This window comes from Brachycentrus maculatus, unplaced genomic scaffold (assembly GCF_059751285.1).
Source record: "Brachycentrus maculatus isolate JH-2025_06_01 unplaced genomic scaffold, ASM5975128v1 h1tg000261l, whole genome shotgun sequence".
Lineage (NCBI taxonomy): Eukaryota > Metazoa > Arthropoda > Insecta > Trichoptera > Brachycentridae > Brachycentrus > Brachycentrus maculatus.
In genome coordinates, this window is record NW_028281012.1 from 1200047 (window position 1) to 1344225 (window position 144179).

Sequence of the window (144179 nt, forward strand, 5' to 3'; positions counted from 1 at the left end):
TAACAAATACGATTTTTGGTCGACCCGAAGACCAACATGCATTAAAGGTTTCAGCACAAACATGCTTTACGAGCCGAGGTTAAACATGCACTAGAGCATGTGGTACTGATTGTCCTGACGAAGAGACGGGTACGTCTCGAAACCGGTAGACATAAATATCTCGGTGAGTGGTTATACACTAATATTATTAACATTTTTGTAAAAATATAAATAGGTAAAAATGACTTACCTCAAAGTAAATGCTTTAAATGTATTTTTTACAACGTTTTGAGTGTGTCCAAATATTTGAAAAAGTATTTGGACACACTCAAAATGTTGTAAATAAATTATCAGGTCAAATTATAAGCTTAAATAATAAAAATGAAAATGGTATTTTTTGGCGTTTCTCATGTGTGTGATTGTAATCCAGGATTCGGACCTTACACACTAATATAAGAGTTTCTTCTAAATAAAAAGCTTCTTTACATCTCACCAATAGATCTCTAGTGAAGTTCTAGTGATTCAAGAACAAGGTTTCTAAATTGGTTCATATATATATATAGAACTTCCAAGAATTTGAGTAGTGTGGTTGTCGATTATGGGTAGAATTGGTGAATGTTACACGTGTGTAAAGTTATCTTTTAAACAGCCCCGTAAATGCCCAGACTTCCATATTCTTCTTCATCTTTGATGAGATGTCAAACAATAATATACTTTAAATATTTATAATGTTGAGAATACGAAAGTATAGTATTTGAAATAGAGAATCATGCGACAGATTGCAATGAAAGAATAAATGTCTGGAACAAGTAAAAGAATTTTTATATATATTTTTTCAAAGGATCCGATGGTGGACGAGAGAAGGGTGAATGCCGTGAATATATTAAATGCTGTAAATACAGTGACTGTAAATAAAAATATGTCGATTCAAGACAAACTGACTGCACAAAAATAAGTGCTGGAGCCAATAAGGAAATGGCTAATAAGAATATATGGTATACATTTATTTATTTATAATATTATGGTATATATTAATATGTCCGCCTCCACAGTGTAGTGGTCAGCACGCTCGGCTACCGTTCCGGGGGTCCCGAGTTCGATTCCCACGGGGAGGATCAATTAAAAAAAGTTGATTTTTTCACTCTTATATTTGTTCAATATTACCCTAGACTGGTACGTGAAGCGGAGGGATGATCACCTTTCCTTCATGTTTTAACGATCAAGATATCACTGCGTTTATATGATGCAGTACCCTATGCACCATTGGGGTGTGGATAAGAGTTTGAAGAAGAAGATGTATTTATATATATATCTCTCAGATGAATGTGCGGTAAATCGATGATAATAGATGTGCGAATAGTGATATAAGTAAAGAAAGCTAGGCTGAGATAATCATCATTAATAAAATTAACTTACTAACTAACCATCACGCCGCTTCCCCTCAGGGGTAGGCAGAGAGAATAGAACGCCACACCACTCTGTCTTTGCAAACATTCTTCGCCTCTTCCACGTTAATGCATCTCCTCGTACATACCCGCAGATTGTTACGACTCCTAACCTAACCACTTTCAAGTATTTGGCATACCTGATCGTGCCATGTTTTTATCGGTCTTCCTCTGCACCTTTTTCCAATTACATTTGCCTCATAAATTTGTATTACCGTTCTTTCCTCACTCATTCGTTCTACATGTCCAAACCATCTCAACACACCTTTCTTAATTTTATCGATGATGCTTATCTCAGCTTTGCATTTCTTCCTTATTTCACTATTCGAACATCTATCATACATCGTTTTGTCGCACATTCTTCTGAGAGATGGCATTTCGACTGTATTCAGTCTACTTTCATCCTTCTTTTGCCAATTCCATGTTTCACTTCCATATATAATATTAGAGTTTGAACCAGGAATTGTGATAGTAGGTTTATAAAATAAAAGTGTTATATAAGAATTAAAAGGGCGGGAAATTTTTTCAAAATATTTATATGCTTATGACATCTATGGTATTGTTCCATAAGCTTTTTCAAATTATAATAGACTTTGCGTTTGCTGACTTACATGTCTTTAGTGTGGTTCTACGTACCGACAACAGAGTGCGCAAGTTAAAGCAGATTTTTTTGACAGTTGTTGTGTTCGGTTCTCAGACTGTCCGACCAAAATTCTCAGAAACAAACCCTTGTGCGAGGAAGGGATGGAAAATAAGGGGCATTATGCTTCTTGATTCGTGTGCAGGTATGTTCTGTCGATAACTGTTCGGGTGGGTGAGCTCAAATTGTTTCGTAGCGGAAAAAACTCAAATTTCGACTAGAAGTGCATAGTTTTGATAATAAAATCGTGTCAAATGCATCTGAATCCGCGGGCTTTCGGCCTCTGCCCTTCGGAACACTGACATGACTTTGGAAGACCCATTTTTCGTAGTAAAAGAGTAAGTTTTGACATTTTACTATGTATGTAATCAACAGCAAATGGCTACCATTAGTAATCAAGCAACAAAGGACAGCGATTTGCGCTGATCGCGATAACAATTTAGATAAGTCTGTTATCTGGTCGCATTGTTTAGGTAAGTATTGATTATGTGCGCGGCTCGTTAGGTGTTGTGTGTAGAGTAGCCATGGGACCTGAGGCCGTGGTTTCTGCTTGCAGTGAAGTGTTCAAGGCGCTGAACAAGACTCGGGGGCTGTACCTTCGCTGGCTGGAGCTCGGAGACGCATCGGCCGGCCCTGCAGGTGCGGAAGCCGAGTGGACCACCACGGAGCTGAGGAATGCCCTGCGCAGTATCGAGTGGGATCTAGAAGACCTGGAAGACACTATCAATATCCTTTTCAATCAAACTGATTTCTCTCAGTCACTTGCGTATTACCTGTCATCCAATTGTCTTTGAAATATTATGGCATATATTGATATATCCGCCTCCACAGTGTAATGGTTAGCACGCTCGGCTACCGTTCCGGGGGTCCCGAGTTCGTTTCCCAGGGGGAGGATCAAATAAATAGAGTTGATTTTTTCACTCTAATGTTTGTTCAATATTATCCTGGACTGATACTTGAAGCGGAGGGCTGATCACCTTCCCTTCATGTTTTAACGATTAAGATAACACTGCGTTTATATGATTCAGTAGCCTATGCACATTACTTGTCACCCAATTGTCTATGAAATTATGGAACAAACCCTTAAGGTCGCCACGAAAAATCTATTGCTTCTTGGGTGCATATATCTTGCAACCTTTTGCAGGCAATCGTATATGATACGATTATTTAGATGTGGGACTAGCCCACAAATATTTCTATATTTTAAATCTTCAACCGTATTGTCTTATTTGAATGACAGATTCGGACTCACTAAAACAGTGCCACCCCTTGCCAACATTTTTTTCATGGTTTTTTAATAGTTTTATTTCATATTAAAATCAAATAATTACTCAATATTTGAAGCACCAAATAAATAGGGAAGAACTATATTGAAAAAGGGCTCTGTACATAATTTTTCTATTACTTTTCAATTACAATCAACCACTTTAATCTTTTCTCAATATATGTACCCTACCTGTCTGCGGTAGGGTCCTCTCCCCTACATATATTGAGAAAAGATTAAAGACCCTACTTTGGTCAATCGGTTCCCGTAGGCCATCTATGTAAATATTTGCAAATCTTTTTTAATGTCAGAACGTAATAACGTCCTTTAGCCATTGCATTATATTTGTGGCGTGGAGAGGCTACTAATATTTTTGTTAAAATTGAAAAACGATTTTCGTGCATGCAGGGGTGAACTTTAATCTGAATCGGTTTGTCACACACTATGGTAATAATATTTTGAATACTTATTTCCAATCTTTATTTATGAAAACAAAATAAAACTGTATTTAACCTCTTAAGGATTCTTATATCGCTCACTCCTTTCAAGAACGTCATAAATCAAAAATCGACAATTTTCGGTTGTGCATGTTCTCGGAATGCCCAGAAAAGAGGCATATTATTAACTTAATATTTACCCGCTACAGGGCTGAAAGCGTTGTTTTTGCATTTTGAAGAAAAGGTATTGTTTAATTATTTTTTTAAATATACTAAATATTTTTCAAATGGAGAAAAAACCTTCAGGTTGTACCTAAAAAGATCTGATGCACAGTAAGAAGTTCAGTAAGTGGCTTGATATTTTGTTTTAAAACATTGTATTATATTTTTAAACTTTAAAAACGTTCTCCTGAAAAATCAAGTATTTTGATTTATGACATTCTTGAAAGGAGTGAGCGATATGTTATATGATTTTTGAAAATATGTTTTCTTTGTAGTACTTAGAACAGATTTTATGTATGTGTATGTGTGAACTGTGTTTAATATGTAGACCTTAACGTGTAGACAAGTATTGTAGAAAAAAATCCGTCTAAATTCAAGATTGACAATAAAGAATCAACCAGTAGGCGATACTTTATTGAAAATACTCGTTTGGAAGTGAAGGTAACTATGTTTGTGGATTGTTTAACATGCACTGTTTGGCAATCAGAACAAATTATTTGCTAAGAACATTTCACTCTCTTTTTACACTCATTTTTATGCTGTGTAACTACATATATCAAATTTTATTTATTGATTTGGCGTTTAATTTGTAGAACTCCATTTTAATTTATGTATTAATTTTAAATCAAACACATATTTTTTGAGTCTACTAAATTGTATTTTATTAACAAAAACGCATAAAAATTAACATTCTGACAATTGTTTCGCCTTGTTAGGGCATTATCAAACAAATAAGAAGATCAAATGGACTACGGTCCTTATGTAGCTATACAATTCTAAGTGACAGTTTTAACATGTGCAGCAATAATTTATGGGAGACAACAGTAGCTAATGGGGGATGTATAAAGTACAACTTAATAGATTGAAAAAATCTGTGTTTGATTTAAAATTGATACATAAATACGTATATTAAGTTGCATTCAAATTTAGGATATATAACCTGACCATTAGAAAGAATGTTAGAGGGGACTACTTAATATAACTTTTTAGTTGAGAATTGTGAACCTTTTTCTATGGTCACATAAAGGCGCAAACATAGAAACAGGTTGGGGTTTCTATGTAATGTGCAGGTAACCATTGTTTTACGCCCTTTGTCCGATTCCGAGAGACACTGGCATTGAAATAATCAGCTTGGAATGAACACAAAAATAATGCCCATATGACTCATGGACAAGTTTACGTTGCCACTCGAGCCGCACTTAAAAGGTCAAAGAGCTGCTGCGGCTCCAGAACCACACTTTTCTGACCCATGCACTAGACAAACATTATAGTCGTGTATTTTAACTTTTTTTATTTATATTATTATTTGTTTATAATATCCGATGGATCAACCAACGTATGTTATTCACAGGATATGAAGGATAAGATGAACATCAACAGAGGCAAGGAACGTGTCAGATTAGCCGAGGGTCCTGGCAGCGTACCCCCGCGGCACTCCACCACTAAGTACTCCAAGTTGCAGAACCAGACTGACAGCCCTAGTCGGTATGACGACAACTTCTTGGCTGATAACTCGGCGGTCCAGCAGAGGATGCTGGACTCTCAGGACGAGCAGCTCAACGTCATAAGCCACTCCATTGGATCACTCAAAACTGTGTCCCATCAAATTGGGGTGGAGTTGGATGAACAAGCAGTGTGAGTAGCATTTTGTTTATTTGTCTGCTCCCCATCTGCGTCCAATGGCGCAAAGCATCAGTTTGGTGGGCAATCTGGGGATTTCAGCACCCCGGAAGACTGCTGATGACCATTTATTGACCATACTCAGCGGAACTTGGGGGTGCTGGACTGATCTGGGAGGAAGTCGAGGAGATGGCATGTAACAGTGTGACCCGGAGAAGACTTGTGAAGGCCTAGTGATGCTCCATCTAGGGAGTGAACATGTAAAAAGAAGAAGAATAAGAGGAATAGTTCTAGCTTGTGTAACTTGGGTATTGGTAGTTTGTAAGTCTAGTTATATATTGAGGTAAGGTATCCGTGTCATAACATAAAATATATACAACCTGTTTCACTGGATTGAGTTTTCTTTCTTCTGGGTTCCATCTCCCATCAGAAGTTAGGTATCCCTGGAACCATTCAAATTATTCAGCTTGCAACAGATGTGGTGGTACCGAACCAGTCTCTCAGGTTCTACTGTTCAGGAGATTAATTTTCTTTGTGGTCTTTGGACTCCTCGGACCTTACTCATTGGAGATGTTCATATTTCTCTGTTTAAATATTTAAACCTCCGAGTTTTACTTAGTATAAAAGCGTGTTTTTATTTTATTATATTTTTGCATTTTTAATTTGAATGTTTTTTTTATTGTATTTTTGCAGCATGCTGGATGAATTCAATAGCGAGATAGAAAACACTGATTCCAAATTAGATTCTACAATGAAGAAAGTTGCAAAAGTTCTACACATGTCGAATGGTAAGAATATTTACATGTATTTCCTGAGGCTCCTGAGCGATTCTAACATTTAATTGTATTCTTGCATATCAAAATTAGAAATGTCCATTCATAATTCAGATGTATTTGTTTTATTGTCAATTTTTCCAAACTATCGCTATTTTCTAACATTTCTGTAAGTTCTATATTATGTAATAAACAAACCGACCTGAAGTTCTTTATGGTTTTTGATTCTGATATGGGACAGTTGATATGTTTCATGGAATATATATCGTTCACTCCTTTCAAGAACGTCATAAATCAAAAAACTTGATTTTTTAGGAGATCGTTTTTAAAGTTTAAAAATATAATACAATGTATTAAAAATATATATCAAGCCACTTATTGAAAATTTTACTGTGCAACAGATCTTTTAAGGTTAAACCTGAAGGTTTTTTCTCCATTTGAAAAATATTTAGTATATTTAAAAAAATAATTAAACAACACCTTTTCTTCAAAATGCAAAAACAACACTTTCTACCCTGTAGCGGGTAAATATTAAGTTAAAAATGTGCCTCTTTTGCTGGTATATAGTACATTTTCTGGGCATTCCGAAAACATGCACAACCTAAAATCGTCGATTTTTTATTTATGACGTTCTTCAAAGGAGTGAGCGATATATTTTGCATATTATATAAGTGCAGTTACCATAGATAATATTTTATTATCACTTTATGGTACTATAAAGTAGATAAACGCTAGTTGTACAAGGTAAGAGAAGTAAGCGATGAATAAATGAGGTTGACTGCTTATTGTCTTTCAGGTTGTTAATTTTTGTAACACTTTGTAGAAATACACTTTATGTGAAAAATATTGCGTGCATGCGTTCAACAAAATGCGATGTTTTACCAAATCTTCTTTCACTACCATTATGGAATTGATAATTTAACATTTTCAGTGTAAAATTCAGGGAAATTTTTTAAAGTAATAAATTTTTCCATATATCATCGGTGATATTGCAAATGAGCGAGAATGACACTAAAATACAGTGCCCTAAAAACTAAAAAAATCCTAAAAACCTTTTAAAAATAAATAATAGGACTCAAAAATAGTACATATTTGGAAAATACCTAGAAAATATCTCTAAAATGTAATAAATCTTCATATATATATTTTTTAAAACAAACAATAAAATTTCAGCTTTAAATTTAATATTTTATTAAAATCAGAGTCATTACAGTATATTACAATCTCTGTAATTTAAAACTATGTATTTTATATCATGTAGAAATAGATAAAAAATGTTTTAAAAAACATTTTTGAATTGTCAGCTTTGTTTTGTGAAAAATAAACTGAAATTTAATTCCATATGATATGTTTGAAAAAAATTATGTTTGATATTAAGATTTTTTCTATTAAGATTCATATTAAGATTCCATAATGTAAAACCTCTTAACTCCTGCCTGTTTTGTCAACCTTAGATAACAGCGACTCCCTGCACAGTAATCCTTCATTTTTATCGCTAATTGCTGTTGATATTGGTATTATTGTTTCAATTTTTTTTAAAACAAAAACCCAGTTTGTGGTAAGACTTCTCTACTCAAATATTTCCAAATGCCAAGGTTTGGCGGCAGGTATGTTTTTACATTCGCATAACGGTGGAGACTGACCAGAGAATTTCGTTGTAACGATGGAGCGATGGAGCGCTCGGTTCACTGTACTGACTGCCTGAATGCTCGCATCGTAACGTGTTACGTTACTCCGGTCAGTCTCCACATAACAGTCGCAGTTTAAGCCACGCCCACATCCGTGGTAGTTCATATTATAAAGATACTTTAGTGTGATATCTACAAATCAGTAAGAAAGCTTTTGGTAATGCATTATTTCTTATAATTTTTATACAAATTTATTGACGACACTTGACCAAAGATGTCCCTGTAAGGATATAGTTATCCTTTTGATTGAAATATCAACTAAAATCAGTTAGAAATCAAAACTTTACATCTCAGGGATAATGTTTTATTGATTTATTTTTTCAAGTTTTCTTCTTAATTTATCACATTTCTGATCTAGACGCGCAATAAAATATGTGCATAATAGCTATATGTACCATATTTATTGGTAAAACTGTAAAAGTTATAATTTTATGAGATTATTTTTAACTCGGTTGAATTTGAACACCTTTCACGCTTCAAACACGCGAGCGTTATGATTGGTCGGACTGATTTGTACCACAAAAATCAATCTGTAGTGTGTAGTACCTTTTTCTGCATTTAAAGATTATTTCTAATTTTGTTTTATAAGGTGCAAAATATTAGCGCCTCATTGTTTGACAAACCATATCACCTCCCCTCCGGGCGGGGCAACTTTCTTACTTGCGGGGATACATTCAATTAGTGTCTTTATATACATGTTTTGAAAAAAAAAACTGATATGCGGATGGGTTAAACTTCTATGTTGTTGCCAGAATTCAATATTTTTATCTGTGCGTTGTCTTCCAAATTCCAATTTCAACTTGTTAATGTAGGCACCAGAGGGTAGTCGGTAGGAATAACGCATCCCATTCTTACAATAGATGTTGTTTCTCGAAGTTGCGGTCATCAATGTTATCAATGTTTGACAAACCAGAATATGGTCCAATTGTTTGACCTGGGATCGTAACAAAGTTTATAATAAAACCTCTTGAAACAATCTCCACTGTCAGAATGCAGTGCATACAGACTTCTAAATGCGATCTGCTGTAAATGCTATCCCCATTGAAGAGCATAATAAGTTGTTTTATTTCTGTTACAGATCGAAGACAATGGATGGCTATTGGAGTTTTGTCGGCAATATTAGTTGTGATAATTATAGTTTTTTTATTCATGTGAATTATTTCACCAATAAATCGTTCTTTGTTTGACAAAACCGTGGAGATGGAAAAACTAATTTTATCACTAAACGGTTTTGTCAGGATAAATATGTAGTGGGATATTTCTGCATTTTGTGGTTTTGGTGGACTTGTTGATGTAAACACAAAATATTTCAGATCCGGGGGCTGGAAATATATCTCTTTCGAGGCGCGAGGCTCCGAGTATCAATAAACTTATGGATATTGTTAAATATCTCACTACTAAATCAAACGCTTAAAATCAGCAGTTTACTGCAAAGCTATTGTATGTATGTACACGTGTGTAAGCTTTTTGACATGATTTGTGATGTTGAAAATGGGAGGTATTGTTTTTTTGTCCTTACAGAATATTATTTGAAATTATTATCATAATTATATTCATAATTCAGCACTATTATTACCAACCATTATGTTTTTCTTTGAAATGGTGCTGTGTGTATGAATTATTCACATTTACGTATTTATGTATTTTCATTATTTACATGTATTTCAAGTATCAATTTTTTTCCAATATACCTGTGATTAATCTGTTAAATTATTTTTTTCAATTTCTATTAGATATTGTTGGTGAATAACCAAAAATTATCTAATATTGTTGATATAAATGTCATAAATATTAATGATAAAACTGATGGCTAGTTTCGGTAGTTTTTCATAGGTATTGCCAAAATGAGTAAAGATGCTATTAAATTGTGAAGACAGTTTTTCAAAAACTTCAAGAAATTATGCAAAGAACATAGATATCATAAGTTTTATTTTGAAATGAATTTGATATTCCTTAAATTATATGCGCAAACTAAATTCTTAATTGATTTTGCTTGGATAATAAAATTTGTCCATACACCAATAGGTTAATGATATGCCATATGTTTTTTTTAAAATGATACATTCGTAAATATTTTCAAGACATACAATACATTTGCTGTAAACCATTACAAGCAATATTTTAAGTGTACACAAATACTGTATTTTACCCCACTAAAGGGTTGTTTGAAAACAATTGGTATCTCAACAAAGTTATTGAGTATAGGGAATAGTCTATATTTACAAGGCTTACACCTAATTGCGTTACATAAAAATTTCAATAACAGATAGCTGCACTGTATCTTGCGATGTAAAAAATGATCATTAAAGCAGAAAATATCATATACCCTATATAAATTAGGACTTGTATTTACACACATTTATAACGCATATTCAATCTCTGTTGAGATATCAATATAACATTTTAAATTCTTTTTTAAATTGATTTTATACTAAAGTTGATTTTGATCAAACAAATGAATTATTTCATAAAAATTAAATTGTATCATGTACATAATAGATTTGATTTGAATCATTGTGAGCAATCGCATAGAGTTTATGTTGTAAAGTTTTGAAATGTAGTTACCTGATTTTCATCACTGTTTTCGTGTTATTGTCTTTAGACACATAATAATAGCGTAAAGTAGTGACAATAATCGGTCTTTAAATACTGAAATTCTAAAATGTTTGAAAAATCATGTGTAGCTGTAAAAATGTTCATAATGAATTTTTGTGGATATTTTTAATGTATGTAATAGTCGAAATTAGCATTTCTATCCTAACCCTGAATATCACATTTTAACACCCTGAACAGAAAATGGGCGTTCAGTTGAGGAGAGCTTTGCGCAATAGACAAAGTCGCAAACGGCAATTGCTTCTATTGACTTTGTATATGATCAATTGGTTGCATCAATGAGCATCATTTGCCTCCTTCACCGCATTTGTTCCCAATTGGTCGAGTGACTGTGCTGTACTTTGTTTCAAATGTGGAATACTCACAGTTTTAGATGTGAAAAATTGTTTTGTATTACGTTTCATGAAATGTCAATGGATTGTTTTGTAGCACTGATTGATATGTTGCCAATTGTCAAACAAAACTCCTTTATTATTATACTTACTACTAATATTCATAGCATGTAATATCTTCTTGGTTTTTTCCTAAATCCTAAATAAACATATTTTTTATATCATTGTAATGAATAAAAAAACTACTAATATGCATACATTTTCTTCTAGTGTCTTTTGCTTTCTAATAGTGACAATTTGTATATAATATAATATCTTATTCATATTTAAAGATTGTATAATAGTGTTTACTACTGTAAATGCTATTTGATAAAACGTTTTTTTTAATGCTTATCCAAAATCAATAATAAATGAAAAGGGTCATGTACATGACCACACAATTTTTTCTATCTATGTGAGCATACATATTATGTTTACTATCGCAAAATAATTTCAATGATATAATTCCTTAAGAAGGAAAAAACTATACAGGACAAAGAATAAGCCAACAAAGGACTTTCAAGATTAATATAGAATTCCACATCATCGGTGGGTGCAATGCAACAGAAGTATCAAAGATGGACTGAACATTTTTTAAAAATGAAAATATTGAATTATTCCTTATTTTCTCATTCATTAGGATGTTTAAGACTGGACATGATTATAATATGATGGGACTATAGTTATTGGCAAACAAAAAAATTTAGCTGAAGAAGCTCTCTGGAAGCTGGCAGCTGAATTTTTAATAATAAATAAACTTAATTTTTTTTTAATGCTTTGCCAAAAACACATAAAAATTTGACCCTAAGTTGATTCAAATCAAGCGTGGCCAATTACATAGTTGACGATAAGGAAAATTTTGAATTTCCCAGATTTTAAAATTAAAATAAAAACTAAAATAGATACATTGAATATGAAAAAGAAATTTCACATTGTATATAATTACCCGTATTCAAGAAATATGTTGAAAATTTTATTACTGATAGTAAATGAGCCAATCTTCACAGCCTATATCTGACATTTGTATTTCTAAAACTTTAATTTTCTCTATTGTAATTCAGAGATACCCTTGTACAAAAAAAAGCAAAGCAAATACATATATTCTTTCAAGATGGCGTTTCGTTTTATGTAGAAACATTAATAACAAATAATAATAACATTGTCTATTTATTACTACATATTTATCCACCAGTTGTCATAATATTAGGTGGAAAAATGATACAATATTTTTTTTAAATACATAAACATGGCAAGACGTTTGGCATTTGAGCTTTCTTTATTTTTTCTATTTGGTAAAGTTAATTGTAAAACATACAATATTTCAAAAATATGTATTGTATGAAAGTTCGAAGACTTGTTCTAATTATCTAGCCAGTTAATTATTTGTCGTCAAAGCTGTCTTTCTAATGGATTTGGCTATGCTTGATTCAGACTAACTCAATCATAGAAATTCCACTCAACTGTACTCCATGACGAGTGAATCAAGGAGGAATCGATTTGAGATATTCTATTAAAAAAATATATTACGAGGTATGACACAAACGGCATGTCTTCCAATATATTATTTGGATCATTACCAAACGCTTTTTGTCTTATATGGCAATACAAAGGTGCTTATTCTGTACGCGTAAGGTTTTAAAAGACATTCAAAGTAAAGTTTATACAATTTAAAGTTTGTAAAATATAAAATTGGACAGCATTTAACACTGTGCTCGTTTGCACATTTAATCGGGATCTCTCGTTTGGTGCTGGTAGGAGTAGTTCAACTCTTTTGAGTTTTCGGGAGATTATAAATTGTCAACTAATCTCATTGTCATTTCTCATGAGTTCTCAATCCTGTCCCTCTATATTCACGAAACTTTGAGAAGGGACACCAACGTGACGTCACCAGACGGCATAGTGTTAAAAGTAATGTTTATTAAACATGCATGCAATAAATTAAATATACAATCTAATGAAATTTATGAAAATCACTTAGGCTAAATAATCGCCTTTTTATAAACTTGATGAATTTACGGAAAGCGTGGTTTATGAAAATATTTTTTGAGTTTTGCATTAGTAAATATTTAATTTATTTTATCACTAGTTGGGAATATTAAGTGAACAATCAAAAATAATGAAAACCTCAAAAGGTCCAAAATTTATGTAAGGGCATCAATCTATGGCAGGCAGTTATTGTTTTTATAAATGAAGAAATATCCCTTGATGTTGCATGTATACTTGGAGAATACAATACTCGTATTAACATATACCATAAACTTCATTTTGTTTTAAGACTTCCCAGCTTGTTGAGTTACAATATTAAAAAAAAAAATACATAATATTGTAATAGATGGGTTGAAAACCATTTTTGTCTTAAATTTATCACTTCGATTGAATCTCTGCAGTTTATAGGATAATGAACATCCAAATATTACCGCATACTTGTTTTATTTGAGACTTGAAGCTATTCATTTTATATTTATTCTATTCAAAAGAAAAAAAAGGTGCACACAGGCTCATCATGTGGGAATCAATTCCAATCCCCATTATGATTGAAAATAGCCAGAAGTAACTTTTGCGCAGAAAGTAATGCTTCCTTTTGGTCAGAAAAATCTAGAAATTTTATGTTTGGAAAACTCCAAACACAAGTTTTTTTTTACCATTGTTAGAAAAATTATTATATTAAAATATTGAATCTTGATCAATGTATTTATAATTGTTTTTTTGTGAGTTTGGAGCTTTGCTGAAAAGCCATTATGGCTCGATTTGGAATCTAGTATCTTCATGTTTTTACATGGAAGGATTATTTCTGTTACATTCCTCTTTCGTGAGACAATACCCTTTTGTGCCCTTAAACAATGCAGTCTTAAATAATCATACTCTGTAATTTTGTTTTTATTTACATATTTAGTTTACGTTTTAAAGTTAATATTGTGTAGTTTATTTGAAATATTATATTTAAATGAGAGATAAGGAAGTTAATAAATAATGGAAGTCTGACATGGGTAGAATGGTGAATTTATATAAAGCGATCACTTGAATCACCTGCTGACAAGTCACAAGCTCTATAAATGGCCAAACTTCCATGATTCCATCTTAATGCTTCTTTGTCGCTGTTAAGATATCAATACCAATTTGTTAATTAATCAGTTGTCATTGATGTAAAATACTGTAATATATTGGAGCTCCACTATTCATTTTTCTATCACAACTTACTTTACCATCAATTCAACAATATTAATTGATATTCTAGCGTTTAGACAAATATATGAATGATTCACTGCGCCTGATGAGACAGTGGCATCTTCACATAGCAGCAATCCTAACTTGTTCATTGACAATTCGCTCACTCCTTTCAAGAACGTCATAAATCAAAAATCGTCAATTTTCAGTTTTGCATGTTTTCGAAATGTCCAGAAAATGTACGAAATCCCAGCAAAAGAGGCATATTTTTAACTTAATATTTACCCGCTACCAGGCAGAAAGTGTTGTTTTTGCATTTTGAAGAAAAGGTATTGCTTCATTATTTTTTTAAATATACTAAATATTTTCAAATGGAGAAAAAACCTCCAGGTTTTATCTAAAAAGATCTGTTGCACAGTAAAAAGTTCAGTAAATGGCTTGATATTTATTTTGAATACATTGTATTATATTTTCAAACTTTTAAAACGTTCTCCTGAAAATTCAAGTTTTTTGATTTATGACGTTCTTGAAAGGAGTGAGCGAATTGCTAGCCACTTTGTAGACAACGAATGGGGATTCATAAAAAAATGCAATTGTAAAAGATTTATGTGAAGATTCCGATTATCTTTCAAATATCAAATCAAAATAAAACTCATTCATTCCTTAGCTTTCAATCAGACAAGATCACAGATTTTATTTATTTGTGAATGTTTAAATAAACGATCAAATACATGTAATATGCAATTTTTTTGCTTTGTGAAAAAACATTCATCATGTTTTTCTAAATAATTCCCATATTTGTAAAAGAAATACAAAATATTTATTATTTCTAAGATGAAAATGTAAGTAAAGAAGGGATTTTTGACACTACTGATTGTTATGTGAAAATGATCTGATATTATGCACACATTGAAAAGGGTATCCCATTTCTATACCATTTAAATATTGTCTACATTATAGCGAAAATGATTTTGTCTAATTGCTTCTGCTAGTTGAGATTTGGTACGATTTTCTTTTTCATTAATCTCTTTTTCTCTGACATTGTAATATATTTTTTTATTAATTTAATGTTATATAATTTTGACTTTTACCCTTATCAAAGTCCAGAATATATTTTACCATATGTCTAGCCAAATAAAAAAAAATCTAATTATAAGATGTCAATTGTGATGTTCCAAAACGTGTAGAGTGATAATAAATTGCACAAACGGGTTTTTTTACAATTCATTTTTTAATCTTTAAAATTTGCTGCACTAAATTTGAAAACTGGACATTCGTATATTCATCATACATAATAAATTACATTGATATGGTTTATTAACTGGTTCAGTTGTAAATCAGTATTGACTTAATCAATCTGTTTACTATAACTAAAATAATTTTATATGACTACTAACAAAAAGTACAAAAAAAAATACATTAACAATTTTTTCCAAAAATTACTTAATTTTTTTTTATGAAATAATAAATTAAATTATACTGACAGCAATAACAAGTAATGTTCTTAAAACACCTAAGAAAATGTACAGAAGTAATACAAAAACAGTTTTCAGAAAAGCCTTCTTTTTCTTTAGGTAGGACTGTGTCCTGTTATTCTCGGAGTCTGCTCCTCGGAGGTGGAAGACCAGCTGTCTTTCCATCGTTTAGGTGGTCTTCCTGGGGGTCTGTTACCTCTTATGCTGCTGTCTGTCGCTATCCTCTTCTTAAAATAAAATAATAGCTTTATAATATCAGCGACATTTGAAATATGTGCTGGTGTATTTGAGATTTACTTATTGATTATTATTTGATCTTTCTTTTTTAATTTATTGTTATATGAGATTTACTCTACTTATTTTATTTATTTTCTTCTCCGTCTTAATCCTCATTGCTGAGGGTTGTGACCCTTGCAGAAGCAATGACTCTTCTCCAGTTATCCCTTGACTGCGCTGCACGTAGCGCTCCAACCACTGAGGTGCCTGCTGCTGCCTTTATTTATTTTAGAAGTTCAATAATACGCTTTTCATTACAACCACATTCTTCCATGATGGTCCAGAGCAGAGGCATGAAAGCTTCATCAATTTTCTTAAAACAACCTAAGTATGAATAGTGAAATTCCACTTTATTGTAATATTACCAATTGATTTGACAATCTGCTAAGGCAGTGAAAATTGACAAATAATTGCCGAGTATATAAAGATGTTGCAAAATAATAACTTGTGAATAAATTAAATATTAAAATTTTAATTGTTAGTTGATTATTTGGCAAACAAATAAGCAATATTGATGTTTTTGTATGTATGTACCATATATAATTTAAAAATTAAATAAATATGACAAATCATGTTTTTTTATTATTATTTTATTTATAGTATTCTTCTTATTCTCCGTCTTATTCCTCATTACTGAGGGTTGTGACCCTTGTGGAAGCAATGACTCTTCTCCAGTTATTCCTTGGTGGCGCTGCGGTAGTGCTCCAACCACCGAGGTGCCTGCTGCTGCCTTAACTTGATCGGTCCATCGTGTGGGGATCTTCCTCTCCCTCTCTTTCCCTCCAGGCTACCGATCACAACCAGTTGTTCCAGGCTATACTCATTGCCACGCGCAACGAATCCAAAGAACTCCAGAATCCGTCGTGAACGGACATTGGCCAGAGTCGAGTTATCCCAGTGTAGTTCCTGGCTAATGGACTCGTTGGTGCGTCTAGCTGTCCATTGAATTCGGAGCATGTGCATGCTCAATAATAATCTCCTATACCGTATTTTGAAAGCATCAATTTTTCTCCTTTCTACTGCTTTTATGGTCCATGTTTCAGCAGCGTAGAGAAAAATGGAGTTGTATTACATCACCTCAATAAATATTCCGACTGTAGAAAAGTGGAAAGTGTGTTTGGATAGAACAACATCAATGCATTCAGGGTTGGGTTTTTGGGTTGGAATTATGAATTATGGGTAGAACCTATCGTGTGGATAAGCTTATCTTCTTTTGAGAAATAAAAAGACTTTGTTTTTTGATCCACTCACATTTTTATTAACAACCAACTAGTTTCGGCAACAACCTGTGTTGCCCTTTTCTTTTTATTTCTCAAAATAATATATCAATATGATCCACAAAGTGTATATATATCAATAATCAAAACAAGGTAATCTTCACTTGTATTTATAAAAAAAGTAATACTTACTTAATTTCTCACTGGTAACATTAACACATTGTTGTCAGGCAGTTTTTTCATCAACCCCGACCCTTATTATACTCAGACAGTCTGCCGCCCAACCCTCAATACACTTATCAAACATAACCAACCGCAAACCCAATTCCCATTGGTATAATGCAATTTGGCATCTCCCGCGCTGTGCCAAAAGTAAGCAAATACAACGCTTATAAGCGTCTTCTGCTCTCCACCAACAGTATGTAAAAGACACTTTTAAGTGTTTCCCACAAACAATGTGTTGACATTCTATATATATTGTACTAGAACCTTACAATGGCCCAGAGCAGTCGTAAACTCAGTTTTCCAACAGTCACAGCTGTCATCAAGAAAGGGTGATTCAGTTGGCTAGACCATGTACTTCGGATGCCTCTCAAAGCCTTAATCAAGTTTACCTTTTTTACGAAACATCAGGTTTCCGCCACCCAGAACGTCCACTGCTGGCAATTTGTAGGCATTCTAGTCTGAACTTCAGGAAACGGACCTGACTTGGAAGGATGCAAGGTTTGTAGATTGCATATGCTCCACATAGGCAGTGAATGCGGATAAATATATATTGTATACCTGTGACAGGCTAAAAATAAAGTAATTAGAAAAACTTTTTTTACCTAGATGGCAGCGCCATCTGTTGATCTTTACAGGAAAACACTTAATACTAGGCGAAGAGCGTGCTTCTATACAGCTGATAAAATATTGCATACCCACAAACATTGTGTAATTGAAAATATCAATAATTTTTGCTTTTTCTTTTTTTTCACAGCAATGTGTGAGTCACAGCAATGCGTGGCTGGGTATAGTTTGTACATTTTAAATATCTTTACAAACGATTTAGTTTTTTTCTTTTTACAATTTATTTGATCTTTAAATTAAATATTATAGCTGGATTTGGAACTAACCCCTTCATTTTAAAAGTTTTTAGTTTGCGATAAAGCTCCGTTTAGCCTACGTTCCTTTACGTTATGGTAATAAGGCAGGGTTGCCACATTAGGACTGAAATATTCAACGGAGATTTTGCTCAACATTTTTTTTTCGTTTTGTTTATATTTCATCATACACATAATTATGTGCCCTCACTTAGTCTTCCCATGCCGAGGGCACATTTTACAATACTTATTTATAAAATGATATGAAAGAAAATTATTAATGACATGCACTCAAATACTTCATGGCCGAATGATGCGATATATTTCAGATCTACGCGCTTCCATTATTCACAAATAAAAAGCTCTTTAATATTATGTTTTTATTTTTAGTAAATTTATGGATAGTAGAAGCAGTCTGTACAACATTGCATAATAATCAAAGTTTTTTGACCAAAAGAGGTAAGTGTTAAGGTGGAGACTGACCGGAGCATTTCGTCGTAACATAACGTCGTAACATCGCTCGCGGCGAGCATCACCGAGCATCCGAAACTATGGATGGAGCGCTCGGCTCGCTGTACTGACCATATGAATGCTCGCATCGTAACGTGTTACGTTTTTTCACAGCAATTTTGACTGAATACCGGGACATTTTCTTGGTTGGTAACTGGAAACCGGTAAAATGTAATAACGGTAAATGTCCCGACGTTTCGGAATGGGTGGCAACCCTGTAGTAAAGCAGGGCTCGGAATCATCCGGAACAAACTGAAACGCGTTACTGCGCACTAGTAAGTACGATCTGTGGCGCACAAGTTCGTAAGATTTGCGTCCATATATTGAAATGAATGAAAATCGAAACGGATCATAGCAGAGGCTTCCGGTTTGTCATGTATAGGTCCGATTAGTTAGATTTGCCGTTGTAATCTCTGAAATAGTAATGGCGTGTTCACATACCCTTTTCGTATTCTTGCGCGCAAAAGAGTTACTTGCGGCGAGACGCCGGCGCTCGACGCCGACATATTATGCATGACGCAATAATCCTGGATATTGAATGAAGATTCCTACACGTTTATACAAATCGATTCGCGTTCTGAATGCTATCACGTTTTTGACCTGGTAACGCCTATACGATCATGCACACACTGCAACGTATACTGCAGACGAGTTACGAAATTGAAAGTAAACAGTAATAAGTGACATTATTCAAAAAATAATGTGAAAAATACTCCTGAAGTTGGAGATAATCCAGATTTGTGAACAAGTATTTGGACACACTCAAAATGTTGTAAAGTAATAAGTCAGTTTTAATAAGATAAAGTTTTAAGGCCCAATAAACAATAAATTGCAACTTAATTTTTTTAAACCCAGGTAACATTTGACGTAATTGAATTTTCTGTTTGATACCGTTTTAGTACTGAAAAAATAAGTTTTTATTCGAAATAAATATATGGTTTTGAAAGGAAAAGAGTAATTAAATGGTAAGGAGTTATGGAGAATATAAAATTTGTATTCTAAAAAAAGTCTAATACATGCGGAAGCACGACCGTCTTCTAGAGCGGTCGTTCGCGTGTTGAATTTGAAGTCTGCGAGTTCCCCTTTAATGTAAGGGTGAAGACTGACCGGAGCATTTCGTCGTAACGTAACATGTTACGATGCGAGCATTCAGGCAGTCAGTACAGCGAGTCGAGCGCTCCATCCATAGTTTCTGATGCTCGGTGATGCTCGCCGAGAGCGATGTTACGACGTTATGTTACGACGAAATGCTCCGCTCAGTCTCCACCTTAAAAATGTATCACGATATCAAAGTGAAGACATCAATTTTACTAGTTCAAATCAATATTTTTAAGCATAGCGCCATCGGGAGCTTATTCTATGATTTTTCTATTCTTTGCAACAAGGCGCTATAATTTCTAAAGTTGGAAGCATATTAACACAAATAAGGAAGAATATGTCAAATTTTGCCATTGATCCTAGGTTCTGTACGTGAGTACCTGGGGAATTCTCGTCCTAAATTGCCAAAACGAATCTCCCATTTTTAACTAAATACGATATATCTGAATAGATTTTTATGTTACTTTTGTCGTAATGCTGTTTATTTTGAAATTGTGGTAAATGGTATTAAAACTGATAACATACGCACTGATAAACAAACACAGTTACACATATAATAATACTTACATATTTACTTAAATTATCTACTTATCGCTGGGTTTACGACTTATTTTTCAAACTTTAACTGTAACAGTCAATAGTTTCATGTACAGTATTACATCGCCTAATAAATAACGTTTGAACGTCGAAGGGGGATAAATAGTCTTTTAAGTATCGACCTTTTCCGGAAAATATATCGTAGACATTAAAAAAATTATCTTTACCTATCGTAAGTTAGGTAAAAATCGTTTTGTTTTGGTTAATCTACCAAAAAATAATCACGACTGGGGAAACACGTATACTTTTAAGGTATCATTGAAGTTAGAAAGGGATCATTTGAATATGATGGATACACGAGAGTAATGGGTTACAATGTGATGTAGAGCAGAAAACATAAGAGGGTCTAGGCGAGAAAACAAATATGTAATGACTAAAAAAGAGTTAACGCAGCATGTGCGACACTAAAAATAGGAAAATACTTGGATTCAGTTGAAACACTTAACTATGTACATGTTTTAGTTCGACACTCGCTGGAGTAATTGAACATGTCCAAACTGCTTCCCTAAAGTGACAATGAACAATTAGGATCACATGCAAACTTCAGTGTCTATTCGTAGGATTTATTTTTAAAGCTTTTTGAAGAAATAAGAAGTTTGCAGCACTGTTAGGTGGATCAGGAATTACGCTTTTATTTTGAAACGGTCATGTTTGAACTAGTTTGCGTCCGATCCATTTCAAACTGTATAAAAGAATTAAGCCAGAAGTTCAGATCTTCCTGGTCCAAAGTTCAGTTTTATTGAAACCGGATTGGGGAATTTATTTAAACTGCATAAGATGTGTATTTGGGTATCACATAAGCTATCCGCTGTAACAAAGAAGCCCGCGTGACCATATGCAGTTCTTTATTATCACGACAAACGACTTTTGGCACAACTTGTGACAGAAGACGAAAGTGGATAATTCATGATAACGCAAGGCGAAAACAATGGTTTTCGCAAAATCAAACACCTATTCCGACAACAAAGCCAAAATTAACACTAAAAACAGGCTAATTTGTGAGTATGGTGGGATATTCGAGATATCATTAATTTCATGTTATTAAAACTGGGTAAAAGTGCCATGTTTGAGCTAGACAAAATCTGGAAAGACGGGGTGTGAGTAACAACACCAAGATTGTCAGGAGTTTGGTCCACTCCATTTTTCTCCATGCTGCTGAAACATGGACCATAAAAGAAGCAGAAAGGACCTGCGAGAATCTGCAAGCACTCTCTAGGCTTAGAGAGGCATTGGATTCGACAAAAACTTCCCTTTCACGTGTGTGTCCATAAATATAATTATTTTAGAAAAATTGCACAATGTAAATAATCAAATATGAGCTTATCTCAAGCTCTTAAAAATATTTTAAGAGAGAAAAACGTAACAAAAGTTGAATAAAAGCTCTAATTTTTCCGTTTTTAGTTATGATTTTTTATTGTTAAAGATTTTATGTTGTGTGCGCCCTAGTAAATGTGAATTGTTCATAAATAATGTCAAATATAATCTAACTTAACGTTGTGTTTTCATAAAGGTGGAGACTGACCGGAGCATTTCGTCGTAACGTAACACGTTACGATGCGAGCATTCAGACGGTCAGTACACCGAGCCGAGCGCTCCATCCATAGTTTTGGATGCTCGCTGATGCTCGCCGCGAGCGATGTTACGATGAAATGCTCCGGTCAGTCTCCACCTTAACATCATTCTAAGTACGTGCTAAGTTTAAAAAAATCGTTTAATAATTATGAAAATGGTAGTTTTCAAATATTGTTTACGCAGTGAAAAGCTTTGCCTTATTGCCTAGACGAGAGTTGGAATTGGAATCGTACGAGTATTTATGACGGTCAAATACCTATATTATGTAAACCACTACAATCGAATACATAATACATTCTACCTCAACTAAAAATATGGTTTCCAGTCGCAGAAATGTAAATATGTATTCAGTGCCACCTTTGTAAATCTTTCATCTATTCAGAAAAATGTATAGGCAAGGAACAAGTTTTGAATACGAAACAACGTGATCGGTTCCTTTAGAGTCGTGACTAATGGGTAACGGTTTCCCAATTAGTAAAGTATTTTTTCTCGGTTTATATTTCTTTCCAGCTTATTTTTTTTTACGAAAAATTTTTAAAAAATTAATTTCAATATTACGTAATTTAACGTAATATTGGGAGCTAGAAATACGCAATAAGCAACAAAATTTGAGCACCGATTGGCTTCGTGTAATCGAATCCAAAAAATGAACGTATTTTAAAGAAGTCGGTGTTTAATTCGACCGCCCATGTCTAGTTCGCTGGTTCATGATTTCGCCAATGGGGAGAAGTGGCAAACAAAACGGATTACAGCGGCGAACGAACAGTTTCCCTTGTTACCTCGTGGTCTTCGTAGAATTCGGCTCCCATGAGTAGAATGTATGGATTTTCTTTTTTGGCTGTTGTTCATTGCAGAACGAGCGGTAAGTCCCACACAGACGGCACAGCTCATTCCGAGTCGAGTCGCCGGAGCAGCAGTACGTGTCCGTGGCCGCAGCTTGCCGCTCTACCACGTGTGAATAGCTGGCATACCTCTCGCAGAGTGCTTCTCTTCAGTGAGGAGTTCAAACTGGATCCGTAATTTCGACAGGTAAGCTACCCTTCAGTCACTCCCCTTCCGATTTCAGTTGAGTGATGCAATATCGGCGTTTAGCGGGGAATGCTTACAAATACACTTAAATATTTTCTATTATTGGATTACTCTTCTATAATATATAAACAAATCATATTACATACCGAGTATTATTTTTAGATACAGTGTCTTATCTCTATTGATTTGAATGGATCAAATATTTTATGTAATAAAATCTTCGCACGTGAATACTGCCAAGTATTCGTAGGTAAAGACCACGTGTGCAAATTACTGTGTGAATATTTGAACCAAATAATTTAGCAAAATCTTCAAATATGATGTATAATTACAAATTGTTTTGTAAATAAAACAGCAATAACTATAAAATCCAACTGAAACGTATTCTCAGTAAATTTCATCTTGTGAATATCCAACCGTCATCACTGTCAAATAAATTTAAAATAATGTTAAATTTTTACTAGTGAATATTATGAGTTTGTAAAATGGTATTCTTGATACAATAAAATGGCATCACAATTAAAATATCGAAGGGGAATCACCCATAATTTCTTTTAAAAAAGTATTTGCTTTGGTAACTACCAAAAAATACGAACATACTCGTACAATGAATTTACGTAAATGCATACTTTTGAATGAAATTATAACAAAAAAACATTAATCAAGACGTGTGCATTCAAACAAATGTGGTAATTAGTAGTTATTAATAAAATGCATACTTATATGTATATTTCCAAATTTTCAATTTTTTTTTTTAAAACATAAATAACGCGATTCCGTAAATTTTCACCGATGTATTTTCATTAAAAAAAATTTATAAGTTGGTAACAAACATATCGCTCACTCCTTTCAAGAACGTCATAAATCAAAATTCGTCAATTTTCAGTTGTGCATGTTTTCGGAATGCCCAGAAAATGTACTATATCCCAGAAAAAGCGGCATATTTTTAACTTAATATTTACCCGCTACAGGGCAGAAAATGTTGTTTTTGCATTTTGAAGAAAGGTATTGTTTAATTATTTTTTCTAAATATAATAAATATTTTTCAAATGGAGAAAAAACCTTCAGGTTTCATCTCAAAAGATCTGTTGCACAGTAAAAAGTTTAATAAGTAGCTTGATATTCATTTTTAATACATTGTATTATATTTTTAAACTTGGAAAACGTTCTCCTGAAAAATCAAGTTTTTTGATTTATGACGTTCTTGAAAGGATATAGCGATATGTAAATTTTTATTTTATTTTATAGATGTAGTTGATATGAAGTAAATAATAAAGAGTAGATCTTCCTTGGATATGTCGACATTAAAAAATAATAATGAATAATTTTTACGGTAAACTTATTCCACTACACACTACAGGAATAATACCTGTCGGTAACGACCCTTGTCTAGACATCCCTCGTTCAAAACATCCCCTTTCACTTTAATATTCATATATACTTACTTATTAAGGGTACTATCGCACTTCAGAGGGGAAATACTATAGTACTATTTTTTTATTTGCATAATTAATTACTTCTTTGTCCATTTTCTTCATACACTACGTTGGAGATGATGATGCCGGTGCTGTAGCATAATACTTTCTCCATAAATTAAACGATCACATTGTTACCTCCATAATTCTTTTTATTAATAAATTTTTATTTTATTTTTATTTTACAAACGCTGCGAGCTTTAAATCCGGAACTAATTATTCTATGATAATAAAATACATGTCTTGTTTAGTAGATAAATGTATAAGGATTGATTTGCCCCAGCTTCTTTAGTTTTTAGTAAAGTAAGCGCAAAGCTCATATTATCAAAAATTAATTTTTGATAATTTATATAGTGCCATTTTCGTAAAATGCTACCTCAAGGGCGCTTTAGGTAAGGTATATTGCAGAACCTATGAGACTTGTCAAAATAAAATAAATACTATTTTGTAGATAAATGAATAATCATCTTAGATAATTTTCTTTTTACTTTAACCGGTTTTGTGGAATAAAACAAACAAACAAAAGCACAGGAACAGATTTACCATAGAAGGGGAGGTGGGGGAGAGTGGACACCCTAGATGTGGAAACCTTAAAGGGTCACATCTAGGGTTCTTATGCCAAAAAACACTGTATAAGTATTTTTTAAGTTTATATAATTTTGAATTTGTCCAAATACTTGTTCTCAAAATCTGGATTATCTCCAATTACAGGAGTTATTTTTATATTATTTTTTGACATCTCATCAAAGATGAAGAAGATATGGAGGTCTGGGCATTTACGGAGTTGACGTCCGTCATAGGCTGGTTTAAGTAATCACTTTACACACGTGTAACATTTACCAATTCTACCCATTATTGACAACCGCACTACTCAAATTCTTGGAAGTTCTATATATGAACCAATTTTTGAAACATTATTCTTGAATCACTAGAACTTCACTAGAGACATCTCGGCTGTCCAAATTTAAAACACAGTCAGGGACATTTTTTTGTAGTAGGTTTTTTTTTGCATTTTTGGACTAAGTAGACTCTACTTAGTCCAAAAATGCAAAAAAAACGTACTACAAAAAAATGTCCCTTATTGTGTTTTAAATTTGGACAGCCGATCTATTGGTGAGATGAAATTTTTGAGGTTGGTCTCTAATTCGCCCGGACTGTTAAACTTTTGCTAAGGTTGCGTCATACTTTTATCGTTTGACGCTTGCGTACGAGTAAAAATAGGCAGTCACTTATTATTTATTGCCTTTCTCGGAACGAGAGAGCCTTCGAGTTTTAGGAATAATAACAATACAGTATTTTTTGTATTGGATATTTTTTGCATGACCGCCTAACCCAGAAGTCGGCAAACTTATTACCCAAAGAGCCAAATATGCACATTACATCTTAAAAATATTATTTGGAACCAAATATGTTTGCAATTCAAGTACACCTTTATTATAATTTTAAAGCTTTGTTAAATTACGGGTAGGTACACCCAATAAAACTTGATTTCACACATAAGGATTTTATTAACTGTAAAAAAATCATATTATTTTTTGACATCTCATCAAAGATGAAGAAGAATATGGAAGTCTGGGCATTTAGGGGGCTGACGACCGTCATAGGCTGGTTTAAGTGATCACTTTACACACGTGTAACATTCATCAATTCTACCCATTATACACTACTTCTTGGAAGTTAAAATTCTTGGACGCTCTATGTATATGAACCAATTTTGAAACATTATTCTTGAATCACTAGAACTTCACTAGAAACATCTATTGGTGAGATGAAAAGAAGTTTTTTTATTGAGCATAAACTCTTTAATTAGAATGTGAGGTCTGAATCATGGATTATAATCACACACATAAATAATATGAAAATAACTCCTGTAATTGGAGATAATCGAGATTTTGTGAACAAGTATTGTAAGTAGTTTAAGTGATCACTTAACACACGGGTAACATTCACCAATTCTACCCATTATTGACAACCACACTACTCAAATTCTTGGAAGTTCTATATATATGAACCAATTTAGACACCTTTCACTCAATATGTTGTATGTAAAAAAATCTTTGAAAGTAAGATATCCATATGAATACTACTTATTGTGAATAATGCCTTTGCATCTCCTTTGAATTTTTTTTCAAGTCAGGTTTGTATTTCGTTATGTTTGTATGTAGTTATTATATATTAAGTAGCACGTTTCTAGGTTCTCGATATGAAGACGATTTCTCAAAGGGTCACACTTGATAGAGTCGAAAAACCTTCCCGCAAATATTTGTACCGGAGCCGCACTTAAAAGGTCAAAGATCCGCATGTGGCTCCGGAGCCATAATTTGCCGACCCATGGCCTAACCTAACGTGACGCGACGGTTAACGGTTGGCTTGTTTAAATCCAGTCGGTATTATGTGTTCACAAACGTTCATACGGCAGTAAAGTCCCTCAATGGGATGTCTTTTCAATTTTTTTTTACCCATAACTGTTTCATCGCTAAATATGGTCAAATTTGTCAACCAAATCATTGGGTAATATCGACGTGCCCTACGTAAAGTGATCTAACTACATTTTTATCAATTTTGAGATATTTGGTGTATGTTATCAACTGACCGTTATCTACAAATATAAACAAACAAAAAATATATAAAATAAATTACGCCTAGTTTTCAGGCGTGTAAGACGCCATCTACATCGAATTTTTGAAATGAACTGAACTCCTAAAACGCTAACTACTTAATTTTGACAAGGCATAAAATTTTAAAAACGATTTAATACATAATTTTATCGTGTATTTGAATATATAATACTAGTTTAGAATTTCAGATAAAACCGTTAATTAATAATAAAAAAATACATTGAAAAAATCATCTAAGCTCTCTCCTGTAAAGTAACAAATTTGCAGATAGGGTACTTTACGTAGGGGCCGTCAGTATATTGTGGATGCTTCGAAGTTAAAGTACATAATAGCAGCTATACCAGTATAAGTCAAAGTTTGTCCTAAAACTAAAATAATTGATTGATCATTTATTATGCGTCTCAAAAGTTACATTTGGATCTATAGTTAAAATAAAAACCATTAAAAAGTCAGTATGATCAAGGTCAATTTTTGCATGTTTTCGTCTTAACTTGCCTAAAAATGATTGCGAAATTTATACACTACTAATGTGTACGAGTTGGTTGAAGGTTAACGTAAATTTGGAATAATATCGGTCTTTTAGGGGTCGTTATCAAATAGGGCTAATCATTTGCGCCCAGTAAGCAATATTTACGGATACGTGGAGTGGAGTGAAAATGAGCCTTGAATCCGAGGGTAGATCGAATGGGGCCACCAACTGTCTGAGGCATATTACCGAACTATCGCTAGAATGACGAAAATATCTACAAGCTATTAATAAACAAAAAACTACCCGTTTTATTTGAAGTCTGTCTTCACCAAAATGGTACACTGGGCACCTCGTTGGATCAACCCCACGTACCGTGTTCTGCTTGTCCTACTTTCCTTTCCATATAGTAGCGATATGCTTCATCCTGAGTTCCTTTACTGACATCATCTGTATCCCATCTAAAACACTTTTATTCACCTTGGCTTCATGATTTGCCGATCCGATGTGGTACTCTATGCACCGTCTGAGTGCGGACCGAGGTTTAAGATAAAAACATGTTTATCATTACTCTTCTTATTTTTATTATTTTTTCTATGCAACGCGGTAGAACGGCTTTCCATTAGTTAGACTTTTTTTTATAATTTTCAAAATTAATTAGACGAAATAATGGTTGTGCTTACGTAATTACAATCTGTATTTATATAATTCGTCAAAATGATATAATATAGTATAGTACTATTTAAAAGGATTGACATGAAGTGAGTTCCGGGATATTTTTTAATTAAAAAAAAAACCCGCTCCAATTTCCTACAAAGTAGACAAATCGGAACTGTCTGTTGATATGTTACCATATCGCTCACTCCTTTCAACGCCATATATCAAAAATCGTAAACTTTCAGTTATGCATGTTTTCGGAATGCCCAGAAAATATACTATATCCCAGCAAAAGTGGCTTATTTTTAACTTAATTTTTACCCGCTACAGGGTAGAAAGTGTTGTTTTTGCATTTTGAAGAAAAGGTATTGTTTAATTATTTTTTGAAATTTACTAAATATTTTTGGAATGGAGAAAAAACATTCAGGTTTTACCTAAAAAGATCTGTTGCACAGCAAAAAAGTTTAATAAGTGGCTTGATATATATTTTTAATACATTTCATTATATTTTTAAACATTAAAAACGATCTCCTGAAAAATCAAGTTTTTTGACATATGACGTTGTTGAAAGGAGTAAGCGATATCTATAAAATGTCAGCGTTTACCGATAAAAAAATAAAACGTTACTTTTCTACTAACAAATATGTAGAAGTAAATTTATCACTCATATTTTTTTTAAGCGGAGGGTTGATCACCTTTCCTTCGTGTGTAAACGATCAAGACAACACTGTGTTCATATGAAGCAGTGCCCTATGCACCATTGGGGTGCGGATAAGGGTTTTATTATAATTTATTATTTTTTTATGTAATAGTGTAGCGTACAGCCACAAAAACGCAGTAAGTGCATTTATTACGTACGTATAAAGGCGCGCAGTGAGTCAAAAATTCACACAATAGTGTAAATACGTCTATTTGCTGTCGTTTCTGATAAGATTAGACTCCTAGAGTAATAACAAGAGTGCCGGCGATCATATCGCGCACTTGACTATCCGAAGTCCGTTATTAGCCCGCCAAGGGAATTTTTTATCTCATTTTTATAAATACGTGTATATCGAGCGTCGAGGATTGTATAAGATTCAAAGATATACAGTAGAACTTCGATTGTTCTGATTTCTGCTAACGAACCTGGCTACTCGAGAAAATAATTAATCTATTTATCGATTTGACGTTTAATTTGTAGACCTCCATTTTAATTGAAGTATTAGTTGTTAAATCAAACACAGATTTTTTGAGTCTTCTAAGTTTAGTGCCCGTAAACTTAGTAGACTAAAAAAATCTGTGTTTTAACCAACTAACTAACTTACCATCTCGCCTCTTCCACGTTCATGCACCTCCTCATACATACCCGCCGATTGTAACGACTCCTAACCTGACCACTTTCAAGTATTTGGCATACCTGGCACCATGGCACGAGCCATGTTTTTCTCGGTCTTCCTCTGCTCCTTTTTCCAATTACATTCGCCTCATAAATTTGTTTTACCGTTCTACATCTGTGTTTGGATTTAATAATTAATACATAAAACAATTAACAGCATAAATAATATTTACTTACTTCAATTTCTGTCCAGTATTGAACAAAGGTATTTCTCTTGGACTTCCACAGTTATCTGTTGGATGCGACTCTCTTCCAGTGCAGGCCACTTTTTTAATGTCATCGGACCATCTTGTCTGGGGCCTACCCTCGCTTCTGCGTCCTGTTCGAGGCCTCTAGCCTATTTGGTCCATCTGTCCTCAGATGTACGTGTCACATGACCTGCTCAGTTCCACTTTTGTTCCGCGATTTTTGACCCACATCTGTTACTTTGGTCTTTTCTCTTATCCAAACATTAGTTTTTCGGTCTTTGAGGGATAAGTTCAGCTTCCTTTTCTCCATTGTTCTCTTTAATGAATGTACTTAAATGTACCCTGAATGTACTCAAATGTGCAAAGGGTTAATTTTATTATTAATTATGAGAATAATAATAATAAAACCCTTAGCCGCACCCCAATGGTGCATAGGGCACTGTGTCGTATATAAAGGGAGTGTTATCTTGATCGTTCACACATGAAGGAAGGGTGATCAGCCCTCCGCTTCAGGTACCAGTCCATGGTAATATTGAATAAATATTACAGTGAAAAAATCACTTATATTTATTTTACCCCCCTTGGGAATCGAACCCGGGACCTCCGGAACGGTAGCCGAGCGTGCTGACCATTACACTACGGAGGCGGACAAAATTAAGATCTTAAAGATGACTAGGAATTATTTGAAGGGATGCAGACTATGTGAGTGAAATAGATCGAAGTGAAGGAACATTTTCTTTGTGGTAAAGGAAATATAAAACGAAAATGGTGAATAGAAACAATCGCTAGAGTACACGGGGTTGATAATCGTTATCATACTAGTTTAATTCACTTGGACAATAATGTGTAAAAAACATTGATGACATGTACGTTTTACGAGTTTAGAATACATTAGTAAGAGTATTTGAGACGTGTACGCGAATTTTCTGAATATTTAAAGAAGGTTTTCGTTTTACGAAAATTCAATCGAATCATTAAAAAAAGATAAAGAAGTTATTATGATGGGCTAATAGAAATTTACAGGGCATACATGTCATCAGCTCATTTTAAGTGATTACTTTATACGCCGCGTAACATCCTGCATTCTACCCACGGTTGACAATCATAAAACTCAAATTTGTTGTATACATTTCATATCGCTCACTCCTTTCAAGAACGTCATAAATCAAAAATCGTCAATTTTTAGTTGTGCATGTTTTCGGAATGCTCAGAAAATGTACTATATCCCAGCAAAAGAGGCATATTTTTAACTTAATATTTACCCGCTACAGGGTAGAAAGTGTTGTTTTTGCATTTTGAAGAAAATGTATTCTTTCATAATTTTTCTTAATATACTAAATATTTTTCAAATGGAGAAAATTATTTATTTATAAAATTATTATTCTTTAAAAACGTTCTCGTGAAAAATCAAGTTTTTTGATTTATGACGTTCTTGAAAGGAGTGATCGATATAACCGAAACATTTTTCAATGCAAATTTCAGGGTTGCTATCTGTCAAACAAAACTTCACTCAATTGAAATTTCACTTCTATCAATTGAGCCGGTAAAGATGACATTTTCTTTCTAAACATATGTTAGACATAGCTCGTTTGTATAGATTTCCTCCTTAATTTTTATTTCCATTTAGATCAGTAGCGCCAAGGAGACATTGTGACGGGATTCGAGGTTCTACTACATTTCTCTAGAATATGAAATCTAAAGAATACTCTCTTCGTCTATGAGAAGATGAAACTATTAGCTCTGTTTACTCCAAATATCTATTTACTGCCGGTTCTAATAATAGAATCGTAACAAATATCTAATCTGGAAAATCAATACGAAGCATGGAGTAATAATTATATGTAGAGATGTCACTCGACGCAAAATTATTAAATATAAGTTCGATTCGGTACGGGATTGTGTACTAAGTATTTTAGTCAGGGCTAGTAATAATCGGAGAGTCAGTTAATACTTCCATATTCTTCTTCGTCTATGTTGAGATGTAAAATAATGTAAAAAATAACTCCTAATTGGAGTTAATCCTGAATTGTGAACAAGTATTTGGTCAAATTATAAGCTAAAATAAAAGTGGAAAATGATGTTTTCAAGTGTTTCTCTAGTATGTTAATATAATCCTGGATTCGGACCTCCCATACAAAGGAAAGAGTTTCGACTTAATGAAAGCTTTCCTCATCCCACCATAGAAATATCTCGCATACTGTGTCACGAGTTTGATCAATATATCTAGAAGTTTCAAGAATTTGAGTAGTGTGGTTGTCAATCACGGGTAGAATTGGTGAATGTTACACGCGTGTAAAGTGATCACTTAAATCAGCCTATGTCGGCCGAAAGCCCTGTGAATACCCAGACTTCCATATTCTTCTTCATTTATGTTGAGATGTCAAAAAGAATGTAAAAAAGTTCTGCTGGTATTATTTGCACTAGCAGAATGCAGTCAGCTAACGTCGACTAACATATGCCAGGTTGGCCATTAAGTCCAACATTAGTCGGCCCAGCGAAATGAAGACTAGTAGCATACAAACATGACCTTATACATGCAAAGCACCTTTTATTCTTATGGAAATTTTGAAGTCTGCGGTAAAAGGTGCTTAAATGGATCAATAGCCGGATTCACAGCATCATTACACTTTAATTCAATTCAAATTATTTATTTATAATTAACATGCGCATTACAAACTTAAAATTTAAAGCAAAAATAAGCAAAAAATACTATTGCTAAAGGTGTAGAAGAATCCCGCTTCGGTCAACTCTTTCAGACACATGGAACAGATCAATATCCAATGAGATATTGTTCAACATAACGGTAGCTCTTCATACAGGCATAACCATCGGCAGGTCATGTGTATAGGAATGTGAAACAATCTATGCCGACGCTGTCTTAGGTAACTATCGGGAACATACAGACCAATGCTCCGGATAATTTCAGGATTATCGATCATACTGCGCAACAATCGATAAAAATGCGTAATCAAATACACATTCCTTCTAGTCGGGTAGAGCCAAGGATAATAGCCGTATTTTCTCATGTAGAGATACCTCAGAAACTTCTTTTGGACTTAGAACCTTTAGACTCGCGGCGAACATACAGTACATGATATTTGAATGATTTAATACTTTACATTATAGGTGTCTCAACAGATATGAAGCATCTATTTTTATACGAAGGGAATGTCTTAACATCCTAGTGCTTACGACTCGAGACTTCTAAAGCTGTCACAATTTTTTTAAAATTTATCATACACATAATAACACATTAAAATCAGTTACTCACTTAGTTTTCCCGTGCATAGGCACATTATACAATATTTACTTAAAAAATTATATGAACGAAAATTGTTTATGACATGCAATCAAATACGATATGGCTGAACGATGTGATCCATTTCAAAACTACACACCTCCATTATCTATTTATGAATAATTCTTATATACTATGTTTGTATTTTAGTGACTTTATGCAGGTTGTACGACTTTATTGCGTAATAATCAAAGTTCTTTTGGCCATAAAATGTATGTCTTAAGTTGCGTTTGATGAACCATTTATGATTTATAGTAATTACAATGCGGAAAATAAGAAAAAAATACCCTTGTTTTCTTACAACGGTCATGTAAAAGTAAATGGTAAATATATCAAATAATATGGTATGAATGAGCTTTTTTAAAGGTTCTAGTAATAAATGTATCGACCCTTGCGAGCGACCGATGCCGGTGACCGCCGCTTGTTGAGTTTCCCTATCAAGTTACACAAAACCTATATTACATACAAATTGTACTTAATAAATGCATTACGAGTTGAACAAACGACTTAGTCGATTTCAACGCGTCAGAAATGTTTCCACTTCAAGGTGCAATGTCGTATTAAATTTATAGGGCAATTCAAATAAGAGAGGTACTTTTTGTTTGTTGCCTGCAGGTCTTAAACGCACTCTCGGTTATTTTTAAAAGATAATATATCGCTCACTCCTTTCAAGAACGTCATAAATAAAAAATCGTCAAATATGAGTTGTGAATGTTTTTGGAATGCCCAGAAAATGTACTAAATCTAAGCAAAAGAGACATATTTTTAACTTAATATTTACCCGCTACAGGGCAGAAAGTGTTGTTTGTGCATTTTGAAGAAAAGGCATTGTTTAATTATTTTTTTAAATATACTAAATATTTTTCAAATGGAGAAAAAACCTTCAGGTTTTATCTAAAAAGATCTGTTGCACAGTAAAAAGTTCAATGAGTGGCTTGATATTTATTTTTAGTACATTGTATTATATTATTAAACTTTAAAAACGTTCTCCTGAAAAATCAAGTTTTTTGATTTATGACGTTCTTGAAAGGAGTGAGCGATATGTTGTATTATGTATAATCACAAATACCTGGAACTCTCGATCTGTTCTATGAGCTAGTTACTGAACCCAAGGGGTTTCTGGGCGTATTCGAATGAAATGTTACACGGCATGTGAGTTTTCGAGACCGTGATTTTAAGCCCCATTTATGTGGAATACCCATTTACCCTGTCGATTATTAATTGAAGATGCTTGATGTAGTCATCGATTGCAACAGAATTATCTTCGTACTCTTGGTCGCAGTGTTTCTGGGATAAGAAGATAGTTATTTCTCTATTAGATGGTAATGACTTTCCATGAATAAAATCCATGAGGTTGATGCGGAGGATCAGTCTTAGTAGAGATCCCAAACAATCTGTGACAACTTGGTCAATTGTCATACGGCGTTCGCTATTTAGATGAAGAATCTCAATAAGCTTCACTAGCTTCGAGGGCGCCGCAAACGCTTGATTCACGTTCCAGAGATAGGCTTTTGCGGACTATCAAACTCATTTCCATAATGTACTAAGCACATCGCCAGAGAACTGTTAAGTTTCTGACTCTTTTGTAGAATTTAGCGTATATTATGGAGAAAAAATACAGTAAAAACCAACCTTGTTACGCCACTCGTCTCATTATCGTACCTTCAATTTTCCCAACGTAGGTACCGCGTTAACAGTGAGTTTTTTTCAGCATAGATACCGCGCCTTTTTGACACTTTTACCTACTGATCTAGTGGATTTAATACTCAAAAGTTAAACTAACTAACTAACCATTACGGTAGGCAGAGAAGATTAAACGCCACACCACCCTGTCTTTGCAAACATTCTTTGCCTCTTCTACATTCATGCATCTCATCATACATACCCGACGATTATTACGACTCCTGACCCGGCCGCTTTCAAGTATTTGACATACCTGATTGTGCCAAGTTTTCCTCGGTCTTCCTCTATAACCTTCCTTCCTCTATAACATTCCTTCATAACAACGCTAATAACAAAAATAACTGCTAAACAATTGTTTCTTGAACGAACAAAGGTAAGATATACAAAATGCAAAAATATGTAAATATCAGGAGGTAAGAATTACATAGAAAGGATACAGGGGTGAGAATTGGCCTAAACTCTTTTTTAAATGAACTTTTCATTACATGATCAAATATAAACGGGAATTCTAAATTCGGGTACTAGTATACTTAAATTTAAACCATTATTGAGCTTTAGTAACACTTGTATAATTATTACACTTTTTGAGTTTCATTATTGCTAGTACACGCACACGTGAAAGTCATTATATCAAAGCTTTTTTAAGTCGTCGTAATGAATAAATAGCTAGTCATGATCGCGAAACCAGAAATACTCGTTTATAAATAAGTGATAAGTCATTCCCCTTATACTATTAGCCTGATTTTAAGAGATTTTTCTAAATTACGCGATTAATGTATGCGAAAATTATCTTTCGGTTTCCGCGGTTAACTTTTGCCAGACAAATTGACCCAATTGAGTAAGCGGTGACTGACCGGTCGAAATAATAGACAAGTCACTGCATGATTTTTTTTAAATATTCACAACATTTTTGTTGTTTCCAAATTCTTGTCCACTTATTGAATATTGTCCGATAAATTAAGGTCTATAAATAATAAAGGTCTGCCCATTATTGATCCATATTGCATCAATTCTTGAAACCTGTATAACATACATATATTTAACGGTCTTAGATCAGTGGTTCTGAACCTTTTTGAAGTCAGGGAGTACTTTTGATTATAAAGTAAATTCAGGGTACACCAAAACATTAACTATCAAAGAACTTTTATTTAAAATAAAAGTGATTAATTTATTTTAACAAGTTAAAAATTGCATTAATTTAAAAACATAAATACTCCCATGAAAACATTGTGACACCTGAGCTTGTCGACTTTTACAAATTTCAGCGATATTTGGTCTATATTTGATATACAGGCTACTCTCATTTCTTCATCCAAATTGCTTCACAATTGGTTCACAAATCAAGGGTCACAAATCCTTTCCATGAACCTATAGATAGAGCACCGTCTGTATAAATTGCTACACATAACGGTAAGGTTTTGGATACATTCCTGAATTATGGCCGATTTTTACGCCATCAGTTGAACGTTAAATTACGTCTATTCGGTAAAAAACAACATTTTGAGTCTGTCAAAATGTTGTAAATAAATTATCTGGTCAAATTTTGAGCTTGAATAATAAAAATGATATTCATATTTTCTGGCATTTCTCATGTGTGTGATATAAATCCAGGATTCGGACCTCACATACTAATAAAAGAGTTTCTGCTCGACAAGTAGCTTCTTTTCATCTCACCAATAGATGTCTCTAGTGAAATTCTAGTGATTCAAGAATAATATTTCAAAATTGGTTGATATATCTAGAACTTCCAAGAATTTGATAAGTGTGGTTGTTAATAATGGGTAGAATTAGTGAATGTTACACGTGTGAAAAGTGATAACTTAAACCAGCCTATGACGGTCGTCAGCCCCGTAAATGCCCAGACCTCCATATCTTCTTCATCTTTGATGAGATCTCAAAAAATAATATGAAAATAACTCCTGTAATTGGAGATAATCCAGATTTTGAGAACAAGTATTTGGACAAATTCAAATAATATTTAAAAAAAATTATTCTTTGATTTTATTTTAGGTATCATAAAGTTCCTGATAATTTTGATTGACTTGTTTGCAAAATGTCCAAGAAGTTCAAAAGTACGTAGAGTAAAAGTACATAGTTTACTCTTGCATGGCTAAAATTAGTTGACACTTTAATTTTAGCCCTAGAGCCGAGGACACGTCTGTCTGTCATATGATAGGTTAAGTTAAACGCATAATGTTCCCTATTAAACTTGGTTTCACATTCCATTTTCTAAAATTGTCATTTTCAACAGACATGCGATTATTCGCACATGTCACGCACATGTAGAATTTTTTTTAGTGCAGTCCGGAAACGTTAGAGTAGGTATTACGTCACCATCCGAAGGAGATAATATCCGAGTAGCGTTGCAACTCAGTCGTTGAAATGATATACATAATACAACCATAAAAAGTCTTTAACTCTAACACTATATTTGTATACACATAGTAAGTAAACATTCGTCAGGCGGACTACGCAATTAAAAACGTGAAAATTATCGAAAGTATTTATTAAAAATAGTAACTGGTTACATGATACTTGAGTTTGGTTTATTAGGAATGAATGCTAGAGACATTTAACAATAAATCACCTCCTTGATAATAATTAGGACTAAATAGTTTTTTCCTCATAGTGACCGGGTTTCATCGTTACCGACATTATCTGACATCACCAGTCTGATAATGTCGGTAACGACGAAACCCGGTACTTGACAAATCAAATATATGTGGAAAAGACCATATAGTTAATATTTTATTATTTGAAATGCAGTTCCACCAAGAAATTTCGGTTCAAAACTTAAATAAAAAATACATAAATTGTTCCGCTCTCTAGAAAGAAGTTTCAGACGAGTTTCCTTATGTCATAATTCGACAACGAAATTACTAGGACAACATATTTTGTAGGAGCAAGTGAACTAGTTTGACGGGATACCATATACCGGTTCTCTGGCAGAGTGAAGAGCATAAACCATTTCGCTCACTGCTTTCAAGAACGTCATAAATCAAAAATCGTCAATTTTCAGTTGTGCATGTTTTCGGAATGCCCAGAAAATGTACTATATCCCAGCAAAAGAGGCATATTTTTAACTTAATATTTACCCGCTACAGGGCAGAAAGTGTTGTTTTTGCATTTTGAAGAAAAGGCATTGTTTAATTATTTTTTTTAAATATACTAAATATTTTTTAAATGGAGAAAAAACCTTCAGGTTTTACCTAATAAAGATCTGTTGCACAGTAAAAATATCAATAAGTGGCTTGATATTTATTTTTATTACATTGTATTATATTTTTAAACTTTTAAAACGTTCTCCTGAAAAATCAAGTTTTTTTTTATTTATGACGTTCTTGAAAGGAGTGAGCAAGTTTGGTTTTGCGTTCTGCCATAACGGTTCTATGTTTATGGGATATGTTGATGGTTTTACTACAGACTACAGATCCCATGACCGTTTCGAAATAAAATCGTTAACTTTATCCGCAAACAAGAATGCAGAGCATCATCGTCTGAACACACTGAAGTCACCTGACTGACTATGTAAATTAATAGACAAAGTAAATATTTGTAGTGCTTATGCTAGAGTGATTTGTGATTTTTATACATAATCTGTATTTTCAATTATTACCTTTGATATCTCAAAATATATGAAGAAGATTATAAAAGTCTGGGCATTACTCGGCTGTCCAAACTCAAAACACAGTAAGTGACATTATTTTTGTAGTACGTTCTTTTTGCATTTTTGTAAGTAGATTCTACTTAGTCCAAAAATGCAAAAAAAAACGTACCACAAAAAAACTGTCCCTTCCTGTGTTTTAAGTTTGGACAGCCGTACAGGGCTTACGACCTGTCATAGGCATACATTAACCCTCTGCACCCGTGTAACATTCACCATTCTACCCATGATTGACAACCACACTACTCAATTTTTGTAGGCCATGTGTATATGATCCATCTTTTCAATTCAATTTCAATTCAATTCAATCTTATGACGTTCCGTGATTGAGTTCATAACACCCATCTATATTCTTCTTCTTATTATTTTTGTAGACCCTAGGGATCTGTTTGTGCCTCCGCATGTAGCTTTTGGGATGTTGACTTCCAGCTGTCTTTCCATCTTTTCGGAGGTCTGCCTGGGGGTCTGCGTCCTTCAGGGTTACCTTGAAGCCATCTATGATTGGATTAATACTTTTATTTAGTAGAGACTATATTTGTGATATTAGGGATGTCTTTGGCAGTGCACAATGGAGCCCTGGTACCAACTTGACGTGAATCATGGTGTTTACTAAAGAAGGATGAAAGTACACTAAATAAGTCGAGATCGCAATCTCTCTGTGCGGGAAAAAGATGTATGATAGAGATTTGAATGGTGAAACAATAAAAGATTGCAAAGCAAATTCAGAAAGGTGTGTTCAGATGGATAAGACATGAGGAAAGAACGGATAAACAAATTTATGTGGCGAAAGTAGTTGGAAATATGTATGTAAATGAAGTCAGGTAAGGATTCGAAATATTCGGCGGGTATGTATGAAGAGATGTATGAATATGGAAGAGATGCGGAATGTTTGCATAGACAGAGTTGTATGGTGTGCGAGAAGCAGTGTGATGGTTAGTTTTATATCCTTAAAAATACCTGTGTAAAAGATAATCATTAACAAAATCCGACATCTCTTTCTGGTTAAAAACATGTTTACATGTATGTAGTAAACATTGTAACCACGTAGTGTAGATAGGCTTAACTTTATCGCCATTATAACTACATAGTGTAAATACGTTCAACTATATCGCCATTATAACTACGTAATGTACAATAGATACGTTTAACTTTATTCCCATTATAACTACGTAGTGTAGATACGTTTAACTTAATCGCCATTATAACAACGTAGTGTACATATTTTCAGTTTTATCACCATTATAACTACGTAGTGTAGATACGTTCAGTTTTATCGCCATTATAACTACGTAGTGTAGATACGTTTACTACGTAGTGTAGATATGTTTAACATTATTATTATTATAACTACTTAGTGTAGATACGTTTAACTTTATCGCCATTATAACTACGTAGTGTAGATACGTTTAACTTTATCGCTATTATAACTACGTAGTGTAGATACGTTTAACTTTATCGCTATTATAACTACGTAGTGTAGATATGTTTAACTTTATTGCTTTTATAACTACGTAATGTAGATACGTTTAACTTTATCTCCATTACAACTACGTCGTGTAGATACGTTTAACTTTATCGCCATTATAACTACGTTGTGTAGATAAGTTCAACTTTATCGCCATTACAGCGACCGGTGCAATGTTAAAAACTATACACTTTAGTTGCGTGGGTTAGCTCTTGGCGCGATGGGCAGTAAATATTATTCAACTCGACGATACATTGTTGTCACATATGTATCTACCTCACACAGGACATGTCAAAAACATTCGCCAAATTATGTTTTTTAAAATCCAAAATGTTTTTTTTTGCAAAATGACTAACCATTTTTATTTTTGTGCGCTATTTAGTTCGGAGTCTAGTATATTAACTAATTTGTCTTCGAAGAGAAAAAGATCGAAGAGGTTAAGTTGGGATACCTTTTGACATACTCTTTCTCTACGTCAGTCACATTAAATTACTCTTATTCTCTTTTTTATTTCACTTCCATCGCGTATTATGTTACTGTAGTACTGCAGGCGCATTTTTTTTATTAAATATAAATGATGTTCAAATTTAATATTTAATATGATATTTTAAATATGTGAAAGGTGCCTAATAAAGATTTAAATATTTAAAAATGAAAATGTATTTTTACCACCATGTGGAATTTTGGTGTATTGCATAATTTAATTCGCAGTATTATCTGCCATTACTCGTAGTTAGACAATATGTTAACGCTTGTTTAAGAGAAATTAAATTAAAAATATGTTAAAATTTGAGTGTTACGACTAGTTTCGCAAGCTACAGATGCTTCCATCTACGGGTTTGGATATAAACTAAAGCATTAACAAGGATGAATAATTATCTATATTGATAGAGGTGGGAGGGATGATAGGTGAGGGGGGAGTTAGTTAGGGGGTGAATTTTGGGAATAACGGTAACATGGAAAGCAAAGGTGAGGAATTTTGAAATAATAAATTATTTATTAAATTTTTATTAGAATTTAAGTTTTTATGAATTTCTAAATTTTCAACGCTATTTATTAGACGTTTACATATTTAATACTGGGTGTAATAATTTGAATTTATGTGAGATGAATGAGTTATTTGTATCCATTATGTGTGAAAACTAGTCGTAACAATATCATACTCGTAACAATATAATAAGTGTTAAAAAACTCTATAATACTCAAGTGTTTTATTTGTAATTTCATTAATTGTTTTCTGCAGTCACTTTGTGGTAAAATCTATCCATTTTTAATTTAAGTTTTACTAAGTGTCACAGTAGATTTTAAGAAATAGTGGTATTTACTAAGTAAAACGACAGTTAAATAAGTTTTATTTTTAATTTAATCATGTCTTACCACAAAGTGAATGCCGAAACAATAAAATTGACGAAATTACCGATGAAACCCAATTTTTCTCATAAATGACACTTTCTTAAATTAGCAAAAATAACTTAGCTGCGCTGCATATGCAGTCTAAAAAACTAGGCTACGTGAAGTTATAGTTACGGCCCGGATAGTCTATTTTAACTGTTTTCACACTATTATATCTTAGGGCAGGGCAGTAGACTCACATATGTATGTTGACACATACAAAATATAGGTTTCGCTTCATTTGCAAACCAGATATTGGAATAAATATATTTTTTCACGCAAAATTGTGCATTATTTACCTAAAGTAAAAAGAGAAAAAGCCAATAAATCGTCGGGTAGTTACTAAGTCAGCCGTGAGCTAAGTCCGAAAATGCGACAACTAGAAGAATCAATGAAATTTCAAAAAAATAAAATATTTTGCATGTTTTTGATTGGCACCTGCAAAATATTCAATTATGGCGAGCGCGATACATACATATCGCTCACTCCTTTAAAGAACGTCATAAATCTTCAATTTTCATAAAATCGTCAATTTTCAGTTGTGCATGTTTCGGAATGCCCAGAAAATGTACTATATCCCAGCAAAAGGGGCATATTTTTAACTTGATATTTACCCGCTACAGGGCAGAAAGTGTTGTTTTTGCATTTTGAAGAAAAGGTATTGTTTAATTATTATTTAAAATATTTCCAATTGGAGAAAAAACCTTCAGGTTTTACCTTAAAAGATCTGTTGCACAATAAAAAGTTCAATAAGTGGCTAAATATTTATTTTTAATACATTGATTATATTTTTAAACTTTAAAAACGTTCTCCTGAAAAATCAAGTTTTTATTTTATTTATGGCGTTCTTGAAAGGAGTGAGCGATATATTAATATTGTTATATTAAGACTGATTACCAAGTAATATCATTTTTTATGGACGTTATCATATTGTCTGAGAATGCTAATTAAAATACTGCTAATTGCTAATTAAAATATCCTTTTAGAGCCGTAACTTGACAATTTGGCATGCATTCGCGTCGCATTGGATTCAACATATTCATTCAAGGCATGTTCTTCTACCGGCAGTTAAAACAGTGAGAGTAAGAAAAATACTAAAAATGCCGTATCATTTAATTTTTATCCAGATAATTTAATCACAGTAAAGAAGGATTTTACGAAAATTACGCTTTGTAAATTTATATCATAAGTGTATCAACCTGAGACGAAACTTTAATCGTCTTACACAAATGAAAATGGAAGCCTAAACATCATTGAAATCCCTTTTTTATTATTTTTTGAAAGATGTACCTTATTTGTGGAGGTCCTCACCAAAAAGTTACATTTCCACAAAAAATCCTCTAAATGCAAATCTGTTATGTTTACTGTATCCTTTCTAAATCTCAATTAAAGTTGGGACAAAACATGACCAATCCTGTGTTTAACCAATATGAAATCATTAAATCGCACCAAAACATAACAATTTCACAAGATAGAATCCCTGATTACTTAAAATCATTTATAATCGAAATGTAATGTTTTTGTGAGAACCTCCACATTTATGTATTGTCATAATCCAACAGTATATCTTGCCAAATGCCAGGTCGTAAGCCATGGGATACTCAGACTACCGTCTTCCATAAATTATCCAAATTAATATTATGAGACTCAGAGAGAGTACAGTACATATAAAACATATGTAGAGTACATATATAGCTCACTCCTTTCAAGAACGTCATAAATCAAAACTCGTCAATTTTTTGTGCATGTTTTCGAAATGCCCAGAAAATGTTCTATATCCCAGCAAAAGAGGCATATTTTTAACTTAATATTTACCCGCTACAGGGCAGAAAGTGTTATTTTTGCATTTTGAAGAAAAGGCATTGTTTAATTTTTTTTAAATATTCTAAATCTTTTTCAAATGGAGAAAAAAAACCTTCAGGTTTTACCTAAAAAGATCTGTTGCACGGTAAAAAGTTCAATTAGTGGCTTGAAATTTATTTTTAATACATTGTCTTATATTTTTTAACTTTAAAAACGTTCTCTTGAAAAATCAAGTTTTTGTTTATTTATGACGTTCTTGAAAGGAGTGAGCGATATGTAGAGAACATATAAAAGATTTTTATTTTAAATATTTATTTCTTTATTTCATCTTATTAATTAATTAAGTTATTTTTAAACATTCGTGAATCAAACGTTTTTTTTTTTAATAATTCAAGTCCTTTAAAAAATCTGCACTATTTGGCCACCGCACACCACACACATCGTCAAATGGATTGACTCGCGTCTGAATTCCCTTTTTGTGCGTCGTCCCTTCTTTGAACTAAAAATAGAGTTCCGAGTCACCCGATCCGGTGTATAATTAGTAATTAGAAGTGTATATCCGGAATGGCGGTGTTGAAGAATGTGCCAAATAATACCACAGTTGACTGGCGATTAGTGGTATCATAGCGTGTCTGATACAAAACTCGACGTCACAGCTTCGATGTATTGTAGAATAATGCACAAGAGAGAAATCGCGGTCTTGGCCATATTAATGTGATTGGTTTTAACCGCAGTACGAGTGTTTGTGGTGTGGGCTGCATCGTACCTGACTCGTAAAAACGAAAACAATGTCTCATCCCCTCAGATCCTATAAGCCATAATGTTTTTCGCATAAAATCTGATTGATTGCTCTGAAATATGACCATTGAAGAATGATATATGAAAATGAAGAAATAAAATGGAAACTCAATGTCACTTTCACGGCTGTGATTCCTTACAGAAGTAAGCACTGTAACTATGTGATGATAACTTTTAGTATATTTGGTAAAAAACACATTTTTATTTCTAACTGGTGACTTTTACTTTCTCGCAAGGCAAATCGAAAGCGCAAAAGTGAATTGAAATAAAAGTCCCAAAATTATACGTATTTAAATTGATTTAACTTTGAAGTTTTACATATTTAATCCGTATGTAATCCCGATCCAGTTAACATCGCAAATTTAGTTTTTTTATTAGGGCTTACAGACGCTTCTTGCATATAATAAATGTACATTACCTTGATTATTTCTTCTTCTTCGTTTGTTGCAATCTGTGTGATAATTGGTTTGCTAATTTGACAATATATATATATAATTTGACTATATATATATATATATATATATATATATATATATATATATATATATATATATATATATATATATATATATATATATATATATATATATATATATATATATATATATATATATATATATATATATGAACCAATTTGAAAACTTTGTTCCTGAATCACTAGAACTTCACTTAAGACACCTTTGATGAGATGTCAAAAAATAATATGAAAATAACTCCTGTAATTGGAGATAATCCAGATTTTGTGAACAAGTATTTAGACACACTCAAAATGTTGTGTAAACGCATTTGTTCATTTTTTCATCGTTCCCTCTTGGTAGAGCGATCGTGGTCAATCATCATTCGGCTTCTTGCCGCGTCGAACGATCTCACGTTACCTGTCACGCTTCTATGTCTGCCTTGTGGATTAATTCATGGTAACATTTTTTTTATTTGTCCACGCATGGGTGAGCGCTATGGCCCACGGCATCTCTGTTCTATGGTTTCTTCTCTTGTCACATGTGCTCAGCACTGGAGGATTTTAGAGTTTACGACAGATGACAGTGTTTTCACAGTGTAGAGTTATTCTAGGATGAGGCGTTTGTCTATGATTGTTCTGCGAAATATGTACGCAGCATCTTTCTCTAAACATTTCATCTCAAAGAGCGTTTGTGCATTACACGGAATTTTGTCGTCCGGCAGTCCGGTTTTTTTTTTAAATAAAAGCGACGCACCGATCCGAAGAAAGACGGCCAAAAGCACAAGCCAATCCAAGCCAATCATCCGTTTTATTATGCTAACCGGACTACCGGACGGTAAAATCCAGTGCACAAGCTCACTTAGGGCGTTTGTCCACTACACGGAATTACACGGAACGTTACCGTCCGGCACGTCAGTTAACGTTTTAAACCGACGATTGGCTTGGATTGGCATGTGCTTTTGTCCATATTTTTTCGGATCGGTGCTCTTGATGGTGCGTGAACACGTTGCGCGTAAATTCGATCACGCTAAACTGTCGTAGTCGCTTTCATTTTTCCAAACCGGACTGCCGGACGGTCAAACTCCGGGTAGTGGACAATCGCGCTAACTCTTTTTCTCTCTTTACTGTCAACGTTTTTATGCCGTAATTTTATCTAATGACTTGTGTAACAAGAATAATATATCAACATTTTTTGTAAGTCGGACATTTAGAGAACTTACGACCTATCATTGTCTAGTTTAAGTAATCACTTTGTACATTGTTACCATTCTTCCCATTATTGAACAGCCGCATTTCATTAGGCGCCCTTGAGAAAGGATTTTGCGAAAATGACAATTTATAAATGTATATTATTGGTATCCCAACGTCAGATGAAGTACCTACCTATCTAAAAGAAGATGGAAGTCTGAGTCTCCCAGGGCTTACGACCGCATTTGGCTCGCTTCGGTGAACACTTTATACACTTGTGTAACGTTTACCGTTCTTCACGTTATTGAACATCCATATTTCATTATTTTAATCTAACAATTCATTCATTATATTCTAACACATATATCCTGCCAAATGCCTGTTTGTAGTCTATGGGACTGCCATCTTCTTTCATATAAAAATGATACATACTTAGAAACACCTATATATACATATATTGATATATCATCCGTAGGGTGAATATTCTATGGTCCAATAGAAGTTGTAATTATGCTTCAATCGAATGCAGCAAATCAAAGGAGAGAACAAAAAACTGAACCTTTAAAATACTGTGAACAAAAAACGTGTACATATATATATATATATATATATATATATATATATATATATATATATATATATATATATATATATATATATATATATATATATATATATATATATATATATATATATATATATATATATATATATATATATATATATATATATATATATATATATATATATATATATATATATATATATATATATATATATTACTATCTCAAAATTCTGGTATATTATCACATTTCCCGAAGGTCTAGAAAGGTTACAAAGGTCTGCTGTAAACCGAGAAAATATAAAGTATTAATTTGTTCTCTCGGCTTTATTCCCACGCACCATTATTTTTTCTCATCAGCCAAAATGAAATTTCATCCCCAACGTAATTAATAATGTAGAAAATATAAGGTTACCATTTCTCACGAAAATATAAATTTCATTATCCGATCCTATGTACCTGCGATCAGTTTCAAAGACCAATTTATTATTTAATTTCGCGATAAAATAAATTTTATTTCATTAAGTAATGATCTTGTCTGTATTTATAATTAATCAAATGTAAATTTTCCTTATCTTTTCCATGTTTGACGAATGATATAGCTTCCAGATGGTTGAACTTTGCTTGGTGTAATGAGTTTAATTAACTTATTTAATACTATTATAAACATTAATTATAATTTGCATAATATTATATATGCTGACCTTATATTTACAATACATGCATTATTTATTTATTTAATACAAAATAAATATTTAGTTTACACGTCTAACATACGTGAGACTTAATTACTAACCAAACAAGGAATAAAATATTGTTTAAGGTCCAGCTTTCGTTAAGTAGCAACTTATTTTTTTCTAAATCGAGGTAAATATTTTTTCTTTACATGGTTTTTGCATTGAAAAAATAAGTTATTCTCGACATAATTTTGAAAAAAGAGACATTGAAAGATAAGGAGTAAAAAAATATAAAAATATTTTTTCTTTAGTTATACATATATTCTAAAAAACAAAAATAACAAAATATATTCATTAAAAAAATCGGACATGAAAGACATGTGATTTCTCCAGTGAAATGAATGCGACTTAACGAATGCTGGGCCTTAACAAGAAACAGCAACAAAAAACATTAAATTTTAGAAATTATTGCAAATAAACAAGTATGTACTCGTATATCAAAAACAACAAACGAATCGTTCTAAAATTACACTAAAAATAGCAGATCTCATGAATCCATGAATCTCGAGTACTTGACTTCGCCCTATAATTCCTATCTATCCTATTATGGTTTACTACGTTCCCTATACTAAATTAATGTGTAATAACAGACTACTTCAAGTTAGTGCGTTCTTAGACTAAAGGGGCTAATAAACCACACATTTATTATGTGTAATTTACACTCTACCCTTACGGTGCGCTGGGGGTGATTAATATAATATCACAAACAGTTATGTATGTGTATATATATATATATATATATATATATATATATATATATATATATATATATATATATATACACATACTGTCCGCCTCCGTAGTGTAATGGTCAGCACGCTCGGCTACCGTTCTGGAGGTCCCGGGTTCGATTCCCAAGGGGGGTAAAATAAATATACGTGATTTTTCACTCTAATATTTATTCAATATTATTACCCTGGACTGGTACCTGAAGCGGAGGGCTGATCACCTTTCCTTCATGTGTAAACGATCAAGATAACACTGCGTTTATATGACGCAGTGCCCTATGCATCATTGGGGTGCGGATAGGGGTTTTATTATTATATATTATATATATATATATATATATATATATATATATATATATATATATATATATATATATATATATATATATATATATATATATATATATATATATATATATGTATATATATATGTATATATATATGTATATATATATATATATATATATATATATATATATATATATATATATATATATATATATATATATATATATATATATATATATATATATATATATATATATATATATATATATATATATATATATATATATATATATATATATATATATATATATATATATATATATATTTATATATATATATATATATATATATATATATATATATATATATATATATATATATATATATATATATATATATATATATATATATATATATATATATATATATATATATATATATATATATATATATATATATATATATATATATATATATACTTATATAGTATCGGAAATTTATAATTTACCAATGCGATTGTCATTGCCTCAGCCTTAAAAAAGCAAATAATTAATTGTAGTGCATCTTGAGCCATTTAGTGCTAGGAAGAAGCAAAGTACATACACATACTACTTTTCAATGTTTTCAAAAAAATCCGATTAAATTATTTGCACATCTCTCTTTCCTTAAATTACACATAAATTTATTTACATATAAATGAAAACGGTCCATTTTTGGGTAATTAACTCATGGTTCACTACAATTTTTACTTCCTATGTATCAATTAATTTTAATAAACTTAATTGTTTATTAAAATTTTAAATAAACATTTCATTACCTCTCAATTTATATTCGTATTTACATGCTGAAATTCTGCTAAATTTGATATTTCATATATATCTTGTTGGTTATATATGTTTCATATATATATATATATATATATATATATATATATATATATATATATATATATATATATATATATATATATATATATATATATATATATATATATATATATATATATATATATATATATATATATATATATATATATATATATATATATATATATATATATATATATATTCACATATATGTATATATATATATAATAAATCGTCTAATATCTCCACACAACGCTCTGAATGCACTACTGTGACTGCACGTCCCCTTTCATCTTCAACAAAATAAGCTTGGTTTTTTGGTAAGGAAATGTAATTAACTATGAGTATTTTAATGTTTTAGAATTTAATAAACCCTAATGATGACAAGGTTCTTGTCGAAACCGGTTGGTTAAAGTGTACTAATAATAAAAAGGGGTAAAAACTAAGTTGTTTTATAAAGTTTAAAAATTTATATATAACAATTTTATATTTTCATATTTTAGTTATTATACAGACCTGAATGATGGAAGTTTAACTTCTGAAACACGTAGTCTATAATAAAACTCAAGTGGTAAAAAGCGAAGTGTTTTCTTTGATCATTTTAAAAATAAGTTTCTTCGTCTTAAAAAGCCTTTAACTCTCCACGTTTTCTATAGTTATTGATGATCTTGGTCACTCGGATTTTGCTTTTTCCAGTGTGGACCGGTCTCTTCAAACCTTTTTACCCATTTTTGAACGGGCCCATCATTTAAGTGGCGAAAGCCTTGAATACGCTTACTTAATCACCATTTTTGTAAAACTCTCGCACGCAAACGCTCCATAGGGACCGAATGAAGGACCTAAGAGCCAGGCTACCAATTGACATACCCCACGCATCCCTTGGATTCTTTGCGTTTAATCTTTCTTTAGAGACACCTTTTACATATCGTAAACACAATGTAGCAACTAGATAAAGCAACATTGGGGCGAAAAGCTTCAATAAACAAAATAAAAATACCAACAATCTGCTAAGATCTAGGACATAAATTGGCGAACCCTCTTCTAGTAGAACGGAATTTCGGATTTTCCTAAGGATTTTTACGTAGTTTTCTCCCAGCAATGAGCAAATGCTGAGAAGTTCCTGATTGGCCCACTCTAGTTTATCCTTCCTGTTTCCAACACAGATTAAAATGAATCACGGTCTTAGCCTGAATAAACAAAAATCCACTGATTGTTCTATAAACCTTGTACATAATAAGCAAGGTAAATAATAAATACAGCTCCCATTCAAAATCATCTAAGATCTAAAGTCTTGTATTGGTTTAATTGAAACATATCTTGAATGTTTTCCGCAGATACTTAGTGGTACATTTTATAATATCTTTATAAAATTAATTAACTATGTTTTCACCATTTTTTTATTAATACAATTCAACCGACCGGTTTTAACAATACAGTGTCATCATCAGGGTTTATTTTAAATCAAAAACAATAAAAACATTAACATTTACAATTTTTGTGGAGTGTGTGGAAGTTTTTGGTGAAAGTATTTCAATGTTTTTATTTGAAATAAACTCTGATTATGACAGTGTATTGTTGAAACCGGTCGGTTGAATTGTATTATTATATAAAGTGGTGAAAACAAAGTTAATTAATTTTATAAAGAATTAAAACAATTTATGACATTGTGTTCTGCAGGTCTTAAACAAGAATTAATGTTTTTTTTAATCCTATAGATATGCACTTCAACGACAAGCCTTTGTAATAATTATCAGATGGTACTACATTTGCACGAATGCATATGGTGTCGACCCTATTGTCTCTATCATTTGTTATTGTCTATATTACTTCCGGTCAGCCATTCATTTTGCGGATATTCGTACATTGTTGGTTCTGGTCGCACATCAAAGTGGCAGAAATCTACATTGAAAATTAAAACTGGTTAACGATGAATATGAGGATTTTAATATGTTCAACCCGACATTGCCAGCGCTGAGATCACCAACATTGAAAGCCGTCATTGATATCGCGTGTGTCCCTCGTTTCGTAAAATTTGTCATTGACTTGGGCTGTAATCATTCCCTTTTCCTCTTCTCTTCCCTCTTCCAGGTATTTTCACAAATTTACACACATGGAATTTTGAAATTGGAAGTACTTGTTTTATATACTCGTTTGTGTGAATGAATCAATATAACTGTTGTGCAAAAATAAAAATAAATAAATAAATGAAAGCGGTCGGGTCAGGAGTCCGAATAATCGGCGGGTATGTATTCGTCGGCAGTTCTCGTCAGGGACGCGGATCTGACTTGGCAGGACGTACGGGAGCTGGCAGCCGACAGAAAAGCCTGGAGACAGTTTGTGGACTCCATATGCTCCACCTAAGGAGCGGATATGGTTTAATTTAATAATGTATGAGGAGATGCATGAATGTTGATGTAGATGCCAAGACTGAGTGGTATGGCGTTCTATTGCCTCTGCTTACTGCTTGCTCTCTGGCGTGATGGTTAGTTAGTTAAATTTAATAAAACAGTATTTTTCTTCTTCTTTATTTTTGTTTACAATTCAACATGGCGACTTGAGGTAAAGAGACCTTTTTGTTATGTCACAAGGTTGGCGATTCTCACTTTATCCTGAATGTATCGGCTGGTCAGCCATATGTAAATCATTTACGTGTTTGTACGTCGTACTCTGTGGGGGGTCTGTGAGGACCATGCTATGCAGAAACCATCTAACCCACTATTTGCAAAATGTTACTTTTTATGAATGCTACTTCATCAAATTTTCTAACCCTTTTATACACACCCAATGGTGCATAGGGCACTGCATCGTATTGACGCAGTGTTATCTTGATCGTTACTTTCATGAAGGCACTCCTGGGCTTCAGGGACCATTCCAGGGTAATATTAAATAAATATTAGAGTGTAAAATCACCAATGAGTATTTAAACCCCCTCCCCCTGGTAATTGAACCCGGGACTCCAGCGCGGTAGCTAAAAACGCTTACGATTATTACACCACGGAGGCGAATTGAAACTTAATAAATATTTAACGTTTGATATACTAAAAACACCCAATACAAGAAGACCAACACAAGATTATTAGGTAGTATTGAAACAAACCATACTTCTAAGTGATGTTTTTTTTTAATTCTAGAAACATTCAAATGCAATTATCTTAGCTTCCCAATTTGTGGGCTGGAAGGTTTCTGCATAAAATGTCCCAATTGACTGTATTGGAAATTGAAAAAAATAACTGTTTGAAATAATAAATAACTGTTAAATATTATAAGTATAAGTTACCGCTTTAACTACGGAGTAAACCATTATTTTTTTATTATTAATAAAAATTAAAACACTTTATTTATTTCTTGAACTGTTAACTTCTGTATTGTTGTTCTAATAATAAAAAGGCATAACCTTTTTATTATTAGGTGGTCGATTACAGTGGATAGATAATCCATTATGTACATAGTAAAGATAACTTCAACTCAACATATGAGCTTTTAATGCTTTGCGATATTTAAACCGGTTGCAGACTTGTACTTTTAAGAAGTTAGTTACGATATTTTGCTCAATCTAATCGTTTTCTGACCCTTTTATGAGTATTGCGAACTGGGAGCGGTAACTGATGATAGTAAAACTTTTCGGATCAACAAAAATTGCCTTTACATAAAAAAATATGATTCTTTATGAGTTAACCAAAAATTAAAAGTTCATATAAAAGTTCAAATTTCCATAAAAATTAAAGTATTCTACAATATAAAATTCCTATTATTTCCTTTTATTTGTTTACTTTAGTCCATAGCTTGTAAAAGCCATGGACTACAGTCGATTTACGCGTCCAAAGGGTTAAATAAAAGCTTCTCTCAATCTCACCATAGATGTCTCTAATGAAATTCTAGTATATTCAAGGACTATGTTTCGAATTTGAGCAATATGTATAGAAGTTCCAAGAATTTGAGTAGTGTGGTTGTCAATCACGGGTAGAATTGGTGTTACGTGTATGTAAAGTGATCGCTTAAACTAGCCTATGACGGTCGTAAGACCCGAAAATTCCTAGACTTCCATATTCTTTTTCATCAATATTATTTTTTGAAATCTCATCAAAGATGAAGAGAAGAATATGGAAGTCTGGGTATTTACGGGGCTGACGACCGTCATAGGCTGGTGTAAGTGATCACTTTACACACATTTAACATTCACCAATTATTGACACTACCCATTATTGACATCCACACTACTCAAATTCTCGGAAGTTCTATATATATGAACCAATTCAGAAACCTTATTCTTGAATCACTAGAACTTGACTAGAGACATCTATTGGTAAGATGTAAAGAAGCTTTTTATTAAGCAGAAACTCTTATATTAGATCAATGTTGAGATGTTAAAAAAATATTATTTCTTAATGATATTAATGAGTTTTTATTTAATAACGAGTTTAATGTCTCGCGATGAGATATATTTCATATAATAAATATCTTGTTTGGCCATTTTGGCTTTCATCCAATGCATACATTTTACACAATTAGTTACAATTGCAATTCAATACAAAGTAACTACAGTGTAGCGCGATTCAATCATTTTTAGATTTGAAAGTAAATAAATAAAATTTAACTACCAACCTTAATAATATCATATAATATGCTTAACTACTGTATATGATTTCAGTTGCGTAATAAAGCTATGATTATGGTCTAATGGGTGATACTTCTATACGAGGTCGTGTATATATGACGAAATATGTAATTATTTTTCAAAATAAATTTTATGTGAAATATACTAGATGGGTGTTTTTTTTAGATGTTTGGCTTTCAAACTGCCTACATTATCTACACAGAATCTCAATTTGGCAGTTGACAGTTGATTTGTAGTCAGTACGTTTTGCCACTTAACCATGAATAGACTGAATGGCCATTTCGGTGAATGGACCGAATACAATATTCAGCTTAAGCCTCTTTTCAACGCATAAATTTGTTCACCGATGGGGCACATTTTTGGTTAAATGTCGATAAGCAGAATTGCCGAATTTGGAGTGGAGAAAACCCAGAAGCCTTTGTCGCGACGCCCTTACATCCATTAAAAGTCACTGTTTGGTGTGCTTTATGGGAAGGTGGAATCATTGGCCCATATTTTTTTTTAAGACGATGTCGGCCAGAATCAATGGTGAACGCTACAGAATCATGATTACTGACTTTTTGTACCTCAGTAGTTTCAACAAGATGGCCCAACATGCCACACGGCGGGTGCCACTATCAATTTATTGCGGAAAATTTGAATTTGTATACTTTGAAATAAAACACCCTACATATTCCAATTGTTTGAGAGTTGTGACCGAGGCATAATATTGTACTATATATAACAAAGGAGGCTTCAGGCCCAATACCCGATAAATCGCAACACAATTTTCTTTAAACGCAGGCAATATTTAACTTGATCGATGTTTTTTTTTCTGAAAACACCGTATTTGTATTGAAGAAATAAGTTTTTCTTCGAAATAAATGTGTGGTTTTGGAAATAAAAGAGTTTATTGGAACTGCAGACAGTTGGTAGAATTCCATATTGAATTGTTGGGTAATAAAACCAAAATTAAACACGGTTTATTTGGTTGAATTCTACATTTATTTATGTATATTTTAATACGTGACGCGTTTCGTCTTCTTAGGACATTATCAAAAACTAGAGTGTTTGATATTGTCCTAAGAAGACGAAACGCGTCACGTATGAAAATATACGTGTGGTTCCTCGAGCGCCCGACGCGGCTGCTGAGAGAACCCGCTCCATCATTTATTTAATTTTCTCCGAACATTTACATCTCAAGTCTACAATTTTTTGCTCATCTATAAATATTGTGATTGGTGTTAACTTGAAATGATTAAAAGTTATAATTTTATAAAGGTTAGCTGTTAACTGATGAAAGTGCATCAATAATATCATTGCGTCCTTCAATATAGCAATGCTGGTCTAAACCGTGTAGTGTATTTCTAAGAATCTGTGCCGAATGAACACATGTGGCAAGTTGGCGTTAAAAAGTGCTTTGTGTTCGTCCCTTAAGGGTACTTTACGACCATAGTGTATTCATCCGAAACCCCTTACTTCTCGGGGATAAATGACTGCAATAAAAATGTGCAAAGACAATACCAATCTGAGAATATGTGCTTAAACGGTTAAATTTTATGAAATCGAACTACAAACTTAAATACCTCAATTGCGCCAGCTCCCATTTGTATGAAAGCAAAAGCGGAAAACCTCAGAGACAAAACCATCATTTCGGATCATGGAAGGGCGGCAAAAGAGGATAAAAGTGAAGTCCCGTTTGAACTGTGCTAGTCTGGAAGTTGGAAGTTGGCCATCCACAATGACGAGGAGATCAACAAGCTGCCCTCCAGCGTGACGACCATCGCTCAGGAATGCGTCCTGCCCAACACCTTGGCCATTCTCAAGCCCATGGGATCAAGAGGAAGGCGTTTTAATTTGTCGGCTCATCTTTTTCCCGCTCCTGACTCGACAGCCCGAGATCGATTGACGACGTTTTAATCCATTTTTTTATATCATTATCATCATCATCTTATTATTATTATTATTATTATCCATGTCTTTATAAGCGCCCTTGAGGTAGTATTTTACGAAAATGGCGCTATACAAATTATCCGAATTATTATTATTATTATTACTATACATAAATAAATATTGAATTCAACCAAATAAACCGTGTTTAATTTTGGTTACATTACCCAACAAGAAAAGAGTTATTGAAAGGAGTTAAAAAAAGAATTTAAAAAATATTTTACTTGTTAGTTATTTAGCACCAGTACGATCACTTCAAGGTCAACCCTGACGATATTTCTCAAGTTTCCCTCAAGTTTCTTATTTCTTTATATCGGTTATCTTTAAATTGATTATGAAATGGAAATGTCAAAAAAACGGTTTCAGGATATGACAGAAAAGGGGATGTAAATATGTGATTGTATTGTAATAATCACATTGCCGATTGACGTCATAATTTTTTTCACGACATCAATACAATTCTTAAAATTGTATTTGTACTTGTTTTTCCATAAACATACATTTACTAAACAAATTTAATTTGTTATTGTAATGAATATTGAAATGTTATTTGAATATATCGTAGTCATACAGGAGAAAGTGCATTTTTTACAAAAACGTTATCATTGACTATTTGATATCTTACTAGCTTAATAATGCCCTGAAAAAATCACAAAGGATTTTAAACTTGGAGCATAATATATTGACTTGTTAAAAATGACTAACTGCATTGATGAGGGCCATTTAAGTGGCCCTCCTGAACATTTTACTTTTTGTTAGTTGGTCACTTTCTCCTGTACGAATACGACATATTTTTTCAATAAAAAGTTTGACATAAAGTTCCAGGAACTTTTTGTTTTAAAAAAAAGCCCTGGATATTATAGATATCTTTACAGGCATTAAGATTTTTTTGTAGAGTGAATCTGGGTACCGGCCCTTTCTCAGTCTTTTTTTATGTCTGAGTTAAAACATCTTTAATTTCTTTATAAAAATCATTCGAGGGTTAAATTCCAGTATGTATAATATTTGAGTTCATTCGGACGTACTAAATATAAATACATATTTACCTGAAAATACTTAAGTACTTAAATAAACGGTAGTGTATTATTGTAGAATAACGTTTTGATTTTCAGATTGTTAAACATAATTTTTAATGACAATTGTATGTCATGTTATTGATTAGTCTGTGTTATTCTCCTCCATGATTACATTAGCACACTTATGTCAATATTGAAAATCGTCATGATGTAGACTCCACTCGTAACGTAGAAGGACACAAGTGTTTTTCAATTCTGTTAGTACTAGATTCAATATAAATATTGGCTTCTGACGTGTATATTATCAGGCTGACACGATTACGACTCGCAATTCGAGGTGTAATCTGAATTTCAACTATGAGATTAATTAATCGAATGGTTGCATTTTTAACAAAGTACAAAATTCAGTTATAAGGCGTTTTTATTATATATTGCTTTAACATTATCTTGTGGAATAACAATTGAAAATAAAACTCTAAAATTTATCTATTTTCATCTTGAATCAGTTTTCGAATTCAGTCGTGTTTACGATAATAAACTCACGTGGTCTTATACAATTTTTATACTTGTGTCATAATATATAACATAACCTTAAATAACTTCTGCACCATTCAAGAGGCTAGATCTGTGGTTCTTAAAGTGTGAGCCGCGGCTCCCCAGGGAGCCGGATTTAACAAATATTGTACTTATCGCTCACTCCTTTCAAGAACGTCAAAAATAAAAATAAAAATTAACTTTTCAGGAGAACGTTTTTAAAGTTTAAAAATATAACACAATGTATTAAAAATAAATATCAAGTCACTTATTGAATTATTTTTACTGTGCAACAGATCTTATTAGGTAAAACCTGAATGTTTTTTCTCCATTTGAAAAATATTTAGTTTATTTAAAAAAAGAATTAAACAATACCTTTTCTTCAAATGCAAAAACAACATTTTCTGCCCTGTAGCGGGTATATATTAAGTTAAAAATATGCCGCTTTTGCTGGGATATCGTACATTTTCTGGGCGATATGTTTTATCTTTGCATAGTTGTGAAGTCCAATTTAAGAGATTATATAACAATAAATACTATTCCACCTAAAAGTAATTAAACATTGTTTGAATTTTTATCTTCTAAAATTGGCTAATTATTTTATATTGAAATATCGTACGTCGTATGTTTAGTATTTTTCATGTCATACGATTTGCACGTAAGTGCGTTACTCTTTGAACTGAGCAGATAACAAATGTCGCTTTATGATTTATCCATGAGAAATTGGTAGTAATTAAGACAACATACTGTTTTAAAATACAATGATTTTTATCTCAGTGATATCCATAACATTATTTTTTCGATAAATTTATTTGATGGTGATAAAGGTTGGCCTAATAATAGGCGTATTCTTAATGGACGTTATTGCGACACATTAAAAAATATAAATAAACTTATGTAATTAAATGCTTGATGTATGAATACATTCAAAATATGTATCTCATTCCTACTAAACTAACGTATAAATGGTGACTTTTATAAAAAAAATGTACAAATAGGTTTGTAATGTTAGTATATAACTACTCGCCGAGATTTATTGTGTATCGGTTTTGAGACGTGCCCGTTTCTTCGTCAGGACAATCACTACAACAGCGAGCAAACTGTCTACGGAAGTTACGTGTAGTATTGTTTGCATGCTGTTGTAGTGGTTGTCCTGACGAAGAGACAGATACGTCTCGTCGAAAAAATTTATTCTTTGCTATTATGTACAAGGATTTACAGCATTTATTTTATTATATGTCTTAAAAATAATAGTGGATGCGTATAATTAATTTTAAATGTACAAGGTTGATCCCTTAAAACAATACAATAGATACAACAATACAATAGAAACAATGGATTCAAAATCTTATATCAATGAAGATTTTTCACATAGCTCCTTATGAAAAATCGAAAAAAATGAGGGCATTTTTTTCGATTGTTGCGCGGTATGATCGATAATCCTGAAATTATCCGGAGCATTGGTCTGTATGTTCCCGATAGTTACCTAAGACCGCGTCGGCATAGATTGTTTCACATTCCTATACACAGGACCAACCTGCCGATGGTTATGCCTGTAGGAAGAGCTACCGCTATGTTGAACAATATCACATTGGATATTGATCTGTTCTTCTACACATTTAACAAGAGTCTTCTTGCTTACTTTTTAATTTGTTTTTTAAATGTATACGCTTTAAACGTTAGTTTGTAATGTATATATCAATTATTGAATAAATTGAAATTGAAATTGAAATTTTTCTTATTCGTCTTGTGATAAGACACCACTAAAACTGATAGATCTTACAATATCTTTAAAATAGTGTGAAAGTCAAGGACAGACTATAAATAGTAAATCGAACTCAGATTTGCACCAGTAACAAAAAGAAAAGTAGGTCTTTCGCCCACTCATCTACTAATTCTCAATAATCTTGGCAAAGTAACAAAAAAAACATTCATTTGCTGCTTACTGTTCATTACCGCCTTTTTTATCTTTTTCTCTTGAAATAATTTAATTTTGAATTGCTCACCTGTGCGTGAAGTTATGGGTTCGTTTCCTGACTGAGTCGGTACTTAAGGAAGTCTGGTACTATGAGGCCATTACTAACCTATTCGTGGTGAATGTTATAGAAAAGATAATGAGAGAGCCCTCACACAAATCAAATCAAATTATTACATTATTCTCAATAGTATTAATATTTAAAGCATTTAATTTGTGGTTAGTCATTTTAACTTGTTTTTTTTTACAAAAATGATTATATTATTAATATATAACCACTCAATTACTAACACAGCATGCAAACAATACAACCCTTTAACACCAACGGGTCGACCAAAAATCGCATGTGTTAGACATTTTTTGTAGTTTTGAGTGTGTAAATGGTGCTATGGTGGTGAAGGGTGGCATTGTTTGCATACTGTGTTAGTGATTGTCCTGACGAAGAGACGGGTACATCTCGAAACCGGTAGACATAAAAATCTCGGTGAGTGGTTATATACTAATATTATTAGCATTTTTGTAAAAAACAAAAAAGCAAATTATTACTTTTGTATTCTTTTACTAAAATGTTAGTAATATCAGTATATAATCACTCACCGAAATTTTCGACCATCATTCACGTGTATTTACAGAATAAAACGCTATCCGCTGATTTTACTGATAAATCTTTTATATTATTTTAATTGATTTTACACGAAGGAAATTTATACGTTCCCTTGGAATAGTAATCGTTATATCATTATACACACATACATACATATATATAATTTACCGAGTAAAAGGTTGACCTTTTCAGAAACTTCCATTACGATATGTATAATGAATATTTTTATATTATCAGCAAAACACAATAGCAAGATTACAGATTTTATCAATGAACCAAAATATTTTTACCTGAATGAAAGCTTTTTAAATGTATATATTTTTTCTGACCCGATGGTGTATGGATCGGTTCTAGGCGGTGTTAATTTGATTGTTTTATTTTTGTTTTTAATTTAAACAATAAATTTTTGAGTAAGTTAACATCACAATACATGTATTGTATGCTAAATAACGTGAATCGTTTCACCTATTCGTCTGATATAGGCCAATTTTCCCTACCGCATCTAAAAACGTTCACTTCAAAAATTATTTAAAAAAAACTTTTTATAATTATAAAGTAGTACAGTGGAACCTCTCATAACGAGTAATTCGCATAACGAGCTAAAAATCTGTTAAAGTTGCTCCCTTAACGAGCGATGAGCAGCCAAGTGCTGGCCACCAAAGAGCTTTAAAAGCATGGGAAAATGTTGCATCGTGCATTAAAAAGCATCACCCTAATAAAGAGGTGGCTATTCGTGCTACAAATATATTAAATGGCAATGCTGTGATACATTTTTGCCAAATTTTGAAGAGTCGGCAAAAACAAATGTCTTAAAACAGTTTTCTAGTTAAAAGAGATTAATTATTTGTTATAAATTTACATTTTTGATTAGGTTTTTTTTTCAAATAAAAATTATATTCCAAGTTTTTACACTTCTTAACAATTTATAAGTAATTTTATTTGAAAAAACGTTAAAAAAATTAAATATAAAATTGAATTTTCATTCGGCCTGGAACACATTATCGTATGTTTCGCTTAACGAGTAAGATGCCGGAACAAATTAAACTCGTTATGAGAGGTTCCACTGTAATTAATAATTTGTGTACCGTGAAAATTGGATATATATTTATATGGCACACCACAAATTATTTTCGTACTTATGGGTTGTATAGTATAATATTGAAAGTCATAAACGATTTGATATCTGATTATTGATGCATATAATGAAAATGTCGAATGTACTTGACCTACGGCATGAACACGAATGATAATTACACATTATTTCTAAGTATTGCATCATATTTTTATACAACCTAGTATAGATAATGTTGGTTATCATCAAAGTCCGGGTATTTTCGGTAGTCAGCTTTTTTGAAACTCTGAAAGGGGTCCAAAAACTCAAGTTTCTGACCCCCTCCTAATTACACCCTGTCAAGTAAACCCATTGAAAACACACAATTTTAAACATATTTGTAAAGTGAAATTTCTAAGGGTGTGTAAATAGAATGTTGACGAAGATACCTTCCTATAAACTGAAAAGATTAGCTTAATAAACTTCCTATGCCCCCTTCAGGGTTACATTTATTAGTAATAAATGTAACCCTGAAGAGGGCAACAGGTTGTTGCCGAAACTAGTTAGTTAATAAAAATGTGAGTGGATCAGAACACAAAGTATTTTTATTTCTCGAAATAATTTATCAATATGATCCACAAAGTTAATGCTTTCAATATTCAAAACTTAATAAACTTCCTGTCGGATGTTGTTCCTACCCAGAGATATATTCTACATATCGCTCACTCCTTTCAAGAACGTCATAAATCAAAAAACTTGATTTTTCAGGAGAACGTTTTTAAAGTTTAAAAATATAATACAATCTTTAAAAAATAAATATCAAGCCACTTATTGAACTTTTAACTCTGCAACAGATCTTTTGAGATGAAACCTGAAGGTTTTTTCTCCATGTGAAAAATATTTAGTATTTTTGAAAAAATAATTAAACAATACATTTTCTTCAAAATGCAAAAACAACACTTTCAGCCCTGTAGCGGGTAAATATTAAGTTAAAAATATACCTCTTTTGCTAGGATATAGTCCATTTTTGTGCATTCCGAAAACATGCTCAACTGAAAATTGGCGATTTTTGATTTATGACGTTCTTGAAAGGAGTGAGCGATATGTCTAAAACCGGATCATAAAGATAAACTATAGTAGTATGTAATACCAAAATGAGTATTTTATTTGGAGATTTTTAAATTGCTTATTTTATAAATAATATTTTGAAATTCCTTGATTTATCAAAGATTTGGAATATGAAAACAATGGTCATTGGCTAAATTTCATTGAAAAACAAATAATACCGTTTTAACCATAAAACAATTTGTTTAACGATTATTTTTCAAAAATCGTAATTAATGCCGAAATAAACTAATATATATATATATATATATTGTATATATATATATATATATATATATATATATATATATATATATATATATATATATATATATATATATATATATATATATATATATGTGTGAACGTAAATCAGTTATAAGTAATGAAAGCGTTTCATGAAAGCAAAACTGGCAGTACACAACGGAGTCTTTGTACCATATGGAGTTGGGAAAAGAAAGATGAAAGTAGACTGAATGCAGTCTAAATGCGACCTATTCCATAACATTTTTTTTCCAAAATTGCATCTGCGAGATGATGCTGATAAAATATGGTATCATTAAGGCCCAGTATTCGTTAAGTCGCAACTATTTTTTTTAATTAAAAACAAATACTTAGTAAATACCACTATTTCTTAAAATTTATTGTGACACTTGACTTTAACAGTTTTTGAATTGCAAGAATAAGTTTTTTTTTCTAAATAATTATATGGTTTTGAAAAGATTTATTATAAATAAATAATATTTTTTCTATAAATATTCTTTAAAAAAAATCCAACATACATTATTTTTTTAAATCGGGCGTAGAAAGACGTGTTATCTGGTGGCAGTCGGCCGTTGAATGCCGTGTTTAATTGTATCCCCTTAAGTTTTATAGGATTTAATCCACTTCTTAAATCCGACGTTTGAGAGTATTTTCGGTATTTCCTACTGGTTAATTCTACTTATCAAATAGTCCGACTGGAATTGCCCCATAAAGTGATAACGAATTTGCGGTTAGCCGATGTGATAATAATTATACAAGAAGTAATAAATAAATAAAATAAAAAACGTATAATACTTGCGTTCAAATTTTTTTAAAGGTGTAATTTTCAATCTTTTATTAAATGTTATTTTTTGACATCTCAAAATAGATTAGAAGAATATGGAAGTCTGGGCATTTACGGAGGTTACGACCGTCATAGGCTGGTTGAAGTGATCACTTTACACACTTCAATCTATGTTGAGATGTCAAAAAATAATATGAAAAATAACTCCATAAATAATATAATAATAGTAAAAATAATTCCTAATTGGAGATAATCCAGATTTGTGCACAAGTACTTATTTGAACACACTCAATATGAAAAGAAAAAAAAGTACTTAATACTTTTTTTCATATTTCTTTCAAAATCATATGGTGTTATGCCACACCCGCATGCATTTTACAATTTTTCTTTGAAAATGTTTTTCAAATCGAAAATTCTCCAAATACCTTTGATTACCCATATGAATTCACGATTTTCTTGCTTCACTCAAAAATAAACATCCATCTATAAATCTTACATATAATAAAAATTCATAGTTTTTGTATTAATTTTTAAATCAAACACAGATTTTTTGAGTCTTCTAAGTTATATTTTTTTAAAAAACACATAAAAAATAATATTGTGACGAATGTGTTCGTTTAAAAATTCCATAACTAGGCGAAACAATTGTCACAATATAAATTTTGTAAAGTGTTTTTTTTTAAATATAAAACAACTTAGTAGACTCAAAAAATCTGTGTTTGATTTTAAAATTAATATATAAATTAAAATGGAGTTCTACAAAAACGCCAAATCAATAAATAAAAATTCATAGTCCACGAATACCTTTTGGTCCATTTGTACTTCTCGTAGATCTCCAAATACTCATTTGTCTGGATACTTGTGCTTTTCATAGGTTAGTTATTTATTTGCAACGTTGAAAAATACACATCCTAAATGTATTTGTGTTTTTCGTGGCTTACAGATAATAACAAATCGGTCTTTCAGTACCTATTTATGTTTCTCATAGATCTCCAAATACCCATTGGTCAAGGTATTTGTACTTTTCATAGATCTGACAATACCCATTAGACGTGTAGTGTGCTTTTCAGCTCTTTCTCTTAAGGCATATCTTTCGTTAAGTCATATCTTATTTTTCTGTAAATCCAGGTAACATTTTACGTAATACTTTTTAGCGTTTTTCTTGAAATAATTATATGGTTTTGAAAAGAAAAAAAGCTATTGAAAGGTAAGGAGTTAGAAAAAATACATTAAAATATTTTTGTGCATATATTCTAAATATATCAAAAATCGTCAATTTTCAGTTGTGCATGTTTTCGAAATGCCCAGAAAATGTACTATATCCCAGCAAAAGCGGCATATTTTTAACTTAATATTTACCCGCTACAGGGCAGAAAGTGTTGTTTTTGCATTTTGAAGAAAGGGCATTGTTTAATTTTTTTTAAATATTCAAAATTTTTTTCAAATGGAAAAAAAACCTTCAGGTTCTACCTAAAAAGTTCAATTAGTGGCTTGATATATATTTTTAATACATTGTATTATATTTTTAAACTTTAAAAACGATCTCCTGAAACATCAAGTTTTTTTTAAATATGACGTTGTTGAAAGGAGTTAGCGATATGTTTCATACGATTCATTGTACTTCGAAGAAAATACTATTACGCAAATGAAAATACGAAATAAGTATTGAATTGTATCGTTTATTTTAAGAAGGAATATGAATTTAAATGAGTTTCCAGATTATGTAAAAGAGTATTTATGTTTTAACGATCTATTTTCCAACTGTCACTAACATGGGTGTCGACAAATGAGTACTTATTCAGTCACGTTAGTACACCTACAACTTGTGTAGAAATGCGCCGTAGAAAATAGACACCTACTCATTGTATTTTATATATGTTTTAAACATCTAAAATTAGCGCTTTACGGCGCTCGTTGCCTTATGATACGCTTGATAACCGATAATTACGTGTGTAAAAATGGTGTATACACACTATTTTGAGGCTAGCTATCTTTGGACTGATAAAAATCTACGCATGATAAAAATATATTTGTGCATCTGCTATATTATGATAAAGTGCCTGATATCAGTAAAATAACATATTTCATTTCTGTATACACAAACACACACACACACACATATATTTATATATATATATATATATATATATATATATATATATATATATATATATATATATATATATATATACATAACTATATATATATATATATATATATATATATATATATATATATATATATATATATACATACACATACATAACTGTAACCGTAAGAGTAGAGTGTAAATTATACGTAATAAATGTGTGCTTTATTATAAGTGATTTTTTCACTGTAATATTTATTCAATATTACCCTGGACTGGTACCTGAAGCGGAGGGCTGATCACCTTTCCTTCATGTGTAAAACGATCAAGATAACACTGCTTTTATATGAAACAGTGCCCTATGCACCATTGGGGTGCGGATAAGGGTTTATTATTATTATTATCTTATTATTATTGCATTAACTTGATCGGCCATCGTGTGGGGATCTTCCTCTCATTCTTTGTTCTCTCCACGTTTCCATCTCAACGACTAGTTCATATATGTAGAGAAATCGATAAAATATTGATTTAAGGAGTCAAATTCAGGATAAATGTACGAGGGTTTGCAACACACTCAAGATATCATCAATAAATTATAAACTTGACATATCATTAAAAACTAAGCTTCAAAATCTAAGCTGACAGCTGTCAAAACGAATTGCTAAGTATTGACAAATAACCACTAGAATTTATATCTATACGCCAGTTGACAGTTGACAGTTTGCCAGTTGACAGTTTGTTGGAAGACTGTCGCTTCTACGTTGTTGCCATTCACTATCTTTCTGAACCCGATAACATTCATATTTTCTTTTTATGTGATTTAATTTAGTTATTTTATCTCTAATGCAATAAGTATGTATGTTTATTGAGAATCGTAAGTAATAACATATATTTATTTATTTATTCAACTTCTTATAAAAAATATATCGCTCACTCCTTTCAAGAACGTCATAAATCAAAAATTGTAAATTATCAGTCGTGCGCGTTTTCGGAATGTCCATAAAATGTACTATATCCCAGCAAAAGCGGCATATTTTTAACTTAATATTTAACCGCTACAGGGCAGAAAGTGTTTGTTTTTGCATTTTGAAGAAAATGCATTGTTTAATTATTTTTTTCAAAAAACTAAATATTTTTCAAATGGAGAAAAAAACTTCAGATTTTACCTAAAAAGATCTGTTGCTCAGTAAAATGTTCAGTAAGTGGCTTGATATTTATTTTTAATACATTGTATTATATTCTTAAAAGTTCTCCTGAAAAATCAAGTATTTTGATTTATGACGTTCTTGAAAGGAGTGAGCGATATGTGTAATATTATACATTGGCGGGCTTATTCCTAAGATGCGATGTCTTACAACCTTCCAAAACAAACTAGTAATACTACTTAAAGATTGAACCTTTTAAAATTTGTCATTTGTAGGATAGTTCAGTAATCTAGGGTTAAAAATGGACATGCGCTGAATAACAGTAATTATTTTGTTAGCATTTATATCGTCGTATAAGCCGAATGGATCATTTTCAGACGGGAGGAATACCTAATTTAACACACTCAACCTATAAAGGATTGTATTAGACTCGTTTTGTGTTTATAACAGCCGATATAATCAATATTTTCTTTCATTTTCTTTTGGAAAATTCACCTTCCTAAAAACGTTGTTCTCGTAAGTTGGTAATGAATGACGTCACAGCAACGATGGACTTATTTTAATATTGGTAACATTGCTAAATTATTGGCGGCTCTATTTGTTGTTGTCTGTGGTCCACCCTCCCACCCCCCCCCCCTTCCTCATATTTGTATAACATAAATGGTAGTGTAGTGGGTAAACAAACAATCTACTATTATTACAGCTCTATAAACCATATGACGTCATAAAACTTTCGATAACGGAAATTCGATGACGTATGCGAATGCACGTTTTATTCAAATATCTAATGTTTAAACCTTAATTATCTCCCTTAGTTCTCTACAGAATCAATAAGAAAGTTATCGATAGTCTTGCGATTTTTTATATTAAATTATTAGCAAATAAACCAACATCGTGGCATAAATCTATTGTTAGTCATAATTAATCATCTACAAATAGTAATAAGACATTAGGACCCAGTATTCGTTAAGTCGCAACTTAATATTCTCTAAATCTAGGTAACATTTTACGTATTTTTCTTTCGTTAAAACACTATTTTTGCATTGACAAGAGAAGTTTTTCTTCGAAATAATTATACGATTTTGCAAAGAAAAGAGTTATTAAAAGGAAAGGAGTAAAAAAATCTATATACTTAAAAAATATCCAATATAAATTCTTTAAAAATATCGGGCGTCGAAAGACGTGTTACACTGTCGGCGGTCGGTCAGTGAATGATTTCTGTCTTTGTGAATATCCATTCAATGAATATTCACAAATAATTAATGGGTTATTCAGCAAATAGTATGTAAAAACAAAATGAGATAAAATAATGAAGAGTATAACAGAGTTATCAAAAATATGCTAAAACATAACTACTCGTACTTTCAGTATGCTATACTATATGTATAAAAGATAACAGCTAAATATACTTTTTAGCATTGACAAATATGAGAAAGATATACAGTTAAAAATAAAAAGGAAACGAATGGACTCCATATAAGTATGTGAGCGTGTTAAAATATACTCTGCACAATCCCACTTTGCATATATATATATATAGGGCTAATTACAATTACATACATACATAGCCCAAATGCATACTTAAAAGATTCCGTTAGTAAGCGGATGTATATATATATATATATTTTATGTTTAGTATCATTTATAAATAAAAAATATCATTTATAAATAAATAAAACATTATGCCTTGGATGTAAAGTTTTGATTTCTAACTGATTTAAGTTGATATTTCAATCAAAAGGGTAATTCTATCCTTACAGGGACATCTTTGGTCAAGTGTCGTCAGTAAATTTGTGTTAAAATTGTAAGAAATAATGCATTACAAAAAGCTTTCTTTACTGATTTGTAGATATCACACTAAAGTATCTTTATAATACGATCTACCACGGATGTGGGCGTGGCTTAACCTGCGGCTGTTATTCGAATATAAAAACATACCTACCGCCAACGTTTGGCGGCAGATAGGCGGATGGGTCAAGACACTTGAGTTTATTTAAGACGACTAGTTTCGGAAGCAAAGCTTCCATCTTCATTTGTAAATGAAAACTAAAACATAATAAATAATTGTTCTGCGACTGATTTTTTTGCTATATCTCCGGCGGTTATATGACGAGTTATAAAAATATTTTTCGTTCAATATGCTTTGTTTTTCTCGTTGTTTTTTTAAGTATTTTTGTAACATAAATTTTTGTAATATTACAACTAACTGTAAGATGTATTCTAAATTTCGATGTATAACGTATTTAAAAAACGATAATATGAATCGATAATTTTTGCACAACCCTGAAATAATCCCTAACATACTGTCCAAATTTTTGAATTACCTAACGTCCAAGTGACTCTGAAATCTAGCTACGGCTTATGCAACACCGTTTATCATGTCCCTACTCAGGCTTCAACTTTAAAAGTTTCATAGCCTATGCCTACTTGTGAGTGGGTTTACTCTTTATGTTTAAAGTTACTATAATTTCATGTAATTCATGATTGAAAATTCTAGGCAAAAACACTCGCCATACTGTCCAAAATGTATCTGATACTTTTATAAATCATGACGTCAGATCCGACGGATCCGATGTTTCTCGCTAAAGGACCGAAAGCCGATAATCGGATTTTGGTAAACAAAGGGTTAAAATGATGTTACACAATTTTTTTGTGAATGTGTTTATGATCATCATGAAAACTTTGATTATTTCTGACCTTCAATGATAAGCTCAAGTATGTAATAAAAGCAATAACTTTTGTTATTGCGGAGATAATGAAAAATACTTGACTGTTTTCAAATATACTCGTACACAAATGTAAATAAAAAATATATTTTCGTTATCTATGTTCATTAACAATATTTTTAAACTATATACAAGAAAAATATACACACAAAACATATTTTGGTGTAGGCAGACATCAAAGCTGTGGAAGAAAAAACACAAAACGGGACACATCGCTCACTCCTTTCAAGAACGTCATAAATAAAAAAAATCGTAAATTTTCAGTTGTGCATGTTTTCGGAATGCCCAAAAAATGTACTATATCCCAGCAAAAGCGGCATATTTTAAACTTAATATTTACCTGCTACAGGGCAGAAAGTGTTGTTTTTGCATTTTGAAGAAAAGGTATTGTTTAGTTATTTTTTTAAATATACCAAATATTTTTCAAATGGAGAAAAAACCTCCAGGTTTTACCCAAAAAGTCTGTTGCACAGTAAAAAGTTCAGTAAGTAGCTTGATATTTATTTTTAATACATTGTATTATATTTTTAAACTTTAAAAACGTTCTCCTCAAAAATCAAGTTTTTTGATTTATGACGTTTTTGAAAGGAATGAGCGACATGTGACTTCACACATCTAAAATTAGTAATAATTTATAAGCAAGAAAAATATATAAAATTTCGATATAGAATGTACTGATTTTTTAAATTTTTTTAAAAATTATTCTTATTATTACATTTTATTACAGCTTTGATATCTGCCATGAAATTTTGTCAAATACACATTGCTCTAATTTTTTTATGTAATAAAACATGTATTCAAAATTCCCAAAAATGATACAGCGTACTACTATATTTAGTCATCTCAACGGTCACTGATTGAATTATATATATTATTAAAAATAAATCAAATAAAAATAAATTTTATCTTTTTTGTTTCAGATTTTCTATAATTCAAGGCTAAGAGAGGGACAAGTCATCAAAATGGTTAGCGTAAGTACTAGAAAATATTATAATAATAAATATGTTATGAGCCTTATTGATTTCCAACATGCAGATTATAATGTCCATAACATGAACCAATATACAGTCGAACTCGGTTATAACGAGGATGACAGGACTGACTTTGCTCGTTATAACCGTTACTCGTTATATCCAAGTTAATGTATTTTTTTATAAACATACCTATCATATGAAGACATGAAGTATCTGAAATCAGAATAAATCGTAATTCAAACAAAATAAACAATAAACCCATGTCATATTTTTTTAAAATAAACAATAAACCCATGTCATATGTCATATTTTTCTGTCAATTAACTTTTCATATAAAATTCGGAAAATCTTGCGCTTCTTTGGGTACAAAACCATTGTTGTAAAGTTTCATCAACATTCGTACGATCCTATTTTGTTCCTATTTTTTTCGGGTCCCTGATGTTCTTTTCAAATGCAGATAAAAATACAACGTTGACAATACGAATGTTGAAAACATTTTACAAACTTTAACATTTTACAAGCCACATTCTTTTTCACCAGTAATTTCCGCCTTTTCACGAGTTGAGAGATACTTTCTCTTATTAGTAGACATGTTTTTAATTCGAGGGTAATCGTTAAGTTATCTACTGAAGAGAACTGATCTGACATTACCCATCTCATAATGTTTAGTATTCATTGCCCAGAGTAAATACTCGTAAAGAACATATAAAATGTGGAAAATATTGTGGAAATCCCCAAAACAAGCATGACATTAAAATATTATGAAAAAGTTGTTTATTGTTATAAAGTAGGACCCTACAGACATGACAAAGCTTGCAATTTGCAACATGCAATTAAAACCCAAAAGCATTGAACCTTTTTTTAAATTGTCAGTGATAACAATAATTTAGTACTTAGTGTCATAAACGTAATCTGACCCCAGTGCCATCGGTCTAATTGCCCAGTCGGATTTTATTGCTTAAGGCCGAAAATGTTTTAAAACATTAAAATATTTACTTCATTAAAAAAAAGACGATCTCTTTTTGCTTGCTATAGCCTAGATGTTGCTTGTTATAACCATGAATAAAGTATGGAGAAAATCATATACTAAAATATTAACGAATGTTTCCTCGTTATATCTGAGATCTCGCTGTATCCGTGCTCGTAATAACTAAGTTCGACTGTAAGTGATAAAAAAATCTTTGGTTGGGTGCATTAATTTTTTTATGTTTGAAAATATTTTCAGGAATCAAATGGGAACTTACAACCTCCACAGGAATTGGAAACGTTCATACGTTCAGATGCACCAAAGCACAAGATAGTGTCTAAGTGAGTAAACCTCTTTATTTTTACATTTCCTGAGCTTATACCAACAATTTGCCCGTGGGTGTAAGAGTCTACAGAGGTATGACTATAAAATATAGAAAACTCGATAAATTCCCAAAACAAATCCCGGTTATATTCCCAAAACAAATCATGTATACATACACCATGAAGGTAACAGTATGCAATAACGTAAAATTATCTTCTTCTCCGTCTAATTGGTGAATGTAGACAAGACAGGCTTAAACTGTAATATGCTGGCAACCAAAATGTTATCTGCACCAAATTAAACAGCGGGATGAAAGAAACTTTAAAATATGAGACTAATCGATGCTGATGGTACACACAAACTTCTCTTGTTCTTTATAGGCAAATATGAGAAGCCAAGGGCATCCAAAAAACATAAACTTATCTTCCTTGGCTTGCTTTTGTGCAATGTTTTCAATGTAGAGAACAATACTATCGGGTGTTTTATTGATAGATATTATTCGATCCTCAAGTTGACTGACCTCACACAGATGATGCTTTAAATGACATTTTTTTGCAATTAAGTCTGGTTAAACGGTAAATAAAGAAAAGAAAAAGCACACATTTCTAATACAGTGCCAGTTCGATAATCCGAATGCTCCGTAATTCAAAACGCGCTGTAATCCGGAAGATTTTGCGGCTCCGCCTTTTCCCCGGATGATTTCAATGTTTTTCTTTGACTCCTAGTATTAGCAAACAATCAGTGCATAAGGCATTGCATAAATTAATTTATTAAGACAAGTCTAGGAGTGGAGTAAAATTTATGGGATATACATAGAATTCATTACTGCCATATGAAAAAGGAAAAAGAAAAAGAAAAGTAGGTGGGAAAAAGAGAATTGCAGAAATAGCTGGAGATTTAGGGGCTGCATACCTGTACTTCTACTAGCTTGTGTAGCTTGTACACCGTTAACCACTTAACTGATGAATTATGTAGAGACAATTTGTCCGTGCAAGAAATCATATGATGGTTTTATTAATTACAATCCATTAGTCGTCGCCGATAATAGTGTAATACCAAGGATGATCGGTTAGAGTGCCTTCTTCTCCCAGGCCATACAACCATGATCTTTTCGTCCTGAGGAAGAATAATCCTCGAGCCTCGGGAGATGTCCCATATTCCATATCCGTTCATTGTAGATGCAGTCTCCTTTCTGGAAGGTCTCCCAGTTGGGACATTTCACTGCCATGAAGTTTTGTGGGTGCAAGACGGACTCTGCAACACGAAACACGACTGTCCGAACACCTCTCGGGTTATTCAATAAAAACAAATGGGTGTATATTTGACTCTGGCAAAGCAGGAGTGACAAGTCGAAATACAATTTACCCAAACAGTGCTTGGGCTCATCAAATGCAATAAAAACTCCTTGCCCAAGTCACGCTCGGGCTAGTCAGGGAACTAGTTAATTTGCATGTGTCTGTTGAAGTCAAATTCCAGTGTTAGATATTAAATTAACAACATCTTTCCCTTATATATTTTTCAGATACAAATTCACGCAAGACCCGGAAACTGGAGATCAGTTTGACCCGTTCGCTGAAAGGAATGTTGCACATCCTACTACGTAAGAATATTTTTGATTTTTCAATTTTTTTAGAATTGTTTTATTTTACGGTAGGTACCAACATGATAAACATATCGCTCACTCCTTTCAAGAACGTCATAAATCAAAAAACTTGATTTTGCAGGAGAACGTTTTTAAAGTTTAAAAATATATTACAATGTTTAAAAAATAAATATCAAGCCACTTATTGAACTTTTAACTCTGCAACAGATCTTTTCAGGTGAAACCTGAAGGTTTTTTCTCCATGTGAAAAATATTTTGTATATTTCAAAAAATAATTAAACAATACCTTTTCTTCAAAATGCAAAAACAACACTTTCAGCCCTGTAGCGGGTAAATATTATGTTAAAAATATACCTCTTTTGCTAGGATATAGTCCATTTTTTGTGCATTCCGAAAACATGCACAACTGAAAATTGACGATTTTTGATTTATGACGTTCTTGAAAGGAGTGAGCGATATGTCCTTTTATTTCAAAATAATCACATCCGCAATGTAGATATGAGTAATTTTTTTAGGATTAGTATTCTCTAACATTTCTGCATTTTTCAGAATTGTAAAAAATATATTAAGTATATGGAAAGTGAATAATAAAGCAACATTTTTTAACCTTAGTATAAGAATGAAGAAAAAAATATCTCCAATTTATCTTTTGTGGATGTGCCTTCTTTTGAAACGTAAAGACAAACATTTTTTTAAAGATTATTTAATTGTATGTATATGCGAATTAACATTTGAGTGATGGTGTTGGAAGCAGCTAAGTTATTGATGTCAAAATGATATTTCTTAAATGTATTTCAGACGATAATAAACTACATTAAAAAATATTAAATGTGGTACAAAACCGTTTCTGAGTAACAAAATTCAAATTTTCTTTGCTATATTGACAGCATAGTAACTCCTTTTGTAGAGATTTCAAAGTTTGCATCTAAAACCCTCTTTTTACAGCCTTTTATAAACAGAGTATAGAATAATTCATTTAAAAAAAAAGAGAAATATTTGTGTTTTTTTTATAATTTACACAAATATTTCAATTTCATACTATTTTTGTGAGCCTAAGCGGCTCATTATTAGAAAATGATATCAAATTGTCGTAAAAAATGGGTTCGAACCGAGAATCTCTGACTTAAGAGTCCGCGACACTAACCATGGGACCACAACCCGATACATTAGATATTAATTTTATGTATACGTAGTATAAGATTAAGTGTTATTAATTTTTAGTTTGCCGTTTAGCATTATTGTTTAACCCTTTCACTGCACATTTTATAATTATGCACATTTAAAAATGTAGCAAACACATTTATAAATAGATGTGATTTAATATTTAATATGTTTCCCTGGACTGCATATGACCACTACGTGTGGATAAATGATGAAGAGTACAATCAAGTAGAATATATTGGAGAAAAGAAGTGATACTAAGAAAGCATCCAACGGTGTATGAGTGAAAATAATTGTATTTAAATAAATTTGTATTGGAAGGGTTAAAGTAATGATCCATTATGTTTGAGCGATGCTTCACTCATTAATGACTAATAAATAATAAATAACTTGTAATGCGTTCATTGAAAATTGAAAAATTGCATCTTTGTTAATATACAACAGGATATAGCACTCGGGGGGAATATCGGATTTTACAAATTGGCTTTCACTTATGAATAAAAATTTCGTTTGGTGTTCATTGGGAATAGCTATACCACTTTGTAAATATACAGTAGGATAGCACTCGGGAAGCATATCGGATTAAACAAATTGGAAACTGGCATTCACTCATCAATAAATAACTGATTATGCATTCATGAATATTTAAATGATATTTGAATATAATGATTAAAGAAAACACTTCGTTTTTTACCACTTGAGTTTTATTATAGACTACATGTTTCAGAAGTTAAACTTCCATCATTCAGGTCTGTATAATAACTAAAATATAAAATATAAAATTGTTCTATAAATAAGGAGAGGGGAAAGTAAGGGGAAGGGGTTAGTCAAGGAACGGAGTTTGAAAACAAAGGAAAAATGGAAAGCAATGGCGAAGAATTTTGAAACAATATATTATTTAATAAATTATTATTAGAATTCAGGTTTTTTTGTATTTCTAAATTTTCAAGATAATTTATATTTTGGCCTTTATATGGAACAAGGTGTAATAATTTTAATTTATGAGAGTGAAATGAGTGATTAGTATATATTATATGATTTGCAAATTCCGAAAAATAATTACTAACAAGACCGCTATGATATATTGACTAACCCCTTCCCCTTTCTTTCCCCTCTCCTTATTTATAGAACAATTTTATATGTTATATTTTAATTATTATACAGACCTGAATGATGGAAGTTTAACTTCTGAAACATGTAGTCTATAATAAAACTCAAGTGGTAAAAAACAAGTGTTTTCTTTAATCATTGTAACATGTCTTACCACAAAGTTAATGCCGAAACAATAAATAAAATAGTTGTATTTATCATTTTCAAATTTTAACTGTCCAGTCATAACTTGCGCATAACTTCACATTGACATATCTGTTTGCTATCATATAAAGGTGTTTCCTTTTGTTCCCCTTTGCACGGGATAGCCAATGTTGTTCGACACAACGATGTTCAAAACAAAAACAAAAATAAAATACAAGGTTCATGATGGCGAATTATTATTTTTGAAGATGTTATGACCTTATCAGGTAGCGATTTATCAATTTTCCCACATTCGTTTTCCAATATTCACATTATAATAGTGATACTTTCTCTTCCTTCATTTTTTGATGTAGTTAAAATACATATTTAAAAACAATGTTTAATTTTGAATTTTAATGGGATGGTATCAATAACTGTCGGAGATTTATTGATAAGACCATGGTTTACCTTAATATGATGGACACATTTTAATGATTTAGTAATATGCGTATGAATAAATAAATTCCCCTTTCGATTTTGTGTTAAAACCTGGCTAATTATTTATGTATGTAACTACGCGTTGAACTTTAATATTCATTATTCTCTGTGCGAGTGATTCTTACCTGTGAAACTCATTTAATTTATGGAGCATTGTATTTTCACCGTCCTGTTTATGCATTTCTTATTGTCATTTATTTTATCTGACACTTTCAGTCAACTTACCCACTACATATCCATGTTTGATTCTAGATTGTGTGAAAATTTAAAATGCTATACTTGACACTCTTAGCGTCTACAGCCATACAAAAATCAAAAAAATACAAATTTGTTTGTATTGACCCTTTAAGCATATTAATATCAGATTTAAGAAAAAGAATATTGATTTGAAATTAAATTATCAATCAGTAAGACCTGCTTAACGCTGTTTTAATATTATTCAGTAGTCCCTGGTATTCTCCGAAATCGATCATGATTTTGTTTGTAGGTGTACCTAATGGGTACCGAATAATATTTCGGTTACCTGATTGGAAGGGTATTAGATACTTTTTCTCGGTTTTAATTTATCCAGTTTTTTTTTTTAATATTTTCCCAAATTGGCGCAATTGATATCATTAATATTAACTTGTTAACATATTCTCATAACCTCTTTTTAGTTTAGTCCTATTAACTTTTACTTATTGGAATGTTTTCTCACATGAAGCGGGATCATCTTCCTGTATTGTTTTGTTGTTCTATAATGTATGGTTATTTTGATAATAATATACAATTTTGCTGTCGATCAGAAGACTTACTCTAGATGCAATATGAGATGGTTACAACCCTTTTGAAACATGTGTCTTGTCAAAAAATGATTCTATTGTCTTGTCCTATATATTAGTAATTTTATCTAAGGTGTATTGTGCCATTTGTAATAAGCACTTTCAACATACTCATAGCTTTGTATGGCATGTCTATCATTTGGGGTAATAAATATACAATGCTAGACGCAAACCCTGACTATTGTATATTGGCCCTGAAATACGGAAGGAAATGTCAGAAAGACATCAGCAAATGGATAGATATTAAAATTTAAGAAATTTATTACTCAAGCGTATATCATCACCTATAGATTTAAAATTAAATACTCATTCAATGATAATGAAATTTAAAAGATGAAGTTATTACAAATATGTATCCTCATTGCTTTTATTCTCCCTTTTCCTACCTACTTTTCCTCCCCCATTTACATTCTTTCATGTAATTGGCGATCAACAGTGCATCAATCTGACAGGGTGCCATTTACTATTTGTATGAAGATAGAGATTGAAGTAAGAAGAATAATTTTCGTATAAAGTATTTTTTAAATTCATGCATTCTGTTTATTATTATGTTTGTAGAAGTGAGACACTGGCTGATAGTAGTCTTGTAAATCATGGCTTTGCTACTCACAACATTTCCCAGGAACTATAAGCTATTTTGTGTATTTTATTTACGTCATTATCATAGAGCAAAAACAGACTATGTAAGACATGTTGGGTGAAAATTAATATATTGCGTCAAGCTATGTTAGGCTATTATATTCTATTGTCTTGGTCTATTTCTATGCTAAAGGATTGAGTGACAAAATTTTCACACCTACACTATATTTAGTATTCCAAAGTGCTTAAGTGCAGATAATATTAATGTTATTAATGAGAATTTTTCATTACGTTTAGAATAATGAAGAAAAACAAAGTTAGTTAGTAATTTTTAACTCTACATATACATAAATATACATAATATTTAAAGACACTCTTGCCAAAAGGGTGTGAGTGTAAATGGCAACCTTTCAGCGGATTATAAGTGCCACACTCAAGTCCTTTTGGCTGGCAACAATCGATATAAATAATGATTCATTTATGATGATACTTTACTTATATTTATTTGTTTGCAGTGCGGGCATTTGAATGCAGAAGGTAGTTTAGTTGTTAAAAATATTAGGAAAAATGAGATGGTTTGCACGTTTTGAGGAAAGACTTGTTTTATGCTTTTAGGGACTGTGATACCCTGACGCACTTGTTGAAGGCCTCACTGGGAACTGGCATTTTGGCTATGCCTGTGGCATTCAAGAGTGCTGGCCTTATTTTGGGAATTTTCTTCACTATTCTGGTAGCTGTTATCTGCACACACTGCTCCTACGTTTTAGTAAGTACATACACTTCAACTAGTTTTTAATAGCTGAACTGAGTTTTGGGATTCGCTTTTGTAAACCTAGACACCTGTGGACAGCTAGACGCACCAATGAGTCCATTCGCCAGGAACTACGCTTGGATGGCTTGACTCTGGCCAATATCTGTACTTGACGGATTCTCCAGTTCTTTGGACACGTTGTGCGTGGCAACGAGGAGAAGAGAGGGAGAGGAAGATCCCCCACACGATGGACCGATCAAATTAAGGCAGCAGCAGGCACCTCAGTGGTTGGAGCGCTACGGGCAGCGCAGTCAAGGGATAACTGGAGAAGAGTCATTGCTTCTGCAAGGGTCACAACCCTCAGCAATGAGAAATAAGACGGAGAAGAAGAAGAATTGTAAACCACCGTGCGTCCCCATTTATTTCTTTGTACTATTTATTCCTTTATTTTTAACAAATGTCATGTCTTATTACCTCTCCTAACTATCCCAAGAGATTTCTCAGCAGTTCCAATATTGACGAAAAAGACTTGGCACAATCAGATCAATCAGAACCTAAAATCTGGTGATGTCAAAAGTCTGCGTAATCGGAGGGCATGTATGACTAAATGTATGGATGTGAAGGAGGCGAGGAGTGTATCTCAGTATAGAAAAGTGTGGCGTTCTATCCTCTCTATCTATCCCTGCGGATAAAAGGCGTGATGGTAGTAGAGCAGTAGTCCAATATTGACATTCAAAAAAAATATGAGTAGAGAAAATTTTTGTGTGAAATACATAAATGTCATATGCCCAGTATTGCGAGAACGGAAATGTTAGATGTGGTTTTGGCAGTTAAAAGATTAAGAAGAAAAAGATATTGAGTTGTTTGGTTGCGTGTCCTTTTCTTTGTTAATGATAGCTATATTAAGAAAAACTCAAATACCTTAACTGAACCCATATTTTAAAACAATCTTACTTAAGCCAAATCAATATTGTAAATAAATCATAAATCAAGGTAATTATAATACCTTTTCTTTGAAAAAAATCTCAAAGTAGACTGAAATTTACAAAAATCTTCTGAACTTCTGCAGAATTTTAGTAACATTTTATTGTATTATTTTATTATATTTATTTACAATATTACATAATATTGTATGTGAAGATAGTTCTTATGATCTTTTTTTCTCTCTTGTATTATATGCCCTATTACTCCGTAATGTATTGGGTAATACATCAATTAATATTTTCACTAAAGTAATAACAATGTTCCGTTTGTCTCCATAAAATATGCCTTTATGGAAAATATTTATAGCAATCTCATTTATAACTCCAAAAAATATTTCCCCCATCTTTTTCATCGCTTTTCATTTTATCATCCATATTTTTTAATGCAGATTGCTTGCGATTGTTAAAAACATACTATGTTTATGCGGGCAATTGGAAACTATTAAACATGGACACATATTGGTGTAAAATTAATGCACAGTGTATCAGAATATAATTTATATATTGCTTACAGGTCCAATGTGCGCATATCCTGTATAAGAAGACACGAGTAACAACTATGAACTTTGCTGATGTATCGGAAGCTGCGTTTACTCACGGACCTAAATGGGGAAGAAGATATGCCTATGCATCCAAGTCAGTATTTAACCTTACAATCAATAAAAGAAAAATGTTAGGTTAGGTTTGAATGAAATTAGATTGGCGGTAATCTAATGTTTGGCACATTTAAAAAAATATTTAAAATGTAAATATATTATTTGCAATCAAAGAGTTCATAGTTAAAGCAATATGCATGAAAATACTATGTTGTGACGCCCCTTAAATTACAGGAGAGATTAAAAACATACAAATTATAACATTAAATGAAGTTTACTATTTCCAAAAACATTTTTCGTAAGAATGCCGCATAAGAATGTATGGTTATATAAGTTTATTTTTTATTATTTATTTTTGAATTCCGCTGGATGGTATAAATAAAATCATTATATTTTTTCCATAATGTCCAGATGGAGTCAGTCACTTTGGGAATTAAGCTGATGATATATACATGGGTAAAATTTCATAGATTTTCATAGCTGTTCACATGCTGATGTTGGTTGTATATAAAGTAGTGTCCGTTAAAACTGAATTGGGTTTTCCAATGATAATTTTTATGAAATACTTTTTTCAGGGTTCTCATCCTCGTCTGCCTCTTCATAACATATTTTGGAACTTGCAGTGTATATACTGTTATCATCGCCAAGAATTTTCAGAAGGTATTTTTTCTACTATATTATTCTTAACCCCATAATGTATAAAGCAGTATAAATAAATAATATAGTGATACATATTTATAAAATATTACAATACAATTAATATTATTCTCGTCAAATTATACAAAAAGGGAGGGAATAAAGTGTAAAATATTAAAAGGCCTGCATTTTAAATAATAGGATTACTGATGTATCATGCCTTCATCAGGTGTGTGACTATTATTTGTTTAATAAATTATATTTTAATAAATTATCCATCATTCAGTCTCTATAGTAATTGCGATTATAGCAAATATTTATCAAGAATGAAAAGAAATGCTTTCAGAAAAGATGAAGAAATGCTTAAGGCCTTACTCGCAATAATATAATTCATTAAGCGCCCGGCTACGCTAAAAAAGATTTGATTGGTGGGAATACAGTGACAGAGTTAACTAGCTACTAATCCCTATGATTTCCAAAACTGGGTCACATCTAGAAACTCGGTGATGATATTCTAAATATACATTAAATTAATCTGTTACTGACAGATATATTGAGAGCTAGTTAATGTAAATTCAAAGTAAAATTAAGTAAAATTTTGATGATTATTATCTTAAATTTTTGATTTGCAAATATGGGTCTAACTAGAAGTCTAGAAATTCTGTTTTGGATCCGAGAATATGGTGGGAAACATTCAATGGCCTTTAAAGTAGCATGCTCTTAGGAGAGTCTCGGGTTCAGAATTCAATCACTCCTCCTGGGGGGCTAAACTCGAGATCGCAGAGAAGAGATGTGTGATGATCCAAAGTGGCGGGCTGAAATGAACTTATGGCGCGTGTTTATTTTTTCAGGTAATTGAATTCTACACAAAGGAAGAAATGGACCAAAGAATTATGATTGCATCACTCCTTATTCCTCTTATTCTACTATCGTGGGTGCCTAACCTGAAGTATTTGGCTCCAGTTTCGATGGTTGCCAATGTTTTCATGGGCTTGGGTCTTGGAATAACCTTCTACTACCTTATCCGCGATATGCCATCTTCATTTGACCAATTACCGTATGTTGCTGATGTAGCAATGTGGCCTGACTTCTTCTCAATCACCATCTTTGCCATGGAAGCTATTGGAGTTGTGATGCCGCTGGAAAACAGTATGAAAACACCACAAAACATGGTTGGATTGTGCGGCGTTTTGAACAAGGGCATGTCTGGAGTAACTCTAATTTACATTTTGTTGGGATTCCTCGGATTTGTTACCTATGGTGATAAGGTTGAAGGTGCAATCACGCTCAGTTTACCTCAGGAAGAAATGTACGTATGATATTATCTATCTAGATTCAATTCTTTATTTTTTTGGCCCTCTTTCAAATTTGCAATCGTGGTACTTCACTTTTTCCTTTATACTTTTTTTAATTGTTACCACAATTACTGAAAACTGTTAATGTACTTTAGATTTTCTCCTCCAAAAAAGATTAGTTTTTACTGTTAAAATATATTTTAACACATTGTTTGTGAGAAATGCTTAGTAGCATAATTTTACATACTGTTAGTAGAGAGCGGGAGACATTTATAAGCGTTCTATTTGCTACTTTTGGTAGAGCGCAAGTGACGCCAAAAAACATTATAGGTACAGATCAGAATTGAGTTTGTGGTTACTTGTGTTTGGTTAGTATATTGATGGTCAGGTGGCAGACTTTCCGAGTGTAATAAGGGTTGTGGTTGATGAAAAAACCACCCGAAAACAATGTGTTAATATGCATTGTAATTAGTACTAAAAAAAATTTAAAAATCTTCATGTCGCATTAATTGTTTTGACCGAAATTGTCACACAGTACCTATTTTGTGCGTGCCTATGATATTTCTAATAATTGATTTGCATAAAAATGAAAAGAATCTACATAAACGTGGAATTAATTTCAGCCCTGCCCAAATTGTGATGGTTCTGATAGGCGTGGCAGTTTTCTGCACCTTTGGACTGCAGTTTTACGTCTGCCTGGAAATCGGATGGGACGGAGTAAAGGACAAGTTCACCACGCGCCCCACCATAGTGAACTACGTCATGAGAACTGTCCTCGTAACGGCAGCCGTCCTTCTGGCCATCGCCGTTCCGACCATCTCGCCCTTCATCGGACTGATTGGTGCCTTCTGCTTCTCTATTCTAGGGCTTATTATTCCAGCCATTATCGAGATAGTCACTTATTGGCATGTCGGATTCGGTAAATTCAACTGGATCATTTGGAAGAATGTTGTAGTAGGTGCTTTTGGAGTATTTGCTCTTGTATTTGGATCGAAGAACGCTATGCAAGATATTCTGAAAATATACATGCCAGATAATTAAGAGTAATCTCTATAGTCCTTGCTAACATTTTAACATTTTACTATATTATTTTAGCAGATATTTATTATAAGGGAACATCTTAACATTATAGTAGTTCGCGCACTGCTAACTTGATCATTTTTAAGCCATAGCTTTGGATCAATTTTCCTATAATATGAAATTATACTTATCTTTATAAAATACATTAATGTACTGTAATGTGTAATGTGAACATATTTACTAAAAAAACATCAAGACAAAATGAGCGAACTTTTTTATACATTTGACTGATAAAAAAAATTGTGAATTTATTTTAAATTTTTAATAGTAAAATATATATTATTTTGCAAAAATGATATAAATAAAATAAATCGTTTAACTGCTGTTAAGACCAATTTTCCTGTCAACTTTTGCATGAAAGATAGGAAAACCTATTTTTGATAGTGCACCTATATATGTATTTGTATGTCTATTATAAAGTATATGTAATTTTATTTCTTATGCACCTTGTTCATTTGATACTTGAATTTATACATGATGTATAAGGAAAATTTTAGATCAAGAAAAATAATGTTATAGCGTAATAATTATATGGAAATATTTACATACGTAATGTTTTTGTAGTGACGTAATGATAGTATACTGTTAATGTAATCTTGATAAACACACATAGTTTTAGAATAAAAATGAATGGTGCACTAATTTGATATATAAACCGCTAGGCAAACAGCAAGATTTCGCACAAGTGCTTTATTCGTTTACCAAGTGAGACAATGGGGGTAACTAAAACTTGTGCTTGCGTTAAATTATAACAGTAGAGAGTAACTTTAAATGGCTCTCTTAGATCATATGTTACAAAGTACTTGTAATTGGTATGACACTGTGATAATCTCTAGACCATGTGATCCTATCAAGTGATTTTTAAAACTTACATAAGGCAGTGTTTCAATCCTGAACAAAAGGAAAGATTTGTCCGCACACCTGTTTATGTACCTGTGTTCTTAATTGAGTCCCAGAAAGCAGTAGTAGCATGTGCAAAAGGGAGCTTCTTTGATATATAGTTATCCTAAGTACATATATACATACATATTGGGCATATTATGTAGCTTGAATGTCACCTCATACATTGTCTCTGATCCATTACTTTCTGTTCACCTCCTCAAATGTTCATATTAATTATATTTCAACTATTTCATTAATTGATTCGCCAGTCACTTTGTGGTAAAATCTATCCATTTTTTATTTCAGTTTCATTTAGTTAATAATATTATAAATCACCAATAGTTGTATTTACTAAGTAAAACTAATTTAAAATGGATATATTTCAACTATTTATTTCAAAATTATTCCATATCGACAAAAAGATCTTTTATACTCAAACTCTCAGACTTTATACTCAACGCTAAGGATTGCTGGGCATCAGAGTGCGAATCATTGCATAGCACATTAGATTAAGTATTAGATATCAATTTTGAGACTCATGTGTGTAAAGTACCCGCTTACCCAATCAACAATCAATACACTAAGGACGGGAAAGGTATTTCTACCCGTTCAGTCGATTAATGCTTACCTATTGCCATGACAATCGCCGGCTAAGATCAATTTCTCACTAACTCACAAAAGCCGGCGATTGCCGGTTTGTTTTTTATGTGATTTTTTTTACATCAAAACTGAATGACAAGTTTTTAAAAAAAATTATATTGAAAACAATTTTTTATGTTTTACCATTTTTACTTAGTGTGTAATTTAATCTTAATGTTATTGCAATAAAATGTTTCAAATGAAATATTGTGTTGTATGAACAAATTGTCATCTTTATTAGTGGTGCAATGGGTTAAGAACGGGAGGGTATTTTTACCTTCTGCGCTGGCCTCATTTCAAAGTCAGAAAAGAAGGAATTATTCAACTTTTTTATATGAATATTTTGTACCAATCTTTTTATTAAGGCTCTAACTAAAAAAAATAGAGGTAAAATAACTGTGAACAGAGTGTATATGTACACAATTATCAAATCCCGTCGCCAGCGCTCTGCAGGGGTAAAAAAACACCTGTTCTTAGTGTGTTAATAAAAGACACTCAACAGAGTCAAAGATTACGATGGCATCATCTGTGTTCTCACAGAGGAGGAGATGGTTATTTTTCCATCAGTTCATAACAGCTTTCCTAGTATCCATAAGAATATTAAAGAGGCCCAAGGACACAACCTTGCCTGACTCCGGCGGTGACCCCCACCAATTCAGCTCTTGAATTCAACATTGGGAACTGGCATTTAGCATTTGCTGTTCGGGTGAAAGGGTTTAATAAAATCCACTAATGTCGTTTGCACCTCACAGACTTCCAACACTTCCCAGAATGTAGACCTGTGGGGGTGTTTTGGTTTGTAGAGAGAATGAGAAGGCTGAGCGCCTCCTCACCATGTTTATAAATAAAAAATAAATAAAAACATTGCGAACTTTAAAGCATCATACTTAAATATTTTATTAAAATATGAAATGATGTTTGCAACAATAACCTAGTAACTAAATAAATATCAAAACAACAACAATAACATATTGTTAAATATCATTTGAAAGTTTCCAGAAAATAAATATGTGCGGCATTTTATGAGCAGTTCCCAAATTAGCGCAAAAACAGAAGTTTTAAACCGAATTTGTGACATTTCAATCCGCTCTCTGTTTTACCGACAACTGTCGGACAAACGCTCAACCGCTCCCTGTTTTACCAACCAAACCTGGCACCGTATATACTTCACCACAGGGCTGTCCAACTTTCCAGAAACAAATACTTAGTTTTATTAAATTAGTAATACTTTAAAAAAAAAACTTCATTTACGTATTTGGAGTAGATCAAAAACACGTATAATGTTGCACAATTAAAAAAAATGATTTGCTTGTTTCCCCATATTATCAAGCTTCGAAGAATGGGTACTGTAGTAAATAAAATTACATTTGGCCTGGTAAAAATTACATCGCTGGTACCCAAACCGATGGTACCTAGGCCGCGGACATATTTTTGAACATACACAGAAAGAATTGATCAAAGCACAGCCCGTGGGCTTTGACTCTTTTTTCTTTTCAATACACACTTTTACATAGAGCCGAAAACAAGGCATGAGATTGAATGCACATGAGCAGCCATCAACCCCGCCCAATCTCCACAAATGTTTTCGCCAAATTTGAATTTGAGTAGCGCTACATCGGCCCTGCAAAATGAGGTCCGAAAAATCGCTGAAGGAGATTAATCTTCTCGAAAAGTGATACTACTTTCGATAAGTTAATGAAAATGGAAAAATAAAATTCAGAACTAAAAACTAGAGTAGTTCGCCTGGAATAAACTCATTCCAAAGCAACACAACTGGGCCAAGCAGCACAAGTAATATCATTTTAAAGAAGCTGAATGAATCAAAAGAAAGAAAAAATATGATTTATTTTGGTTCGGCAATAAATTTGTACACTTTATCGACATCTGGAATGAGCTCTTCCTGAATACAAAGAAATAATCATCGCGACATTTGTAAATAAGAAAACCCAATTATAAATCCTGCACAGCAATTGGAATTACTACCCTTTGCTGAGTAATATCCCTACCGACATTACGCTACATAACTTGACGATGAACAATTCGCTCACTCCTTTCAAGAACGTCATAAATCAAAAAACGACAATTTTCAGTTGTACATGTTTTCGGAATGCCCAGAAAATGTACTATATCCCAGCAAAAGAGGCATATTTTAAACTAAATATTTACCCGCTACATGGCAAAAAGTGTTGTTTTTGCATTTTGAGGAAAAGGTTTTGTTTTATTATTTTTTAAATATACTAAATATTTTTCAAATGGAGAAAAAACCTTCAGGTTTTACCTAAAAAGATCTGTTGCACAAAAAAAAGTTCAATAAGTGGCTTGATATTTATTTTTTAATACATTGTGTTATATTTTTAAACATTAAAAACGTTCTCCTGAAAAATCAAGTTTTTTGATTTATGACGTTTTTGAAAGGAGTGAGCGAATATTCTACGAGTACATTTTTAAAAATTCTTTAGCGTGATGTTAAAATTAAACGTTCGATTTTGTGAGAATATCGAAAAATCGACGTTATGTATATTTACCATGTTTCACTATATTTTCTTTGCAACATATGATACTGTGTTCTAACAATGTTATATTTTATTTGTAAAATTGACTTCAGCCGTAAATAAATAGAGCCTATGTTCGTGATTAATTGATGCATGCATATTTTGTATGTATCTACGAGTATATTTATACACATCTATAGAGCTAGGTACTATACTTATTAAGAGAATTTTGCAGTAGATGATGTGTAACAGCATTTTATTCTTGGAGATTATTCCTGCTTTTTCTCACCTTCGATGTTACAACTGACATGAAAACATTTTATTTCAAGTTTGATATTGAACGAAATAAAATGGCAAAATTAGCTACACCTTTATGTCAGATATGTCTGAGTAGAAAGTATTGCGTGCATACATTTTTACGTTAAACTATTGAAAACGTTGATAATGATAATGAAAGTATCGATACAGTTTTTATTTTATTTTTATAATAGTTATTACAAGTGCGTCAGAATGGAGGCCAAGAAGGTATGTGGGATATGATGTGCTAAGAGCTTTAAGAGCAATAAAAAGTAAATAAAATAGTTTTGGAGACCGAATTTTGGAGCCCTAAGTCAAGGAATCTTTCAAATTCTGCCGAGTTTTAGACTGGCTAGGGAGTGTTCCTAGTCAGAATCACATCGGGAGGGTTCCCTATTTGTTTCCCGACAGGTGAAACATGTTTTTTAAACACATTTTTTAATCGCAATGTTAGTGTAATGTGTGAACGTAACAGCAACACATGCAATACTAGACGTTGAATTTTTTACATTTTTAATGTGCTTATTTATTCAAGATTTTTTTTAGATTTTCATTGCTTTTCAAGTATTATGAAATAATATATGTTTGAAATATGCGCTTTCTACTTTATTTACTTTCCATTCAACGAGACTGAAACGCAGCAACGCATTACGGAGTACAGCTAGTAAAGAAGAAAATTAAAATAATTATTTTAAAAACTTACCATTCCACCAGTTAGTTGTAAATACCGCGAAATGGCGTCGTTGGATTTAGAGAGCAATTCAAAGCTCATTTCCAGTTTCCGGATGCAATGTTGACTTACAGTCATCATTCTTGCATGGGTCTTTCGCACACTCGGGACCTCTTGTCCACTGTATTTCAACATGATATTATTTGCTCTGTTGCGCATCTCGACGAATTCGTCCATCAGAAGGTCTGCTTCAGCCATTAAAATTCTCGATATCCTTTCAGGGCAGTCTCGCCTGAAATATATATCGGTCCTTTATACATAAATCCAGTCAAACTTCGGGTTGCAGACTTAATTAGTTCTGTTACACTCTTTGTACTCACTCTAAATGGGCCAGTCCTCCGGTCAACTTGCACACGGGGCAAACGATTTCCTTAAACAAAGGGCACTCCACATATCCATGGACATTATACAGCCTGTGGGGGCGACTAAGATCTTTGCAGTACTCACACAAACCCAACTGAAACAATTACAGTATCCGTAACTTAATTATTGAGTGTATCGCAATATGTATTTTTTTTATCAAATATCATTAGACTACTAATTCAAATATGTACAGGTACATACGATATAAGATGCCAAGACAGTAAAATCATATTATTTCGAGTAGGAGTAGCTTTAAATTACTGACAACATTTTGAGTGTGTCCGAATACTTGTTTAAAAATAGTGAAGGATATTGGTATTGAAAACCAAGTTAAGACACAAAATGCGGAAAACTGTTCTAGTGGAACGGAAGGTCTGTTGACGATAGTCAAGAGTCCAACATCACATAAGGAGTTTTATATGGTCTCCTCTCAGCAATGAGCAAATGCGGAGAAATTCCTGAAGTGGCCCACATCACATAACCTTCTTCATCCAACACAGTTTTAAATAATAATAATAATAAAATAAAACAGAAAATACGTAGAAGAAGCGAAAATTTACCTAATTTACTATAAACCTTGCATATTTAAATCGTTCGTAGATATAAATTCGGCTTCTCGCACAACCGATCGCATGCTGAATCATCCAGATTGCGAGTTCCCCCTTAAATCCCTTGTTCCTACCCTTCAACGCTGACTCATAGCTAAGTATAAAATATCTATATTCCTTCTTACATGGCGTTTATCTAATACAAGAATTACTAAACCGGGTAAAAATAAGAGCGCGATACACTTACTATATGTTCAGCTAATATTTTTGTGGCCTTGTCGCAGGAGGTAACTAGCGTCCCATGCAGTAGCGACCACTATCCTATTCAGTCGTACACAAAATGAGCAGTCTCTAAATTAAACATATTTCAATGAAAACGATTTTAAATACTATAATAATTTTGTGACGATCGAAAACCACTCACTTTCAAAAGAAGACGAGGGGAAATAGATTCAGAAAAACCACCAGGGCCAGATGAAGTATTTTACAAACAGTAACAACTAACAATAAACAGTAAAACTAACTAAAAGTAACTTTTGAATAGGAATGGTATTGATACGAGTATATTATAAGTTAAACTGCTTAATCAATATATAGCACTGGATTTATAACTACAGAATATCTCCTATTGATATTAGTGTACATTAATGAATAAAGAACAATAAGTTTGATGAGTCATAGGGCGTTTGTGCACTACACGGAATTACACCGAATTTTACCGTCCGTCACGTCAGTTAGCATATAAAACGGATGATTGGCTTGTGCTCTGTCCATTTTTCTTCGGTTCCGTGCTCTTGATCGGTGCGTGAACACGTTGCGCGTAAATTCGATCACTCTAAACTGTCGTAGTCACTTTCATTTTTCAAAACCGGACTGCCGGACGGTAAAATTCCGTGTAGCGCACAAACGCCCATAGGCGTTGTCCTAACGGTGGGGTCTGTAGTTTCGACTGACATTTCATCGTAACGTAACGTTGTAACGTCGCTTGCGGTGAGAATCAGCGAGCATTTGAAACTATGGATGGAGCGCTCGGCTCGCTGTACTGACTATACGAATGCTCGCATCGTAACGTGCTACGTTACGACGAAATGGCTCCGGTCAGTCTCTACCATATACATACAGCGCGATAACGTGATCGTCGCGGGTTCTCGCTAATTTTACTTATACGAATCCGCGATTCAACATACAGATCTCGAATAATTATCGCGTAATGCAGCCGCTGCACTAAAATGTTTGACAATCTATTCGCGCAAACTAAGTTCGTACGAAGCACGATCAAACATATTGATATCGAATAGGTGTCCTAATTGAGATTCGCGCGATAATCGTGTTGCGTCATTGGGGACGAACGAACGACATCGCGCATGGTCGTTCGCTATTAGGACACCCAATGCATTTTTCTCATGGTGTTTGTTGGTTTATTTATTATTAAATTAAAATAAAAAATCACAAGACTAATCGGTGGCATTCTTATTAAAATATGTAGAGAAATAAGGGAGATATCAAGGTTTAAACTTTACATATTTGAATAAAACGAAAAACAGTCATTGGGTGAGTTATGGGGCGCGTCCCTTTATGTATCTGCTTTAAAAAACTGTTTTAGTAGAGTAGTATTGATTCGTTTATGTGACGTCATTCGTTGCCAACTTACGAAAACAACGTATTTATGAAGGCGAATTTTGCAAAAGAATATAATGAATGAAAATATTGATTATATCGGTTGCTATAAACATAAAACGAGTCTTTCACAATCCTTTATAGGCAGAGTATGTTAAATTGGATATTCCTCCCGAGTGATACCCTATGTTCGCTATCGTACAATCGCGTATTCGCGTTGCATAAGTACGACGCCATATACAATGTTATATGTTAAAGATCTTTCCCCGCATAATCCACGGTAAAATATTCTAAACATGTGAATTAAATATCGGTAGGACACAACTTGGTTTCAAAAAATGGGTTTCGAACGCCAAAGGTTCTCTCTTGCATCATGCTACTTAAAAATACCGATATATGACTAGGATCTGCGGGTAGGATATTAAGGATAGGAAATATAAATGTATAAAATATATCACATTTTTATGTGTCTGCCTCCATTTGTTTTCTACCATGAGGGTGTGGGTGAGGGAGGCCCTGGATTGGATTCCCGGGGGGTCAAAATAATCATTACTACACTCTAATATTTATAAAATATTACCCTGGACTCGTTGGTCTGAAGCTTGAGATTTATCTATAAAATTAACGATCAACCTAATAATGTATCAATATCGTTCAGTACCATTGGGTGCGGATAAGGATAAAAGGAAGAATATCACAAATACCCGGACCGATTGAAAATAAATATTTCTTGAATTCATTGTGCGATAGGCGTAAATCGAACCCGTGACGCCAGTTTTGCAATCGAGCGTCTACCCAATTACGTCACGGCACCTATTATGACGACTAACGTCTCACTGCCTGTGACATCGCTATATTGCGAATGTGGACAGGGTAGAGAAGTGAACCATATTCATTCGTTATTTCTTTTTTGTTGTTGTATATTTTGGATCTAATTTTTAAAAATGTGCCATGCATTCGTCGGGATTTAATAAAAATGTATTCGTTGCAATACTACTTATTACTTTCAAGGATTCGACACCCCACCCTAGTATCGATCTGTACTCTATTATTTTATGACAATCTATAAAAAAAAATTGTCATTATTTTTTTCGCAAATAAATCTTTGACCTGGCAGAAAGTCCACTCTTCGAGTGAATGTCAAATAAGATGATAAATAAAAAAGATAGCACTAATGCGGAATTGGTAGAAAACTACAGTGAAATCGGTAAAAATAGTTAATTTCACCCTAATACGTCCCGAAATGTGTTAAATTATACTAAAAATAAAAACACAATTAAGGGTGTGCTTCTTCAGTTAATTTCAAATCAATTTGATGAACATACTGTGTCCAAATTACAATACAAATATTGATAAAAACTCTAGAAAAAATGACCAAAAAATTTTCAGAGAATAATTATTTTAAAGTTACTTACGTTAAGAAACAAAAGATAACTTTGCATCGTTCCAGATGTCTACTATTTACTTTGTACTGGTAACTGTCGTTCACAGGACTTAACACTTGCAGGTACAACAGACAAATGAATGGAAAACTATATCAATTCGATGACATCCGGTATTTAATAAAATATGAAACTATCCAGTAATTTCAGTTCTGCAACCTGAAAATGCCATTTCCGTAGTTTTCACAAATTCACGGATACAGCGAAAAAAAAGCTGAGAGTGCGTGAAGAGAAATACTAGAATAAAAAAATATACGTTTCCTAAATCGTACGTACCTACGTACTTGAGTTTTTGCACTTAAGAATATTTTGTCTCATAATCATTATTTTGTTAATAACGTGTAATGAAAATATTAATGGCGAAGGTGATTGACGAAAAAGTCTAGCTATCAATAACAGCTTGCGCTTACCTGTTTTAATTGTAATATTGGCCCGGCCTGAGTACGGCCCATTGGCACATCTAACTTTGTTTGTGGTCATCTACCTACATTATGACTGACGGAAGTACGTCAGCACCATTTTTGTAATATGAATCCAGCCATAGAAATACACCGACTAGATTTCAAAAACTTTTGTAATTGGCTAGCCTGAACTTCTGTTACCGTGTTTATATTTCGAATTGAAATGTAAAAAAATGTAATTGGCTCAAAAGAACGATCTGTTTTAACTCTACGTTGATTCTACGAATTATAATACGAGTACATTATCACCCAAACGCATTACATCAAATACACTATGGTAAACTAACTAAACAAGTGTTACGCCTTTTCATCGCAGGGGTAGGCAGAAAGGATAGAACACCAAATCACTCTGTCTTTGAAACATTATTATTCTCTCCCACATTTGAACGTCAATTTTATCGACAATGCTTTTCTCGGGTTTTCATTATTTCATTGTTTTACCATTCGAACATCTATCATATAATATATCATTTTGCAACACATTTGTCTAAGCGATTGCATTTAGACTGTATTCTGCCTACATTTATCCTTCTTTTGCCAACTCCTTTCTTCACTTCCATTCATTAGGGCTGGTGTCAGACTTTACAATTAGTTGTAATATTACAAAAATTGAAGTAACAAAAATACTTTAACGAGAATAACAAAACATTTTTCTCCGCGAAAAGTAGGTTGTGTAAAGCTGTGACGTTATTTAAAAAGATACACTTTTACGTGTCATAGTTTATAAACAAAATATAATAAATTGATATAAATATAATACATATATTAAATAACTATTTTTTTATTTGTTAATTATACGCTATTTCTTGAACGCCGGATGTAGGCCAGTCGTTTGATCTCCAGTGTTATGCGTGTGGTGTAAAAAGGAGATGGACATTAAGTGGACTGACCGGAGCATTTCGTCGTAACGTAACATTCGCGGCCAGCATCCGAACATCGGATGGAGTACTCGGAACGAGCTCTATATCGAGCGACTATACGAATGCTCGAGTCGTAACGTGTTACGTTATGACGAAATGAGTCCGAAATGAGTGAATTGCGAGAAAACTGTAAAAATTCGGGGTAGTGGACAAGCTCCCTTAGGGCGAAAATTCCGTGTAAATTACCATCCGGCACGTCAGTTAGCATTTTAAAACGACGATTGGCTTGGATTGGCATGTGCTTTTGTCCATATTTTTTCGGATCAGTGGTCTTGATCGGTGCGTGAACACGTTGCGCGTAAATTCGATCACGCTAAACTGTCGTAGTCGTTTTCATATTTCTTTTCTTATCTTGTTTTCTTATCTCTCTTTTCTTATCTTGTTTTCTTATCTCCCTGCCTACCCCTTCGGGGTAGGCAGAGAGAATAGAGCGCCACACTACTCTGTCCTTGCAAACATTCTTCGCCTCTTCCACGTATACATTAGGGTTGGAACCAGGACTCCATTGTGTACTAGCAGCTTAGCTTTCACTAATAGAATTTTGTTTGCTATAACTGATTTAAGTTTACTATTTTCTGTTCCAACCATTCACTCTCATTTCTACATATATCATTATCAATATTTCCATCCCTAAAAAACATATTTCCCATACATGTACATGAAATCATCTACCTGTTCCAAAATTTCCCCATTCACTATTATTTTACATCCAGATCTCTTTATCTATTTATCTCTAATTCATCTCTTCTCATCTTCAGATTTACCTATTTCAAAAATAATGACTTTGGATTTGTCAACATTTATCAGCAAATCACTTTCCTTCCACACATTATACACCTATGACACCAGCTCCTGTAGATCTTCTATAATATTGGCAAGAAACACAACAACATTACTTCATTTACATCTTCCGCAATCAATCAATCCATCAATCCAGATATTTCATATGTGTTTTTTCAGTGTTTATATATTATATATGTGTTTTTTCAATGCCGGATGTCAGCAATTATGTTGGCGTCATTTGATCTTCAGTGTTATGCGTGCGAGCAGCATTTACCTGTTAGTTATTTAGTTGGTGATTTTTTATAACATTCCATACAGTTAAAATCCAAGAGATATTTTCGTCGCACCGAAAATAAAACAATGGAACTGAGTATTTATGAATTATCGAAAACATTTCAAATTTGAATTATTTATGTTTAAATCGTACTTTATCTGGAATAGTAACCCTAAAAGTCCTGGTGACCAGGGTTAAACAATTTGATGTGATGTCCAGAATTTTTTTCGTTGATATTTCAATTCTACTCACCTTATGCAACAAAAAAAAATACAGTCTATAATCAAGTACTTTTTTTTCCATAGTCATTTTTCTTGTTTTGGCAACATTATTTTCTAACATCAGTCAGTTGTTTATATTGTCTGTGGTCCATATATTTACGTTTGGCGCCAAGTCAGATAACGATCTTGCTGCTTTTAAAAAAACCCTTTTCCGCGCCCAACGGTGCATACGGCTCTGCATCGTAGCGACGTGGTGTTATCTTGATCGTTAATTCCACGTAGTCAAGGCGATCAGCCCTGCACTTCTTGTACTTGAATAAATATGAGAGCGAAAATCACTAGTGGGGCGACTACTTCAGTGTGCTCAAGAGTACTCAGAATTCGGTGCTGATTTTAATCTAGACGTAAACATCGTGCTTTGTCACAATTTACAATTTAGACGCAAAACAGTGTTCTTTGTGTTCAGACCTCAGCACTATTAAGAAGCAAGACATCGTGCTTCGACTCGATTCGCCATGTTGTTATTGCCGCTATAACCACACGATGGAACAATGAGCAGGAATAAAAGGATTACATTCATTCCAAGAGGGGTGACCTGATGTTGAGTCTGCATTTCAGCAGACGTACAGAATACGAGGTAAGTCTTGTTTTAAATTAAGTTAAGATTAAGTTTTGGTGTACTGGCAAAAAAAGTCATCTCGAAAATATGCAATTTTAACTTAATGATGCATATTATAAAGTTTTCAACATTTTATAAACTGGCAAAATATACTAAGTAGTTTGAAATGTCATACATACTTATATGGTTTTAAAAGTAAACTCGACTTTATGTTTAATAGTGGGTATTTTATTCAGGCTAAAAGCTTTAAATAATAGGGGTTTTTCAAACTGGGATTTTAGAGTTTACATTTTTTTGCCAGTATACCCACCAAATTCTACTTGGTAAATACAAATATTTATTAAAATCTATTGTGACGCGTGTTTCGAAGCAGTCCGCATCATTATCAAATGTGTGTAAAGCTAAGTATAAATTTTAGACTTTTGGCCCTTGGGACATAAAATAATAAATAGGGATTAGAAGTTGTTTCTTTTTTTTTAATCAGCAACATAGGGAACATGGACAATAAGGGGGGGATTTAAAATGTGGTATTAACCAACCAATTTTTTATTAAAAAATGTGTACATATTACCATGAGTTGGATGCCCAGTAAATTATTGGAATATTTTAGTTATAGTCATGCACACATCCAATTCAATTGATTTTTTAAAAAATTAATATACATAGTTACATTTTTTTAATACAATTTAATACAGTTTCTACACATTCATCTAAACATGAAAAACTTATAATTATGGTTTCGCTATGCCTCTCCAAAAAAGAGACTGACCTCTTGTGGTTATAAATATATATATAAAACCCTTATCCGCACCCCAATGGTGCATAGAGCACTGCGTCATACAAACGCAATGTTATCTTGATCATTTACACATGAAGGAAAGGTGATCAGCCCTCCGCTTCAGGTACCAGTCCAGGGTAGTATTGAATAAATATGACAGTGAAAAAATCACTTATATTTATTTTACCCCCCTTGGGAATCGAACCCGGGACCTCCAGAACGGTAGCCGAGCGTGCTGACCATTACACTACGGAGGCGGACTCTTGTGGTTAGAGAAGGATTTACACTCAAGGTTTATTGATTTATTTGATTAATGGTAAATAGCCTTTTTTTTCTTTTATATATTTTTTTAAGATTTACGTGTAATGGGCGTTAATTTTGATATCTTCTTATTTTTTAAAATTCTTTAAGGAGTATATTGAAATAAGTATTTAATTCCAAACTTACAGGTAATTCTTCATTTACAAACATTGATTTAATTTGCATACATAAATAATCAAGATTATTTTTCTGCCCAGTCGGCAGCCCAGGTTCATATTGGCAACCTCTTCTATCAATTTGTCCATAATCAAATTGAAAAGAATGGGCTGAGGCTGTCCCTTGTCTGGTTCCGACTGGAGCGGGAACTGAACTTGTGAGTTCGCCATCTGCTTTGATTCTTGTGTGGCTGTTGGTGTTTAAATCTTTTATAAGTTTCACAATATTAGAGATGGATTTCTAGGGATGGAAAGATTGATAAAGACATAGAAAGGAGAGTGAATGCTGGGAACAGAGTGAATGGTGCACTAAAATCAGTTTTAGCAAATAAAAATCTATCAGCGGAAGCTAAACTGGCAGTACACAATAGAGTTCTGGTTCCAACCCTTATGTATGGAAGCGAAGCATGGAGTTGGCAAAAGAAGGATGAAAGCAGACTGAATGCAGTCGAAATGCGATCCCTCAGACGAATGTGTGGCAAAACGATGTTTGATAGATGTTCGAATGATGAAATAAGGAAAGAATGTAAGGCTGAGATAAGCATTGTCGATAAAATTAAGAAAGGTGTGTTGAGATGGTTTGGACATGTGGAGCGTATGAGTGAAGAAAGAACGGTTAAACAAATTTATGGGGCGAATGTAGTTGGAAAAAGAAGCAGAGGACGACCGAGGAAAACTTGGCACAATCAGGTATGTCAAATACTTGAAAGCGGCCGGGTCAGGAGTCGTAATAATCGTCGGGTATGTATGAGGACATGCATGAATGTAGAAGAGGCAAAGAATGTTTGCAAAGACAGAGTGGTGTGGCGTTCGATTCTCTCTGCCTACCCCTGCGGTGAAGCGGCGTGATGGTTAATTAGTTAGTTAGTTAATATTAGAGGATATTTCTTTTTCGTCGAGAATTTTAATGACGTGCTTTAATCTGACTATCAAATGCTTTAATAAGATCTACAAAGCAGAGGTAAGCTGTCTTATTGAACTCTATTGCTTTTTCAACTATTTGTCTAACAACAAAGATGGCGTCTGTTGTTGATCTGTTTTTTTTAAACCCCTGTTGTTTTTCTCTATTGGTGAATTATCTTTCCAATTTATTTCTGACAATGGTGGTATTAAGTTTTAGAGCACAGCTAAGGAGAGTTATACCTCGGTAGTTTCCAGGGTCTCTCTTATCACCTTTATTGAATATAGGCACAGTTACACTTGTTCGCTATTCTGTTGGTTTACTACATGTTTTAAATATCTTGAACCCTGAAGGACGCAGACCCCCAGGCAGACCTCCGAAAAGATGGAAAGACAGCTGGAAGTCAACATCCCAAGAGCGACATGCGGAGGCACAAACAGATCCCTAGGATCTACAAAAAGAAGAGGAAATAATCAAGAAATAAATGAGGAAAATGAGAAGTAGTAGAGGATTGTCACTTTGGGAAACCCCTGGACACATGGAACAGATCAATATCTGAAGAAATGTCATTTAGCATAGGGGCAGTCCTTCCAGCAGGAGACTATAACATTTGCTGCTTAGGTAACTAACAGAAACATATAAACCAATATTTGGCATAATTTTAGGACTAACGACCATACCTCGCAACCTTCCTAGTTTTGTAAAATATGTAGATTCCCTGAAAAAACTCGGGTCAGGTAGAATAGAGGAAGATACCTGATCAGATAGGTCGCAGACCTCTGGTACCCGATAAGGAACTTAATTGCACAAAGTTGCTCACTCCATGTAGTAGCCCTGAAAAGGCACTTTAGTTCACAGGTTCCCAAACTTTTTTTTAGCCTGGTGCCCCCCTATCAAAATTTTTCCTCAAAGGGGAAAACAAAATCGCCAGAATGTCCCATCATAAAATAAGGGAAGGAATAAAAATATATATCTTACTTCTTAGCACTTCTATCTATCTTTTTGGGCTTCGTATGCCCTGTAAAAGTCTTCTAGAATGCCCACAAGGAGGCATTATCGCCCACTTTGAGAATGCTTTAGTCGCACAATGGTTGAGTCGTCCTTCTATAGAAATATTATTATGTTGTCTGTTATTAATAGAATAGTTTTTCATGGTTCATTTTTATATTGTTTTAATACTTTGTTTTATACAGAGAAATCATGTAAGCGACCGCCTATTCCTCAAACAAAGGGTTTGTTTGCAGCTTACAACGCTAGCGAGAGCTGAGACAGATCTACAGATTGACGCCAGCATCTGAGTCCTTGATTTTGCTCCGCAGCAACCTTGCTGGTCACAATACCGTACATCTCTCGGACTATCTCTATCATAAGAGAGTACTCGAGCTCATGTGGCGAGGATCTGTGGAAGTAGATATTTTTGAAAACTTCATCGGTAAGCAGAACAAATCCTAATATTCTCAAAGCATTACTACTTCCGGACCTAACTATTATATAGTTAGGTCCGGACCTAAGTATCCCTGTTTTCTGATTTGTAGGGCCTTAGTTAGGTGCAGATAGATCATGTCTTATATGTAGGCATTCATTCCCAACTAAGTAATAATTTTATTTTAGTATTGATAGCTCTGTTCTTTAACTGTACCAGTTTCAAGAGCGCAGAATTTACCGAAGAAAGATGTGGTATAGCGAGCATCGGAAAGTATCCTCACTTGAGGTGAGTAATACAAATGACAAATGACCTTAAACAAAGTTGATTCCGTAAACTAAATAAAAAATCTTTTTATAATTCCCAAATTAACACATTGTATTTTTTACGCCTGCGGACAGCTGGGTACGGGATTTGATATTTATGTACATATAATTAATCTTATTCAAACCCTCGTCTGCACCCAATGGTGCATAGGGCACCGCATCATATAAACGCAGTATTATTTTGATCATGACCACATGAAGGAAAGGTGATCAGCCCTCCGCTTCAGGTACCAGTCCAGGGTAACATTGAATAAATGTTAGAGTAAAAAAATCACTTATATTTATTTACCCCCCCCCCCTGGGAATCGAACCCGGGACCTCCAGTACGGTAGCCGAGCATGCTGACCATTACACTACGGAGGCTGACACATATAATTAATACCTTAACAAAACGATTGGTATATTCATTTAAAAACATATTATATTTCCTTATTTTCCGCCTTTGAAATGAGCCCGGCGCAGAAGGTAAATATACCCTTCCCGTCCTTAAGCGTGAATCAACCGAACGGATAGAAATACGTCAATTCAAATGTCATTTTTATGCATGACAGTGTATAAAAATGACATTTGAATTCAATGTATAATGACTGCTTTTACAGTGTAGTGGTAAGCTTGTTGGACTACCATGTTTTCGATTCTCATGCAGCTCTTAAACCAAAGTTGACTATATCAACACTGTCCGCCTCTGTAGTGTAACGGTCAGCACGCTCGGCTACCGTTCTGGAGGTCCCGGGTTCGATTCCCAGGGGGGTTAAATAAATAAAATAGATTTTTTCACTGTAATATTTATTCAATATTACCCTGGACTGGTACCTGAAGCGGAAGGCTGATCACCTTTCCTTCATGTGTAAACGATCAAGATAACACTGTGTTCATATGAAGCAGTGCCCTATGCACCATTGGGGTGCGGATAAGGGTTTTATTATTATTATATTTGAACTTTTGATTCAGCCAACCTTTTGTCATTCCAGAATCCAGGGTGTGGTGACTGAAAAAAGATGGACATTTAGAAAAACAAGAATGAAAATGCTACAAGTTCAAAGTCAAAGGATATGCGGAAGAAGATATTCCGAGGGCGCTAATTCTGGCAAATAGTCTCACACAGATTTTATATCCGTTTTGGGGATTTATATAATTTGACATCTCCGTTATGAGCATTAGTGAAAAAATTACTTGAAAAAAGTTAACTGTAAATAAGGTAATGAATTATGAAAGAATTCTGAATTTCAGATAGATAATTGACTTAATATCATACTATTGCAGATATTCCAAAATGATTTTAAGTAAATATTATGTATGTGACGAGATTCTCGATTTTAATCTAAATTCATGTTTTCTTTAGTAGGTTTCTCATAAAACTTAAATAACCTTTATTAATAATTTTTGACACAAAATGGATCATAATATCCAGAGAAATGCAGCCTTCAGAGTGACTACTGGCACTGACAAACCAGTTCGAAATATTTCGACACTGCTGACACATCCGAGTTAAAAGCTTTTATTGGAATTTTGTTAGCTTCTGGAAAATGTGATGGTTGGAAGCTTGTTTTGAAGGAGTTATGATCTCGAAACCACTTTTTTTCGGTGGTTAAGTGTAGTGACAAATTGTCTCATATTTATTCAAATTTACATGTACTTTTGGATGACAAGAATAGTAGACAATTCAGAGTTTATCTAACCGGGACAGGTTTAAGCCGATTTGCTCAATATATAATGCAGCGTGATTGAAATATTTTTGTCCAGGGTCTTTATAATAGTTGATGAAAGGCTTGCCACATTTAGGGGGAAAAGTCCATTAAAAGTTAATGAAAGGCTTGCGACATTAAGGGGGAAATGTCCGTTAACAGTTAATGAAAGGCTTGCGACATTAAGGGGGAAATGTCCATTAACAGTTAATGAAAGGTTTGCGACATTAACCTTTTACACGGGTCTTGGATATACCTATCCTCCTGTCACACGCGATGCTCCATTTGCGTAATCTAAATCACGACTTTAAACAATATAACGTATATATTTCAACAACCCGTGTTAAAGAAATCATCACCAACATTATGAAGTACGTTTCTAAATGTAAATAAACTACTAAAACGTCACCAAATCTTGATTGTTTCCCAATACAAGGCCAGCGGCGCCATATATACACTACATAAGTAGATGCATGCATATACATATCACACATACATACCGTACTAAAGAGTTGTGCGCGGGTACCGCACCAGACTGTCGCCGCAGTAAGCCCTTGTGGTTTTCATAGTTAACGCTTGAAAAGGTAAACACACTAAACTTAAAAAGACATAAATAACGTAATGATTGCTATTTTAACTGTGAGAAATTTCAATAATTATTTTTATTATATTTTTGAAAACATTTAAACGCATAGCGGCACATTACACCCGGCACACACAAATTTACTTTGTTTTCTCATTTTCGGTTTTAGTTTAGAAGTGGCACAAACACCTTCGACAAAGGTTTGGTACTTTTTGGGGGGGGTGGAATTTTTACGGGTACGTGTTTATTTATCTTCTTCTTGATCATCTTCTTCATCATCATGTTTGACTTCATCCTACGAATGTCAATTCCACCGGATCGAGGAATTGCAGTGAGTCCTGCTCAGAAATTATGTGATTTAGAATATGCGGACGATGCAGTTCTAATAGATACATCGATCGGAGCCCTGCAAGATATAATTGACTCCCTCCAAATAAACTCCGCTCGGTTAGGCCTAAGAGTGAACGCCAAAAAGACCAATGTCATGTGCAACTCAGCCTGTCCGGACCGAGATCAACATCTTACTTGTGAGGGACGAGCGCTCGTTCGAGTCGACACCTTCAGATACCTTGGAACACTCATGGTGGAGGATGGTAGTGTCCAGAAGGAACTGAATGTACGGCTCGGAATGGCAGGAGCTATATTCAATAAAATGCGCAATGTCTGGGACTCACTGCTTTACTCGACAAAAACCAAGTGTCGTCTCTTTAATGCCTGCATCCTAACAGTGTTGCTGTACGGATGTGAGTCGTGGCACCTCACCAAAGCTCAAAGCAAGAAACTAGCAAGTTTTGAAAATAGATGCCTGAGGCGAATACTGGGTATAAAGTGGTATGACTTCGTCAGGAATGACGATGTGAGGAGAAGAACTCAACAGCCCCTCATACTGGAAGTCCTGAAGAGAAGAAGGTGGACATGGTTGGGACATGTCCTTAGAATGCCACCTGAGGGCATCAACCCCTCATGTCTCTTCTTCCAACCCCGAGGATTCCGGCGCCCCGGAAGGCCGCTGACGACCATTCACCGACTATACTCAGCGGAACTTCGAGACGCCGGACTGACCTGGGAGGAAGCCAAGGAGATGGCGCGTGACAGAGTGACTTGGAGACGACTCGTGTTGGCCATATGCTCCACCTAGGGAGCGAACATGGAAAAAGAAGAAGAAGAAGTTTATTTATTGTTGACGAGGATGCTCGAAGTAAATTATCACATGATGTTATAGGACGGAAAATATAGGTGAACCTACTCAATTCTATTCATACTAATATCCTATTTACAATAGAAATAAGTAAAAACTCACAACTTAACTTCCTGGACTTGTCGTTATCTATAGTTAAAAAAAAAATAGAATTTGACATCTTCCGCAAACCAACGCATACAGATACCTAACCATCCCCTAACACATAAACATTCCGCATTCCACTCCATGATCCATAGATTAAGTAATGTTCCATTATACCCTTACAATTATAATAAAGAACTTAAAACTATAAAACAATTTGCGATAAATAATGGTTACAATAGTAAACTAATAGATTTTAAATACAAAACTAAAAACAAATATTAGAAACACATATTTACATTCTTGTCCACCAAGTGATTTAACCTGTGCGGTCCTATGACCGTACATGTACGGTTGGCACTTACCACCCCAAAAGGACTATGACCGTACATGTACGTTCCCGCTTTTTTCTGATAGGGTATCGAGTTTGCGTTAAAACAGGTAACGTGTCGGCATCTATGTAATATTTTTAAAAACGTTTAGACACTGATTTCAATTATGGCAGTTTTAACGGCCAAGTTTTAAGATAACAAAATCACGTGTTCCGTAATGTATGCACCGCGTGGCGGTCAGTAACATTTTGTCCGCGTGCGGTTGTTTATCGAAATTTTGTTTACTATTTTGGCGGTAATTTCTCACAAATCTTTATAATCTAATTGTTTTCACTTATATATTCGTCTACATTCGTCGCTTTGATGACGTTTTTTGTGTTTTTTGTTGATTTATTTTTGTTGTGAGTGTTATTTGAGTTTTATTTTTATACATACTTTGTTTTGATTAGTTTTTCGGTGTATTTTATTGACGGTTCACAATGTCTTTTCATTATACAAATGAAGATATCGAGCAAATGCTTATAGAAAGCGAGGATGAAGATATTTTGAGTGACATAGATGATTTGGTGATGTCATCAAACGAATCGTCTTCAGATGAATCATCTGATTAGGAAGACAGCAATCCACCCGCTGCTAAAAAAGTCAAAGTTGACAAAAGAAAGTGGAATAAAGGAAGTTTCTCCCCGACGCTCCATACTTTCGATAGTTCTGCATCAAGAATAAGTCCGACAGCCAACATAACCGACGAATCGACGGAATTGGAATACTTCCAATTATTTTTTTCAGACTCGGTCATGGGCATGATAGTGGAGGAGACTAATAGATATGCAGACCAGTTAGTTAGCTCTTCGAAAATGAATAAATGGACGAACACATCTCTGGAAGAAATGAATATATTTATTATGACTATATTGATCATGGGTTTAGTTGGAAAAAATAATATGAACCAATATTGGACAACTAATCAAATCGTGGAAACGCCATTTTTCCGAACGTTATTCTCTCGGGATAGATTTTTTAGCATACTAAGAGCTCTCCACTTTGTTGACAATAGTAAGCCAGTAAATAATAAACTTTTTAAAATTGGACCACTTCTAGATTTGTTGCGATCATCATTTAGAGAAACTTTTACTCCGTATCAAAAGCTTTGCATTGATGAAAGCCTTATTTTATGGATAGGACGTTTGTCGTTCAAAATTTATATCCCATCGAAAAGGCATCGCTTTGGTGTAAAATTTTTTGTATTTTGTGATGTACTTACCGGATACGTCTTGGACCTCATGATTTACACGGGCTCAGAATCTGACATCATTTTGAATCCTGATATAGGCATATCGGGTTCTGTAGTAACGACGTTGATGCGCGACTATTTGAACAAGGGCTGCCAATTATACGTAAATAATTGGTATACGAGCCCGACACTTTTTGATTTTCTTTTTAAGAATGGGACAAACGCTTGCGAAACGGCCAGAAGTAATAAAAAAAAAATGCCTGATATTGACAAAGTAAAAATGAAAAAAGGTGATGTAGAGTATTACAAATCTAGATCACTGATGTCAGTCAAATGGAAAGACAGGAGGGAAGTAGTGATGCTGACTAATATGCATGAGAGCAAAATGAAAATGAGCCATAAAATTGACTACCGAACAGGTCAATGTAGAGAAAAGCCAGCAGTTGTCATCGATTACTCAAAAAATATGGGCGCAGTCGACAGGGTGGACCGAATTTTAGGGTTTGTTGAGTGCTCGCGTAAAACACTAAAGTGGTATAAAAAAATATTTTTTAGACTGCTTGATATATCTGTTATGAATGCTTTTTTTATGCATAAACATAAAACTGGCAAAAAAACTCGCGTTTAGTGACTTTTATCTTAGTGTAATCAAACAAGCTATTGAAAAATATGGTGTGGAAAGAGTCAGCAGATCAGGGGGTAGACGAATGTTAGACCATCCATTACGCCTTACCGGAAGACACTTTCTTAAGTTTGTTCCTCAAACAGCGGCCCAAGGAAGCAGAACACAAAGACAGTGCCACGTTTGTCGCCACTCTACAAAAAGTGCAGCTAAAAGAAAAGAGACAAGATTTATGTATGTAGAATGCGACGTGGCATTGTGTGCGATTCCGTGTTTTGAGGAATACCACACAATAAAACAATATTAGTGAACTCAAATAAAATAATTTAGTGTTAAAAATTTTGTAAACAATGTTGTGCGTTATAATGTAAAATTACTTTGGATAACAACAAAATTGTGCAAAATCATCTGTTGTGAACCCCTGGAATTATTGATAAGTAAATACTCTTTATATTACTATACATAGTAGATACGTCCGCGGAGTTGATTTCCTTCCAAATATTTACTAAATATGTACCATATGACACTAACATATCGTAGTCGTACAGGAGAAAGTGACCAACTAACAAAACATAAAATGTTCAGGAGGGCCATTTAAGTCACTTCTGCTTGGTAAGAAAATAAACACCAATGCAGTTAGTCATTTTTAACAAGTCAATATATTATACTTCCATGTTTAAAATCCTTTGGGATCTTTTTCAGGGCAATATTAAGCTAGTAAGATATCAAATAGTCAATAATCACATTTTTGTAAAAAAATGCCTTGGTCACTTTCTCCTGTATGACTACGATATACAAAAAATATATACATTAAATTTTTTGAAAAAAGCTCAGGCCACCCTTATAAAACAACTATTTTTTGCTCAGTACCATACAGGTTAAATGAAAATTTACAATGGAGAAGAAAATTATATGTTGATAAAAAATTAGCTAATAATATTTCAGACACTCCCCAAAAATTTAAAACCCGCCTTTTATACTAATAATAGTTTGAATAAATCCTTAAGAAATAATATAGATCAAGTCGATAAATATAATAAATCAGGAATTTACTCCTTACAGTGCTCATCATGTCCCAGCCTTTATATAGGAAAAACCTCTAGAAATGTTAACATCTGACGTAAAGAGCATACAATCATAGTAATAATTATTCTGAATTTGCCAATCGCTTAGTAGAAAATAATCACTCATTTGATAAAAATAAAGGTCTAAACATATTACACACATGCAATAGAGGACTTAAATTAGATTACTTAGAAATATTAGAAATTAAAAAGGCAATTAATAATAATTCACAACTAATAAATACACAAGTAAATGATTTTGCTAAAAGTCTGTTAAAATATGTTTCCAATCACTCATCATCCCTGATCCCTTTTGACTGTGACTGCCAATCAACAAAAAAAAATAAAGCCACTTGAGATCTACCTAAGCTCCGTTCCCTAACCGTCAAAATATTTTGAATATTGTTTAGTAGATAGCGTTTTAGTATTAATCAGTCTTGATAAAGAAGCGGTTAGCTTCGAAACCGGTAGACATTATAATTAAGTTATATAAAAATATTTATAGTGATTTAAAAAAAAAGTTACATAATAATTATTTAAAAAAAGTATATAATAAACAATAGTTACATTAACAATAATAAACATTACATTACATTAACAAAAAATAGTTTAACATTTATAAAAATAAAGCCAATTATACAATTCCACATTTATGTCATAATAACTATTAAAAAACATTCAGAGATTAAAAAAAGGATATGGTATACATTTTGCTTCCGCTCATTTCAAAATCCGAGTTTATTGACTCCAGATTAATGATAGTTTTTCACGTTCACAAAATAAAGAATACATACTTGTGTTTGAAGTCAGTGCAGGCCACCGCTTATCTGACCTAAATACGCGCTTACCACACACGCCCAGGTTAAGGGGGAAATGTCCATCAACAGTTAATGAAAGGCTTGCCACATTAAGGGGGAAATGTCTATTAACAGTTAATGAAAGGCTTGCCACAATTAGAGGGTAATATCCATTCCATGTTTAGATAAAAAGTAAGCCAGGGAGATACGACATGGAAATCTGGGTAGTGGCTGATGTTAACACATTATACCACGAAGCCGTGAAAACACGGTATTGTATAACCAAGCATTGGATCCCTGTCCCGTGTTTTGACGTGATGAAGCAGTCGTCTAAAAATGTGCATTTTATTCACATCTGTCTTCTATTATAATTTTTTCGAAGTTCTATGTGTGGAGGCGTATCTGAATGTGGAATATTCGCACGTCGGTGATCACCAAATGTGGAAGGCGTATTTACCCGATGTGGGGAAGTGTGCGTTTTGCACTGATTACGTGCATCCACGTCTCCACTATCTCCTCAGAAGTTGCATTTTTATTAATGGATGAAAGAATAAATCGTTAAACTTACTTGAACGATTCACATTTATTTTTACAAAGATTACGCTTACAAATAACTTAAGATTACAGATTTTACTATAGGTTTATATTCCCACAAATTAGTTAAAGTTACAAATTTCATACGCGGTAAATGGGCAACTGAAGGTAGGCCAGGTCGCTTTGGTGGCTTGGGACGAAAGAGGATCTACCTTGCGTCGTCACTACTTTTAAAGGCGTGGTGACGTCATGCTGCTCACTTGTTCATTGCACGGCCGTCTATGGTTTGTCATGGCTGAACGAGGCACGCAACACATATGAATAGCAAATACTCGAAACATTCCAAAACATTCCAAGTCAGCTGATGTGCAATATCGATAAAATAAGGACATCCTTTATCGATTGAAATATACACCATAATCCTTCTTACACACGGGTAAGACGGATTGTCTTGGCCGAAAACCTGAAAGCGTTTAAGAATACAAAAAATGTGTGAGCGGTTTGGGCATCTCGGATCAATTATTGTCTTATTATTACATCTACAGGAAGACCATTAACCCAACGGCCACGGACAAGACAAGCCCTAATTTGGATTAAATCGACAACAGATTTAATTGATTTCGTGCCGTAGCGAGCGTGTGTGGTAAGGGCTAAAAAAGTGATTTTTAAGTTCATATATATTATTTTACTTCTTAAATTAAAAAAGTCAGGTGAAATTTTGAAAAATCTGGAGCCAATTGACTCGGATTTTGAAATGAGCGGAAGCGACAGTAATAGTGAAGCTGCCGAATCTATTTATGATTCCGATACTGAGATAAAAGTCCAAGGGGATGAAATTTCGTATGCAGGCCCTTTGTACCAATAGTACGTTGCGGGTTTCCGGTGCGCCGGAATCCTCGGGGTCGGAAGAAGAGACATGAGACATTCTTCTCCTCACATTGTCGATGTAGTGAATCTCTTGCTGCAAAAAGGACACTCAAATGACCTCATTCCTGCATGGATTCTCATGTGCAAATTTACATCTTCGCTCCTTGCAAAATGTTTATCGCAAACTGTGCACTTATAGGGTTTCAGGTCCCTGTGCTTTTCCCACAAATTCTGGAAACAAAAGGTTTCTCACCAGTATGAGTGCGCGCGCAGGTGTGTTGTCAGCGTAGAATAATGGGTGAATCGTTTGGCACAAACTATACATTGATGAGTTTTTTCTTTAGTATGTGAAGTGAGGAACCGTGGATCGTAGAAGGATTTTCAGCATTCGGCGCACGGTAACGGCTTCTCTCCGGTGTGTTTCCGCATGTGGATGGCCAGGTACTGAGAATTCTGATATTCTTTGCCACAAATTAGACATAAATGCTTCTTTTCTTTCCAGGCGGAATGGCTTTTCATGTGCTTATTCAAAGCTCCTAATTCAGAGAATTTCTTGTCGCAAAAATGACATGTGTGTGCCTTCCAAGTCATGTGAGTTTTAGTGTGCCGTTTTGAAACTTTTTTTTTAACAAATAGTTTGTTGCAAGCGTTACACTGGAATGTTTCACCGGAGGAATGCACTGACATGTGTAGAGTGAGGTCTTCTGCAGAACCAAATGACTCCTTACATTTTTGACAAGAAAACAACTTTTCCAAATTCATCTGGTCCACAACATTTTCCGGCTCATCTGCATTTGCTTCCGTATATGAAGTGACCAAACTAAGCTTTATTAAATTATCAACATTTAAGGCTTCCCTGTCTAGAATTATAGAATATGTTTGCTGCAACCAAAAACTTTGATTTTTATTTGATATATCAGTTATCACCACACTTCTTTCATTGCTGCCAAAGCATTTTCAGTGAGATTGCATTCCGGTTCTAGTCCCAATTCTGGGCATTCCATACCAGAAGTATCATCATCCTCAGAGATATGTTCTTCTACCGTTGTGAAATGTTAAACATTCATAAACTGTGATTGCTGCTCAACATATACTTCCAATGGTGTATCCGCATTTCTTCCTTCTTCTTCGGGTTCTTGAAGGGGATCAATTTTTTCATCTTCAATGCCTATATGTGAAGATTTAGATTGAAGAACGTCCTCAGTCGGTAGATATCCGTAGAGAATATATTTCTTTAGAACAGAATCTAATTTTTCACAAAGTTTTTTGAAGGAACAAGATTTATTAACTTGTCATAGACACTGAAGGCATATGTTACTTGGCAGACCACCTTCAAAAACTAATTTAACAGAAGCACAATACATTAGAATGTCAGTGATAGCGGAATCACAGATGGGTTTTATGCCTGATTTTGGGCGCAAGTCCTATACAGTGTAGAAAAGGGAGGACCATGACCATTTTCAAATCCATTTCCATTTGTAATTTCCTTTAAAATGACAGATCTTCTTTGTGTGCCTTGTTAGGTCCCTCCGTAGTTGGTTATCACTATGGCAAAGGCTTCGCGATCCTGCGCTGTCCGGAACAACTCCTCCACTCCTCTCATCCCGGTCTAGTCGCAAATGTTGCGAAGCCAAGATGTTCGTTTTCTGCCAAGTCCTCGGCGTCCTTCTATTTTCCCCATCATTATGATTTGCAGAGTTTAGTATTTTTCTGCACCAAACATGTGACACAGATATAAAATCTTCAGAACCTTGGTATTGGACAAGAGTTCTCTGTGTGATCCAGCTCTTCTGAGTACTTCTTCATTTGTGACCATGCGAATATGTACCTCCTTGCGTTGGTCTTGACATTTTTGCATCAAAACATAAAATGCAAACAATGCTTCCCTGGTTCCAAAAGCATTTTTGGTCCTGTTCACATTTAGTACGTATTCTGGCGTGATTTATCTTCAGAAATAGTTTAAGTGTATGTCTCATAAGGCTAATCAAACGATAGTCATTAAATTTTTTAGGGTATTTTGACGATTGTTGTCATCAGCCAATCATGGGGAATAATCCCTGTGTCGTAAATGGTATTAAACAACTTAAGTAGTTGAGGAGCTGAAGAGGACTTCCGAAAATAGGCGAGAATGGCGAAAGAGATGTCATCTGTTGCTACAGACCAATCCGCAGGATTTAAACCAGAGGGAGAGAGTAGATACTTAATATTTTGATCATGGATGAGTTTTAACACTTCAGCTGGAATTTTGTCTGGCCTACATGACTTTCTGTTATCCAATGTTGATATTGCATGAAGAATTTCCGATTTTAGAATGGATGATCCTTGTTTATCCTGAAACAATGATTATCCTGAAATGTTACGTTGTTATGATTATCCTGAAACTGGTCACGAATATGTTTTTCAATATTATCTTATTGGATTTATCAATTAGATATGTTGGCGATGCTTTCCTTGTTGTACCAGCTATTTCCATTAGTTTTCTGTGAAGACCAAATGCATTATGCATTCGGTTAAGATTTTCGAGTTCTTCACATTGAGACTTCATCCATTGTTCTTGCGTCAATCGATTTAGGCGACCTAAATTATCAATAACTATTTCAATAATTATTATATTTATTACCCGTGTGGAACTATGTACAAGGATATTATTATGAACTATCAAGTGATTGTCTATTTATTTTCTTTGTTTATTGTGTGGTGCTTCAAATATTCAAGGGATATGTTTTTGTTATAACTTTTATCATCATAAATATGTCTCTACCTAGTGAAAATTTATACGGCAATGATGAAAATATCATGTTTTTTGTAATGAACAGCGATTCTGAATGCAAAAATTGTGAAAGCAACCAAGACTCTGATGAAGAAGGCTTAAATATTGAATAAAAAACAAGCCCTAATTCTGATTAAATCAACGGCAGATTTAAATGATTTCATGCTGTAGCGAGCGTGTGTGATAAGCGCGTATTTAGTTCAGGTAAGCGGTGGCCTGCACTGACTTGAAACATAAGTATTCTTTATTTAAGTTGATTCTGATGAAGAAACCTGACCAAGACTCTGATGAAGAAGGCTTACATATTGAATTAAATGTATTGCAACCAGATGTAGCACGTTCATTGGCATTGCCAAACTTGGAAATGGATACAGACTACCCGTTGCATTGCATACCACCCACATGGAATGTGGGAAATTTCATTCCGAGGAAATATGCATACGATATTTCTGAAGTGTTTGAACATTTTTTGTCAAGAGATTTGATAGACAAAATTGTTTTAGAAACAAACAGGTATCACATTGATGTTACAACATCAACTACGTTGGGACCAAATTTGCGCCTTCATAAATGGAAAAAAGTCACAATTGAAAAACTAAACATATGTTTTGCTATTACCATGTTGATGGCACGAAATATAAAATGTAATATACACGAATATTAGTCAACAAAACCAATTCATAACTACCTGATATTCAGATCACTTATGCCAAGAGACGCTTATCTTCTCATTACACAAAGTAAATATGCTTATTGATCATGTAAAAGAAAAGTTTCAATCAACTCTGATTTCTTTTTAACATCTCTGCATTGATGAAAGCCTTCTCCTTTCGAAGGGAAGATTATCCATAAAACAATACATTCCGTCAAAAAGACACCATTTTGGCATTAACAAAATTGTGTGATGTCAAAACTGGATATGTAATAGACTTTATTATATATATGCGGGAAAAAACACCGACAATGGAGACGGTTTTGAAATTGGTGTTTCGGGTGCGGTTATAACTACATTGTTACAGACTATATAAATAAAGGTCATACACTTTGGATAGAGAATTGGTACACAAAAAACACTATGCATGTCAACATGCATAGTGTTTTATGCATAGTGATTTAACAATTAATACATAAATTAAAATGGAATTCTATAAATTAAACGCCAAATTAATAAAAAAATTCAATGGTTTATATATTTTAGCTTTAGGTGTGCCGCGAAATTCTAGGAAGAATTTTGGTGTGTCACCGGTGAGAAAAAGGTTGAGGAGCACTGGTCTAATGTACTTCTGATCTGTGACAGCATCCAAACATCCTGAGGTTGATACAGCTTAACCTTTTCTACTCTGACCATTTTTTCTCATTACTAATCAGCTAAAAAATTAAATTGGGTCACGTGGGTAATAAATTTCCATAACGATAGATAAAATACACGATTTAATAAAAAAACAAAACAACGTTTAAAAAAAAATTAGGATATAAATACAGACACTTGTTTTTTATCACTTAAGTAAAACATTTATTTTTTAACGACTGGTTTCGGAAACTACAGATGCTTTCATCTACTCGTTGCATGATGGTAGCATCTGTAACTTACGAAACTAGTCGTTTACCACAAAGTGAACGCCGAAACAATAAATACAAATTTGGGGTACTCTTTCAATTCGTATGACCACTTTTAAGGCAATTTTTGCCTCTTCGAAATACGTTTCCGACACTGCTGTGGCACAATCATCAATAGATTTATAAGAGTCCGCTCATCGCTTCCTGAGCAATTCGCGAAACAGCGAGGACAGTCAGGTCAAACGTCATATTTATTTAAAAAGAAACGGGCGTGTAAACAATTTATTTAAAAAATACAATAAATAGTATACAAATAGAAGTACGATACAGAATATTGCAGGGTTGAAATAAATTCAAGAGTACTTGAAATTTCAACAACTTCGGCGCCTCCTTTTTCTGATAGTGAGACATTAGCGCTCGTTGGACTTGCAGCAGCTCCTCTTGAAGCGGCCGGTCTTTGAATCTCTGCAGCGTCTCGCCTTGAATGTTTTCAAGCACGAGCAAGGCCTCTTCCGCCGTCGCGGACAGGACCGTTTGCGCCGCCTACCGCACGAGTCCTCGGAAGAGGTTGAAGGAAAGAAGATGTCAGCCAATCGACGGAAAATTGACTTGCAGTACGGGCTCCTCTTGAAGCGGCCGGTCTTTGAATCTCTGCAGCGTCTCGCCTTGAACGTTTTCGCCTCGGAAGAGGTTGAAGGAAAGATCTTCGCCAGTCGGCGAAAAATTGATGTTTTCATTTTAATTTATTTTCCTTTTCAATTTCACTTTTCAATTTATTTTCCACAATAATTTGTCGGGTTCTCAGTAAAATATTAAAAATATAAATAAATACAAAACGGTCAATCTTTTACAACACAATCCATCCCGAAAAACGCGGATTACAATATAAAATAGGGCTCATACGATTCGATTTGTATAAAAATTCGAATATTTTTGTTTGAGATTTCTTCAACATTTTCGAATATTTGTTTCCAGAAATTTCTCTAATATTAGAGTACTTGCGTGAACGCGTACCTACTTGAAAATGAATATCCAACGTACTTAGCAAAGTGGTATTTTGTAAAATTTTGAACAATTTACTAAAACATATGTACTCTCGATGACTGATGTACTATTCAGTTTTCACGGGCGATATTACCATCCCTTTCCTCCATAGCTTATAACGATACATTCACAATTCTAACGGAAATTGATTTGACACGATAGCTGATTACAAACATATAATCTAATAATATATTATAATCAAAATATAGGATGGCGCAAAATTAATCATTTAATTAAGTTTTTGAATAACTTTTTTATTAAATAAAAAAATATATTTCGAGTGATGGAATCCTTTTTTTGAACCTTTTCAATTTTTTTCTAAAGTGAAAAGGATGAAATCCGCCGAGTGGCTGTCGCCAGTAGCGATACATATTTGTGCCCGTTTTATCAATATGTATGTAAACTGCAGCTGTCTACTTCACAAATGTCAAATATGATTGACTTTTTCCAATAGGATCGTCATTCATTTTGTGCCATCCCGTATAAAATGTAACATTAATGATATTGAAACTTTTTACATCCTCTCCTGCACTGACCTAACTGTATCTTGAAAATACTACTTGTTTTGTCCAAAACTCGATGATTTCCATCAACATATTTAGTTGTGCTATTCCTAGCATAACCCCAGAAGTCCTGGTTTATCGCCTTTGCGGTAAACAAATGTATAAACAGTCAGATAAAAACATGCGCCTTGGATTGCAACATTTTGTCAAAACTTCGAAGCAATCAGTGAATTACCTGTGGAGATTTTGAGTATACGTAAATTTAATTTTTTATTAATAAAGATAAATATTAAGGCCCGGTATTCGTTGAGTCGCAACTTACTCTAAATCCAGGTAACATATTACTTAATTAATTGAAAAAATAAGTTTTTCTTCAAAATAATTATATGGTTTTGAAAGGAAAAGAGTCACTGAAATCTAAGGATTTGAAAAAATACATATCCAAGAATATATTTTCAATACATATTCTAAAAAAAAAACAAAAAATGTCCTATAAACGTTGCAAAAATATGAGCGTGAACACACGTGTAGCCCTGAGCGCGGCTGAGCGCATCCAGACTTGAACGCTCGATACGAGCTTGAGATCTCAGCCAAAACATTTGAGTTAATTCATAAAAAAGTTCATTACCTGTCAAGGACATGCGTTTCACTTGTTCTGTGATAGATTCTCTCCTTTGGAAATGTCGCCTGATAAGTGCGAAGGAGTTGGCCCTCTCCTTCGCGCAGTAATCCATTAACTCCATGCGCGACATTTTGGACGGTACAGCAAGATTTTTGTCCTGGTGATCATCGTTCAAAATCTTCGGAGCAGAGTTGAAACTCCCCATCCTAAAAATATCAAGAAGAAATAAGTCCTAACAGAGTGATCATTATCATAAACATAGTGAAATATGATCATTCATTTTCACCATTGTCCACTTATTACTATTAATTAGAAGAGACAGTAGAGGCAGGTAGCGAGGTAAGCTAGGTACTTTTTACTAGGGTAGGCAGCAGAGGTAGGTAGTAAGGTAAGCTAGGTACTACTTAGTAAGGTAGGGTAGGTACTGGTTACGTTTTTATATGTCACGAGGGTAAAACAGGATAGACACTTCTTTTCTGCCTATATGGAATGCACGCCCCTGGTTACTACACTGATAAGTCGGCTGTCCAAACTCAAAATACAGAAAGGGACATTTTTTTCTAGTACGTTTTTTTGTTGCATTTTTGGATTAAGTAGATTCTACTTAGTCCAAAAATGCAAACAAAACGTGCTACAAAAAATGTCCCTTACTGTGTTTTAAGTTTGGACAGCCGAAGTCTACTCGGATTTTTGTTGTATGTAAATAAAGTTATTTATCAAAATCAGTGTTTTTGTTTAAGCATCTTTCAGATTAAAATAAAAAAAACATACTTCACAATATTTCGGACGTTCATTTTTAAATCTTCAAATACTGAAATTCGTCATAGATCTACCTCCAGCAGAGAATTGTAATACTTAATGACAGTGTAATATAATCTGATTTCGTTATTTCTCTATATCTATGGAGCTTTTCTTTTAATCGGTTCAATATTTTGCCACGTAACGCGCGGTTAGACCTTTATTTGATTGAAGTTAACGTTATATGTCTTAACATAAGATTATGATTTAAAAAATCAACCCTTTATTGCTTTTGTGACAGTATTATCATTCAATTATTATTTATCAAAAAATTTCAATTCACAATACATATTTGATGAAACAAAAATAATCTTATCGATACACCGTACATTGACAGGCATAATGCGATAGGTAACAACAATGATCGATGTTTAATAGTTGATAATCAGATGACAGGTTTCGAAGTATTATGTTTTGTAAAAAAAAATCGTTATGCTCGCATTAAGAAGTGAAATGGGAAAATCATTCGTGGGTTACAATTAATATATAAAAAATAAAAAAAATGGGAGGTTTTAGCAACATTTTAACCAAAAGATATTTCCAACATTTTAAGTGTGTTCAAAATCTTACTTAAGTACTTATTCACAAATCTGGATTATCTCCACTTATACTTAAGTTATTTTTTACATGCTTTGACATCTCAACAGAGATGTAGAAGAATATGGAAGTCTGGGTATTTACAAGATTTATGACCTGTCATAGAACATCTATGTTGGATTGAGGACCTCAAACCAACATAGATGGTTGTTGTGAACTCATGTGTACTGTGTCACGAGATTGGTCAAGATATCTAGGAGTTCTAAAAATTTGAGTAGTGTGGTTGTCAATCATGGGTAGAATTTGTGAATGTTGCACGTGTGTAAAGCGATCACTTAACCAGCCTATGAAGTCATAAGCTCTGTAAATATCTAGATTTCCATATTCTTCTTCTTCTATGTTGAGATGTCACAAAATCCAAAGATATTTACTTTGAAAAAGGATCTAATCAATAATCAACCATAGAAATGTGGTGGGAACTCTACAGGTCTTACGGGCACTATTTCAAATGGACGCTTCAATCCGATAAAATACACCTTCCAACACTGCTTTCAACAACCTAGCGGATTTCGACTGAACTTAGTCAGTAAATGATTCATTGTAGATTTTACCTCGTGATCACGGTTCAGTTTCTAGCCAATTCTTTAAAAATAAACGTTACTTGTGGATTTTGTCGTTATAATAATTGAAAATTTTGAAGTTATAAAAATTTGGCACCCGCATTCGGCACGTGTATGATATTAAAACCCGTAATATCGACAAAAAACTAATTAATATACTTATATGATTTAGAATCAGGTTTAAATTACAAGCAGATGCGTTATGAAATAAATACAGTATTATTCCAGTTTTATTATTAAATTTAAAAAAATAAATTGAACAGGAAACATTACCTCAAAAATTAATGCCACGGTTAAATAATGCTCTATTCAATTAATGAGGGGGGAGGAGGATGTACGGACAGAGGCCGACACTTCGTCCCCACCCCTCGGGATCCCCTTAAATTGTTAAATGGTAAAATATGTCCGATAAATTATAAAAATAGTAAAATATTAAAATCTCCGCATTTTTTCCACATAGTGTCAATTCCCACAAATTCCCCAATAGAGTTAAGATTCCCCGCAGTTTGGGGAATTTCCCACAGATTAGCAACCCTGTACTGACCTAAAATTCCATCCGACCTCGGATGGAGCATTCGGAACGAGCGGCGGGCGGCTCGGCTCGGTTTACTGACTATACGAATGCTCGCATCGTAACGTGTTACGTTACGACGAAATGCGCTCCACCTTAAAGTTATTCACTGATTCTACCGAAATTTCAACACAACGTTTTATTCGAATACACTCGAGTGCTTTATTTTATCTTTTTTCCATTTGACTAGACTGAGCCACAGCAGCGCGTGACCAAGTACAGCTAGTTTGTAATTAAAAAATCTGCTCAGACTGAAATTTTTGACGCTCGATATATATGTATGAGATGTGTGTATATTATGTGATACGTATCAGTAAACTTATGTGCAAGTAGGTATATACTCGTGTACGTAACCGGATGTTTTAAAGATATCATGTTTGATAATTAATTTTGACAGATCGGTGTGTTAAATAATTAAAGTTATTTGTTGATGAACAATAAATACTTTCGCAGCAAAACATCGTTCACACCGTCTAGGAAAAGATCGTCTTGTTTTAGTAAATATACTACGAATAATTTTTAATTTAAAGTTCACTTGGAAAATACCAATACTTAAAAAAAATCCATCGTGAATGACACGTGTTTCGAAGCGACATGTATTCTGCACCGTTTTCAAACTCTGTGACGAACAAAATTCCGCGGAACGCATTGAAACTCGATTAAAAAGAGATTTTAAAATAATGGCATTTCTGGGTGACTTTTTAATTAATATCGATAAATATTACCACAAAGTAACTGCCAAATCTATTAATGAAATTAAAAATAATTTTACCCGTGCGTTTACTTTAAAGCGATCGTATTAATATTGAATACGTATATTTCTAAAATAAAAGGGACCAAGGGGATATTCGTTAACTCGGAATTCATTCCACGGTGACCACCGGAGAGGTCACATGTCTGTTCGCACCCGATTTTTTAAAACATTTGTTTGGAGATTTTTTAGTGTTTAAAAATAAATTTTGAAAAGATATAAGTATTCATATTTTTTTTAACTCTTTTCCTTTCAATAACTCTTTTATTTTCAAAACCATATAATTATGTCGAACAAAAACTATTTTTTTCAATGCATAAACGATGTTTTAAAAAAAGTCAATTACTTGAAATGTAATTACTTGACTTAACGAATACTGCCGTTAACTGGCGCTTACGATTTTTTCCGTGTTAAGGTTAAGTGTTCCAATGCTGAGTATTTAAAATACATGTATTTTATATAAATTGCAATATACATTTTCCCATCATATGTAGCTTGATATGTATTCAAACAGTGACAATCATTTTATGACCTATTACCACGACGATGTTGCATTGAAACGTTTGTTATTGTAAACAGTTCAATTGTGCGCGTATTCTCATTCATATGTCATAACATTTATGACGTATGTATATACTTGACAGTCATTTTAACTCAAAGTAAATAGAATATGGCACATGGTAAAGAAAAAAACTGTAATATAGCTCATCTAACACACTTGTACATTTAGTTCTAACGTACTCATTTATACAAAAATGTAATTCTACTTCATAAAAAAACATTTATAACAGTGCACACAATGGAATGTATAAAATAACACACTCCGGACTTCATTCATTTTCAAGATTGAAATTTTTATTATTTTATTCACTGAGTAAAGTTGTAAGCCGCGCATACACCCCTAGTGATATCAATTTAGTCTGCCTCAGTAGTGTAATGGCCAGCACCCTCGGCTACCGTCCTGGAGGTCCCGGGTTCGATTCCCATGATATCCATATCCCGGGGATCAAATAAATATAAGTGATTTTTTCAATATTACCCTGGACTGGTACCTGAAGCGGATGTCTGATTACCTATACTTTATGTGTTAACGATCAGGATAACACTGCGTTTAAATGATGCAGTGCCCTATGCACCATTGGGGTGTGAATATAGGGTTTGAAGAAGACGATATCAATTTCTTGTATTATATTATCACCACTTATTCAACAACCTAACTGAATAAATAATTCGTTAAGTGTTGGAGAGGGTAGTTGCCTTCGCTGTCATAATTAGGCTACTTAGATGAAATTCAACCTTCATGTTGTCGTTTGAAATATGTATCATCTTACCCCTACCCCGTTCAGGGTTAAACTTACAGAAGGCAAAGTTAAAAAATAAAAATTATTACGTAATAAATAAACTCCTATTTCTTGTATTTTGCTTAATGATTAATTTTTAACGCAAAAATGTGATACAAAGTCAGTTTTCGTAATTTTAAGAAAACGAAACGATACGTGAATGTTGTTGATCGAATATTTATGTAATAGTAATAATAGTTTCGGGTAATTTATTCGGCACATCTTCGTAAAATATTACCTAAAAAGCTCTTCGCTATGATATGGTACATTGTTTACTTTTGGATAAAACAAGACAGATAACATTTTAAGTAATTATTAAAAATCTTAAGATTTTTCCAATAAACTGATTTTAATATTAGAGTTTTTTTTAATTGAGTTAAATAAAAACGGGGTGTCGTATCAACCTAACCATACTTGAATTAATATATAGGACGAAATAGTTATATCCAAATTAATGAGCATACTATTGCCAAAACGTTAATTTGAATGAAAACGTATTTTTTTACGTTATGTGATCATCTACACTTGTGTTAAGTAATTAATTAAATTCAATGTTCTACAAATTAAGTAAATTCAATGATTTTTATTTATTAAACTTACGCATATGTTGAACCAACCAGTAGACAAGCATTAAATATATAGAATAAATAAATTGAGATATAAGATAGGTACTCATATAAATTATATATTTTATTAAACTAAAGAAGGTTTACAGTAAATCATGATTTAAGATAGTTGAGAGCATGATACAGGGGTTAGGATTTGCATATTTTCTCTTTGCATAAAAAAATGTTTGAAACATTAAACTTTAAAGTTAACTAAAAAGACAGTACTAAGGATATCAATAAATAAACAAAACGATTTTTTTCATTACATAGGTAGTACGTGCAAAGTAGGTATTTAAAATATTTTTTAAATTGTGTCATTTTTTACTGTTGATGTAAAGAATTAAAGAATAATAATTGTAAATTTATCATCGATAACTTATGGATATTTAACTCTAGAAATATTGATTTTATAATATATATATACTCTACGTAAGCATATTTTCTAAGAACTGACATCTTTAATTAGATGTTTTCTTATCTATGCATGTGCACAAATCCTATTAACAATAATGCCAGACATGTAATACTAATTTACACTGCCATGTAGGGCATTATCCTCATAAAATGTATTCAAAGAGCATTGGACTTTCATATGCAAATAATACGTTTTGTTACATTGTAAATCCGTTACAATTGAAAATAGAATGCAGAAAATTTTCCTCTGTATGGAAAATAAATCAATCGTTTTATTCAATCGACCATTGAACCGTGGTGCCAACAATTGTGTCAGGGCAGGCACATCCAAATATAATAACGTCCTTTCATTCACACACACTAAAGTACAACACACAACATACATATGCATATGTATATGGTATATACATATGTACATGTCACCTACTCCTTTCAAGAACGTCATGAATAAAAAAACTTGATTTTTCAGGAGACCGTTTTTAAAGTTTAAAAATATAATACAATGTTTTAAAAATAAATAACTAGCCACTTATTGAACTTTTTACTACGCAACAGATCTTTTTAGGTAAAACCTGAAGATTTTTTCTCCATTTAAATTTTTTTTAGTTTATTTGAAAAAATAATTAAACAATACTTTTCCTTCAAAATGCAAAAACAACACATTCTGCCATGTAGCGGGTAAATATTAAGTTAAAATATGCCTCTTTTTCTGGGATATAGCACATTTTGTGGGCATTCCGAAAACATGCTTAACTGAAAATTGACGATTTTTGATTTATGTGTCACATTTTTGGTGGTAAATTAAAACGATAGTACATCTGTCGATGTTCAAATTATTGTCAACCAATAAAGAAAATAAAAATCTGCAATTTTTTTAAAGCGGGCAATTTATTTGATAATTTATTAATAATTTTTTTAATGGATTTTGGGTTTTAATTTTCAAATATCCTGTAATTCAAAGTTTTCTTATTTCAAAAGTTGATAAATTGAAGCGACGGAGGCATATTAAAAAAAAATATGCTAATTTAATTGAAATTATTATGTAGACTCTTTCATGGGTAATATTTTCAACTATTTTCGTAAAAATAACTATTAATTTGACGTTTTTCCGATGTCGTCAAAAACTTGTCTTCCATATAAAATATATATCTCGTATATATAAAAACCATCCGTAGTGTAATGGTACGCCTCCGTAGTGTAATGGTCAGCACGCTCGGCTACCGTTCTGGAGGTCCCGGGTTCGATTCCCTGGGGGGGCCAAATAAATAAAAGTGATTTTTTCACTCAATATTTATTCAATATTACCCTTGACTGGTGCCTGAAGTGGAGGGCTGAGGGTTTGAAGAATAGTGTTCTAGCCAGTGTACAGTTATTGTCACTACCCTTACTTACCGCCGTTGGAATAACTTTCCTTCGTGTGTTAACGATCAAGATAAAACTGTGTTTATAATGCAGTGCCCTATGCACCATTGGGGTGCGGAAAAGGGTTTGAATGAATATATAAAAACCACAAAAAGAAGCATTAATCGATAAAGGATGGAAATATTTTGTTGTGCTGCTCATTGTGTTAATACCGAATTTTTAATAATTTTCAATGTATTAAAAATATATCTTCATCCAACCCTAATTGAAAAACCTTAATCAAATATTTCCGGCAAAAATATACTACAGATATCTCTGGCTTTAATGTTGAGGCAAACCGTTTTTCAATTTGTTTCAATTCATTTCATTTTAAAATATTATCAAATGAGTTTTCATTTATTTATTTGTATTATTTATAACTTACTTACTAACTATCACTATCACTCCACTTTCTGCAGGGGTATACAAAGAGAATAGAACGCCAAATAAATATATGTATATAATAAATATATGTAATATATATATATATATATATATATATATATATATATATATATATATATATATATATATATATATATATATATATATATATATATATATATATATATATATATATATATATATATATATATATATATATATATATATATATAAATATAAACTTATATCAAATTTTCTTATATTCATGATAAAACTGCAACAATAAAAAAATCCAACAAAAGTACATTTCAAGTATGATGGACATTGTAAGGGTGAAAACAATCGGTTTTTACATTTTTTTTACTAAAAATGAGTTAAATTTGTTTGATTGTCAATATTACTGATATATTTACATATTTGTTTAAGATTATACCTCCGAGTTCGACCGTCAAAATACAGCTGCGTTTTTCACAAATAATAAAGTTATCTCGACAAATGATAAGCCAAAATAATAAAATACAAAGGATATGTTCTGGCGTTTCTCATGTCAGTGATGAAAATCCAGGATTCGGACCTCACAAACAAATATAAAAGTTCAATTAAAAAGCTTCTTCGTCTCACCAATAGATGTCACTTGTGAAAATTCAAGTGATTATTGTACAACGTTTCGAAATTTGAACATATAAGTACATATAAAGAACTTGGTCCTGCGTAAATGCTTAGACTTCCATACTCTTCTTAGTCTATGTGGAGATGTCAAAAAAATAATATACATTTCTCTTTACAATATATTTTTATTCTTTACTATGCAAAGAAATATGCTAAAAAACGAGACGCGTCCTTGAAATTTCACTCTCAATTCTTGTCCAATTATCAATTATCGAATCACCTCCTCCGATGTTTTTTATTTGTAAAATACTAAAGAATCGCTTACCTAACCAAGTAAAGGAGGATCTCTTTTGGTGGTTCGTACTCCTCACAAGGTCCTTTTTCAGGGTCCTTTCCTAACTGCAGGCTCCTGACTGCGAGTCTCCTCGTGGCTGCCGGTGACGTCATCAGGCTTGCCTGCACAAGTGCTTCTGCCATCTTCAAATCTTGTCGGATCTTCCATATCAGTGGTCTGATTTCATCGATCTCCCTCTCATAGCTCAAGGCGTTCATTCTGTAATCAAAAGCGCGTATTTGTTTAGAAAATACAAGTATTGAGTGACTTTAGAAAATACAAGTATTGCATTCAACAGAATGAATCAGATCAGATTTGCATTTGGTGAATACTAAAGTTCGCCTATACAATGCCTGCATTACTCTTATTTTCTCATATAACTGTGAAATATGAAAACTTACAATGGCCCATAGCACCCGGATGTAGCATATACGAATAATTGTGATCTTTATTTGTGGTTTGACTTCGTGAAGAACTAGGAATAAAGTCGTAGGTCGCAGAAACTAATGGTCACAACTGTCATCAAACAAAGGCAATTTCGTTGACTACGCCATGCACAAATACTTTGCAAGTCTCCCGAGAGCCTCCATCAAGCTTGCCTCTTTTACAAGGCATCAAGTTCCCGCCGCCTAGGACGTCCACTGCTGACAATTCGTCAGCAGTTGTCGTCCGAATTTTGGTTCGCGGATCTGACTTAGGAGAATAAAAAGGATTTCCATTTGCTCCGATAAGAGAGCGGGCAGGTTGAGTAAAGTAAAGGTGAAAAGTATTCAGCAAATAATATTTTCATTTTTAAGTATTTCTTAGTCTTAAAATATATTGTGACACGTGTTTCGATGTTTTCCGCATCATTATCAAACATGGTGTTATTACCAAGTAAAACTTAAATTAAAAATTGACAGATGTGCACAAAGTGCCTACCGAATTAATTAATGAAAATGTTTTGATGTGTCAGTTCATGCGCAGTGCAAAAATATTATTTCTTAAGTTTAACAAACCCATCAACTTATCACAAGGCGTAAAAAGCGGTTATAAAAAGATTACTACTTTATTTCTAAATCCATTAACAATATTATACTTCTAATAAAATAGTCGTTTTCATCCTTCAAATCGTTCAAATTAATTACTCTTAATAGTAAGTATTAGCTCGATTACGCTTTAGTGTGTCGCACGCTGACACACGATCATGTGAAGTGTTTGTATAAAAATATAACTTGTTTATCTTAGAACCAAACCTTTGGAATTTGAAACATGCAAAGCGGTTTGCAGAATCGCTTCTTACAGGCGTTTGTATGGCTCCATTTCTATCATGAGAAATATAGACGAGGACAATAAAATAAACGAATTTACTTTTACGGTTACAAAAGTAGTGTGACCGGATGGAGGCATTTGAGATGTAGAAAGACGACGAAAAATGCTTCAGATACCCTGAGCGGACATGGTCAGCAATGCAAGAATTCTCCAAAGAGTCAGAGCGAATAGGAAACTTATATAGAATATTAAAACCTGGAAAATGTCCTATTTGGGATATGTGCCCAGAGGAGAAAAGTAAGTAAATATCGCATTTGCCTTTCCACTCAATTAGAATACACAATGAAGATTGCATGTGTAGTCCCAAAGACGCCGACATAGAAGAAATAATTTATGTACGATATAATACTTAAACGCGTTATTGTATAAAGTAAGACAAATATTATGCCTGAATTGTTATAAAAATCTTGAATATTATACATTTTTTTTCATTTACCTACAATATATAGTCAGTACAACTCCGAAATACTCGAATTTGCAAAAAAACTGTTTTAAAATGTTAAGGTTTAAAGTATTATTATATAACTGTTTAAATTATTATTTGACTAACATAAAATAATTAACAGAATAGCAATGGAAATATCGCTCACTCCTTTCAAGAACGTCATAAATCAAAAAACTTGATTTTTCAGGAGAACGTTTTTAAATTTTAAAAATATAAAACAATGTATTATACAATGTATTATATGTAGTATTATATAAAACAATGTCAATATCAAGCCACTTACTGAACTTTTTACTGTGCAACAGATCATTTTAGGTAAAACCTGAAGGTTTTTTCTCTATTTGTAAAATATAGTTTATTTAAAATAATAATTAAACAAAACCTTTTATTCAAAATGCAAAAACAACACTTTCTGCCCTGTAGCGGGTAAATATTAAGTTAAAAATATGCTGCTTTTGCTGGGATATAGTACATTTTCAAGGCATTCCGAAAACATGCACAACTGAAAATTTACGATTTTTGATTTATGACGTTCTTGAAAGGAGTGAGCGATATGTTAACTATGTATATTTTGTCATAATTGAAGTATGTTTATAATTTCAACTTTTTTTTCCTGATTTAAAGTGGACGTTTTGTAAATTCGCAGTTTTGTCATTGAACCAACGATATTATGTATTCACATAAATAACACATTCTGTAAAAGCTCTTTGTATAAAAGGTGGAGTAGAAACGGTTTCGACGTATGATTTTTTAAAAATAAATAAAGCAACAACTGTTTATTAATGTAAAATGTGCATGTAATAAAAAAACTACCTATGTACCAATATTTTTTTAATCTTCATTGTAAAATAGTAGTAGTGGAGATTTCTAAATGATTTTTTTTCCTTTTTAACTAACCTACACATTTTTGTCATAGAGTCAACTGTTTTATCTTAATTTTTAAACCTAATTTTTGAACTTTTAATCCAAGGGTAAAGACTGACCGGAGCATTTCGTCGTAACGTAACATCGTAACATCGCTCGCGGCGAGCATGTTACGTTATGATGTTACGGCATTGCTTACTGACCGCGATCAGTGCTCGTTTGTCGCCATATGTCACACCAAAAAATCTGAATTACAGTCTAGAAAACTGTTTTAAATTTGTATAGAATAAATAAACCAAAATCTGTATGAATCTTTGCAACTTTATATTCGTAGTTAAAATGTCGGACGACGAAGATGTCATTCTTGGTTCTGACCTAAAATTGCATCCAACTTCGGATGGAACATTCGGAAGGAGCGGCGAGCAGCTCGGCTCGCTATACTGACTGCCTGAATGCTCACATTGTAACATGTTAAGTAACGACGAAATGCTCCAGTCAGTCTTCACCCCAAGATGACGGATCGTGCGAATACTTTAATTTTTAAACAAGCTTATCGTTTCTACTTTACCTTTTCTAAAGCAAAAACTTTTAAATGTCAAAACAGATTGGAATAAAAGGCAGTCCTTTGTTGCTAATGTATATAAATCTAATTCATAATTGTGCGGCCCGCAGTAATACCTCACATTGTCCTATGTGGCCCTCGACTTTTCTGGTCGATATATCGATACAATGATACATAGGACAGACGACCACTGGTATAAATACTTAAATTTAGACAAAAAATTTAAGTTAGAGTTTATTAAGTTTAAACTTAAGAAATTTGGTTCTCAAAAATCTCAGCCCTTGTATTGTAAATACATATTTGGGGCTGTTGACTAATGAATTTGTTGCCCACTGCCTTAGACGAATATGTGGAAAAATCAATATATGTCATTAAAATTAAAGATATTGCGATGGAATAATGTATGAGGTTGAGTTAAGGATTCTTGAAAATAATAAAATAGGTTCTTTGTGGTGGTTTGAACGTATAGATCGAATGGATGACAAGATAATAAATAAGGATAATATATTTCTTCTTCTTCTTCTGTGCGTGTCATGTCAGGTCTTCCTGATGTCGACTTTCACTTGAGAGTCTTTGTCTTGGGCAGCTCTAAACAGGACTTCAATGGTCCTGGTCCCCGTCCAATATCGTATATTCCGGAACCAGGAGATCTGTCTTCTGTCCACACCTTGTCGACCCTCTATTTTGCCTTTTATATAATATATTTACATAGTAAATCGGAAATCACAAAGAGGACGGAACAAGAAAGACTTTTCAGAATCAAAATCAGAACCTGAAGTCTAGTAGTGTCAAAAGTTTACACAACTGGAAGACTTGTATGACTAGATGTGATAGATGTACAGGTAGATGTATATATATCTGGACAAACGCGTCCGAGTTTCCATCCCTTTGGTGTGATGCTAGTAGTAGTAGTACATAGTAAGAAAAGTTCACCTCCCTAGTGTAATAGTCAGCACGCTCGGCTACCATTCTGGAGGTCCCGGGTTCGATTTCCAAAGGGGGGTCTAATAAATATAATTGATTTTTTTCACTCTAATATTTATTCAATATTACCCTGGACTGGTACCTGAAGCGGAGGGCTGATCACCTTTCCTTCGTGTGTTAAGTCTAATCCCATAAGACCCATATGGGTGAAGATGAAGCAGGAGCCACACGCGAAGTAAAGTAAGTAAGTGTTTACCCCACTACTTCACAAACTGCATTGATAACACATTCCCAAAAGAGTAGAGTATAAACTATGTCTATTAATTTATTAATCAAAACATGATATAGCTCCACAGTATCTAAAAGAGCTGTGTATCCCAGGTGATTTTATTGATAGGCATCTCTCGCTTAAATCACCTATAACAATTACCAAGGGCAAAGTGAACTTACAGCCTCTCAACCAGCACCCTAAATTTTTCGGACTTGGCTTTGCTGTTTTTTTTTATTATTAAAGGAATAACCTGCAAAGTCTCTATTTTTAAAAGCTTGTCTGCAGGCAGGATAGTAAGGATTTCTTCTCCATCTTAGTCCTTATTACTGGGTTGTTACCCTTTTCAAAGCAATGACTCTTTTCCAGTTATCCCTTGACTGCGCTGCACATAGCGCTCCAACCACCAAGGTGTCTGGTGCCGCCTTAACTTGATCGGTCCATTGTGTGGGGATCTTCCTCTCCCTCTCTTTCCATCCAGGCTACCGATCACAACCAGTCATTCCAGGCTGTCATCATTTAGGAAAGGAAAATAAACCTTTCTTGAATTTATTTTGCAATTGGCGAGAATCGAACCCGCGACGCGGACTCTTGTTCCGGGACTCATGGCGTGGAATGCTTTTCCACCGGAAGTTAGAAATAGTGAGAGTGAAAATCTTGAGAAAGAACTAAAAATACATTTGTTTGCCGAATCATTTCCTCCGTCTCCTTTTCCCCAATCCAATCACAGTAATGCGCCTTTGAGGTAGTACATTAAATGGCGCTTTATTTTTTATTATTTGAGGTAAAAAAAAAACAAATAGAAGCGCAAATTTACTTTATTCTGAATACAAATCACAAAAGCCAGTATGCACTTATGCTAGGAGTAATATGTGTAACATTAGAGGTGGGCGCTGATTGCACAAAGTTTTCTCACCGCCGGCGGTGGCTGCAGAACACTGCTACAGATGTGACACGCGGGCCCTCCTCTAGTGTTCAATAAGCAAAGTTATATCTAAATCTATTCTTTTTTTGTTCTTCTAAATCCAAACCTTAAGATTATCGAGAAAACCACATATTTTTTTTGTTTTTATTAATCTAAACCTTAAGATTACTGAGAAAACCAAAAAAATTATTTATCCAACCACAATCACACACTTTATCGTATACTTATTATAATATTATTTAAAGTTTATACACATGACAAAAAAAAATTTAGGATGCAGAAGAAGTCTATATCCTGTATTGGAGGACAAAGGGTAAAGAAGAAGAAGACGTAGAATTAAGCAAATCTTATACATAGATTCAATTTTAGAATTCGAAACATAAAGTTTTACCGGTCACAGCTAGCACAATAATAATGTATGTTGATCAAGTGATTGTTCCAGATATAAAAGATTCTTTATTGAGATTGAGTCAAATCAAAGAGATTGTTGACTGTAACTGTAACAATCGTTAAGGAATGATCAGAATTACTATAACTCTAGCTTTAAACATTTTTGACTAGGAAATCTTCATACAGATTTACACTTTTAAGATGGATGTCTCACTGCAAGTAGTGAACAGAAGTAACAATATTAGACAAGTACCTAACTTGCGCAGTTGCAATAAGTTTAAGTGTTGCCATAGGAGAAATCATATCCCAGTCGCACATCCAGGGCTCGTGGTAGCGTGCTGGGTCTGATTGGCCTATGGGTGGCTGTTACTAGATATAAGGTACTCATTGCGTTATGAAAAATACTATTATCATCGTAATTGGGTCCGAAGGTAACATTTACAATCTTCTTATTCTTCATAAGTCCTCCTCTGTTGGATATAGGCCTCTTCCTCTTCTTTCCGTTTCCTACGGTCAGTTGCTGCTTGCAGCCAGTTTCTACCCCCCACAGCGACTATGTCGTCGGGCCATCTCTTTTGGGGTCTTCCGACACCTCTTTTGTTCTCCCAAGGTCTCTATTATAGAATTTTTGGGGTCCATCTTGCAATGCTGTTGACATACATAATGAATAGTAGATGCTTATAATTATTCACTTATAACTATGGTTGTCTTTTCCTCGTCGTGAATGTACAATATGTGTTCTTTTTCCACTTTATCGTTTTATGAAATAGCATTTCTTGAGGTTACAATGTAAGGTCAGCTTCCTATTCATGACGCTGATTTCACATAGTTTAGAAATGTCTATTCATGATGCCGATCTTACTTAGTGCACAATGTATTGAATGATCTTGATATTCCGGCTACATATAGCTGATTTACATAGCGCTTACTCGTGCTGGTTAGTTCGCGCAAGTAAGGGCTTGTGGGAAAAGTAAAGTGTAGCTCAAACGCACTAACCAAACGCAGAGATAGGTCCTTGAATGTAGTCGGACCGGACCATAAACATGACATATTTATTTACCACCCTCCCCACACACCTGTACATATCTAATTTAGCAATGACATAATATATACATAAAAAATAAGCATTTAGTAATTCAACTCAACCCCTCGCACGTCTTATCATCCCTTATTTACTAATGAAATTATGAATATAATAATGACATGTTTTTTCTCACCTCATTCATGATGAAATATCCCTAATTTACTTATGACATAATACTTATAATAATGACACACAGTTTCTAACTCCATCTATCCCCAAACTTCCCTTATTTATCTATGACACACAGTTTCTACCTCCATCTATCCCCAAACTTCCCTTATTTATCTATGACACACAGTTTCTACCTCCATCTATCCCCAAACTTCCCTTATTTATCTATGACACACAGTTTCTACCTCCATCTATCCTCAAACTTCACTTATTTATCTATGACACACAGTTTCTATCTCCATCTATCCCCAAACTTCCCTTATTTATCTATGACACACAGTTTCTACCTCCATCTATCCCCAAACTTCCCTTATTTATCTATGACACACAGTTTCTACCTCCATCTATCCCCAAACTTCCCTTATTTATCTATGACACACAGTTTCTACCTCCATCTATCCTCAAACTTCCCTTATTTATCTATGACACACAGTTTCTACCTCCATCTATCCCCAAACTTCCCTTATTTACCTATGACACACAGTTTATAACTCCACCTATGCCTAATCATCCCTAAATTACTTATACTGGCTATGCAGACACAATGACGTATACACGATTCACAATTACGGTTACATAGAAGCAAAAGGCTAAGATAAGATACAAGCATATTCTCTTCGTATATCGGAGTGGTAACATCTGAGGGTCCTTCGATTTACTTGGGCAAGGTGTAAAATTCCCGATCCAGGCATCACAAGGTAAGTTCACTTGTGTTGTGATTTGTGTCCTGGTATCTTCCTTTGGATCAGGAGTGGGATGAAGTGGACAGGATAGCAATTAAATGGAGTGAAGGATATAAGGTAAGGACATTACTGCTACATGGGAGAAAATTGGAGGCGGAATAGCAGCAAGGCTACGGTACTCGGGGTTGCGTACCCGTACTCGTGCAGGCTTAAGTGTACGAGGCCGTTGAGTTTATTTTCCGAGTGTGATCTAATTCTTCTGTTCCGGTTGATTGGGGTGCACTTCGATGGTGCTGATGTCCTTGAGATAACGGACAGTTGGATCCTTGTCCATATTGGAATCAGGTAGGTCAATTTCGAGCATCACAGATTCTCCTAGAATAAAAAAAAAACAAGAGCGAAACAATAAATTTGAAATTCTATTCGCATTGCATTCTTTAACATATATTTGTTCACAAAATTTTGAACGTGTCCAAATACTTGTTCACAAATCTGGATTATCTCCAATTTATTTTTTGACATCCATAATTTATAATCCAGGATTCGGACTTGACATACAAATGAAAGAGTCTCTGCTTAATAAAAAGCTCCCCTCATCCAACCATGTAGATGTGTCTAGTGAAGTTGAACACTTTGTTTCGAGTTTGATCAATATATCTGTGTTGTTGTCAATCACGCGCGTAAAGTGATAGCTTAAACCAGCCTACGGTCGTAAGCCCTGTAAATGTCCAGACTTCCATATTCTTCGTCATGTCAAAAAATTGGTGACATGTCAAAAAATTATGTAAAATATAATTAAATTTCTTAAAATGCCAAATCGCAATGTGGATTTTGTTTTAGATGTAAACAATTTTGACACTTACCGTCTTCATACAGGGGACGAGGAATAAAGTGCAATGGTTGTGTTAGTTGCCTCTTGCGTTCATTCGCCAACTGAAAGTAAACATATGATTTCAAATTGACTACAAATATGTTTCATTAATTAATTTTGTTAACTTTTTTAAAAGTATGTATTAGTTTGGCGTAAAAATTCCGCAGTTTTAATTTCGTAGTACATGCGAAAATGTGGGTAACAATCGAATTGATCAGTTTACTGCGCCAGATATGGTAATTATTGTTTAAATGATGTAAAAAATTGTTTTATTTTGGGACACCAAGCCAATTTATAGTAGTTCAAAACAACAAAACTCTATTTTTGTTGTTGTTTTGAACTATAATAAATCATACAATTTTGATCTAAAAAGTATTCATATCATACATACGCGGATAATCTCCATAACTCGCATATACTCGTCCTTCTTAAATTTCCGTTTATATAGCAGAAATCTATATTCGCAAACAAGGACCGCCATTATCAATATCTGAAACACGACATAATTTTTATTTCATATTGATTTTAAATTTACTTTTACTTGGTTTTTAACTACTTTGAATATTAAAAAATGTTTTTGAAGTGAATAAGACAGTTCAAATCCTGGATTTTCTTTTCAGTATCTACTAATTGTTTCAAAAAAATCGCATTGAACGTACAAAATTGCCATCAGCAGTTGTTCGTACCACTAATAATGATAAGTTCGCTATTAAGTTAAAAACTAAATAATATAGCTTTGTTAATTACTTACGTGGAGACAAATCATAAATGCTTGAGCGACGATTAAAATTATAGCGTTGGGCCTGAAATTCATCTAAAAACAAAGATAATTTGGAAGCTGCATTAAAAGATATTACAAAGATCTCGTTAAGAATCAACCTTAAAGCTTAAAGTATATGCTCTGAGGCACCCGTTGGCACAATTCTCCAATTTTTGCCAACTTTAGATCGCAAATTTAGAATTAGGTCAGCTACTAAGCATGCAATATATGGGTTTGAAATACAACACCAAAATTTTCATATGTTTGGAACTAGTGTTGTTATGGAATAATTCCCTCTTTATAATAATTACGCTTATGATAAGTATAATACATATATGTAAATACATATAAGTCCAGTGGCGTGCACAGATTTTTTAAATCGGGGTAGGCAGCAGGGTTGGGTAAGGATAAGGCATAGTGGGCACTGGTCGTGTTTCTATATGGAACGCGAATAATCCAGGGTAGACATTGCTTTTCTGCCTATAAACATGGAATGCACGCCTCTGTAGAAGTCAAATCGCACGCATATGTTAAGGTTGTAAATATATAAAATGTATAATACCGCCAGTACAACAACCGTATAGCCAAAGCCCACTATTTCAAATGGTATAACTGCGCTCATAACCGCAATCCAGGGAACGAAGCAAAAACCGGTGACCTGAAATACAAGACATGTACATCAATTGGACTCTATTCAAAGTTGACTTCTTAAATTATTCAAAAACAGTCATTTACGAATTGGTTATTAGCGTTGGAAAATTATTTGCCTCCCGCTTGCTTATAATTACGATTAGCTTTTCGTGATTATTCATAGATGAGAATAAATAATTAATTAATATCAGTAATTACCGGTCGTACTCCCAGAAATATCAGGCCAACCAATAGGAGTATGCTTGTCACCAATCCCAATATATACATGATAAACGAGATGACCCCGAGTATGACGGTCGCTGAAAATTAATAAATTACATGATAGAAAATGATAGAAAACATATCATATATGACTATTGAATTCTCCGGAAATCGAACTCGAGTCTCGCGCAACGGTGGTCATAGGTGCTGTTGGCTGATGATATTAATAATATGTATCAAAATTTGGTTTTATTTTGTGTATTTTAACTAAAACTAAGAACAAATACTAAATTTATTACAAAACGCTTTCACTTACTTTTCGATACTCCATTCGGTTCCAAAAGTGACGTGGTCACAGGAGCTGTTCCATTGCTAAATATGAAATCGCTCTCCGCGTATATGAAGCGACACAAATATATGGTCATTGCGACGTAGCAGCTCTTGAAAGAACAAAACAATATATGTATTGGATAAGTTAGGATAATACCCATATATATATATATATATATATATATATATATATATATATATATATATATATATATATATATATATATATATATTTGAGTTTTGCTACAAAAAAGCAGTATATACATCAACACGCGGAATTATAAACACAATTGTTGTTTTCTTGTGTTAGCTTCAACATACATAAAAATATTCTGTATGGCCCATCAAGAAGCATTAAGAAGAATATTTCAAAATAACTCTATTCTCACAATATCTCCCTAGTTTTTTTAAATTACCAATTTCATTTTCTACTTATTTCGTTTGTTTGAAATGATCGCAGTACCATATTTGTTTTTGTGGTCTGAAGTAACATTGATTTACTGGCCTAATCCTAGATTTTATTGGAACCAAACAGGAAAACTAAACCTATGTTTTATTTTATCAAAGTAGCGTTGCATATTATTTGAATAATATTATCCCATATATAATCCTAGATTTAATTGGAATTCCAAACTAGAAACTAAACCTATGTTTTATTTTATCAAAGTACGTTGCATATTATTTGAATAATATTATCCCATATATAATCCTAGATTTAATTGGAATACCAAACTAGAAACTAAACCTATGTTTTATTTTATCAAAGTAGCGTTGCATATTATTTGAATAATATTATCCCATATATAATCCTAGATTTAATTGGAATACCAAACTAGAAACTAAACCTATGTTTTATTTTATCAAAGTAGCGTTGCTTATTATTTGAATAATATTATATTAACTATGTTTATTTTACTAATGATGTATTCATAACAAAAGATTGTTATTTGAAATCTCTTTCATAAATAGAGAATGGGACTAACGAAGTAATTATATTAGAATAATTTTGTTTTATAAATTGGTTTTATGAGTTTTCTTTTATAAATTGGATTATGGGGTGAGTTTCAACCTACACTAAACAAGTTGTATTTTATTAAACTAGAATTGCGTATTATTTTAATGATATTATATTATATTAACTATGTTTATTTCACTAACGAGTCATATCACAAAAGATTGTTATTTGAATTTTCTTTTATAAATGGGGAATGGGCCCTAACGAAGTAATTATTATATATTAGAATAATACATCATAACATTATTTTTGTAAGTTTCTTTTATAAATTGAAATAAAGGGGTGAGTTTTATGGCGCTAGTCTGATGATTATTTTGTTTACTGCATATTTTGTCAACATCGTTGATAATATCTTCTGCGTATTAGTACGACGATCGCGACTCTAGTTAAATTTCCCCCAGCTTACCCTGAATTGATAAAAAAATATAATTTTAGTCTGGCAGGGTGCGCAATAGAGTAGTCCATATATGCATCGCAGGAGGTCTAAGGACGTGGTTTGCGTGTATGAAGCTTTGTCTCGAGATCTTGGAGGCGGCTGACTTCGAACACGTCTTTCTTGACGACAGATAGCGATTTTTCTTTACTCCTCCTTACCCACGCTTGATATACAGCCGGCATTTACGGTGGGATATTCGATAGTCCGCAATTAATTATTGATTAAAATCACCGTTTTTGTATTGAAAAAGTATGTTTTTTTCCAAATAAATATATGGTTGAAAGGTGAAAGGTAAAAAAAATCTCAATATATTTATATTCTTAATAAATTACATTTTGTTTTATGACGTCAGTCTACGTATTAATTGTCTAAGTATAAACTATTAACTAAATTTAAAAAATATACATATTTTGTCGGCTGTTTTTTTTAGTAACAAATGAACGCATCGTCTGTGTTTAAACATTTTTTTTACATGAAATAAGTTTTAATCATATAGCCAAATTTTAATCGAGACTTTAACCATTTATATGAAAATGGTAATAGTTTCAAATAATAAATTAATGAACCATAAACATTTTCTTATAAAAGCATTACGGCTGTCCAAACTCAAAACACAGTAAGGGACATCTTTTTTGTAGTACGTTTTTTTTGCATTTTTGGACTTAGTAGATTCTACTTAGTACAAAAATGCAAAAAACGTACTACAAAAAAATGTCCCTTACTGTGTTTTAAATTTGGACAGCCGATTAGATTCAAGGTAATTTTCTTAGGTAAATTTCGGTGATCCCAGTGTTCAAAAATCCGAAGGGGTAAAAGAACAATAGGTCCAACACAAGCTTTGAAAGGAAAGATATACCTATGAAACTGTGATGTTAACGATTTTCTTATTAGAGTTTCTGTAGAAGGTATTATGGATTTCATAAGATATAGTTTCATAAGATTTGCGAGAAAAAACGATATCTTTGTATGTGTGTGTGTGTGTTTTTTTAATAGAGAAATATTTGTGTTTTATTATAAATATTTCAATTTCATACTATTTCTGCAAGCCTAAGCGGCTCGTTATTAGAAATAGGTGTCAAATTGCGGTAGAGGGGTTCGAACCGAGAAACTCTGACTTAAGAGTCCTCGACACCACGGGACCACAACCCAAATTTGCTCAAAAATCTAATTTTGTGTTGGTGAACATGGATACAGAAGACGCTCTCTAAACCGGCGGTAAATAATAAAGCAATACTTTTCAAAGATGATATACTAAAAAAAGTGCCGATGTAGTAACCAAAAATTTTTTTTTCATAATTTTATAATTAATTTGTAGATTTTCGATTTTTTCGCACAAAAATTTAAAATGCTCTTATAATTAAAAAAAAACACATTTTTATTTCAAATAAAATTTAATAGGTACATAACACTAACAATTATCAAAAACCAATAAAATCGAACCCGGGACCTCCAGTACGGTAGCCGAGCGTGCTAACCATTACACTACAGAGGTTATATTTATTAGAGAACATTATTTTGGAATTTATTTCTTAAAAATTATACTTTCCAAATGTGAACCCTCGCGTTCGAGGCACTAATTCAATCGAACACCAAAATTTCTATCGACAGCTAGGCAGGCAGACTCCGTAATGGCCGCCATTCCGTAACGAGTATTATCTTTCAAATGCGCCAGGGAAGTCGGTTTACTAGCGCAAACTTTAGATTTAAGATAACCCCACTGGAAAAAGTCCATAGGAGTTAAATCAAGACTGCTTGGAGTCCAATTCATGACAACTATCCTGGAGATCAATATGCCAGCGAAAATTTCACTAACTCATGTGTGACGTTGTTCCGTTCTGCTGAAACTATGTTCGTTTACTAATATACCCAAGAAAGTTTTTAAATTAAGTTACCAAGAAGTCGCCTAACATCTCCACATAACGCTTTGAATTTAACTTTTAGCTGCCCAGGCCATGGAAACCCCTCCGATGCCCACGGGGTCCATATGGGCTCGAATGTAAAGTATTATATTATTGATTATTGCTCGACTACCGTTTATTTTTTTGGGCTGGCAACATTTCTTTTCTAACACTGTCAATACTGCTTCGTACCAGTTTACATTTATTCCGTTGCTTCGAAGTTCTAATTATTTTTTCGTTAACGATAAAAAAAAATGGAAATTAGAAAAAAAATCCTGGGCAGTTAAGCAGTCAAAAATTTCTGGCCCATATGGACCAGTCGTGCGTTAATATAACTGCGCGTTCCCTTTCGTTTTCAAAAAAAGTTAGGATCGATAATTCCTCGTGCTGACATGGCAACCCATATGGTTACTTTAAACGAATGAAGAGGATCCTGACGCTTGCGTTTTGTATTCGTTGTACTCCAGTAGCGTCAGTTCTACTTATTCACGTGTCTATTAATATGAAAATGAGCTTCATCCGAAAACAAGATGTCGGTAACTTTAAAAAACACTAAATTCCTCGGTTTACGAAGTTAAGCCTCTGACCGGCATTCTGGGGTTTCAATTTTTGTACCGATTGAATTTTAGATTGTGTGTAAAATACGGTTTGCATATTTATTGGATTTATACATATTTACAGCACTTGCGCCGAATTTAAAAGCTTGGATCGTCACGAACAGATTGATTAACATTCTCCATGTTTTCTACCGTTTTTGATGATCTTGGTCACGCAGATTTCAGTTTTATCAGTGTTGTACCGGTCTTTCCTCACTTTTTAACCTATTTTCGGATGAGAGATATGCTTGCGCATCATTTAATTGGTGAAAACCTCGAATATTGTGCAGAATCTTCTACGCGTTACAGTTCCTGAATTACCGACTTTGTAAAACTGTCGCACGCACAATACCATACGATATTTATGATATCGGATAAATATCTTCCATCCAGTTTAAGAGAATAAAAAATGAATGAGGATCCATATAACAGAAGTTTTCAGATTTAGAGATGCTGTGTATTGAAGCTTATAAAATGAGACGATTATCCTTTGATGACGCAACTGAGGATATTTAAACTTTGAAGATGAGAAAGGTTTAAATTTTATTTAAATTATAAATAAATACGCTTGTTTTTTTACCACTTGCGTATTATATCATATTTTTAACGACTATTTTCGGAAGCTACATACGCAGCTATTTTATTTCTAACAATTTGTCTTTAGAAATAAAATATAATACTCAAGTGGTAAAAGAAGTATAAGTATATTTATTTATAATTTAATCATGTCTTACCACAAACTGAATAAACACATTTGAGAACAGTAGCCAACTAATACCAATACCAAAAAGTAAACACAAAAAAATTAAACCATGGATAACCCGCGAACGAATAATTTCTATTCAACAAAGAAATAAACTATGTAAAATGTGTACCCACACAGGCCATTCCTTTGTGGGATATCCTTTTTACTATATTATGTATTTTTATGTATGTTTTTTGTACTTGTATTTATTGTATTTATATCATAATATTAAAAAAAAAAAAAAAAGTCAATGCCGAAATAGTAAATCACATAAAATTAAATTTAGTTTCATGTATGTAATAATGGATGTTTGCAAGTTTATATATTTTAATGTTTTTATTAAAAATTTGAATATAATTATTCATTACTTTTTTATGCAATAATAAAAAACACTATTAGTCCGCATTTATATTTTAGCGTAGAGCCGCCATTACTCTAAATCCGGTACTGGCCGCCATCCGTTATTTGTGCGCAAGCGTAGGTACATAGTGATTTCAGCGCTATTTCATGACACCCTCGGCCACGGATTTTCAAATAAAACTCAAATATTTAGGTACTCATACATAAAAATGACTGATCCAAAGGATTTTATTATAAATATTTTTAAAAAATACTTACGATTCCGACCGACAGCGCCATGTAGGAATCTCGGCGCGTTGTCTTGCAAAACCCCTGCCATAATTCTCTCAGCGGCATCTTGATGGATAGGGTATTATCGCTTTTAACGAATCGATTTTCACGGATAATTATTATACAAGAAAATAACCGGAACCGTTTTTATTAATGTTCATATACAAATGCACTCGAAACTTGCGCCTAGCCGATCAAACACACGTACTAATGTGTAATGTTAATTTTTTTTCAAACACATGTTTTAATGTTCAATGATTTGAAAAAAATGTTCACGATAAAATGCCATTTTACGTGACCCCTGATTTTCCACCCGCGTTAAAACCCATTTTCATCGTCACGTTCACCTGTGAAAGAAAATACATACACTTGTTAATTTTCATATAGTTATATATTATTCCTGCACATTTACAAAAATTCGTTGCCAAATGAAAAAAAAAATCGTAATGACTTATTTTCTCGTTCATTTTCAAATAAAGGTAGGAAATGTTTTAAATGTGTAGGAAATATGTCTTTCTAACGTCGGGTCTAACAAAAAAGGGTTATTGCATTATCTCATAAATTTTCAACTAGACGCTAAAAATTTATATAAAAAATATGTACATATCGCTCACTCCTTTCAAGAACGTCATAAATCAAAAAAACTTGATTTTTCAGGAGAACGTTTTTAATCTTTAAAAAAATAACACAATATATTAAAAATAAATATCAAGCCACTTACTGAACTTTTAACTGTGCAACAGATCTTTTTAGGTAAAACCTGAAGGTTTTTTCTCCATTTGAAATATATTTAGTATATTTAAAAAAATTACTAAACAATACCTTTTTTTCAAAGTGCAAAAACAACACTTTCTGCCCTGTAACGGGTAAATATTAAGTTAAAAATATGCCTCTTTTGCTGGGATATAGTACATTTTCTGGGCATTCCGAAAACATGCACAACTGAAAATTGTCAATTTTTGATTTATGACGTTCTTGAAAGGAGTGAGCGATATATAGATAATGAATTTTTCTGTAAGCTCGTATATTCTGAGATTCAGTATTAAATAAAAAATCAATAAGTAAGAAGTAAAAATTAATAATAAATTCCCGAATATCAGCATTATCAACCGGATTTTTTTATCTAGAAAAGTCATAATCTTTATTTCAAAAATAATACTTGTTATTTAAAAAAATATTCCGTTTGCGAAAAATATTCACGAGAAATGATTAGAAAAAATGGCCGCCGTGTCTTTTTTTTTCATTTGTGTTGATCGATACTGTTTTCAGATAGAATTTTAAAGGCTATCTAGCAAGCTGTTTCTCCATTACTTTTCTTTCAGCAAAATCGTGGGCATCGTAAGACAATATGGGTAGTTTTTTGGGACATCGCCACGCGGCGTTTCATATGTTTTTATTTAAAACATATGTTTCTGCTATTTTTTGGACTTTGAATATTGAAATCTTTCAACGGATCATCCATTTGCCGGCAGACAAAATTCAGCTGGTGAAATTGATTTTCAAATGTGCCAAAATATGACTTTTTTAAATGAATTCATTATTATATAGCCCGTAAGAGGAGAATATTAATTGTAAATGTATAATAAAAGAGATTTATTATAATAATGGCGATCGCTTTGGATCATATACCAACAGATTCGATCAACAGGTGGACTCTGTTGAATCACTAAGTACTGAAGTCATTAGATCTTGTATTGTATTTTGTTTGTCCGATTTACTTACATTCATAGGATTATTTCGTATCTAGTCATTGAATTCATGTGTAGAATTATGAATTATACCAATAATATATAAAATAGTTATATTGTGTAACATGTATGTTGGTGTGTACGATCTCAATACTCAAAAAAATATATAATTTAAAATGTAATAAAAAAATAAAAATAACGATTCGATGATGTAAAATTTTATTAATTCGTTTTTTAATATTTATGAATTTAATTTTATTAACTTAACGTGATATTTGTCAAAAATGTTATTATTTAATAATTTCGACGATTTTAGGTATGTAACTGAAGTAATTATTTCAAATATAATTCTTATTTGTATAGAAGTTTTTAAAATAGTTGAATTGATAAAATGATCGTTCAGATTTTTGTGTAATTTGTAATCTTTATTCAGATATATATTTAGCGGTTTTTTTTATTAAATTAATTTTATTTTAACCATATATGTTTGAGTTATGGCTTACCAGTAAAATCTGAACACTTTTCAATATTCAGAAATTTTCAGTAGGCTGCCTAAGGGTTCTGAGTGGGCGTAGAAGCGTAGAGCCCAACTCTACGGCTGCGAAAGGGACGGTTCTTGGGCGCCACGGCCTTATAAGGAGAGGTCTGTACATGCGTAGACTAACCCCTCATTCTCATTGGTCGACCGTTCTCCGCCTCCACCGAATTCTAAATAGCACCACCCCAAGAAAAACAAAAATCGTTATTTAAGAAACATATTTTCCAAGCAAATCATGTGGAAATTTAATAAAATTCGACATATAATCAGGTGACCCCTTATAAATAATCATTGAGTTTGTTAAATATTAAAATATAATTTCGGTTCATTGAATAATCGCTATTGCGTCTTTCACGAATGGAATTTTCCACCAATAATAGGGAGGAGCTACGCCAGAGAGATGGTTTCTAGGCAGGAGAAGAAGGATGGGGATGGAAAGATACTCAGAGCACTAAAAATAACTCTGACGTTGTTCTCCAACCACTATTATTTCGTTTATATATATATATATATATATATATATATATATATATATATATATATATATATATATATATATATATATATATATATATATATATATATGATTTTAAATAAATTTAGAATCCAGTAAATAAAACAGTTATTGTCATAGCTGTCAATAACAATCACTTGTTGCAATGTGTATTTTGTTTATATATTTTTTAATAATTTTGTTTATATCAATTTAATTTGTGTTGTGTTGTATTGCTTGTATTATATATTCTCTTATTTAAAAAAAATAATGTATGTCTATTTTATAATTATAAATGAACGTCTCATCACGGGCTTTGGTTAGTGAGGCGTTCATAAAAAAAAATATTACTAAAATAAAATATTAAAGTGTTGTATAAACTATTGTAAAAAAAAGAAACGATAAATAATAAATGATTATAATAAGTTATGATAATGATATCATAATTTTTGTTTCTATTTGCAACATTTTGTGAGAATCCAAATGAATACTTGTTCACAAATATGGGTTTTCTCTAATTAGGAGTTTTTTGTCATTAGATTGATCATATATGTAGATACATGATCATGGGAGTTTCAATATTTTGATTAGTGCGGTTATCAATCATGTTGCAATGTTGCCGATGTATAAAGTGATCTCTTAACCAGCCTATGATAAGTCATAAACCCTGAAAATACCCAGACTTCTATGTCCTTATTAATTTATATCGAGATGACGAGATGATGATCAAAAAAATGTTTACTTTTCATTTTAAATATATAAAATGATTATAAAATATGATAAAATGCAGTTCAGATGTGTTCTTAATAATCACTATTTACATTAAATTTTCCGTTACGTTTTATGGTGATATTTTTATAAAACGTTTCATATATACTCGTCAAAAAATAGCCTGACTAAGCAAGCCTAAATATTTTATGAGGACATAATCAAATACACGTGGTTCCAATAAACTCAACTAATATATTGCCTACACTAAATTAACCAGCTGCCTCCTCTTATATAAAATTGAATCCAGTCAGGGATCCAAAATGAATAGTTATATTTTCTCTTTTTTTTCTTTAAACATGCTTCTTACCTTATGTTTTTTTATATGTCTATTTACTGTACCATTTATACATTCTACATATTCTAATTTGCCCTGTGTTTTCTTGTTTGTTACTTCCTTATCTGTTTTTTCGTCTCGGTAATCTTTAACCATGTCCCAAAACAAGTAATGAAAATTACTCATCATGAATATTATATATCGCTCACTCCTTTCAACAACGTCATATATCAAAAATCGTAAATTTTCAGCTGTGCATATTTTTGGAATGTTAAGAAAAAATACCTACTATATATTCCAGCAAAAGCGGCATATTTTTAACTTAATATTTCCCTGCTACAGGGCAGAAAGTGTTGTTTTTGCATTTTGAATAAAAGGTTTTGTTTAATTATTTTTTTAAATGTACTTAACATTTTTCAAATGGAGAAAAAATATTCAGGTTTTACCTAAAAAGATCTGTTACACATTAAAAAGTTCAATAAGTGTCGTGATGTTTATTTTAATACATTTTATTATATTTTTAAACTTTAATAACGATCTCCTGAAAAATCAAGTTTTTTTTTATATTTGACGTTGTTGAAAGGAGTTAGCGATATGTGACTTATGTTCGTAGTATGTTTAAATAAATAAATATCGATTAAATTGATTTTTTTTACCATTATTTTTAGTATTAATGTTATTATATCAGTTATTTGCCCCCACACCCCCCAACTCATTTGGACAAATACTGAACTCAAAACAATTTCCGATTATCTTCATCTTCATCCCCTATTACGCGACCCCACCGCAAATCACCGTGGATGAAGATCTCATTCTGACGTGCCCTAATCGTATAACAATAATTAAAACACCACCGCGCGTTTATTATGCAAAACGTAAGATACAAAATTAGAATCTGTTAACCCTTTGGTTACCAAATTCCAGTAATCAGCTTTCGGGACTCTAACGAGAAATATCGGATCCGTCGGATCTGATAATTTACAAATATCAGATATATTTTGGATAGTAGGGGTTAATAGGGGTTCTTCTAGGGTTGTGCAAAAATTTCAATTCTGTTGGTGGTCAAGGTTGTAGACGATGAACAGTAAAAGATAACTAGTTCTTTGCCTTTGGTTTGTTTTATATTTTAGTTACTAAAAGCTCTAAGTGATTGCTTTTAAAGAGAGAATCTAGAATGATTCATACTTGTTAAACGTCGTTCAAATTCAACCGAGTTATAAAAATAGCTGTTTAAAAAAATAACTATTCCTGTTTTACCAATAAATATGGTACACATAACTATAACGCATGTATTTTATCGAGTGTCCAGATAAAAAATGTCATAAATTGACAAAGAAAAAAAGCTCTGTTAAACATTGAGCCTGGGATGTAAAGTTGTGAATTTTAAATGATTTTAGTTAATACTTTAATCAAAAGGATAATTCTTTGATTGCAGGGACATCTTTGGTCAAGTGTCGTTAATAAATTTGTATAAATATAATAATAAATAATGCATCACCAAAAGTTTTCTTAACTGATTTGTAGATATTACACGAAAGTGACTTTATAATATGGACTACCCACGGACGGAGGTGTGGCTTGAACCGCTACTGATATGCGAATGTAAAATATTATTTGACACCTTCTTTTGGCGGCTGGATGCCGATGGTTTACATCGTGGTTTTTCTTGCATAGCAACACCAAAAGTCCTGGTAACCAAAGGGTTGACAGTCCGGGTTTTTGTGAAGGCCTTATGTGGAGAGTCGCCATTGCGACGTCTAGGCGGGATGTAAAAAAATGTCAACCTAAGGATGGGCGCCGTGTTGTCGCGTGAAACACATCAGATATGAGAATAACAAAATGCTAAAACTCATTAAGTCAGTTAAAATATTCCTGATGGAGGTTTGAATATTAAACGTTTCCCCCCTTCTATCACAAACGCTTTTAATTCTGATAACCATCGTGACGCCATCTTAAATTCACTCTCATTTAATTTCTTGTTACCAACCGACAACACCCTTAGGGGTGTTGTTGGTTGGCAACAGGAAGTTAAAGCTAGCGACTAAATATGTTGATAGGAGGCCAAGGTCGAAAGAGAGTGAGAGAGAGAGAGTCTAAGACAGATTAAGTCGTGTATGTATCGTTAGGCCTTTTGATCGATGTGTTTCAAAGTATTTCAGCATCTAAGATCGCAACTGATTGTAAAGTGTTTGTTTCATATGTTACAAAAAGTACATTTATACTTATAAAATATCTTAAACAAGTTACGCTGTGCCTCTCCAAAAAAGAGACTAAGCTTTTGTGCTTGGAGAGGGTCCGATTGCAAAGTTTTTTGTTTTGTTTCATATTGTTACAAAAAGTACATATTGTTACAATTTAATTTATACTTACAAAATATCTTTTACAAGTTACGCTGTGCTTCTCTGAAAAAGAGACTAAGCTTTTGTGCTTGGAGAGGGACTTACACTTAATGTTTATTGATTGTACCTAAAAGGATAATACAGTA

The 144179-nt window shown here is 33.0% G+C and overlaps 3 protein-coding genes and 1 long non-coding RNA gene across 4 annotated transcripts; 2 read left to right on the forward strand and 2 right to left on the reverse strand.

Moving 5' to 3' along the window:
* Window positions 1–2223: 2223 nt before the first annotated feature.
* On the forward strand, window positions 2224–11945 carry Syx6 (Syntaxin 6). The gene is made up of 6 exons (XM_088266074.1): window positions 2224–2402; window positions 2621–2789; window positions 4333–4428; window positions 5339–5622; window positions 6301–6395; window positions 9147–11945. Exons 1-6 carry the CDS (start codon window positions 2368–2370, stop codon window positions 9221–9223), a joined length of 756 nt encoding a protein of 251 aa, XP_088122200.1. The 5' UTR covers window positions 2224–2367; the 3' UTR covers window positions 9224–11945.
* A 10988-nt stretch (window positions 11946–22933) lies between these two features.
* On the forward strand, window positions 22934–82411 carry path (solute carrier family 36 member pathetic). The gene is made up of 9 exons (XM_088266113.1): window positions 22934–23073; window positions 69538–69588; window positions 70817–70899; window positions 72405–72482; window positions 77393–77543; window positions 79026–79147; window positions 79683–79767; window positions 80595–81052; window positions 81662–82411. Exons 2-9 carry the CDS (start codon window positions 69580–69582, stop codon window positions 82077–82079), a joined length of 1404 nt encoding a protein of 467 aa, XP_088122239.1. The 5' UTR covers window positions 22934–23073; window positions 69538–69579; the 3' UTR covers window positions 82080–82411.
* Window positions 82412–95031: 12620 nt separating this feature from the next.
* Window positions 95032–122356, reverse strand: LOC148305809 (uncharacterized). The gene is made up of 3 exons (XM_088266107.1): window positions 122162–122356; window positions 113810–114009; window positions 95032–95851 (listed from the first exon to the last, which is right to left on the reverse strand). The coding sequence occupies exons 1-3, from the start codon at window positions 122311–122313 to the stop codon at window positions 95646–95648; spliced, it is 558 nt and encodes a 185-aa protein (XP_088122233.1). The 5' UTR covers window positions 122314–122356; the 3' UTR covers window positions 95032–95645.
* A 5037-nt stretch (window positions 122357–127393) lies between these two features.
* On the reverse strand, window positions 127394–131128 carry LOC148305810 (uncharacterized). The gene is made up of 3 exons (XR_015838111.1): window positions 131060–131128; window positions 130661–130730; window positions 127394–130172 (listed from the first exon to the last, which is right to left on the reverse strand). It is a non-coding gene; the product is annotated as an uncharacterized LOC148305810 (long non-coding RNA).
* Between the last annotated feature and the right edge of the window lie 13051 nt (window positions 131129–144179).

What these genes read in the sequence shown, in the direction of transcription:
- Syx6 (XM_088266074.1), top strand. Translation starts at nt 2,368, where the DNA reads ATGACTTTGGAAGACCCATTTTTCGTAGTAAAAGA. An exon ending in CCATTTTTCGTAGTAAAAGA is followed by an intron (nt 2,403 to 2,620) that starts GTAAGTTTTGAC and finishes TTCTGCTTGCAG; the next exon opens with TGAAGTGTTCAAGGCGCTGA. An exon ending in GAGTTGGATGAACAAGCAGT is followed by an intron (nt 5,623 to 6,300) that starts GTGAGTAGCATT and finishes GTATTTTTGCAG; the next exon opens with CATGCTGGATGAATTCAATA.
- path (XM_088266113.1), top strand. An exon ending in AATGTTGCACATCCTACTAC is followed by an intron (nt 72,483 to 77,392) that starts GTAAGAATATTT and finishes TTATGCTTTTAG; the next exon opens with GGACTGTGATACCCTGACGC. An exon ending in TCGCCAAGAATTTTCAGAAG is followed by an intron (nt 79,768 to 80,594) that starts GTATTTTTTCTA and finishes TTATTTTTTCAG; the next exon opens with GTAATTGAATTCTACACAAA.
- LOC148305809 (XM_088266107.1), bottom strand. Translation starts at nt 122,313, where the DNA reads ATGGCAGAAGCACTTGTGCAGGCAAGCCTGATGACGTCACCGGCAGCC. An exon ending in ATCCTCCTTTACTTGGTTAG is followed by an intron (nt 114,010 to 122,161) that starts GTAAGCGATTCT and finishes TGATATTTTTAG; the next exon opens with GATGGGGAGTTTCAACTCTG. An exon ending in GAAACGCATGTCCTTGACAG is followed by an intron (nt 95,852 to 113,809) that starts GTAATGAACTTT and finishes AAACACCAACAG; the next exon opens with CCACACAAGAATCAAAGCAG.